Genomic DNA, 108,704 nt, shown 5'->3' with positions numbered 1-108,704 from the left:
GATGCAATGATCTTAGTTTTCTGAATGTTGAGCTTTTGGCCAACTTTTTCACTCTCCTCTTTCACTTTCATCAGGAGGCTTTTTAGTTCCTCTTCATTTTCTGCCATAAGAGTGGTGTCATCTGCATATCTGAGGTTATTCATATTTCTCCCAGCAATCTTGATTCCAGCTTGTGCTTCTTCCAGCCCAGCGTTTCTCATGATGTACTCTGCATAGAAGTTAAATAAGCGGGGTGACAATATACAGCCTTGACGTACTCCTTTTCCTATTTGGAACCAGTCTGTTGTTGCATGTCCAGTTCTAACTGTTACTTCCTGACCTGCATATAGGTTTCTTAAGAGGCAGGTCAGGTGGTCTGGTATTCCCATCTCTTGAAGAATTTTCCACAGTTTATTGTGATCCACACAGTCAAAGGCTTTGGCGTAGTCAATAAAGCAGAAATAGATGTTTTTCTGGAACTCTCTTGCTTTTTTCGATGATCCAGAGGATGTTGGCAATTTGATCTCTGGTTCCTCTGTGCTTAAGTCTGTCCAGTCCTGATAAATTAACTCTCCTTGACCCTCAGGCCTTGTCTAGCTTCTCCCACCGTAGCCCACCCCCATGCCCTCCACCCCAGCTTCACTCCATAATGTCTAAGGACTGCTGTCCAGATTTATTAACCTTCCATTCATTCCCCAAACCACTGAAACCCGGCCGCAGGGGCCCTTTCACTAAATCTACAGGGCACTGCAAATGGTGACTGCAGCCACGAAATTAAAAGACGCTTACCTGATAGTAAAGCATCTGCCTGCAATGTGGGAGACCCGGGTTTGATTCCTGGATTGGGAAGATCCCCTGGAGAAGGAAATGGCAATCCACTCCAGCACTCTTGCCTGGAAAATCCCATGGACGGAGGAGCCTGATAGACTACAGTCCATGGGGTGGCAAAGAGTCGGACACGACTGAGCGACTTCATTTTCACTTTCTCTCCTTGGAAGGAAAGCTATGACCAACCTAGAATTGAAAACCTGATGACTTCACAAAAGTTAACAGAAGGACTGAATGAACCACCGAATATGCTTATAACTTTTATGGTTTCTATCTGAAAATTATGGGTTTGAATCTTATGTTTTCAGGGAGTAGGGAAAACCTTCCTCTCAAACTAATTATGACAATACTTTGGTAAAATTAAACGTTATAAACAAAACAATTATATTTTCTCTCTATCTGACTCCTCCAAATGTTGGAAATTCTTAGGTTTCCAGTAAGTTTATCAAATGAGTTAGAAGGTTATTCATGGGTTCAAAAATCTCAAGAAATTTTTGAAACCTTAAAAATGGAAGAATTCACCTAGATTTATTAGGCAAAATCTGTGATAAGCCTTTGGTGTGTTTCCCAGCCCTGTTTTTTTTTTAAAGTTCAGTCTGAGACTCTATAAATGTTTCAGCAAAATAAAAAGTCTATAATCAATCATGGTTATATAAATCATCAGACCAAAGTTAGTGAGAACAGACCTATTTTGCAAACAAACCAGCTTTAATTTGATTATATGATAAAAATGAGGGTAACTTCAGGGAGAAAAAGATATTTCAAAAAATGTTAAATTCCAGTTTGTTAATGGAGGTCTGCATCTAGTAAGACTCATCTCTTAGATAGGTCTTTGGCTGTTATGTGATATTAATGTAAAATTTAATTGAATTCTTAAAGAACACCCTAAGTTTGTTTCTGAAGCTCATCTCAGAAAAAAAATAAATAAATAAAAAGCAGAGACATTACTTTGTCAGCAAAGGTCTGTCTAGTCAAGGCTATGGTTTTTCCAGTAGTCATGTATGGATGTGAGAGTTGGACTATAAAGAAAGCTGAGCGCGGAAGAATTGATGCTTTTGAAGTTTGGTGTTGGAGAAGACTCTTCAGAGTCCTGTGGACTGCAAGGAGATCCAACCAGTCCATCCTAAAGGAAATCAGTCCTGGGTGTTCATTGGAAGGACTGATGTTGAAGCTGAAGCTCCAATATTTTGGCCACCTGATGCGAAGAGCTGACTCACTGGAAAAGACCATGATGTTGGGAAAGATTGAAGGCAAGAGGAGAAGGGGACAACAGAGGATGAGATGGTTGGATGGCATCACCAACTCAATGGACATGAGTTTGGGTGAGCTCTGGGAGTTGGTGATGGACACGGAGGCCTGGCGTGCTGCAGTTCATGGGGTTACAAAGAGTCAGACATGACTGAGCAACTGAACTGAACAGGGCACTTCCAGTCCTTACATGCAGGAGTTTACAGTCAGCATTCCTGCCTTATAAAAACTCTCCTTCCTGGGGATCTAGGTCATCAGCCCTGGCTTTTCTCCTCCCCCACCCCTACCCGATAATTTATACTCCACACATCCTCCGTGAGGTCACTTCCTTCCACTGACTGCCTTCCTGGTGACTTCACTTCCCACCTGTCTGTGCTGCAGACCCCTCAGCCTTCACGTCCAACTGATAGTCTAGCCTGCACCCTGACCCCATACATCCACAAGGCTGCACCTCAAACTCAGCCCAGCCAAACCCAAACTCCTCCCTCCTAAGGGCTGGCCACCACCTTCCAGGCCTGAGTCAGAGACCTGAAACCACCCCAGGCCCCTCCTGCTGCTTCTCTCCCCATGTTCCATTACTTCCTGATCTGTTTTACCTCCAAGATTTGGCCTGCATCCACCCACTTCCCTCTGCGTCCCCAGAGCCCCCTGATCTGGGCCAGACCCCAATAACAGGATCCTTCCCTCCTCCAGCCAGAGCCAATAGAACAATCAGCACAGAAGTCCTTATCCTGCCCCCAAGACAGAGATGGCATCACAGGATCAGGCAGGGTAACAGACACAGATAAAACCAGCTGCTAGGTTTCGCTGTCCTCAAGTTTACAAGGAACCGCACTTCTCCAGGAAACGCAGCTGCCACTGTAAAGCGTCATAACAACCCCCTTTCTTGTGTCGTGACTGTTTTACTCAAAAAGAAACTTTGAACTCTAAAATTACAGATGAGCAGAAACTTTGCTGTTTGCAATTCTACCATTCAGAATAAAACTATTCAGAATGAAACTTTCCGCCATGGGAGAATTTTAACTTTGACACAGGAGCAGCCTGGATTTCCAACTGAAGCACAGATCCAGATAAGTGCTTTCTGACCATGATGGTCCATAGCCCTCCTAACTCCGTGGTTCCCATGGGAACAGGAGCCGGGTCCACACTGCAGCCCAGACCGGATGCTGGCCCCTTCCCACCTGGCTCTGTTTGGCCCTAAGCCTGTTAAAACACTGCTTTTTTAAAGTTTCATCCAAACTCCACCGTTCTACAATATCGTATGAAAACTCTCTTTGCCTTTGTCAGTTTCAGCTGTCCAGGATTCCCGATGCACTGTGAACAGGCCTGACCTGTCAGGCTGCAGGGCTGACCTTGGTGCTCATGGAGCTGTGGGGCTGAGCCCTGCTGGTCAAAAGTGCCCAGACAGTACTGACCACCTACAGCAGGCCAGGCGTGGTGACACGACAGTGAGCATCACAGTCCACGCCCTCAGCCGCTGGTCCGTTATCACTCAGTTCCACCCGCTGAATGAGTGGGGAGGAGGAGGATTAAATTGAGGGGAGGGGACAGTCGTGAGGGGGGAGTGTGGTTGTGGAGGAGAGGCTTGGGAAGATAAGGGGGAGAAAGACCGGGACAATGGGAGGCTATGGTGGGAAAACAGATGGGCTATTAAAAGATACACAGAGACTTTCAGGCTTACAAAGGGCGCAGAGCTAGAGAACAGTATGGAGGCTCCTTAAAAAACTACAGAGTTGCCATACAATCCAGCAATGCCACTCCTGGGCATATATCTGGAGAAAAATATCATTTGAAAAAACACATGCATCCCTATGTTCACAGCAGCACTGTTTAGAATAGCCAAGACAGAGAAGACAGGTCTTCCCTGTAGCTCAAATGGTAAAGAGTTCTCCTGCAATGCAGGAGACCAGGGTTCAATCCCTGGGTTGGGAAGATCCTCTGGAGAAGGGAATGGCAACCCACTCCAGTATTCTTGCCTGGAAAATCCCATGGACAGAGGAGACTGGCAGGCTACAGTCCATGGGGTCGCAAAGAGTCAGACACAACTGAGCAACTAACACCTACCACTAAGACATAGAAACACAACCTAAGTGTCCATCGACAGGAGTGGATAAAGAAGACGCAGCACATGTACACAAATGGGATATTACTGAGCCATAAAAAAGAATGAAATAATGCCATCTGTAGCACAAGAACAGACCTAGAGATCATCAGACTAAGTAAGTCAAAGACAAATATGGTATTACTTATATGTGGAATCTAAAAAAAACTGATACAAATGAACTTATTTATAAAACATAAATAGACCCACAGACATACAAAATAAATGAACAGTTATCAAAGGGGAAAGGGGGAAGGGATAAATTAGGAGTTTGGGATGAACAGCTCCATACTACTATATATAAAATAGCCAACAAGAACCTCCTGTATATCACACGGAACTATACCCAATATGTTGTAATAACCTATAAGGGAAAAGAATCTGAAAAACAATATATATATATACACACACACACATATATATAATATAATATATAATATGAATCACTTTGCTCTATGCCTGAAACTAACACATTGCATATAAATCAACTGTACTTCAATTAAAAAAAAAAAAACTCAAGGCCATCTGGACATTTTCCTCTTCTGCATCAAGGGTCTACTGTCTTCCAAGCTCTTTCTGTCCATCCTCATCCCCAACTTCCTACCCATCAGATGCTTCCTGGCCAGAGCCCCTTCCTGCCTGCTGTCTGGGGGCTGCCTGGGTGCTGCCAGCCAGCGATGCCTGGTCCCTCATGGAGAGATGAGTCTGAGCACGGAGGCTGTCCCATAAGAGCAAAGTGTCCCGAAGCCCAGCAGCCCCCAGCCTCCTGAAGATGGGGACAAGAGGCAGTAACCCCAGCGCTCCATCTCTGCTCACTCAGGTTTCTGCCACCTGCAGCCAGTGGAGTGGGAGGATTAGATCTGCCGAACTTATGAGCACAAAACTCATGACTGTAGTTTCAGGAATATCCAGGGTGGCTGCATTCTAGGCCAAAAGGTAATTTCCTGTAGCCCACTGAGTGCAGGGGGCCATGGTGGTCCCAGGGACAGGCATTGGGGGTGGGGGGCATTGGGGGCACCCCAGTTGTAGAGATCACAACAGTAAAACCAACTAAAATTCAGTCTGATTTTCATCACCAAGCGCCAGCAATTCTAAGCATCATCAAGTGATATCATTTGCTTCCCTGAAAAAGCCTTTTATACGGCTATGCACTAAACCAGAGGTTGGCAGACTTTTTCTATAAAGGGCCAGATAGTAAATATTGTTGATTTTTCAAACCATACCATCTCTGTCACAGCTACTCAAAGCTGCTGTTGACACCAAAATAGCCACAGGCAATAGAAAAACAGTTGGACGTAGCTGTGTTCCTCTCTGACTTTTTTAAGGACACTGAAATGTGAATTTCACATAATTTTCACACATCAGAAAATATTATTCTTCTGATTTTGTGTCCAACTGTTTAAAGTAAGAAAATCATTCTTAGCTCACTGGCTATATAATAGCAGACGGTGGCCAGACTGCAGTTACTGTCATGTTTTAATATTTTTTAATCTATGTATTTTTAATTGACATTTATATAAGTTTCGAATTGTACGTTTTATTTTTTGGCCATAACATGGAGCATGTGGGATCTTAGTTCAACAACCAAGGATTAAACTTCTGCCCCTCTATTGGGAGTACAAAGTCTTAACTACAGGACCACCAGGGAAGTCCCCAAATTGTGCATTTTTGTTACATTTCCTTTAAAACCTGGGTTTGTTACATTTCCTTTTAAAAACTGGTGGCTCAATGGTAAAGAATCTGCCTGCCAATGCAGGAGACACGGGTTCTATCTTTGGTCTGGGAAGATCCCACAGGCTGCAGAGCAACTAAGCCCCTGTGTCAGAACTACTGAACCTGTGCTCTAGAGCCAGGGGCTGCCACTACCGAGCCCACGTGCCCTAGAGCCCCTGCTCCACAAGAGAAGCCACCACAATGAGAAGCCCACGCGCCGCAGCGAGAGGAGCCCCACTCACAGGGCAGCTAGAGTAAAGCCCACACAGCAACACAGGTCCAGCACCAGCACAGCCAAAAGTTAATAAATACGAGGAAAAACTGGGTTTACCAATCCTGTTTAAAATTACACCAAAAAATAAATACCTAGGAAAAAATCTAACCAGTGAGTTGAGAGACCTATATGCTGAGAAGTGTAAAGCCTTGATAAAGGAAGTTGAAGATGATTCAAAGAAATGGAAAGATATGCCATGTTCTTGGACTGAAAGAATTAGTATTGTTAAAATGGCATACTACCCAAAGTAGTCTACAGATTTAATAATAATTAATATTATTAATTTAAATATTAATAATTTAATCTCCATCAAATTACCCATGACATTTTTTCACAGAATTAGAATAATCCTAAAATTGACATGGAACCACAAAAGAACCAGCAATGCCAAAGCAATCCTGAGGAGAAAGAACCCAGCAGGAGGTATAACCCTCCTGGACTGCAGACAACACTACAAAGCTACAGGAATCAAAACAGCACAGCACCAGCACCGCCCTGGTGGCCCAGGGCATCCACCTTGCAAAGCGGGGAGCACAGGTTCAATCCCTGGTCAGGGGCATAAGATCCCACATGCTGCCGAGCAACTAAACCCACACACCACAATTACAAAGCCCACACACTCCACAACGAGAGAAAGCCCGCATGCTGCAACGAAGTGCCCACACAGCACAGTGAAGACCCAGGGCAGCCTAAATAAATAAATAATACAACGTGATATTGGCACACAAACAGGCACTTGGATCAACGAACAGAATAAAGAGCCCAGAAATAAACCTACACACTATGGTCAATTCATCTTTGACAAAAGAGGCAAGAATATACAGTGGGAAAGACAGTCTCTTCAGCAAGCAGTGCTGGGAAAGCTAGACAGATGCATGGACATCAGTACGGTTAGCACACTCCTTCACAACATACACAAAAATAAGTTCAACATGGCTTAAAGACTGAAATATAAAACATGACACCCTGAAACCCCTAGAAGAGAACACAGGCAAAACATTCTCTGATGTAAATCGTACCAATATTTTCTCAGTCCTAAAGCGAAAAAATAAAAGCAAAGATAACAAATGGGACCTAATAAAATGCATAAGCTTTTGCACAACAGTGGAAACCATAGACAGAATGAAAAGACAACCTACAGACTGGGAGAAAAGATTTCCAAATGATGCCACTGACAAGGTTTAATTTCCAAAATATACATACAGTTCATACAACTCAATAAAAAACAAAACAGAATTTGAAAAAGAATAGATACATGTATATATAAAGCTGAATCACCTTGCTGTACACTTGAAACTAACACAACATTTTTAATCAACTATAATCCAATGCAAAATAAAAATTAAAAAAAAAAAACCCAATCGAAAACTGGGCAGAAGATCTACACAGACACTTCTCCAAAGACAGACAGAAGGCACTTGATACTCAACATGGCTAATTACTAGAGAAATGCATCGATACAAGCTACCACTTCACACTGGTCAGAATGAAAGCAAAAGGGAAAGTCGCTCAGTCGTGTCCAACTCTTTGTGACCCCATGGACTATACAGTCCATGGAATTCTCCAGGCCAGAATACTGGAGTGGGTAGCCTTTCCCTTTTCCAGGGGATCTTCCCACCCCAGGGGTCGAACCCAGGTCTCCCACATTGCAGGTGGATTCTTTACCAGCTGAGCCACAAGGGCAGCCCAAGTCAGAATGGCCACCATCAAAAAGTCTACAATGAATGCTGCAAAGGGTGTGGCAGAAAGAGAACCCGCCTACGCTGTTGATGGGAATGTAAATCAGTGCAGCCACTATGGAAACCAGTTCAGAGGTTCCTTTAAAAACTGAAAATAGAGTTACCATATGACCCAGCAGTCCCACTCCTGGGCATATATCCAGAGAAGACCATAATTCAAAAAGATACCTGCACCCCAGTGTTCACTGAAGCACTGTTGACAAGAGGCCAGGACATGCAAGCAACCTAAATGTTCATCAACAGATGAATGGCTAATGTATAGTATCATTATGATGCTAGATGAATGTATCAACCTAGAGGGGTGGGATGGGGAGGGAGGTTTAAAGGGAGGGGATATATGTATACCTATTGCTGTTTCATGTTGAGGCTTGACAGAAAACAACAAAATTCTGTAAAGCAATTATCCTTCAATTAAAAATAAATAAAATTTTAAGAAATAATACAAGAATGCAAAAAAAAGATGTGTACATACATACACTGGAATATTACTCAGCCATAAAAAAGAATGAAATAATGCCATTTGCAGCAACACACATGGACATGGAGGTGATCATACTAAGTGAAGTAAGCCAAAGACAAATATTATATGCTATCACTTACATGTAAAATCTAAAACATAATACAAACATTTAAAAAACAGACTCATAAACAGAAACCATAAACAGAAAACAAATTTACAGTTACCAGCAGGGAAATGGGAGCACATGGGATTAACACATACGTACAACTATAAAGAAAACAGATAAACAACAAACATCTACTATATAGTACAGGGAGCTATATTCAATATCTTGTAATAACCTATCATGAAAAAGAATCTGGGGACTTCCCTGATGGTGTAGAGACTAAGGCTCCACGCTCCCAATGCAGGGGACCTGGGTTCAATCCCTGGTCAGGGAACTAGATCCCACATGCTGTAACTAAGGGGTCCCAGGCCACAACCAAAGATCCCACGTACCGCGACTAAGACCCAGCTCAGTCAAATAAATAAATATCTTTTTTAAAAAAAGAATATGATAAAAGATTATGAAACTGAAAAAATGAAAGTGTTAGTCGCTCAGTCATGTCTGACTCTTTGCAGCACCATGGACTGTAGCCTGCCAGGCTCCTCTGTCCATGGACTTCTCCAGGCAAAAATATTGGAGTGGTTAGCCATTCCCTTCTCCAGGGCATCTTTCTGACCCAGGGATCAAACCCGGGTCTCCTGCATTGCAGGCAGATTCTTTTGCCATCTGAGCCACCAGGGAAGCCCCAAGAGTACTGACATGGGTATCCATTCCTTTTTCCAGGGGATCTTCCTGACCCAGGGATTGAACCCAGATCCCCTGCATTGCAGGCAGATTCTTTACTGTCTGAGCCACCCGGGAAGCCCATATATACATATATGTGTATGTGCGTGCATATATGTATACAGATACGGCTTCCCAGCCATATATATATATAGCTTCCCAGGTGGCACTACTGGTAAAGAATCCACATGCCAAAGCAAGGGACGCGGGTGGTCCCTGAGTTGAGAAGATCCCCTGGAGGAGGGCATGGCAACCCACTCCAGTATTCTTGCCTGGAGAATTCCATAGACAGAAGGAGCCTGGTGGGCTACAGTCCATGGGGTGGCAAAGAGTTGGACACGACTGAGCATGCACACGCGCGAGCGCACACACACACACACACACACACAAATAACTAATCACTGGGCTGTATACTTAAAACTAACATGATATTTGTAAATCACCTATACTTCAGTAAAAAGTAATTTTTTTAAATAAGAAAACTGTGTTTATTTGGAGAATGCCCAGTTACAGATCTTGTTCCAACATCTCAATAGTAAGTTTGGAAATACCCAGAATTTTCCAAGCTCACTTACAGCACAGTTTGGGTTTCCAGCCCCTCCTGTGGTATGTATTCCCAGGTTGAAAGAACAGATTTGAAAGGAGCATCAGAAACACAGAGATGGGGAAGACTAAGAAACAGGCCCTAGGCTACTCCAGTGCCGCCATTCCACACGACCATTCGTACTTTCTGTGTTAAAAAGTCTCAACTGCAGAACAATCTAAAAAGCCTTTAGAATAAATCCCAAAGCAACTAAAGTATAAATGGTTTTTCCATTTCTGGACTGTACCATGAAATGAAATTTGTGTGAATCTCTGTCAAACGTAGCCTGAGGCTTTCTCTATTCATATAGCTGTTGCTTCTGGAAAGCAAAGCTCATAAAACATGTTCATATACATGTGATGGACAAAATACATGTGCAAGAGAAAACAAGTCTCCCTTTCAAAGAACCCATTCCAATTTCAAAGTAATTTGTGGAGCTGCTCCCCAGGGGAGGAGGTGGACCATGGCTCCCTCTCCTTAGGCCTGGGCTGCACACAGTAGCCTCCTTCCAAAGAGGACAGGACAGGAATGAACTGTATGGACGACGAGACTGACCAGGCCACCGCAGGCAGTGACTGTGGCCGACATCAACTGTGATACGCTGGGACTTCCCTAGTGATCCAGTGGCTAAGACTCCTCGCTCCCAATGCAGGAGGCCGGGGATCGATCCCTGGTCAGGGAACTAGATCCCACATGCCACAGCTAAAGAGTTTGCAAGCCATAACTAAAGATGCTGCATGTCACAACTTTAAAAATATATATATATGTGTGCGTGTATATATGTCTCCGCATGCTGCAATGCCACAGCTAAGACCAAGTACAGCCAAATAAATTAATTATTAAAAAAAAAAAACCAGTGATAAACTGTGTGGACAGAAGAGGCCCCTTTAACCAGAGGGCCCCTTTGTGACTCTGGTCTGGGGTGCCCTCAGCTCATCACAGACCCAGCAAAGGCAGCTTCTTCACTCTGCAAGCTGGCCTGAGGCGCAGGACGCTTGACCCCTGGGCCATCCATCCCATTATCACTGGTCCAAGCTAGCAGGTACCATCGCAAAGCCAGCTTTATTTCCTGCTGTCCCTCTTACTTGCTCAGTGTGAAGGAGGCAGAAAGCCACCTTTCTGTCCTTGGATGAAAAGCCCAGACCTTCCCTGGGATTTTTCCCTCTCCATTCTTAGGAAATTAGGTCCCAGGGTCACTTTAGATGGAAAGTGGTCCAAGTTCATTCGTTAAAGCTGTGTCATACCTAGCTAACAGATGTGGAGCTGGATTTAGCATGAAATCTCTCTCCTCCCCTGGAGTGTATGCCCTGGATCTTAAGGGGGAGGGTGGTTTTCTTCTTCTCTGCTCTATCCTTCTCCTGTAGCTGCTGTTTCTGACCAGGGTTGCCAGGTAAAACTAGGATGTCCAGTTAAATTTGTCTTTCAGATGAAGAATGAATCCTTTCTTTTTATTTAAGTATGTTCCAGGCAATATTTGCTTCCCTGGTGGCTCAGACAGTAAAAAATATGCCTGCGATGTGAGAGACCCAGCTTTGATCCCTGGGTTGGGAAGATCGCCTGGAGAAGCGAGTGACAACCCACTCCAGTATTTTTGCCTGGAGAATTCCATGGACAGAGGAGCCTGGTGGGCTATAGTCTGTGGGATCACAAAGAGTTGGACACGACTGAGTGATTAACCCTTTCACTTTCAAGCAATATTTGGGATTATTCATACTAAAAAATACTCATTGTCTGAAATTCAGATTCTACAGGGTGTTTTGTATCTTTATCTGCTACATCTGGTGACTCTTGTTCTGCCCTCTGCAGGCTTGCAGGGGAAGGAGGAGAGGTGGTGACAGGCAGAAAGTTTTTATTTGACCGATGAGTTTATTGATTTCCCGTTGCTGCTGGAGCAAAGGACTGCACATTTAGTGGCTTAAGACGTTCATTTATTCTGTTACAGTTCAGGAAGTCAGAAGTCTGAAACCAAGGTATCTGCGGGGGTGTGTTCTCTCTGAAGGTTCTGGAGGAGAATTCCTTCCCTGCCTTTTCCAGATTCTAGAAATCCTTCATCTTCAAACTAGTAGGCATAGCCTTTTCCAGTCCCTCCTTCCTACCAGTCCTCTCCCCTCCCCACCTCTTCTATCATCACATCTCCTCGTCCTACTCTGACCCGCACGCTCTCTCTCACGAGGACCTGGATGACATCGGGCCCACCTGCATAATCCAGGATGATCTCCCATCTCAAGATCCTTAGCTTAATCAGGTCTGCAAAGTCCCCTTTGCCATGTCAGCTCACATACCCGCAGGTCCTGGGAATTAAGACATGGATGTCACTGGGGGCTGCTGGTCAGCCTCCTGGGGGGCAGGCTGGCTTCAGGCCATCTGGGTCTGGCCCGTGATTTGAGCCGACTTTGGTCCCTTCTGTGCTTCCTTGGGGGGCCTCCTGGGCCGCTGCAGCTCCCCTGACCAGGCAGTGTCTATCCCTGGGCTGGCGGCTCCCAGTCTGCCCTGGGCTGGCTGAGCCCCTGCAGCCTGTCACCGTGGGGCCCTGGGGACAGTCACCATGATTCTAGGTGGCTGCGCCCAGTGTGTGTCCTGAGTCTGTCCCAGATCTCATACCTCTGTCCATCTGCTGGGTGGCAGGATGGTCACCACCAGCATCAGACCCCGCTCCGCTGCCCCCACCCCTTGGCTGTGGCACGTGCGATGTGGCCACTGGCTGGAGCCCTTGGAGGGGCACTGTGGCCCCCACCCCCGAGCCCTGAGGTCAGAGGCCGGCTCCCCGCCAGCCTCCTGGGGACGGACTCAGACCTCCAACATGTCTCTCCTCAGATCCTCCCTCAGCTCCGTGACCTTGACCCTCTGACACCTTCCTCCTTGGAGGTGTTCACTCTCCCTTCCGTGAAGATGTGAGCTCAGGGAGAGAGGGTAGAAGGTGTCCAGGCAGCCGGAAGAGCTGTGCCTGGTGGGGCTGGCGGAGATGGGGACTGTGCAGAAGGTCCAGGAAAGTACAGGTCAAGGAAGGAAGGTCAAGGTGCACACAGATGCTGGCTGCCACAAGGAATCCTGTGCTTGCTCTTCCCACAGAATATGGAACCACCACCAAGGGGCTAGAAGCAGGACTCTTTCATTTCCCAAGCCCAGACGTGACACAGCTAATGTAGCCATGTGCCCACAAGGTGGCGCTCATGGTCACCACAAAACCATGGGCTCTTGTCAGTTTTCACAATGAACATTTCAGAACAGTTTTTAGATTTACAAGCTTGTTGAGAAGAGGATACTGAGAGTTCCTGTGTATGTCTCAGTCCTAGACTGAGTTTCCCCTGTGACTAACGTCTTACATTAGTGCAGAACATCCATCACCACTGATGAACCAATATTGATCCCTTATTACATTCTCCTTAATCATCACGTCTCTTTAGGCATCTCTGGACTGTAACAGTTTCTCAGACTTTCCTGGTTACTGATAACCGGGAGAGGCATTTGGTAAGGTGCCTCTCTAACGGGATTCATCGGAGCTTTTTCTCATGGTTAGACTGGGGTTGGACTTTGGGGGATGAAGACCCCAGAGGTCCAGTGCCCTTCGCACCACAGCATCTCAAGGGTCCATGTGGTCCCCGAAAATCCTCACTGCTGGGGTTGACCCTGATTACCTGGCCAAGGTCGGCCTGTCCAGTTTATCCTCTGTACACTTGCTCCCCTTTTCCATAATAAGCTCCTTGGATCATGTAGGTGTGTGTTTTAAGATTTCCTTTTTTTGTGTGGGGGCGGGGGGTGGGGGTGGGGTTGCGCTGAGTGGCTTGCAAGATCTCAGTTCCCCGACCAGTGACTGAACTCAGGCCCCAGCAATGAAAGCCCAGAATCCTAACCACTAGGCAACCAGGGACCTCTCAAAGGTTTTACTTTTTTAAACCATTTCCTGTCTCTCCTGGTTCAGTTAGGAGACTGTAGGTGGGATAAAAAGTAGGGCCTGGGGGTGCCTGCCACATGGTGGGAGAATAAAGTGGAGACACACAGCCCAGGGTTTACAAAGGTTGGACCCTAAGACCGTTACTTGGGGTTCTTGCTTCTTCCGGTCCCACCAATGATCCAAGTTAAACACCATCAGTCTCCATGAAGGGGGTCACAGGAAGGAAAAATCCAGGAGGGGGCAGCCAGGGAGAACGGTGAAAGAGCAGACCGTGCCACCCTGTCCAGAGAGCAGCACCAGGCACGTGGGGTCTGGAGAGCCTGGCATCACGCATGCGCCCCAACACCCCATGCATCCCACACCCCATGCGCCCCCACACCTGGCCCCACAGGAGGTGCCCAGGATGGAGGCTGGTTGCCCCCAACTCCATCCAGGCCAGTGTCCTTGTAGCTCAGTGAGGTTCCACCAGTTAAGCCAGATCACACCTCTCTTAAAACACTTAAAAAACACTCCAGCAACTTCCCACCAACCAAGGCAGACACTTTAGGCCCCACGGCAGGGCCAAGCCAGCTCTCCACACCTCAGGGCTGGAGCACACCAACTTCCCCAGCTCACACAGGCCCTTCCATCACCAGGATGAGGGTCCCACTTCCTCCATGCCCTCACCTTCAGGCCTTGGGTTAGAGCCCACCTTCCAGAGACCTTCCTGTCCCCTGCCCCAGATGCCACGGTGAAGGGGAAGCTGAGAGGGTAGTGTCCCTTGAAGATACAACGGGGTTCAAGGGCCGTGTGGGAAAACCTAAGCTGGCCGGCAGGGAAGACCCCAAGGATGAGCCCTGGGGCTCAGGGGGTTAGCCCCATCCCATGACCGCCACCCCCCACCCCAAGGCTTAAGCTCTGCAGTTGATTCCTGTGGCCGCCTCTGGCCTCCAGGGGCACACACAGCAGCCTCCTCCGTGGTATTTTGCGAGCCAGGCGCTCTGTGGGGTTAGTTGCATCCTGGTTTTGCAGTCAGTGTCTGGGAGGTCAACCCAGCCCCTCTCATCACGATAAAGCTCTGGGTTCCTGCTTTTGTGGTGCTCTGTCTTTTTCTTCTTCTCAAAAACCATAAAAGGTGTCACATCCCCCGTTGCACAGGCTCCGCTGGGAGCGCCGTGGGGGCTGGGCCGGCGAGGCCCCTGCAGCCTGCTCACCTGTGCCTCCAGGGGTTGCCTTATAAGGTGAAAAGCAGGCGCCCTGGTGGCTGTGGGTTCAGCCCAGGGCTCAAAGAGGAAGTCCTCAGTTTCGCAGAAGCTTTGCAGGGGTCTCTGCACATCTGGCCTACAAGCCCACAGCCAGCTCACTACAGGGTGTCTCGGGGTATCTGCTAACAAGCAGGAGTTAAATGCCAAAGACCATGGACACAGGCCTTCCTCCTCCACGGCAGTTAAAACCAGAAGAGACGCTCGGGCCATTCGTCACCAGCAGAAGCAGGCAGCCAGGCAGGAGGGTGCCAGAACATTAGGGGAAGCGGATGAAGCTGCAGCTTGGGCTCTCAACTGTGACACTATGAGTTCATGTCAGCTCCCAGCAAACGATGGGCCAGGCCTGAACTGGGTGCCCAACACGCAGCTCTCACTTAATGCTCCAACAGTGAAACAGCATAAGTACCTCTATTAGTCCCACTTTACAGAGAAGGAAAACTGAGGCTCAGAGGAGGGCAGTGACTTATCTAAGGTTAAGAGAAGTAACTTTTCTACCAGACAACGGGCAAGCGGGAGAGACAGAAGAGGCCCCCAGGAACACCCCTCTGAGAAGGATCACTGTTCATTGCAGCCACGGGCCACGCGTGGCTACCAAGCCTTTTAACTGGTTCCAACCGAGATGGGCTGTGACTGTGAACCCACACTGGAGTTCAGAGTCTTGGGTGTATATTTTTAAATTTTTAAGTTAAGGAAATTTTAATTTTAAAATATCCCCGAATTTTTCAGCTTCATTTTGAAATCAGTATTGATTCATGGGAAGCTGCAAAAACAGTAGCCAGAGGTCCTGGTATCCTTTGCTCCGTTTCATATGGGGACATCTTATGTAGTTACCGTAATTACTGTACAGAATCAAAACCAGGAAACTGACATATGTGTGTATAATGCCTTTCATCACATGCGTAGATTCATGTAACCACCACCACGATCAAGATATAGGACTCTTCCCATACCACAAAGGTCCCCCTTGTGCTATCTTTCCTTGATTATAAAGTAGAGATGACGAGTTGAAATATTATCAATTGTGTTGGGTTACAAAAAAGCAGATCATTAAGGGACTTGCCCAGCGGTCCAGTGGCTGAGACCCCACACTCCCAGTGCAGGGGGTACGGGTTCAATCCCTGCTCAGGGAACTAGATCCTACGTAACACAACTAAGACCCCGTACGGTCAAATGTAAGAAATACTTTTTTTTTTTTAACGAGATCATTAAGATTAATGTTGCCCGCTTCTTTTCACTTTGAAAATGTGCCACTATATTAGAATCATGTACGGGGCTTGCCCCTTCCTGTGAACAGCTCTGGCTTAGAAGTTCAGACCCAGCTTGGCCATTAGAACAGGTCACCTGACTTCCCTGAGCCTGGCTCCTCTGGAGCAGACCAGGCTTTCAGAGTAAACGTACAACTGTCCGTTCAATCAGTGCATTTATTGAGTGACTGTTGTGTGCCGGGCATTATCCTAAGGGTGGGGGACACAGAAGCAAAGACTCTGGCTTAAACAGGAATTGTCCCCAGCCCCAGGGCACGTAAATCCAGCAGGGGATCCCAGAATCCCAGGCCCTTCCTGAATTCCCACCTCTCAGAACTCAGTGGGAGGCAAGCGGAAGGAAACGACAGTGGGAGAGAAACACACGGAGGATGCTGATGTATATATTAACACGCAGCTGCCGTTCCCAGGCCGAGAGCTCAGAGCAGCCCTGGACTCCAGTGCCTGACTCCCAGGCATCACCCAGCCCCCATGCGTCCACCTGTCCTTCCACCCATCTCAGACTCGAGGACATGGAGAACAGACTGTGGTTGCCAAGGGAAAAGGGGCAGGGGGAGGGGCTGAGTGAGAGGCTGGGGTTAGCAGATGCAAACCAGTATGTATAGGATGGTCAACAACAAGGTCCTATTGTAGAGCACAGGCAATTATATTCTGTATCCTGAGATAGACCTTTTAAACTGTGGTGCTGGAGAAGACTTTTGAGAGTCCCCTGGACAGCAAGGAGATCAAACCAGTCAATCCTAAAGGAAATCAATCCAGAATATTCATTGGAAGGACTGATGATGAAGCTGAAGCTCCAATACTTTGCCACCTAATGTGAAGAGCTAACTCACTAGAAAAGACCTTGATGCTGGGAAAGACTGAGAGCAAGAGAAGGGGGTGACAGAGGATGAGATGGTTGGATGGCATCATCAACACGATGGACGTGAGTCTGAGCAAACTCCAGGAGATACTGAAGGACAAAAAAGCCTAGTGTGCTGCAGGCCATGGGGTTGCAAAGGGTTGGACGTGACTTAGCAACTGAACAACATGAGAAACCAAAATGATAAAGAATATTTTCAAAAGAATGTATATATATGTAAAGCTGAATCACTTTGCTAAACAAGCAGAAATTAATAGCATTATAAATCAGCTAAACCTCAGTTTAAAAAACAAAATAACAACAAAAAAACATTCACACGTGCAAAAAAGATAAAAATTTCTAACATGAGGAAAAGCAGATTAACAAACCTTCTTACGCCCACCATCTAGATTTAACAATCGTCAACATTTTGCCCTATTTCTTATTGTTCTGGGGAGTATTTGGAAGAAAATGATAGTCATCCTAACATTTTAGCCTTAAATCTGTCTGCATCTCTGTAAAAAATGATACTTTGTTACTTAACCACAATGCCATTAACAATATTTCCTTAATATAAGCTGGTCTTCACTCCATGGACTCTGATTAGAAACGCTGAGTCCTGGGCCTTGCCCCAGGCCTGCTCAGTCAGAATCTGCATCCTCATAAAGTCCCCAAGAATTTGTGAGCATGCTAGTTGGAGAAGCAAACGTTATGTCCAGTCTGCTGTAGAACTGTCTCCCTCAAGACCCATCCAGGTCCTAAGCCCAGGACTTCAGACTATGACCTTATTTGGAAGCAGGGTCACTGCAGACATAATTCATTCAGATGAGGTCAGACTGGCATAGGGTGGCTCCTAATCCAACATGACTGTTACCCTTATTTTAAAAATTAGAGACAGACGTGCATAAAGGGAGGATGATGTGAAGAGACAGTATAAGAAAGAAAGAATGCCATTTGAGGCAACGTGGCTGGACCTAGAGATTATCTTATTAAATGAAGGAAGTCAGAAAGAGAAAGACAAACACCATATGATATCACTTACTTGTGGAATCTAAAAGATAATACAAATGAACTTACTTAAAAAACAGAAATTGGGGGCTTCCCTGGTGGCTCAGTGGTAAAGAATTCGCCTGTTATTGCGGGAGACATGGGTTCGATCCCTGATCTGGGAAGATCCCACACAGCCCAGAGCAACTAAGCCCCTGTGCCAGAACCGCTGAACCTGGGAGCCACCGCTGCTGAAGCCTGCGCACCCAGAGCCCCTGCTGCACAAGAGAAGCCGCAACAATAGAAGGCCGTGCACAACTGGAGAAAAGCCCGCGCGGCAGCGAAGACCCAGCTCAGCCGAACTTAAGTCAAACTTAAGTCAATACATAAAATTATATTTAAAAACCAAGCAGAAATTGACTCACAGACATAGAAAACAAACTTATACTTATCAAAGGAGAAAGCTGAGGGAGGCGAATAAGCCAGGAGGTTGTGATGAACGTATGCACAGCAGTATACATAAAACAGATGATCAAGAAGGCCCTGCTATAGGTTAGGACTGGGTGCTTTCACTGCAGTGGTCTGGGTCCAATCCTCGGTCAAGGAACTAGGATCCCACAAGCCATGCAATGTGGCCAAACATAATAATAATAAATACACTTTGCAACCCACTCCAGTATCCTTGCCTGGAAAATTCCATGGACAGAGAAGCTTGGCAGGCTATAGTCCATGGGGTCGCAAAGAGTCGGACACGACTGAGCATGCACATACCATGAAGAGCCCAAACAGCCAAAAGCAACCTTGAGAAAGTTAGATCACATCACACTTTCTGATTTCAAGTTATATTACAAAGATACAGTAATCAAAACAATACGATACTCCCTCTTGCAATCAATTTAACAGGACTGACCTACTGTCAGCACTAAGACTCTTTCATGAGATGTGACAATCCACCAGTTCAGCTTCTGGACTGTGAAACTTACAAGTTACAAAGGCGGGACTTTAGAGGAACAAAATTTGCCACACCAAAATGCCTGTGAAATGTGGATTATTTTGAGCTTAAAAAAAAAAAAAATCAAACCACAAAAGATGGAGGAAGAAATTTTGACTTTCCTCTAACTGGCTGGGCTTCCCAGGTGGCTCAGTGGTAAAGCATCTGCCTGCCAATGCAGGAGACACAGGTTTAACCCTTGGGTCAGGAAGATCCCCTGGAAAAGGAAATGGCAACCCACTCCAGGATGCTTGCCTGGACAGAGGAGCCTGGTGGGCTACAGTCCATGGGGTCGCAAAACAATCGGACACAACTTAGCAACGAAACAACAACAAATTCCTGTAAGAGAGCCTCCATCGCCAGCTACCTGCAGTGAAGACCAGGAATGGGAGGGGAACTCTCAGAGAAGGGTCCACTCTGTGTCCTATTCTCTCTGCACGGCCCAGTAAATGTTTACCAAACACTTGCTGTTCCATCTCCAGGTGAATTGCCTTCCTCGGCTTTGAAGTCCCAAAGCCCTACCCCCAACACCCTCTTTTGTCTTTAGCTGAAGATATTATTCAAAAGGTGAGGGTTTTGGCCATTTGGGGGAGTTATTCAATTTTTATGGGTCCACCCTACGTATATGCTGCTGCTGCTGCCAAGTCACTTCAGTTGTGTCCGACTCTGTGCGACCCCATAGACGGCAGCCCACCAGGCTCCCCCGTCCCTGGAATTCTCCAGGCAAGAACACCAGAGTGGGTTGTCATTTCCTTCTCCAATGCATGAGAGTGAAAAGTGAAAATGAAGTCGCTCAGTCGTGTCCAACTCAGCGACCCCATGGACTGCAGCCTACCAGGCTTCTCCATCCATGGGATTCTCCAGGCAAGAGTACTGGAGTGGATTGCCATTGCCTCCTCCGACCCTATGTATACATGTTATTAAAAGTTTGATTTTCTCCTGTTCATAAAAACAAACAAAAACAAGGGCCTACTATATAGCACAGGGAACTTTACTCAATACTCTGCAATAACGTATAATGGGAAATAGAATCTGAAAAAGAATAGATATTTTGTTTATGTATAACTAAATTCCCTTTGCTGTACACGTGAAATTAACAACATTGGAAATCAACTATACTTCAAAATAAAATAAAAATTGAAAAAAGGAGAGAGAGACAATAGTCAGATGACTACAAGCCAAGGAGAAAGACCTCGTAACCAGATCTCCCCACAGTCAGAAGTTCACACTTCTGGCTCCCAGAGCTAAGACAGGACACACTTCTCTTCATGCCATGTGGCTTGTGGTGCTCCGCAGCACCAGCCCTAGGACACTCGGTATTCAAAGCTTCTCCCAGCTGGGCCCACACTGAAAGCGTCTGACATAGCCAATCTGCGGTGGGGGCTCAGGTGTGGGTGTCTGTAATGCTCCCAGGGGTTCCCAGCTTCAGCCAGTCTGGGATCACTGCTCTGCCTACCCAGTTAACCATCACAGTGGCTGGTGCATTCCCCATCGGCTGCCTACTGCTTTGTGGGCAAGCGCTACCTAGTAGGCTGCTGTCTATGGGGTCGCACAGAGTCTGACACGACTGAAGCAACTTAGCAGCAGCAGCAGCTACAACAGCAAGTTATCTGGGGAAAGGAACACCCAACTCCAGGGCTGGAGCACTCAAAGCAGGGGTCCTCAACACAGAGTTCTGGATCAGCAGTGCAGCGTCACTGGGAGCCTGGTAGAAATTCAGTCCCTCGTGCATGTATTGGAGAAGGAAATGGCAACCCACTCCAGTGTTCTTGCCTGGAGAATCCCAGGGATGGGGGAGCCTGGTGGGCTGCCGTCTATGGGGTCGCACAGTCAGACACGACTGAAGCGACTTAGCAGCTGCAGCAGCATGCCCCAGGCAGCCCTGTCTCAGAGACTCTGGGGTGGGGCCCGGCCAGCTGTGTTTGAAGAAGCCCCCACCTTGTGATTTCCACACACCTCAAGTTTTGAGAACAAAGCCTCAGCGAGATGAGAGCCCCGAGCTGTGTGCGCACTTAACAGCCTCCGAGGGTACCAGCCGGTGGGAATTTCAGAACCATCAGCGTAAAGAAGAAAAATCCATCACAGGCCTCAAACCGGGTACTTCCTTCCTGATCAACATCCTCCTCCAACTCTGGCTCCCAGTTTCTTTGTTAATTAACTTGCTGGTTGAAACCTTAATATGCGAACGCAGTAACAATTCCAAACAGTTGGAGAGAGGAAGGAAATCTCACCATGGTGCCCAGTCCTGCTCCTCAGAGGCCACCAGGGCCAGAAGCTCGCTGTAGATTTTCTCAGAACTCTTGTTATGAATCCATCTTCGCCACCATCCATTCCCCTTAAACACACACTCCAGCGGCCAACTACACTTTTATACCTCTCCATCCTCCGCTTCACCATGGAGCCCCACCAGCCTCTGTTCTCGTTACACGCCGCGGTGTGAGGACACGTAACTGATGAAGCCAGTGCCCCGTGCATACTCCGCATCTTCTGCTTCTACATGTGATGCTGCACTTGACACCCTTGTGCACGTACCTTTATACCAACAGCCGAACCATCAGGGGCCAATTAAAAACACCGAGGGGCTGATACGAGGCTGTCTGCTTCTTATTTACTGACCAGGACATTAAAAAAAAAAAAAAATAAATACCATTTATCATCACCTCTGTCCCATAAAGTAAAATCACTTTAACACTGAAATCTTAGAAAGACAAGATATTTTTAAAAGGCAAAATACCCGACATGCATTGCTTTGTAGAACACTCGTGTTTCTCAGTTACTCCAGACCTGCAGTAACTTCCTCCTGGGCTGGTTTTCAACACCATCTTTCGAGGGAAGCAGGGACCGAGGACTGCACACATGCACTCACCCAGCACCCCCAAGGGCATTGTTCCGTAAGGAGAGGCTCCACGAGGTGCCCCATCCTGCCCTAGGGGCCACTGCCCGGCTGCCCCAGACACCTCCAGAGCCAAATGAGCCTCATTCTCAGGCAGAAGGGCCAGCGAGCTGCCGGGGACGGGAATTCCAAGCAGGCACCTGATAAGATTTTTCAAGGCAGCTGGATTTTGTTTTCAAAGAACTCCTTTGGCAGGTGCTCATCCACCCTGGCTCAGCGGTAAAGAATCGCCTGCCGATGCAGGAGATGCCCTCCAGGACAGGACCTGACGGCCCCCCTGCTCCCAGCCAGGGACAGAGCCGGAGGACTGAGCCACTGCTGCCCCACGTGGGGCTCCTGTCACCCCACCTTCGCTGCCCTGCAGGCCAAGCCTCTCCCTTCTTCCTCTCCTTTCCCCGGGGATCAGACCCACACCGGGGCTCTCCCATCCTGCTCCCTCCCCGCCGATCCATCACAAGTGTCCCACCTGATCAGTCTCCGCCAATGTCTGAGTCCAACCAGGACTCTGAATTGACACAGAGTTCAACCTGGCATTGAGCTCAAGACTCAGCAGGGGGTGGGTCCCCACAGCCAGGAATGGGATTTGAGACACACGGGGCCACCACACGACAAGAGTCCTCTGTGCTCATCTCTTTCCCAAAGCCCCACCCCAAGCAGCAGTGACCCCACCCCACCCTCCCCAGGACTCCCTGCTCTCCCCTCTCTTCCAGGCTTTCTCCCCTCCTTTCAAAGACCCTGTCTCCTCTTCCGGGCATCTTTCCACAGTTCCCTTTCTGAGAGAAACACAACCCGTTTGTACAAAAGCAAACATTTCAGGCTCTCAGGCTATGCGGCCTCTGTCACAGCTACTCAACTCTGCCATAAGGGCACAGAAGCAGATATGAACAAATAAGCAAAGCTGTGTCACAGCAGAACTTTATAAAACAATGCAACAGAAATAAACTGCGATATTTTCCTCCAGTGGAATATCACACAGCAGTGAAAATGAAATGATCAAACCCACCAACACTTTAGAACATCAAATGAAAAAGGCAATTTACAAGAAACATATTGCATTATTCCATCTATATAAAGTTTAATGCAGGCAATACTAAGATATAAGTAGTAAAGACAGTATTTTTAAAAATCAAGAGAATGAATAATACAGAAGTCAAAATAGTTGATAGCCCTTGTGGAAAGGAGGAGAGTAAATGAGGTTTGGGGTACATTGTATCTTCTGTTTCTTGGTCTGGGTGGTGATTACATGGCTTTTTCATATCACTGTACTTTTAGTGGTAAATATGTATGGTATGTGTGTGCTAAAGAAACAAAGTTATGCAGAAACAAAAAAGAAACATTACCCGTTTCCCTGCTCAGAGCTGTAAAGATTTGAGAGGGGCCAGCAGGCAGCCCTGTCATCAGTCCCACTGGGGAAATTAGAGACAGATGTGCATACTTTTTGTTAAGATTTTCCCCGTGGACAGCAACTCATTACAAGGACTCAATAACTTAATTTTTGAGTCATGGCTAAGTATCCCTTACTTGGGATTCCCAGGTGGTGCAGAGGTAAAGAACCCGCCTGCCAAGGCAATGGCACCCCACTGCAGTACTCTTGCCTGGAAAATCCCATGGATGGAGGAGCCTGGTGGGCCGCAGTCCATGGGGTCGCCAAGAGTCGGACACGACTGAGCACCTTTCACTTTTCACTTTCATGCATTGGAGAAGGAACTGGCAACCCACTCCAGTGTTCTTGCCTGGAGAACCCCAGGAACGGGGGAGCCTGGTGGGCTGCCGTCTATGGGGTCACACAGAGTCGAACACGACTGAAGTGACTTAGCAGCAGCAGCAGCCCATGTAGGAGATGCAAGAGACATGGGTTCCATCCCCAGGTCGGGAAGATCCCCTGGAGAAAGAAATGGCAACCCACTCCAGTGTTCTTGCCTGGGAAATCCCATGGACAGAGGAGCCTGGTGGGCTACAGTCCATGGGATTGCAAAGAGTCAGACACGACTGAGCACGCACACTCCTACACACACACACACACACACACACACACACACACACACACACACACACACACACACTCCTTTATGTAAAGATGAAAGTCCAGGGAACCGCTGAGCACCGGCCCAGAAGAACCTAAGAAAGGCTCCCCCTGACCAGCCAGTGGTCCCCAGACCACACTTTCAGGAGCCCGTTTTAGGCATGTCCCCTTCAGTGATTAGCCCTGACCCTCACAGTCCCCTCCCCAGGCTGACCTTGGCAGTGATGACAGGGGCAGGGGGGCAGGCTGCCCCCAGCCCTTGCAGCCTTGGGTGCAGAGAAGCATCTCAACCCCAGGCTGGGGGAGGTTCCCCTCTCCTGCTCACCCCCAAGCCCCCTCCTCGCCTCCCCGCAGTCATGCGGCCCAGGGCTCTGTCTCCCTCTTTTGTTCAGCCGCACCAGCCAAGCTAAGAAGTCAAAAGACTCCATGTCAATCGCCCTCGGAGAGCACAGTCCACCCTCGCCAGCCCTGCCAGTCCAAGAGGCTGCCCAGGCCTTCTGGAACCTCCAGCTCCGGAAAGCCACATGACACCCAGAGCGGGGGCGAAAGGCCCGAGCCCCAGCACATTCTCAGTGCAGGCCGAGGTCTGGAAGAACCGCGGGTGAGCTGCCTCCCGGGTCAGGACTGAGAGCTCCCCTGACACACTCACTTCTAATGGCATCAACCCCACGTGGGCATGACAAGCCTGCCCCTCCACAGCCCACAATGTGGGAAATGGAGAGACAGTGTCTGCAGCTTTTGAGGCTGAGCCATCAACGACCCGGGGGCTTTCCAGCGGTGCTCGCTCCAGGCTCAGAGAAACACAATTCTGCCTCAGAAGTCATATGGTGTGAATCGTAGATCCTTAGTTCTGAGGGAGAGACCCCAGCCCCTTGCTGAAGACCCAGGATTTCTCTGACTGCTCGGAGGAATCTTGCAGGGAGGACGAGCCCTGCTTTCTCAGATGGGAGAAACAGTGCCCAGAAAGGCCCAGGAACTTGCCCAACGTCACATAGCCGAGAGGGCAAGGCTAGAGCTAGACCTATGGTTCCAAGCAGAGCAGACTGCCAGTCCGGCCACCAAGGAACCGACCAAAAGAGTCTTCCAACAGAGCTCTGTTCTTTGTGCAAACATAGGTTTGTTGTTATTTTCAAATATAACAACACCAAGCCCAGGAATCATGCTCACGACCTGCCCAGGTGCTGCTCTGGGCCCTTCAATGGCAGATTTATTTGATCATCTCCACAATTCCAGGAGCTAGGTTTGGCATTAGCCAAGTACTACATCTGGGGAAATGGAGGCGCAGAAAGGCTAACAGACTTTCTGGAAATCACGGAAGGAGGTCAGACCTGGGATTTACACTCAGGCACCTGGTTCAGAATCAGTGAGCTTAACTGCTGCCCTCTGCCACAGAGGAAAGAAAGGAAACAGAGGAAAGGAAAAAGAAAAGAGAAGCAGGTTTGGCTCGTGAACAGGATCAAAACTCACCGAATTTAAGGGCAAAAATCCCCTTGACCAGTACCCATCGGACAGATTCTGTGATGCACCCACCATCCCCCAGAGAGGGCTGAGGAGCTGAGCTCTGCAGATTCTCTCACTGTGCAACCTGCACCAGCTCTTCAGCTGGCCTCAGTCTCCCCATCTGTAAAATGGACGTAATCCCTTTATCACAAGGGCTATGAGGATAGTACAACAGGGCAGGGAGAGGAGAAAGGGTCACAAAGGATGGGACCCGGTCAGGGAGGATGAGGGCTTAGGAGATGGACAGTAGGGAGAGAGGGCGGGTCAGGCCACTCTGCGGGACAGTGTGGTCACGGCTCAGCAACACCAGCATGGCCTGAGAGTCTGTTAGGAGTATGGAACCCCAGCACCCACACCCGCCCCAGATTCCAGAGTCCACATTTTAACAAGATCCTCCAGGGAATTTGTACACACATTAAATTTTGAAAAGCCCTGCCCTGCCTCTCTTTCTTTTTTTTTTAATTTTATTTTTGGCCCTTCCACGCGGCATATGGGATCTTGGTTCCCCAATGAGGAAGCGAACCTGTGCCCCCTGCAGTGGAAACAGAGTCCTGAACGTTGGACCACCAGGGAAGTCTTTTTTTTTTTTTGGCCACTTCACAGGATTCTTGTTTGGAGTGAATGAAATGTAAAGTTCCTGGTACATTATTGACTTTGATAAAGGCTAGTTCCTCCTCCCCCCAACCCTCACCCAGCATATGATCACGATGACCCTGGGAAGGCAGCAGTTAACAACGGTTGCCCAACGCCTGCACTTTATAGACACAATTTCATTTCAGCTTCAGTGCCTCTCAGGGTGAAGTAGAAACCACGGTCACCATGTTACAGATGACGAAACAGACCCTCAGAGAGGGCCTGTGAAGCCCCAGTCACTGTGACTGTGGAAAGCTGGGGCGGTGGCGGGGCCCGAGTCGTCTGATGCCCCAGCCCTCGTGCTAACCACTACGCTCTCCTGCTATGTCACTCTGCCTGCCCGTTTTGGACCCTGGATTTGTTCTGCTGCCTTTCAAAGAGGACCCCCAGGCCCACTCCCACTCCCTCCCTCCGCCATCCTTGGCTTCCATGGGCCAGGCCAGGGGGAATCTCCTGGGTGAGCACAGCCCCCTGGGGACTAGTTGGGAAACTCTGGACAAACAGCTGTCCCAGCAGACAAGCCAGAACTGGAACGAAGAAACAAAAATTTACTGACTTGCAAATGTATGAGCAATCTGGGCTGCTGGGTTTGCATTGTTAACACAATGGCTTTCTGCCTGCTGAAGTCACTCTGCTCTGATCCTCTCACTCAGGGGCGCAAACAGGACAGTGAATGTGATGTGAGCAGTGACGTTTCCAGAAAAGAATGGCCAGTCCCGCCTCTGCATTCCTGAAAGGAATCCCCCCGGAGCCCCTGAGGACCCGGGTACTGTCTCTGGAAGCATCCTCCTGGGCTGCTCACAACCTCCTCTTCTATTCGAGAGTTCTAGCTGCAAAGCACCTTTGGTTCCCTTCCAGGGGGTGAGGCCCCGCTCCAGGACACCCGCGTCATTTCCTGGCTGCCGTGGCAGGAGGAGAGGCGGGCGTGGGTTCCGACCATCTCCTCATCGGAGGGAGGTCGGAGCCAAGGGCCAGGGGCAGGAAGGAAGCCGCCCAGCTGAGCCGCTGCTGGAAACATCCATGCGGATGCTGCTCTTAGAACGTGATCTTGTTGCTGAAATAACACCAGGGCTGTGCATTCATCTGACAAAATCTTAGACTATTTGTTCGTTCCATGCGAAAGTAACATAACTACCCGCCAGAAACTTAAAGCAAGAAATCACACACACCCATGCTGGCGGGGGTCCCCAGGCCACGCCCACATTCAGAGACTCCATGGAAGAACTGAGCAATTTCCACAGCGAAGATGGGTTAACAGCATCAGAGTCAGGACACAGAGCCAGGTCAGAAGGGTAAGACCCTCAGCCAGATGTTATTGTCTGAATGTTCGTGTCCCTTCAAATTTCATATGGTGAAGCCTTCACCTCCAAACGTGATGGCAGTTGGAGATGGGCCTTTAGGGGTGTAATGGGATGGGAATACTTGAACTCATGATGGAGAACGAGAAGAGGATTCAGTTCACCCCTTGGTTACTTAAACACGGCAGCAGGCACCAAAGGACAGCTGTGCAGCCGCATCGCTGAGAGGTTCCCATGGGGCTTTGCAGCCCCACTCTCCACACTGGGCGAAGGGGACGTGCTCCCTCTTTGCTCTGATCTGGTCCAGGCTCCCCTCTTCACTGCCCTGGGCTCTGGTGGCCCCCGTGTGAGGTCCATGGGCTGCACTGCTCTGCCCTCGGTGCTTCCTCCCCCTGGACCTCGGGCTCTGTCTCCACTTACCCAGCGGTAGGGAATTTAAAGGAGTCTGTTCCCAACTCCCAGCCCACCCCAGGGCTCCCTGCTAGACGTCGGCCCTGGGAATGTCTTCCTTTTATTCCTGGGGTTTTTTCCGTTCATTCTGGTTTCCCGGCCTATGGCTGCCTTCTTCGATGCAGCTCTGGGACGGATTTTCTAATACCTTTTGTTCAGGTGGGAAGGCCACCTTTCCTGCTGGGTCCTGTCCGTCTTGCTCAACGTTCTTTGGGTGGCAGGTAACACGAACCCAGGGCTGGCTCCCACGGGCCCACAAGCTGCACAGTCGCAGAGCCTGGCCTAGAAGCACCCCCTCACACTTGCTTTCCTGCTCTGCTGCTGTCCCCTTGAAATTCTTAATAACATATGAACAAGGGGCCCTATGGTTTCCTTACACTAAGACCCTGAGTTATGTGGCTGGTCCTGCATAAGGCCATTCTAGAACCCTGGATCATCAAAGGGAAGTTCACTGGAAGGCCAAAGGCATGCACATGGTTGGGTCTCACGGTGCTGGAAGCAGGGCCTGGAAAACCAGGAGAAGATCTCTTCCTCTTTATCTCCACCCCTGGCCCCGCTGGCCCCTCGAGCTCCCCGTCTGCACCCCTGCTTAGCCTGTGAACAAGACACACAGGACTGCCGGCCAAGATTCCGCCTCCTCTGTTCCAGCATCAGCCCTGACGACATCTCACGGGCCAGAGACGCCTACCAGCCCAGCGTGGGTCAGGTGTCCAGCCCTCGTGCAACCAGTTCTGGCCTGCGGGTGGTGGGTGGGGCAGGGTCCCACCGACACGGCCTCCAGAAAGCAGCAGAGTCAGCAGCTGGCAAGGAACAAATGTGCCTTGAAACTCCCTGAGACAGGCAGTCCACAGCCCCCAGGCCGCTTTTGCCTGGGGATCACGGCTTAAGAACCGTGCTCACTCTCCCATGAACCTCGCCTCTAGGCTGGAGCGCCTCAAAGCCCATTTGGTGATTGATTGACTGACCTCTGATCTTAAGTCCATCTCCAGCTGAGCTATTGATCAGGGCAAATCCTATCCCCTCTTGTCATCTCCTGTCTCCTTCAATTTAAAAACAAACCAAACTGAAATAAATAAACAAAACTTCACAAAGAGGCCAGGAGTGTGATGGACACATAGATCTGGGAAATGGCTGTTCTGGGAAAGAAGCTACACTCATACACACACAATAGAATGTGTATTTTCTAAGACACTGTGAGCAAGCTATATATCTTGGGCCCTTCAAAGTCTGATCCTTAGTAACTCATCGAAAGCGTTCTCTGGGGTCACATTCTGAGTTCTGTGCGGGACAGATAGCAGCCGCCCCAGAGGAAGTTGATTAGACTCCGGGAGATAAATCTTGTTGGCTTCCTTCCTCTCTGAGATGATTACAAGCAAAGTGCTCCCGCAGTCCCCTCTGGGAACAAAGGCCCTGTGTCCAGCGAGGCCCCCCCACCTGACCCCTCATGCATTATGAATTGTGACCTCATGATCATTTCATGAAGCTCAGCACCCTGAAGCGGAGCCCTCTTGGCCCAGCAGGCTGCCCCCCTATCCCGGCGTTGCCCCCTACCAGCTCCTGGGGGCTAAGCCCCAGCCTAAACGCCAGCAGGGCCTTCTGCTGATGCTGCCCTGGCTGATGCCTACGGATGCAGGATCCCTTTTCTACAAAGCTCTTCCGCTTCTCCTGGATAAGCTGGCCCAGACCTGCGGGAGTCCAGACCTGCAGGAGGCCGGGTGCCCTAAGCGGGTAACAGGCACAGGTTTTGGGAATAGAAGCCACAGGCTTCAAACCTGCCCGATGCCCACTTTCCAGCTTCCACTCAGGAGGCTACTTCCTTGCTCCCTGTCTTCAGCTCCTTGTCTGCAAAAGGGGGTGACGACAATAATGCTGATTTCACAGGAGCAGTGAGAGGCTCAGTGTGATCACATGTGTGAAGTGCTTGGCAGAGAGCCTGGCCCCGGGAAGCAGGGGAGAAACTCCAGCCAGGACCACTGCAGAATCTGTGAAAATGTGGAGCCCTTGTTAAAAAGGCAGAAAAAACCTTTTTCTCTTCTTCATCCTCCCCTTCTTCTGTCTCAATCGGTCATGGTGTTCTTCATTCGCTATTTAATGACGGGCTCCCTCAGACAGAGGATGGCCACAGGACGAGTTGGCGGAGGGCAGTGGAGGTAACTGGGGGGTTGGGGAGGGGGCAGTGAGCCAGTGACTCAAACTCGTTCTGGGAAGCAGGGAGGTAGTGGCAGGGAGACCCATCAAGCCCCAGCACGTGCACTGTTATCCTATTGCACATCACTTACAAAACACACACATAAAGATAAAATTATTAAGAATTTTGAGAAGCCTCCTGCAAGCACTAAATCCCAAGCCCAGGCCCGTCTGAGTGCAGGACCATCTGCCTGGGAGGCCTGACTGCAGAGATGACTTCAGTTTATACATCATCCTGATTCTTGGATTCAAGAAGCCATTTATGGAATAAACACTTTTTAACCATTTGGGAGTAGCTACTAAAGCTGCGGTGCTGGAGAAGACTCTTGAGAGTCCCTTGGATAACAAAGAGATCAAACCAGTCAATCCTAAAGAAAATCAACCCTAAATGTTCATTGGAAGGACTGATGCTGAGGCTGACGTTCCAATATTTTGACCACCTGATGTGAAGAGCCCACTCTTGGAAAAGAGCAGGATGCTGGGCAAGATTGAGGGCAGGAGGAGAAGGGGGTGACAGAGGATGAGATGGTTGGGTGGCATCATCGACTCAATGGACATGAGTTTGAGCAAACTCCAGGAAATAGTGAAAGACAGGGAAGCCTGGTGTGCTGCAGATAATGGGGTTGCAAAGAGTCAGTTACAACTGAGTGACTGAACAGCAACTAAAGCTTCACACAGACATACCATGGCCAGAAATTTCTCTCCTCTGTATATACCCAACAGGGATGCCTACGTGAGCGACAACTTGTGCGTGAGCGACAGCTTGTGCTGGATTGTTCTTTGCAGCACTGCTCACAAGAGCCCTACGTGGAAATACAATAACCAAACGCCCACCAACTGTGAAATTCTTAAACAACGTGGTCTTCCCAGGTGATGGAAGCCACACAGAAGGAAGAATGACAAGTATGGCAACAACAGGGCTGGGTCTCAGACATAACTGTGGGGACGATTTAGGGGGCTAAGGAGATGACGCAGGCCCCCCCTCCGTGCAGCCCCCCAGATCCTAGATTTCCTTTGCCTTCCATCTCCTTACATGATTTCGTGACATTGAGACTATCTCTTGAGGACAATGGTGATGAAAGATACCCAGTGTGTTCAACCAGCCATTCCATATGGTGCTGAGGCATTCTCTTGGTGCTATCGGTGGACCTTGTTTGACTCCAACTAACACTGGATGAGAACCTACTGTGTGTTCAGTATTAGGGGACAAGGATGACGATGTCCTTGTCCTCCAAGAGCTCAGGATCTGGGAACTTCCCAAGCACTCCAGTGGTTAAGACTCCATCCTTCCACTACAGGGGGCGAGGGTTCAATCCCTGGTCCAGAAACGAGGATGTCTCGAGGCATGGCCAAAAAGTAAAATAAATAACATTTTTTAAAAATAAAAAATCTTTTTTAAAAAAAGAGCCCAAGATCTACAACATAGAAAATTCCAGGGGCTCAGAATCAGCGGGGCCTCAACCTACAATGGGCGTATTGACACACCAATACCAGATCCTGTCATTTCTATTTATCATATGGAAACAGTCACACGAGCACCAAGCTCAGCTCCAAGATGGCTCACTGCAGCATTGTTTAAAACAGTGAAAAGAATTAAACAACAAGGTCCTACTGTAAAGCACAAGGAACTGTATTCTATATCATATGATAAATCATGATGGAAAAGACTATGACAAAAAACGTGTACATACATGTAACTGAATCATTCTGCCATACCGCAGAAAGTAACACCACCTTGCAAATCAGCAATACTTCAATAAAATGTTTTAAAAGGCTAAAATGGTGAAAATTTTAAAATAACCTACGTTTCCAATGATGAGAGACTGGACCAAAGAAGGAAAAAGAAAATGAGGAACTACTGCAGAGCCACTGGAGATCACGCTGGAGAAGACTGTGGACATGCTCGCCAGGCCTGTGATGAGCAGAGACTACCTAATGTGGAAGCCCACAGGTGGGGCTGGAGAAGACCTAAGACTCCCGGATCAGAGACAAAGGACTTGACCTCTTACTGCAGCAGGCCTCCTGGCCCAGGTCCCGCGGGGTGACGTGAGGGGGCCCCAGAGGGTGCTGTACACACTGCCCATCCTCCCCTGCTGGGGAACCCTGAACTTAGGGCACCAGGGTCTCTTCTAGGGGGCAGGCAGCCTGCTGACCTCATCTTAGAGGGTGATTCTGTATTACACTGAGCAGAAACCAGTCTTGCCCTCTTGTTGAGGGGGAAGCAGCACGTCTAACCACCACTATACAAACACCCTTGAACAGAGGGTCCATGCTTCTGCCTGAAAACATGCAGAAATCCGAGAGGCCCACAGAGAACAGCTCCCAGTGACAGAGAAAAACGCAGGTCACTGCAAAACAGGTTACCAAACAGTCCCTCTGTTATGATGTTGAGTAAACACACACCATGTTAGATAAGCACTGAGAGCGGACTGGCAAAATACACTCACAAATGGCTTTGGGTTGTTTGTTTGTTTAATAATTATTCCCTGATAGCTCAGCTGGTAAAGAATCCGCCTGCAATGCGGGAGACCTGGTGAGTTTGATCTCTGGGTTGGGAAGATGCCCTTGAGAAGGGAAAGGCTACCCACTCCAGTATTCTGACCTGGAGAATTGCATGGACTGTATAGTCCATGGGATTGCAAAGAGTCAGACACGACTGAGAGACTTTCATACACATTTATTTGGCTGTGCCAGGTCTTAGAGTGCAGTTGTGCAGTTGTGTGGGACGTTTAGTTGTGGCACACGGGATTATTTTTTTTTTTTTTTTTTAGTTGTGGCACGTGGGATTTTTTAATTGCTTTACAATGCTGTGTTGGTTTCTGCTCTATCAGTCATAATTATATATATATCCCCTCACTCTTGAACCTCCCCCACCTCCCTCCACCCCACTTCTGTGGGCCATCGCAGAGCACAGGCCGGGCTCCCTGTGTTACACGGCAACTTAGCTGTAGCGTGCAAAGTCTCAGTGGCAGCATGTGGATCTAGCTCTCTGACCAGGGGTGGAACCCGAGCCCCCTGCATTGGGAGCACCAACTCAGCCCCTGGACCACCAGGGAGGCCCCAATATATCATGCTCACAGAGGTTTCTGAGTATTCTACAGTTTCTGTAATGAACAAATATTGATTTTATATGCAGGAAAATACACCCAAAAATAGTTCTTATAGCTAAAAATAAAAAGCTAGACCTTGCTATGTTTACAAAATGCCAAACCCTGTTCTAAGCATATGACATGTGTCGCCTCATTCAATCCCCACAACAAACCATGAGGCAGACACTGTTTATTGTCCCCATTTTCCAGATAAAGCAAACTGAGGCCTGGAGAAGTCACATGGTGGGAAATCAGAAGAACTAGGATTCTGGACCTGAGTAGAGCGGCCACAGACTTCATGCTCTTAAAACCACTTTCCTATATGCCTGGAATAAAGGCTTATTATTAAGAGGGAAAGCTCTCTTAGCAGCGGCCCTTGTATTCATAGATGTAAAGATAAATCTAAAAACAGAGACAGGAATTATTTTCTCCACTCGGAAAGTTAAATGAATCTAAAACCAGCCACAGGTGGACAGGAAGACGGTGGGCGGCGTGTGCTGTCGCTCAGTCGTGCCCGACTCTCTGCGACCCCATGGACCGTAGCCCACCAGGCTCCTCTGTCCACGGGCTTCTCCAAGCAAGAACACTGGAGTGGGTTGCCATGCCCTCCTCCAGGGGATCTCCCCGACCCAGGGATCGAACTCATGTCTTCCCTGTCTCCCGCATTGCAGGAGGATTCTTTACCCAGTGAAGCCACCTGGGAAGCCCAAGGAACACCGTGTAATAACATGCAAACGCTTATGACTGAGTCAAAAAGGCAGAATATATAATTTATGCAGAGCAATTCTGCACATGTGTAAGAAAATAAACACACACACACTATATTCAGAGGAGGAGGAAAGCACCAGAACATGGTACACAAAGATGTCACCATGCTTGCTTCAGGGGTGAACCCTCAGGGGTATTTTTTTCTCCTTTTCCTGAATTTTCTTTTATAATGAAAGGTGTTATAAAAATCTAAGAAGCAAGACAAAAACACCAACGAAGCTAATCTCAGACCATGAGGGCTAATTCAGACTGTCAAGTTCAACCCAGCCATAGTTTATGAACTGGCTGCCAGCTGGCCTAATCTGCCTGAAGAATGTTTTACTTGGCTGAATCCTTGTTTAAACAAATATTCATTGCTTTCTGTCACTATAAAGTATGGAGATTTCACACCAAATTCAGCTTTCTCTGAAAGTCTGCCTCCCTATGACACAGCAGTTCCACCCCTGTAATTTGATAAATGTGTTCGTCTTTACCTCAAAAGGGACAAACTAAAATGTTCATAGCAGCTCTCTTATTATTAGCCTCGCACACACAAAACCACCCAAGTGCCCATCACAGCGCAATGACTCAATCGATTGTGGTACGTTCATATCATGAAACATGGTAATGAAGTTGCGAGTGAATGGTTTTCAGCTGAGCCCCACACTTGTCTGGATTTCAGACATAATGTGGGGTAAAGAAGCCAGACGCAGAAGTATACCACGGGGACTTGCCTGGCAGTCCAGCGGTTAAGACTCGGTGTTTCCAATGCCCTGGGTGCAGGTTCAAGCCCTGGTTGGGAAGCTAAAATCCCACATGCCTAGCAGCCAAAAACACCAACACGTGAAAGAAACAATATTGGAACAAGTTCAATAAAGACTTTGAAACTGGTTCACATTTTAAAAACAAAACAGGAAGTATACCCTAGATGTAAGTGTTGATACTATGCAAACCAGAAGAGCTGATGTCCAGGGTTAGAAGTTGGGACAGCGGCCCCCTCTGGGGGTGGGGGGTGGGGAGACACCAAGGCAGTGATGGTGAGGGGTTGGGAGGAAAGTGGGATTTCAGGGCAGGTGTGCCCTGCTTCTGATGTGGGTGCGGAACTGTGTGTTCAGTCCTCTAAGGTCCATCTAGCTGGACACTTGAACACCTTTTGCGGGGCATGAATGTTGTATGTTAGCGTGAAAAACTTTAAAATGACAAAAGCGAATACAGTAAAATCTTAACACGAGACAAAATACAAAGCTCTGGTTTCTCTGGACAAATGAACAGCCCCAGAAAGACGAGCCCTCATTCCCATGCAGTCAGCCGGGGTGTGACCCCCCTGTTTCAGCCACCCCTTCGTGGACTCTGAGAACCTCTCAGTTCTGAGGTGTGGGAGCTGAGACTCAGAAGCGGCCTACTGAGGTCACACACAGATGTGGACGGGAGACTGGCGGCTGGCACCCCGGTTTCCGGGCCCTCAGGACATCATCCCATGCAGGATAGGTTAACTGCATCTGAGCAGGAAGGAGACCATGCCACTATCGGAGTTAACACTGCATTTGGGCTATGAGTGCAGGACAGAGGCCAGCGGTCCGAACCCTCTGGATTCTCACTACACTGACTGACTGGAAGAAGACAGTGCTTCAAGTGTGGCAACTCTCAATTTTTCTCTCAATTTTAAAAAAATTGGGGAAAGGGTACTGAGTGCCTTGTGAGGCCCAAGCTTAGGGATGACTGTGCTGGGAGCTGGAGCATTAGGAACCCACCCCAGGATCCGGGGATCTGTGGGCGTCGATGCAGGCAGGTGTCCCATGGGCCAGAAAAATCACTGTGACACAGAAATGTAAAGTCTTGGGGTCAGATCCTTCCCCAAACTGTATCCACACATTGTCAGCAATTCCATGGGACAACTTCTGGGAGAAGGAAAATGGGGCTTAAAATCTTCTCCCCAGGACTTCCCTGGTAGCTCAGTGGTAAAGAATCTGCCCGCCAATGCAAGAGACATGGGTTCGATCCCTGATCTAGGAAGATTCCACATGCCATGGAGCAATGAAGCCCGTGGCCACAACTGCTAAGCCTGTCCTCTAGAGCCCGGGGTTGCAACTACTGAGCTCACTCAAGCCCACACGCCCTAGAGCCTGTGCTCCGCAACCAGAGAAGCCACTGCAATGAGAAGCCCGAGCTCCGCAACTAGAGAGTAGCCCCCGCTCACGGGAACTAGAGATAACCCCAAGCAGCAACGAAGATACCCAGCACAGCCAAAAAAAAAAAAAAAATCCATGTTTCCACTGCAAGGGGGGCTCGGGTTCTATCCCTGATTAGGGAACTAAGATCCTGCGTGCCACTCGGTGTGGCAAAAAAATAAAACAAAAATCTTCTCTCCAACCTGATGCCTGAAAGTCCAGTATGTAAGTCTCCAGCCGTGTCATCCCCTGGAAGGACACTGCTCTGCTGCTCTCGGTCCTTGGTCCTCACTTAGGAGGAGGGTGCAGAGAGCAAGTGTTCTATGGTGGGGGCCACACACCTGGGATCCAGGGGCAGGGAAGACACGGGTCCCCTCCATGAACCCCTGTTAGCGGAGGTCCTCATCCTCCAGAGAGGGCACTGGATGGACAGAGAATTATAACAGAGTTGTGGACAGATCTCCCGGCACATGAGTGGGAAGAGAGCTCAAGTGGCTTAGCTTCACTAAGCCTCTGTTCCCTTGTCTGCAAAGTGGAGCTAACAACGAGCGTCCTCTGAAGAGGACTGGCATGAAGACAGATGAGAAAGTCAGGTCAACCACTAAGCTCGGTGCCTGGCAGGCAGTAGGTGCTTAATAAATGCCAGCTGAGGAGGAGGAGTCTGGCCTGGGAATTCTCACCAGCTGAATAGGAAACCAAATCCCCCTAAAACCAAATTCCCTTACCAATTCATGATTAATCTCTCTCTCCAAAACATTACTCCCTTTCCTGTCCCCTTTGACCTTAATTCTGTGCTAACTAAATACTAATCGACTAGAATCAGATGACTAAGATTGCTGTTGTCGATAACATCGACAACGTACTAAAAACGCTACATAGATATCATCATAAATGTACAAACTTGGGTTGTTTATCCAGGGCAAAATGAACTCACAGGACCCCCACCCCCCACCCCCCAGCCAGGAACCACGTGGCCAGAGACTCATAAACCAGAGATATCCTGATTCCCGAAGCTATGATTAAGAAAATGTCACAGAAATGTCACAGTTCAGTTCAGTCGCTCAGTCCTGTCTGACTCTTTGCGACCCCATGGACAGCAGCACACCAGGCTTCTCTGTCCATCACCAACTCCCGGAGTTTACTCAAACTCATGTCCATTGTGTCGGTGATGCCATCCAAACATCTCATTCTCTGTCACCCCCTTCTTCTCCCATGTTCAATCTTTCCCAGCATCAGGGTCTTTTCAAATGAGTCAGTTCTTCGCATCAGAAGATGCGAAATATTGGAATTTCGAAGTACTGAAATTCCAAAGTATTGGAATTTCAGCCTCAGCATCAGTCCTTCCAATGAACATTCAGTACTGATTTCCTTTAGGATGGACTGCTTGGATCTCCTTGCTGTTCAAGGGACTCTCAAGAGTCTTCTTCAACACCACAGTTCAAAAGCACCAAATCTTTGGCACTCAGCTTTCTTTATAGTCCAAATCTCACATCCATACATGACTACTGGAAAAACCACAGCTTTGACTAGACAGACCTCTGTTGGCAAAGTAACATCTCTGCTTTTTAATATGCTGTCTAGGTTGGGCATAGCTTTTCTTCCAAGGAACAAGTGTCTTTTAATTTCATGGCTGCAGTCACCATCTGCAGTGATTTTGGAGCCCAGAAAAATAAAGTCTCTCACTGTCTCCACTGTCTCCCATCTATTTGTCATGAAGTGATGGGGCCAGATGCCATGATCTTAGTTGTTTGAATGTTGAGTTTCAAGCAAACTTTTTCACTCTCCTCTTTCACTTTCATCAAGAGGCTCTTTAGTTTTTCACTTTCTGCCATAATGGTGGTGTCATCTGCATATCTGAGGTTATTGATATTTCTCCCGACAATCTTGATTCCAGCTTGTGTTTCATCCAGCCCAATGTTTCTCATGATGTACTCTGCATATAAGTTAAATAAGCAGGGTGACAATATATAGCCTTGACGTACTCCTTTCCTGGTTTGGAATCAGTCTGTTGTTCCATGTTCTGTTCTAACTGTTGCTTCTTGACCTTCATACAGGTTTCTCAAGAGGCAGGTCAGGTGGTCGGTATTCCCATCTCTTTAAGAATTTTCCACAGTTCGTTGTGATGAAACGTCACAAGATGATAATCAAGCCCAGATTCTTTATTCTTTGACCTTAAAACACACCCAATTCAAACACCAAGTCTCACTGGATCTGAGGCTCATCTCCAGTCCCTGGCTGGGCATCCTGCAATAAATAAACCTTACTCTGCTGCAGACTGTCAATGCCAGGGTTTGGTTTTCTGTGCCTCGGGCACGTGAGCCCTTTGCTGGCTTACAAGTGGTGGTTTAGTCACTAAGTCATGTCTGACTCCTGTGACCCTGTGGACTGTAGCCTGGCCTCTGTCCATGGGATTTCCCAGGCAAGATTACTGGAGTGGATTGCCATTTCCTTCTCCAGGGGATCTTCCTGACCCAGGTCTCCTGCCTTGCATGCAGTTTCTTTACTAACTGAGCCACCTGGGAAGCCCTAGGCTTACAAGTATTATGGGTTAAAGGTTGGCAACTGGCTTCGCCCTCATCCCTACCAGCTGGAACCAATCTCCTGGCCTGTTACAAGGGCTGGAACCTTGCTGTTTATCTCCCTGGTGTGCCCCCAGCACCTAGGATACTGTCTGCACAAGGCTGACACTCCGTAAGTATTTGGTGACTGGATGAATCAATGCACCTAATTTTAAGGCTAACTCAAATGCCCTCTCCTCTCTGGCAGGTTCCTGCCCTGGGCTCCTGGGCTCTCACACCCCCACACCAGGGTCACCCCCACATCAGCCTCATGACGGCCTGTTTTCTCATCAGTCAATACTCTCAGGAATGAATACATGAATGGAATGAGTTACGAGAGTGAAGGAGAAGGTGAGCGATTAGCTGATAACCCGACGTGCTGAGCCTCTGGCTCCTTCCTTCCTGGTTCCTCATTTGGTTCAGGATGCAGAGAAAACACCCAGGCAGGTCCTCTCTGTGCCCCTCGGCTTGGTGGGGATTGTTCTGGCTCAGAGGGACCTTCTAAAAAGCGAAGAGGAGGCGCTCTTTCCTGGGCCCAACAGGTGGGGCACCCCGGGGGGAGGGGGGCAGAAAGGCTGATAGGGTATCAGCAAAGGGTTCATTATCCTTACGCAAGAAGCTCCCCGAGGCCTCCATTCCTAAACTTCAGGCTATGGGTGGAGTCCTAACAAGGAGTCTGCAATCCACTAGGGAACAGAATTTTAAAATGCCTCCAAAGTATATTTGCTCTTCCACAAAGTCATGTCAATGAAGTTTTAAGGAATAAAACACATACTCCCTTACCATTGGCGTCTTAAATCTGCAGTGGCTTTTTGTCCTTAGGCGTTTTCTGTATCACTATGTGATGGAAGGCATGGGTAGGAGGCTCTATCCTGGAGCTCACCCAGGCGCTGCAGATCCCTGCAAAGCTGGCCCCCAGCCCCTCCGGCAGGGACCCAGGATGCCTTGTTTGCTCCTTGCAAGTCATCTGCTCAATCAGTTGAAGGTGATTGGACCAGGAGTGGTCACCTGATTTCATCTGGGCCAATCAGGTTCTTCCCCTGAGCATATGCTTACCATATTGTGCCTCGGATTTGCAATTCATAATTTTAGGCGCTGGGGGCAGCTATAGGTCACGTGGGCAGAGGAGAGTAAGTAGATTGGCAGTGAGAGGGTGGAGAAGGGATGCATCTGGTTCCGACTCTCTCCTGAGGCACTGCTGCCCTTGGTCACTTCCAATAAATTCCCTTCATTTCCTGTTGGGAGCCAGATGGCTCCCAACAGCTCCAACACCTGCACTCACACTTTCTACCCTTGCCTGAGGCAGGGGGCTTGTATTTGAAAGTGTTCAGAACTAATGGTCTACATAGAACCGCAAACTTCCATCATTAAAATAATTACATGTTAAAGCAATATCAGAGGAGATCTGGCTTCTCTTCAAAATAAGATTTTTGAAAAATAAACTAGGAAAGGGCAGATTTATCCTTCCTTCTGAAGATCTTGTTTCATTAGCTTCTTTGTTTTCAAAGTCAACCAGCAGCTTCCTTTAATTGGGCAGGTATCTCTAATAAAACCTCAAGAGCAGCTGGGTCCTTGTGGCCCCTCCAATTTGCCAGCGGATCTTGTTACTTGTTCAAGGTGCTTATGTTCAGGAAGAATCTGAGACCCTGTAATAGAGATCTTGGAAGGGGTGGTGAGGCGGAAGAAGGTGGGGGCCAGACAGATGTCGGGAGGGGTGAACTGTGGTCAGCAGTTTGCTATGGGACCCTGGAGGGCGTTCTCAGGCTCTGCACCTCTTTTGTGAAATGAGGGACTAGACTCAGAGGTACTCAGCTCCCTTCCCATGGGGCTCTGTAGGCCCAGGGAGGACCATCCTCACCCATGGGCTCATCGTGGGCACCCACAGGCAGCCCTCACCCCCTCACAGACAGCCTGGAGGACCAAAGGGCAAAGAGCCCTGCCTTGGGTCCTGCCCCCAAGATGCCCCTTGCTCACCAAAGCCATGACCTGTGACCACTTATGAAGGCAGCTGTCCCCATCACTCCCTAGACAACCTAGAGCTTTTAAAATATGGATTAATTCCAAACCATTGAAACAGAAATTTCACACAAAATCTAGCTTTTTGACTCTTCTTGAAATATTTCGATGATCTGGCAGAACTGATCCACAGTCCCAACGTGGTGAAGTTCGCTGAGCGAGGTGGGGCTGTCACTTTGGACGAAGCACCTGCTCTGCACAGCCCCCTAGTCCCCACAGGGCACAGGGGCAGGGGGCAGTGAATTGCCTGGGACATGGGCCTTCCAGTTTTAAACCTGGACCGTCCTGGGGGCAGACGGGGCCGGTTGATCACCCTGGTCCCCACCCAGAACATTTGCTCACTCTTGGTCCCTCTGGCCCAGCGTCATAGTTTGGGACCTTGTTAATAATATACTTGGGGAAAAAAGTGAACGTGTTAATCGCTCAGTCATGTCTGACCTTTTGCGACCGACTCTTCACAGACTATAGCCCACCAGACTTCTCTGTCCATGGAATTCCATGGAGTGGGTAGCCATTCCCTTCTGCAGGGACTCTTCCTGGCCCAAGTAGCGAACCCAGGCCCCCTGCACTGCAGGCAGATTCTTTCCCATCACATGTTAATGACATGCCCCCCCATTTCTTTTGCCACTCCAGCCCCTGAGTCCCCTTTGCCTTTATCATGTGATGTCCCCATCTGTCCTTGACCACCAACACCTGCGTTTCTCTGTCCAGCAGCTTTCTTTGGCTAGGACCCACTTTATCCACCTTTAAAGCTGGCCCACCAGATAGAGTGAAGGCAACCCTGAGCCAATGCCTGAGCCTGGGTGGAAGACACTCGGGTGCATCCTGGGGGCGGCCTGAGGTGGTCACAACCCCTCCCGTCACTGGCCCCTTCCCCTCCCTGTGTCACCCTCACTCTCCTGATGACTATCCAAGACCACCTGAACAAACCCCTTGCACTTGAGTCCTTGCTTCGGGTTCTCTTGGTTTGGGAACCCAAACTAAACCAGCCACAGAGTCTCCAGCACAGAGTCCAGCAGCAGAGACACTCAAAAACCATTTTTGAACAAACCACAGAAGAAGCAGTTTCCCCAGGGCTTGTGAAGCCTTCCTGCTGTGCAAGACGCAGCACACTGTGGCCTAAGAGCCCAGCTTCGGAGTCAGACCTGGATTCTAGTTGCATTTGTGTCCCTTATTACCCCCTCTGAACCTCAGTACCCTCATCTGTGAAATGGGGATAATCACCACTCACCCCAAAGGGTGCTTATAAGAACGTGCCGGGTAAGGCAGGAATACTCATAGCACTGTCTGCATGAGGTGCCTGTGTGCTCAGCGGCTCAGTGGTGCCCGACTCTTTGTGGCCCCATGGACTGTAGCCCACCGAGCTCCTCTGTCCATGGGATTCTCCAGGCAGGAACACTGGAGCGGGTTGTCATTTCCCACTCCAGGGCATTTTCCTGACCCAGGGATCAAACCCACATCTCCTGCATCTCCTGCATTGCAGGCAGATTTCTTTTACTGCTGAGCCACCAGGGAAGTCCAAAAACCAACCATGCTGCTGCTAAGTCACTTTAGTCGTGTCAAACTCTGTGTGACCCCATAGACGGCAGCCCACCAGGCTCCCCCGTCCCTGGCATTCTCCAGGCAAGAACACTGGAGTGGGTTGCCATTTCCTTCTCCAATGCATGAAAGTGAAAAGTGAAAGTGAAGTCGCTCAGTCATGTCCGACCCTCAGCGACCCCATGGGCCGCAGCCTATCAGGCTCCTCCGTCCATGGGATTTTCATAGACAGCAGTAAATAAATGGGTGTGGCCACATGTGACTCAAGGCTGTAGTCTGCCAATCCCTGCCTTAGAGTACAGAAATTAAGTCTGCTCATGTAAAATACACAGTAAGATAAATAATAAATTAGGGCCTAAAAGAAAGGTATAGAATATTCTAGTCCTTTAGGAAAACCATCCTATAATGCCTGGAAAGTATTGTCTACTTTACATATATCTACACAGTCTCATTCATTTCTTACCCAAATGTGGTACTGACCCAGTGGTGTGTGCCCCATTGACATTCCTGGTGTCTCAATCTAGCCCGACCCACAGGACCCCAAGCGGTCCTGTAGTGAGGCTGTCAGCACCCTGGGGGACTGATTCCTAGGCTCCCAGGCTCATGCTGCCTTGGGACACAAGAGGCTGAGTGTCCACACCAGGATGAGCCAGATTCATCTTCCGTGAGCGCGCCTGATGGACAAGCTGTCTGAACTGACTCAGAGTAAACTTCTCCCCGTGGCCAGTGCAGAAGTAGAGATCTGAGAGGAACCCACGGAACATCCCAGAACAGATTCCGGATGTCAGGGAGAGAGCTAGCAGAGGAGTGAAGGTTTTACAGCCCAGCTCTGGAGGTCCACATTATGAATCTCCAGCAGGGGACGGCTAGACGTCAAGTGTGGACAGCTGGCCCACACTCAAAGCAGACGTCAGAGTGTGGACGAACCACCACCATGGTCGGTGATGGAGACGCTGTCCCTGTGTCTCCGTGGCTGCAGACCTCCCCTATCCTTCATATCCCAGCTAAGGCAGCTTTAGTGAAGGTCCCAGGGCATCACATGACTTTCCTACCAAGAGATCCTGCATTTGTAGTGGGTTCCCACGTTGCGTGCAAAGCTTGGGAATCCCAAGACCTCACTTCTGACACCAACTGCATGTGGGAGTCCCTAAGATCACCCTTCAGTTTCATAATTCAGGGCTCACAGAATTCAGAAAAGCCATTTTACTTGTGGTCACAACTGCTGCAGTGTTCAGCAAAGGGCAGAGTCCGGGAGAGACCAGGCATGACCAGGTGCACGCACCCCACCGCCCCTCCCAAGGGAGTCGGGTGGACAGCACTTACTTCTTCCAGCACTGATGTGACCACATGCTCAGAAATACTGCCAAGCAAAGAAGCTCACCCAGCCTTGACGTCCAGAGTTTTTATCGGGGTTCAGGCCACGTGGACTTGGCTGACTACACAAAAGATTGATTTCAACCTGCAACCTCTCCAGAGGCTGAGTCCAAGGCCCCCTCAGAAGTCACACTGTCAGCACAGACCATCATTGTGGCTCCAGGAAAACACTTTTGGGCAGGATATTCCAAAGGTGACTCTCAGAGCGAGTCAAATCAGGCAAGGTTAATCCCTGACTGCTCGATGTTATAGGAGAAGGCGATGGCACCCCACTCCAGTACTTTTGCCTAGAAAATCCCATGGATGGAGGAGCCTGGTGGGCTGCCGTCTATGGGGTCGCACAGAGTCGGACACGACTGAAGCGACATAGCAGCAGCAGCAGCAGCTCAATGTTATAATGAATCGCCACAAAGGCAGGGGCTTCAAGCGTTGCAAATGATCCTGTTTCAGTTCAGTGGGTCAGAGTTCCGAGATGAGTCTCACCGGGCAAAAATCAAGGTGTCAGCAGAGGGAAGGTTCCTCCTGGAGGCCCCAGGGGAGAATCCACGCCTTGCCGCTCCCACCCCCTGGAGAAGCTCGCACTCCTTGGCTCCGGGCTGCATGGCTCCAATCTTTTGCTCCCATCACCACACCTTGTCTGTGATCAAAGATCCATCTGCCTCCCTCTGAGAGGAACGTGTGTGATTACATTGGCGCACCTGGATAATCCAGGGTCACGCGCCCCACGTCAAGGGTCTTAATCTCACCCACAGAGTCCCTTTGGCCTTCATGAAGTAATGCTTGAAGATTCCAAGGATTAAGATCTGAACATTTTAGGAGGCTCTTTGCATCAACCACCATTCTCCCCAACACGCCCAGATCTTCCCTGGGCCACGCCTCTGCAGCCTTCTGATTTCAGCTTCAACTGTATCAATCAAAGGAGTATTTTTAGGATCCCTCTGTTGAAAGGGGCTCCGGCACCTCTCCCATCCACAGCTCCGCCCTTAGTAGCCCCTCCCTCCTCTTGCTGCTTTCCTTCATGGCAGTAACTGTAAATGCAGAGTATTTACCTATTTTATTTTCTCATACTCTCTGCCTCTGTATCGTTGGCTTCTGCTAGCCCAGCACCCAGCACCAAGCCTGGCACATAGTGTGAGCACAATAACTGTTTGTTATATGAATAGATGAGTTGGCAGTTTGTCTTTCAACGGACTCACAAAGCTTTCAGCTGACTTAGAGGCCCTGTGATAGCTCAGTCGATGGGGAGGAATTTGAGGCTGGAGAGTCCCGAAGTTGACTTGCGGATTTCTCTGTGATTTCTCTACTCTTAGCTTCCCTGAGCCTCCGTGGGCAGACAGTCCTCTTCATGTAACATATGCAGTGAACACCCACGACCCGCCCAGCACATCTGAAGCCTGCAGTCAACACTGGTTCCGGTCCCATGGGAGCAGCATCGGCACCACATGGGGCCTTCAAGAATTTCAAGGTTCTTGGGTCCCACCCAGACCCACTGGATCAGAAATGCTAGGGGTGGGCCTGGGGATCTTTAACATGCCCTCCAGGGGGTTCTTTGCATGCCCACGTGTCAGAACTCCTGGGGGCCATGTTAGCTCTCTGCACTGCACGTGTTTTTATCTGTTTGGCTGTTCTGGGACTGCGTTGCGTGCTGTAGCGGGGGTTGCTCTCAGGGCGTGGTGCGCCGGCCTCTTGCCACAGTGTCTTCTCTCATTGTGGAGCACAGGCTCTCGGCTCGCGGGCTCAGTACCTGCGGCCCCGGGGCTCTGGAGCACTCAGGCTTCAGTAGTTGGGGCCCGTGGGCTTAGCTGTTCCGCAGCAAGTGGGATCTTCCCAGACGAGGGCTCGAACTGTGTTTCCTACACTGGCAGGTGGATTCTTTACCACTGAGCCACCAGGGAAGCCCTGCATGTGTTAATACCTTCTGATCATGACATGGTGACTAACATGAATGTTCCTCCGGGTGTCCCTAAATCACCAAGCGAATTGCCTGGGGAGACTGACCGAACCCTGGGGACACTGAGAACCATGGAAGCAGAGGGACCACCCCATGGCCACACAGCTTGTCCCTGGCACAACCAGAGTCAGAGTCAGGACTGCCGTTCCCGACCCTCTCTTCTCTGCCCAGCACCCCCTCTCAGTGACGCTTGGGGGTGGAACAGATGCTTTGGGCGTTTTGACTTTTCTTACTTTGGTGGGTGTGCTGACTCTCAAAGCCCCCTGAGTGAAGGGAACCTGATTTCATGTGAGAAAGTGCAGACCTGGGGGTCAGACACGCAGCCTTTCAAGTGCCCGCTCCATCACCGCTGGCTGCGCGACCCCACCCCCGGGGCCGGGCTCCCATTCCCAGCTCGCGGCAGATGGGGACATTGGGGCAGCACCTGGCACCTGAAGGCCAAGGGGCCCAGGTCATCCTCACTGAGTGCCCGCTGCAGCCCCGGCATCCTCCTGGGACTCACTGGGCGCCCGCTGCAGCCCCGGAGTCCTCCTAGGTGCTCACTGGGTGCCCACTGCAGCCCTGGCTTCCCCCTAGGTGCTCACTGGGCACCCGCTGCCACCCCGGCATCCTCCCAGGTGCTCACTGGGCACCCACTGCAGCCCTGGCTTCCTCCTAGGTGCTGGGAGGGTAGAAGGGAAGGAGCAGACAGTCCAGGCCGGGGCCCACTGGATGCCATAGAGCACCTCCTACCCTTCCAGCTGAGAGAATCAAAACTGTCTCCAGTCAACCGTGTTAGGGGGTGAAGCTGCCCGTGGTTGAGAATCACGGGTCTGACCTCAATCAGGGACACCAAAACGAGGTGAAATAAGGTGGAACAAAGTGAAACAAGGTCACAGAACTGTAGGTATCTTTTAAACCCCCTAAGCTACTTATCCACATAGCTAGAATTCCAGGTAGATAGGCATAGAGACACAGATGTAGAAAGAGTTCTAGATACAGATAGGGATACAGAGGAACAGGGAGGTAGAGATAGATTCCTTCTGGCGCAGGTGGTGATTAGCGCTCTGAAGAAAAACAAACCAGGTCCAGGGGCTGACTTAGAACAGGGGTCAGGGCAGGCCTCTCTGATGAGGTGACTCTGGGCAGAGAGCACTGTGAAAGAGGGAATCGACACAGGGATGTCAGGGCACAGGGAGGGGAGGGAGTCATGCAAAGGCCCTGAGGCTGACTGTGCAAAATGAGCATGAATCCCAGTGAGAAGGCCAGTGTGCCTGGGCCAGAGGTGGCGATGCAGGGGCAGGTGATGAGGTCAGCGAGACGTCAGAGTCCCGGTCATATTTGGCCTTGGTGCCATTGTGACCATTTCGGGTTTTGCTCTGTGTGAAGAGGGACCCGTAGAGGATCTGATCTGAGCAGGGGAAGGATGTGATCTGACTTAGACCTTGAAAACCAGGCAAGAAGGGGTGTCAGGAGACTGTGGCGATGGTCCACACAAATGATGGTGGCAGCTTGGAGGTCAGAGAAATATCCAGCTTGGAATATAAAAGATCAAAGGATGGTTGGTTCTGGAGGTGATGGGGAAGAAGGGAGGGAGGGAGGGAGGGAAGGAGAAAGAGAGAGGGAAGGGAGGAGGGAGAGGGGAGCAACGGAGGGAAAGATACAAGGATGGACTTTTGGGCCAACGGACTTGGGTTCAAATGCCAGCCACACCGCTTCCTAGCTCTGTGACCTTAGGCAAGTAGCTTGCCCTCTCTGCGCCTCAGGTTCCACATCTGTAAAATGGCTTAATAGTATCACATCTGGCCTAGATGAGGAGGAGGGAAGCTTGTCACACAGCAGGCCCTCAATTAAAAGGGTCTTCCTTCAAAGGAGGGATTCTTGCTCCCTGCTCCTAATCTACCCTGCCAATTTCTCATGACACAGAGGTTTTAGGCAGTGGGCTCTGCAGCCAGCCAGAGCCAGTGCCCTCCCATGTGGAAATGAAACCTGAAATCTTAAGTGATACCAGACCCTGGGGCCTAATGACTATTGTCAAGAAAAGCTTTCTTTTTATTTTTTTGGCCATTCCACACATGGCTTGTGGGATCTCGGCTCCCCAGTGAGGAACTGAACCCAGGCCCAGCAGGGAAAGTCCTGGATCCTAACCCCTGGGCCAGCAGGGCACTCCCAATAAGAGCCTTTTAGAAAAACTTGCAAGCAGGAGCCAGGTTCTAAGGCCCCAGCCAGCTCTTAGAGCCAGCATTCCCTGCCCCCACCCCACCCCACCCCCACTCCCTGACAGCTGGTGTGGCCCCAGCCTGCTCCCAAAGCCGGGGGCTGAGGTTTGCTTTCTTTCAGCCCAGTAACAGCCCTGCCCCAAGGCCATCTCAGCACATTTCAGCAGGCTGGGCAGGTCGGAGCCCTCCCACAGCATCTGCTCAGAAACCCACCCATACACCCCCACCCGGCAGGCATGCCCCTGTCACACGGGATGGGGTACCTGCCCCGGGAAAGCCCGCTGCTCCGCAGACAGACGCTCTGCAGATACTTGGTACTGCTATGGAAACAGCCACAGTCACAGGGGCAGCTGGAGAGAATGTTTCAGAATCCTTAAAGGGCCTGGCAGCAGGGAGCAGGACCTGGAGATGAGCCTGGGGCGTCTGTCTGGGGCTTTTCAAGCCTTCTGCAACCTGGGACCCGCTGTCCCCACACCCTCTTTTTGGCAGAGGAGTCGCCTGCAGGGCGAGAAGGCTCCGGGCTCCCACCGCCCCTGGTTGTCCAGAACAAGGAGAACTTGCTCTCGGAATGAGATGCCAAGCCTTCTTACATAAATATCCAGACCTGAGGCTTCTTCTGAAAAATCAGAAGATCTGGGAACATGCAACCATACAGCGTGGGTGAGGGTGTCCTCTTTACCAGGGCATGGCCTCGCCCGGCAGCCACAGTGCCCACCCCTCCCTGCTGCCTCCCTGGCACTCAGCCTCCTTCCCCGCCCTCAGCCCCCTGCCCAGAGAGGCCTCTGGGGGGCTGTCCAGGTCAGAGGAGGAACTGAAGTGGGCTGGGGGCAGGATAAGATGCAGGAGGCTTTCTCAGTTGGAATCAACAGAACTCAGACAAGGAAGAGAGAGGGACATGCCGGTCTGCAGGTCTCGAGCTGGGAAGTTGTTGAGGTTGAGATGGGGTGGATGGAGATGGGGGACCCGGGGAGGAAGAGGAGGGCAAGGAGGTGTCCACGTGGTGTGTGTTGAGCCCCGACTGAAACACACAGGCCTGAACTCGAAGAGGCGGCGGTGCGTCATCCGGTCGTCAAAGCATTTTGAAATAAGCACCCCTGTTTGCATATCCGATCGGCAAAAAAAGTGAAAAAGATTACTAATAAAACAGAAAGCAGTTTAGCGGCTGCCAGGGGGTGGGGGTGGAGATAGGGAACAACTGCTAAACCGGTATGAGGCGTCCTCTGGAGAGACAGAAAGTTCTGGAACGACATCGTGGTGATGGCTGCCCAGTGTTGTGAATATAATGCCACGTGAACTGTTCACTTTCAAATGGTTAAAATGGTAGGTTTTATGTTATGTGCACACCATAATTTTTAAAAAGGCCTAACAACCAGTGATGGTGAGGGGTATGGGGACATAGGAGTAGAGCGTCAATCAACACAGGGCATCAGGAGAGCCGTGGGGTTGTTCATCTCATCATCTAAATGCTTGTACCCAAAAATCTTGTAGAAACTCCTGGGACATCAATATACATGTGCGAAGAGGTTCAAGATGGAGCTATTAATTCAAAACAAACAGGGACCTCCCTGGTGGCCCAGTGGCTCAGACTCCATGCTCCCAGTGCAGAAGGCCCAGGCTGATCCCTGGTCGGGGAACGAGATCCCGCATGCCGCAACTAAAGATCCCACATACCGCAACCAAGACCTGGCACAGCTGAAAATATGTGTGTATTTTAAAAATAAATAAACAGTAAAAACAAACGAACACACAAAAATCGATAACCATCTAAATGCCGCATTAGTTTTCTGTGAACGAGTTACCCCCATATGGCAGCTTAAAACCAGACTTCTTGTAGCCCCCGCCCACCTAGAGTCTCCAGGTTCTGTGGGTTAGACGTCCCTGCGTTATTGGGTTGGGTTCTCTGATCAAGGTATCAAGGCCAAAATCAAGCTGTCAGCCTCACCTAGAGATCACGGTCCTCTTATAAGCATACTTAGGTTGGTGGCAGAATTCATTTTCCTCGGGGTTTATAACTGAGGCCCCCTTTTCTTGCTGACCATTGTCCAGGAGTGGCTCTTCCACATGCCCCCCACCCCTCAACCATGGAGAATCTCCCCACAAGGGAGAACCCATTCCTTTTAGGGGCTCACCTGACTAGGTCAGCCCACCAAGGAGAACCTCCCTTTCCTGAAATCCACAGTACCAACCATATACACTCTACTCACAGGAGTGACACCCCGTCATATTTGTAGGTTCCTCCCATACTCAAGAGGAGGGCGTGGCAACCCACTCCAATATTCTTGCCTGGAGAGTCCCGTGGACACAGGAGCCTAATGGGGTCACAGAGAGTTGGACATGACTGAGCAACCACAGTAGCAGTAGCAGCGGACACTCAAGGAGAAGGAGCCATTTAAGGGTGGAGTCACCATGGGTCATCACAGAATTCTGTCTGCCACAGTCTCCATCAGTAGGAGATCACGTCAGTAAACCATTGTAGCTTCATGATCTCAAAAACTGGAAAGAATTTAAATAAAATGAGAACTATCTATATGTACTCATGGGGAACATCTTCCTTGATGCCCTGTTAAGTGAAAACAGCACATTGCAAAACTATATATATATTTTTTTCCTCTGTGTGTATATATAAATTTCTTATAGATGTGCAATTTCATCATACAATTTCATTTGATCAAAAACAGCCATGTATGCCTGTACATGTGTGTGTGTGTGTGTACATGTACAAAGAAAAATCTAGAAGAATACAGATGGTTGAGGGGCTCACCATTTATAGTTTGGTCTCTAAACTTTATTTCATACAGTTGCGTATTATTCAGAATTAGCTGCAGTGAGTATTATTTTTGTAGCTTAGAGAGATTAACACATGAATAAGAAAAAGCTCACAATTTAGTCACCAGTTGAATCACTGTGTTTTAAGGCACGGAAAGGAAAACGGGTCCGTGTCTCCCCCTGCCCCCCAGGCTTTTATGATATGACCATATTGGGAGTAATTTTCAAGCCAGACTCATTTTCTCATTATTTCTCATTTTGAAATACTCCTTAGTGACTCTTGAAGTTACTCATTACTAAGGGAGCACTCCCAGCAATCAGAGTAGGGAGAATTCAGAACCACACCCCTGTACAACGCTGGGGGACGGGAGCAAACACCTCAGGGCAGGCAGGTCGGAGTTTGAAGTGGGTTGTCTACACTGGAGGTAAGCAGCAGCCCATGAGATCTGAGTCAGGCTTAGAGTCAGAGCCAGCTGCTGATGGAAGGGCAGGGCAGCCACACAGGCCAGGCAGTCAGCAGGATTGGGGTACCGGGAAGAGGGGTGTCATGAGTCAGGCTCCATGCAGAAAGTAGAAACAGTTCAAAGTCTTTCCCGCAGAAAACAGCTTCACACGACACACTGGGTGATTACAAAGCCGACGGCGGGCTGGAGGAGCAGTCCCAGGCTCCACTGCGGCCGTGACCCCTCGACAGGGCAGAACAGGAGCTGCCGCACTCAGGAGAGCTGAGAAGCACAAAGCTGTGAGGGGACTGTTGAGTCAGAGCACCTTCAGCGCTGCAGCCCAGGAGTGAGCGCCTGCGGCTAGACACCCCCGGAGTTGGAGGCTGGACGCCAGCATCCCCATGACTCTGCTGGTCAAGGGAAAACAGGCCACAGAGAGACAGCACCCGCCTTCTTCCCGTCTTCCAAATCTCATGAGAACGCGTTGAACTGGCACAGCCAAACTCACACCCGGAGCCGGAGCTCCAAGAGAGCTTGGGAAATTCATTTTTAGCTTTTCCAAAAAAGTTAGAATGAACCCCAAGTACCCAGGGTCATTACCCAAGAGGGAAACTACAGCACCGGAGGGCAAGGATCCCTGTGGGGCCCTGGGAGACAGGGCAGAGTCCAGCTCCAGGGACCAACCACGCACTTGCAAGGCAGCGAGGAGAGCCCTGACATGGCCTCTAGTCATTTCTTGGATGAACCCTGTGGTCCTTAAACGAAGAAATAAGGATCAGGTTTCTCTGTTCTCAGTGTGGCTGCACAGATTAACTTCAGCTAAGCTCACACAGGGCTGGAGAGGGTGTGGAGAAAAGGGAACCCTCTTGCACTGTTGATGGGAATGAAAATTGTTACAGCCACTATGGAGAACAGTATAGAGATTCCTTAAAAATCAAACAAACAAAAAAACTAGGAATAGAATTACCATATGACCCAATAATCCCACTTCTGGGTACATACCCTGAGAAAACCATAACTGAAAGAGACGCATGTACCCCAATGTTCGTTGCAGCACTTTTTACAATAGCTAGGACATGGAAGTAACCTACATGCCCATCAACAGATGAATGGATACAGAAATAGTGGTACTTATATACAATGGACTATTCAGTTCAGAACAGTTGCTCAGTCGTGTCCGACTCTTTGCAACCCCTTGAATCGCAGCACGCCAGGCCTCCCTGTCCATCACCAACTCCCGGAGTTCACTCAGACTCATGTCCATCGAATCAGTGATGCCATCCAGCCATCTCATCCTCTGTCGTCCCCTTCTCCTCCTGCTGCCAGTCCCTCCAAGCATCAGAGTCTTTTCCAATGAGTCAACTCTTCGCATGAGGTGGCCAAAGTACTGGAGTTTCAGCTTTAGCAATGGACTATTACTCAGCTATAAAAAAGAATGCATTCGAGTCAGTCCTAATGAGGTGGATGAATCTAGAGCCTATTACACAGAGTGAAGTATATCAGAAAGAAAAAGACAAATATTATATATTAATGCATATGTATGGAATCTAGAAAGATGGTATTGATGAGCCTATTTGCAGGGCAGCAATGGAAACACAGACATAGGAACAGACCTGCAGACACAGTGGGGGAAGGAGTGGGTGGACAAATTGAGAGAACAGCATGGAAACATACACATTACCATATGTAAAGCAGACAGCCAGTGGGGATTTGCTGTATGACTCAGGGACTCACACTGGGGCTCTGTGACAACCTGGAGGGGTAGGATGGGGTGGAAGAAGGAAGGGGGGTTCAGGAGGGAGGGGACATATGTGTACCTGTGGCTGATTCATGTTGATGTATGGCAGAAACCAAAACAATATTGTAAAGCAATTATCCTCCAATTAAAATACAAAAACAAAGAAAAAAGGAAAGAGAAAAAAAATTTTTAATGACTATTCTGTATCAAGTGGCTGCCATTATTAGCTATGCACGGTGCTGAGGGCTTCATGCATTGTCCCATGTCAGATATTCTGCAGCAACCCTGTAAGATGGAGACTGTTATTGCTGTTGTTATTGTTAGTTAAGATTTTGTTTTTTATCTTTTTTTTTTTTTTTTTGGCTGTGCTGGGTCTTCACTGGGCTTCCCGGGTGGCTCAGATGGTAAAGAATCCGCCTACAATGCAGGAGACCTGGGTCTTCACTGTTGCACGGGGGCTGCTCTCTAGTGCCGTGCGCAGGCTTCTCACTGCAGTGGCTTCTCCTGGTGCAGAGCACAGGCTCTAGGCACATGGGCTTCGGTAGCTGAGGCACACAGGCTCCTGTGTTGCGGTCCGAGGGCTCTCAAGCCCAGGCTTCATAGTTGCGGCACACAGGCTAAGTTGCTCCGGAGCCTGCAGGATCGTCCCAGTTCAGGGATCAAAGCCATGTCTTCTGCACTGGCAGGCGGATTCTTTATCACTGAGCCACCATGGAAGCCCCTATTGATACTATCTAAAAGGTGATGAAACTGAGACTCAGAGGGGTTTTGTAACTTGGCCAAGGTCACACAGGAAGTGAATGACAGAACCAGGATTAGAACCCATATATTTAACTACAATATGACACTGGCTACCACGATTCCTCTTTGATGTTCTTTTTAAATAAGAAAACAAATCTGTACATCCTAAGTGCTGTTTGCTTGGAAGACAACTGTTCCCAAATATGGGATGGATGGGGATGTAAATAATAAAAGGAATCCTTCGTGGGGGAGGAGCTGGAATCTATAGGACTAAACAGTGTCTGTGCTCCTGTCAAAGCTAACATTCCGTTCTGCAAGCACACCTACTTCCCCCCATTAAAAAGCCACTGTAACTATAGCCTTGCTGGGATGACTTCCACCAGGCCAGGGTTTGGGGGAGGGAGGGATACTGCTTCTTGGAAGATGCTCTGTGATCATCCCTGAAGCAATCTACAGTATGGTCCCAGTGTTGCCATAGCAACTCCCCATCTGCGTTATTTCAATGAAACAGAGGAATCATCTTCCATGTCTAGGCTATTGTGGCTTTGAAAAGTGATTAGTTTATTCAACAAGTATTTAAAAGTGTCATGCAGGGGTGGCAAATTCAAATGCTTATAGGATCAGACTGATAACATAAAGGAGTTTGTTTAAAAGGCTGGCCAGGGGTTTAATCAGAGAGTTAGGGTCAGTAAGGCCCTGGAGAGCATGCACACGTCTCCATCTGTAATGGCAGCTATTTCAGTCCAGCCCCTCATCTCTCTGCTGGAATGTAATCCCAGCGTTACTGGATCTTCAGATTTGTTGAAAGTTGAGAGTTGGATTTTTATGTGAAATCTTTCCATTTTGAAACATTGGCAACCAATTCAAGATTTGGAGTTGGGCTTCTGAGTACTGTTGTGCAGATCATATGCTACAGAAGTCTGGGCTCACTCAGTTCAGTTCCGTCGCTCAGTTGTGTTCGATTCTTTGCAACCCCATGAATTGCAGCACGCCAGGCCTCCCTGTCCATCACCAACTCCTGGAGTTCACTCAAAGTCACATCCATCGAGTCAGTGATGCCATCAAGCCATCTCATCCTCTGTCGTCCCCTTCTCCTCCTGCCCCCAATCCCTCCCAACATCAGAGTCTTTTCCAATGAGTTAACTCTTCGCATGAGGTGGCCAAAGTACTGGAGTTTCAGCTTTGATGCTTCTTTGGAAGCATCATTCCTTCCAAAGAACACCCAGGACTGATCTCCTTTAGAATGAACTGGTTGGATCTCCTTGCAATCCAAGGGACTCTCAAGAGTCTTCTCCAACACTCCAGTTCAAAAGCATCAATTCTTCGGCACTCAGCTTTCTTCAAAATCCAACTCTCACATCCATACATGACCACTGGAAAAACCATAGCCTTGACTAGACAGACCTTTGTTGGCAAAGTAATGTCTCTGCTTTTGAATATGCTGTCTAGGTTGGTCATAACTTTCCTTCCAAGGAGTAAGCGTCTGGGCTCACTAGTCTTATGTAAATTCAGAGCAAACTGTGCAACTATATATGTGTAATCCCATCACATCAATGAGCCAGATCTAGCTTGTGGGTCACAGCTTGCCAGTTCCAACTGTCTAACCCAGCCTTAGAGGTTTGGCTAAGTTAATGATTGTCCAACTATCCAGTATAAGCCACAAAAAAAATGATGATGATAGTAGTATTCGGGAGCTTTCCAGGTGGCTTAGTGGTAAAGAATTCATCTGCCAATGCAGGAGACGCAGGTTCAATCCCCGGGTCAGGAAGATCCCCTGAAGGAGGAAATGGCAACCCTTCCAGTATTCCTGTTTGGAGAATCCCATGGACAGAGAAGCCTGGTGGGCTGCAGTCCGTGGGGTTGCAAAGAGTCGGAACATGACTGAGCACACACACATGCACGCATAGCAGTATCCAGTGACGTGAAAGAATGTTCACCATATATTGATGAGTGGAAAAAGCAAGTGACAAAAACATGAACAGAATGCAATCTCAATTTTTGAAAATAAAAATGTATGTGGGGAATACATTTATTATACATAATAAAAATGCTGCTTTAGAAAACCTGGAAGGATATACCCCCGTTTGGAATAAGAATTCTATCTTGAGGTTGAGTATTGGATCATTTTTATCCTCATCTTCTTTATCTCTACCTTTTAAATTATTTTATGATGGTGAGTATGTGCCTTCAGACTTCCCCAGTAGCTCAGCAGTAAAGAATCCCCCCTGCAATGCAGTTCGATCCCTGGGTCAGGAAGATCCTCTGGAGGAGGAAATGGCAATCCATTCCAGTATTCTAGCTTGAAAAATTCCATGGACAGAGGAGCCTGCTAGGCTGCAGTCCATGGGGTTGCAAAGAGTTGGACATGACTAAAGTGACTGAACACAGACAGACACATAGACATGATGGCGAGTAATACTTATACAGTGAAAAAATTTAAGTTCATTTCAAAATTTGTTTTTAAATGGCATCAAAGCTTTTTTCCTAGCAAAAGGGTGGAAAGTGGGGTTGTGGTCAAAAACAGGGGTTCCCAAACTCAAACATGTGGTCAAAAACAGGGGTTCCCAACCTCAAACATATATCAGCATTGACCTAAGGGCATGTTTAAATACAGACCGCACCCACCCACCCTGGGGGTACTAGGACTCAATAGGCCAACGACTGGGCTGTGGAGTCAGCCTTTCACCAATTCCCAGGTGATGCTCAAGTTCACAAGCTCATTCAGGGCCCGGACCACATCCACTAAGAACCAGTGGGAAAGAGCAAGACTAGTCTCTACCCTCTGAAAAGACCTTCTTATCAGGGTATCTAAGAATCCCTCCATCAACCTGCTAAAAATGCAGATTCTGGGATGATCCTCAAAGACAGTGACTCCTGGGGGGGGTGGTCTGAGTTGGGGCCTGGGAATCTGCATTTTACCAAATATGCTAGATGGTTCTGCGGTGGGTGCTGGGGGACACCCTTGAGAAGCACAGCGCCTCTTTGCAGTGCCAGCTCGTTTGGGTGATTCCCATTTACTGGTATGCAGTGGATTCCTGCTGTGTGCCCAGCACTGTGGCAGGAACTGGACAAATCCATATGCCACACCCTTACTTCCAGGGGCGGCCCTGGGGTCGGAAGGAACAAGCGCCCAGTGGAAGGCTTCTGCGGAGGCTGATGAGCTGGGGTGTAGGGAGACACGAGGCAGGGCCCCAGGCAGCGGGTGTCCTGGGTCTAGAGGGAGGCAGCCTGGATCAGGGCACTGGGAGTACGTGGGGATCTTGATCTTTCAAACCAATAATTCGTTCTCAACAGCAACCAGCTCCACTTCAGTTAGTGTTTGATCGTCAAACTCAAAATATGTACTGTTGGGGCACATGAAAAGGTGTTCAACATCGCTAATTATTAATGTTAGAGAAACACAAATAAAAACTGCAAGATATCCCCTCATACCAGTCTGAATGCCCATCATCAAAAAGCCTACAAATAACAAATGCTGGAGAGGGTGTGGAGAAAAGGGAACCCTCCTACACTGTTGGCAGGAATATAAACTGATCCAGCCACTATGGAAAACAGTACAGAATTTCCCAAAAAACCTAAAAATAAAACTACCATATGATCCAGCAATCCCATTCCTGAGATATATCAGGAGAAAACCATAATTTGAAAAGATACATGCGCCCCTATGTGCGTGGTAGTGCTATTCACAACAGCCAAGACATGGAAGCAACCTAAGTGTCCATCAACGGATGAAGAGATAAAGAAGATGTGGTACATATACATAATGGAATATCACTCAGCCGTAAAAAAAGAACAAAATAATGCCGTTTGCAGCAACATGGGTGCAACTAGAGATGATCATGCTAAGTGAGATACGTCAGAAGGAGGAAGACTAAAGTCCTATGACAGCGCTTTCATACAGAATCTAAAATATACCACAAATACTTATCTACAAACCAGAAACAGACTCACAGATGTAGAGAACAGCCGGCTGCCGAGGGGGAGTCAGGGACGGAAGGAGCGGGAGTTTGGGGTTAGCGGATGCAAACTGTTACACACACAGCGGATAAACAAAGCCCTACTGCTTGGGCACAGGGAACTATACTTAACATCTGTGTAAACCGCAATGGAAAAGAATATGAAAAAGAATGTACGTATAGGTATAACTGAGTCGCTCTGCTGTGCAGCAGAAAAGAATACAGCATTGTAAATCAACTATATTTCAATTAAAAAAAAAAACACGCTGTTAGGCAGCAGCCTGGCTGTCCGTCCTGGGCAGGGCCTCTGAGAATCTGCTCACAGCTCTTCCCAGCTCCCACAGCCCCGTCCCTTCCTCATACTTCAAAGTCCACCTGTCCAGGTGAGCCCTCTCTGTCCCTCCTCCCTGCCCTTGCTTGGTGAATTCTTTTGCGTCTTTATTTTTTAAATGTTTTGAAACTTCTATACTCCAATCAGACAGGAGATCAGAGAAAACCACCTGACGAATCCCCACCTGCCCATGACACAGGTGCTCCCATTTCACAGATTTTCTTCAGCTCTTTTTGGAATAAATGAACCAAACAGACACAGCCCGAGCCTCACTCTGACCCTCCGTTTCCCTGAGGCACCCCCTCCCCCTGGCTTACCCATTCTCATGGCGTTTGATGTATTTTTGCTAATGGGTGTGTATGCATAACCAACAGATCATGTTATTTAGCCTGAAAATTTAGCTCTGATGTTACCGCTCTGTACCCTCATTGCTCTGCAAGTTGCCTTTCTCGCCCACCTTTGTGTTTGGAGACTTATTGGAAGGGCCAGTTTGTCTTGCCTGTGCATGCTGTCCACAGCTCTGCATGTCCTCAGCGGTGACATCAGACACAGGCCTGCAGGGGTGAGCCCAGGGCGTATTAAGGTCTGGCTACTTCTCTTGGCTTTACCAGACATAACCCACAGCAGGCTGTTAGTCCTCGGTTCCGCCCTCATCCCCCAGCTGCCGGACAGCTCCCCCAAACCACAGTTGGCTGACGCTGGGCCACCCTTCCAGATCCTGGGCACAGACAGGCAGAACCACCCCCTCCCCAGGCTCGCAGCATGGATTTTGAGGAACCTGCAAGTCTCGGAAGGCCGAGTCCTCACCTGAGCTTCAACTCTCTGACGCAGCTCTCAGCCTCAGGGCCAACCTGCCCTGTCCTGCCCCATCCCGAGGGAGCTGTGGGGTCCCCTGGCCGGCCCAGCCCAGGGGCACACTCCAGCATCTGCAGCAGCCTCCCAGAGATATCTTAAAAATCTTCCAGAGGCAATGATAAGAGAGAAGAAATCAGGATATGGGTTTGAGCCCCCAGAGGTGGAGAAGCTGGACAGGTAGGAGGGACTGGTAGACAGGTAGATGAGGTACATACCTGCCCTTTGGCAGAGCCGGAGGTAGGAGCTGGAGGAGGGGAGGAAGCCCTTGGGGCCCTCTGCCTGGTTGAGCGTGAGCCAAGTCTGACCCTACTCTAAGCGGGTTCGGGTTCTGTGTGGGGCTCGGAGGGCAGGCAGAGGCGCACCTGCCCCAGGGGAGCCCCACTCATGGACTATTGACTGAGCACCCCCCTGTGTGTAAGGCCCTGGGGACAGCTCCCTCCCCTTGACAGGGTCACAGTGAGTGGGGGAGGGGAGGAGTAAATGAGAGCAGAGTTTCCTAAGCCTCCTGGAACAATCACGAGTGGGGCTTCAAACGACAGAAATCTAGGCTCTCACCATTGGGAGGCCGGAAGTCTGAAATGGAGGTGTCAGCAGGACCAGGCTCCCTCCAGATGTTAGCAGCTCTGGGACGAGTCCTTCCTGCCCCTTCCAGCTCCCGCCGCTCCAGGTGTCCTCGGCCTGTGACTGTCTCCCTCTAGTCTCTGCCTCCATCCTCTCACGGCCTCCCTCTGCTTTCTCTCATAAGGGACACCTGGCCTCCGCTTCAAGGCCCACCCTAAATCCATGATGGTTCACCTGGAGATCCTTAACTAATTACAGCTCAGTTCAGTCGCTCAATCATGTCTGACTCTTTGCGACCCCATGGACTGAGGCACGCCAGGCTTTCCTGTCCATCACCAACTCCCAGATCCTATTCAAACTCATGTCCATCGAGTCGGTTGATGCCATCCAGCCATCTCATCCTCTGTCGTCCCCTTCTCCTCCTGCCTTCAATCTTTCCCAATATCGGGGTCTTTTCCAATGAGTCCGTTCTTCGCATCAGGTGGCCAAAGTATTGGGGTTTCAGCTTCAGCATCAGTCCTTCCAATAAATATTCAGGACTGATTTCCTTTAGGGTGGACTGGTTGGATCTCCTTGCAGTCCAAGAGACTCTCAAGAGTCTTCTCCAACACAACAGCTCAAAAGCATCAATTCTTTGGTGCTCAGCTTTCTTTAGAGTCCATCATTGACATCCATACATGACTACTGGAAAAACCATAGCTTTGACTAGATGGACCTTTGTTGGCAAAGTAATGTCTGTGCTTTTTAATATGCTGTCTAGGTAGGTCATAGCTACACCTTCAGTGAGCCTATTTCCAAATAAGGTCCTGCACACAGGTTCTGGGGGCTTCCCAGGTGACTCTAGTGGTAAAGAACCCGCCTGCCACTGCAAGAGACGTAAGAAACATGGGCTCAATCGCTGGGTCAGGAAGATTCCCCTGGAGGAGGGCATGGTAACCCACTCCAGTATTCTTACCTGGAGAATCCCAGGGACAGAGGAGCCTGGCAGGCTACAGTCCGTGGGGTTGCAAAGAGTCAGACACGACTGAGCTACTTCGCAAGCACGCACAGGTTCCGGGGCACAGGTGTATTAATATCTTTGGTGGACCACCATTCAACCAACTCCACAGGATATGGGGGACCTTCTTGAAGAAGCAGGTCAGAGCAGGAGCCCATCTTTCTAGGGGGAGAGTGGGGGCATTCAGACAGAGAGGAGGAAGGGTGCCGGATAGGGATCAGGGGTCCAAGGAGGAAGTGGACAGAGTCTCGAGTGGAAGGACAAGCAGGGCTCCTGGCCACCACCCCCTACCATTGGGAAATTTCCACTTGATCCCAGAGCAGTGAGGCGCTGAGGGGCGGGGATTAGCAAAGGACTGGGATGTAGCTGTAACTGGAGAGTGAAATTCCCTTGTAAGTTTCGGGTGGGCTTTTCTGATGGGCTAGACGAGCTAGAAGGCAATGGCACCCCACTCCAGTACTCTTGCCTGGAAAATCCCATGGATGGAGGAGCCTGGTAGGCTGCAGTCCATGGGGTCGCTAAGAGTTGGACATGACTGAGCGACTTCATTTTCACGTTTCACTTTCATCATTGGAGAAGGAAATGGCAACCCACTCCAGTGTTCTTGCCTGGAGAATCCCAGGGACGGGGGAGCCTGGTGGGCTGTCTATGGGGTCGCACAGAGTCGGACATGACTGATGCGACTTAGCAGCAGCAGCAGCAGCAGCAGACGAGCCATGAGAAGGAAGCTGAGGTACAGCCTGCCTGGCTGGCCACCCCCGACCCCACTCAGCCTGAGGGCAGAGCTCCCTCCCGTCTCTCAGTCTCTTGTGAGTCATGTCCTGGCAGCCGACCTTTTTTGGCTCTGTAGGCACCTCTCTTCTGTGACTCACTAACAAGCAGGGAACAGGAAGCAGCAGGGAGATGAGAACAGGGATAGCACATCCTGGGGCTGAGGGCAGCGGGAGGCCCCACCAGGGTGGCACCTGCAGCTGGGCAACCCCCTTGCCAGCCTCAGATAGCCCCCTGGAGAGTAAAGGTCTGTGGGGAGGCTGGCAAAGTTGAGAAGCAGAAGCCTCCTCTCAGGGATCAATCAGCAAAGAGCAATAACATCCCCCACCTCCCACCCCCTCACCACCTCCCTCGCCCCTCGCCCCTGGAGGGCACAGCAATCACTAGCACAGCAGCTATTGGCTGGTTTCCACGTAGATCTCCTCTGCCCTCCACCAGCCCGGTGCAAGTCCCCAGAGCTCAGGCATGGGCCTAGCACAGTGCCTGGTCACAGCAGAAGAGGTGTTTTTTTCAGGAAAGGGGGCGTGGGTCTTGGCACTCCTCCTACTGAGAGGTGGGGTCAAGTCCCCTTCCCTTGAATGTGAGGCGGGTGGTGCTCATGACCACCTCCCCCTAAAGTCCAGTGGAAATGCTGCCACGTAACCCCGGAGACTTGGTCAGAAAAGGACACACAGCCTCACCCAGGTCCCCCTGGGCTCTCACTCTGGGGAGGACTGGCTGCCATGCAAGCCCACAGCCCTTAATGAAGTTAAGGTCCACATGCACAATGAAACGCTATGCAGCCATAGCAAGGAATGAAATAATGCCATCTGCAGCAACACGGTGGACCTAGAGGTTATCGTACTAAGTGAAGTGAGCCAGACAGAGAAAGTCAACTATCATTATGTGGAATCTAGATTATGACACCAGTGAATTTATCTATGAAACAGAGACAGACTCACAGACGTGGAGAACAGGCTCACAGTTGCCAAGGGCAGGGGAGGGAGGGAGGGAGTGGGAGTCTGGGGTGTGGGGTGAGCGGAGGCAAACTATTACATATAGAATGGATGAAAACCAAGGTCCTGCTTATAGCACAGGGAACTAAATGCAGCGTCCTGTGTTAAACCATAATGGGAAAGAATATGGAAAAGAACGTAAGCATATGTGCGACAATCATTTTTCTCTACAGTAGAAATTACCACAACATTGTAAATCTACTATATTTCAATAAAATACATTTAAAACATTTTTTAAAAGGTCACAGCCTGATACATTGTGGCAGGAGGATGCGCTGGGTGCACTCAGCCACAGACCGGCCTTGGCTGCTGGCCGGGGGCCGAGTGAGCCGGCCAGCTTGAGCATCCAGACCAGTGGATCCGACCACAGCCAGAGGAGAGACCCTGCTAGGGAAAATCGCCCTGCTGAACCCTTCCTAAATCCCAGTTCTACAAATTCACGGGCCAAACAACACAGTGGTTGGTTTACACCATTCAGTTTGGGGGAACCCAGAATAGCTACTGAATGTCCAGTGTGTCAAGTAATTAAGAGTCTGAAGCAAGAGCTTGACCCCAAGACCTGCCAGACCCTGAGGGAGGCCAGACTGGGGCGCCCATGCCCTGGGCAGCATTGGGAGCAACTGAATGGAATCAGCTCCAGGCAGCACTACCAGATACCTTCTGGATGCTGGTTATGGGAGGCGGGGGGTGGGGGTGGAGTGGGGGGCTTGTTGGTGGCTCAGAAGGCAAAGAATCTGCCTGGGATGCAGGAAACCCAGTTTCTATTCCTGGATTGGGAAGATCCCCTGGAGAAGGGAATGGCAACCCACTCCAGCATTCTTGTCTGGAGAATCCCATGTACAGAGGAGCCTGGTGGGCTACACTCCATGGGGTTGCAAACAGTCAGACACAACTGAGTGACCAACACTTTCACTCTCAATGACATAAAGGCAAGGTCTCTCTGCCCTTGAGGACATCAAGATCCCATCAGCCAAGTTCTGAAATCCCAGCAAAGGCCTGAGCTGCAGTTATCAACTAAAACCCCAGCTCCCTGACGCATAAACCCAGCTCCACCCTCTCTGCCCTTCTTGGCAAACATCCCCCAGGAGGCTTTGTCCCTGGTTTCATTTTCCCTAGACCCCTTAGCCGGCTTCCCTCCTCCCCTTCACACCTCAGATGTTACCTCTTCAGAGAAGCCCTCCTTGATGCCCCTAACCAGCCCTAGTGCCTTTATAATTTTCTTCCTGAGGGGGCTTATCTACATGTGTAATTATCCAAGCTCTCTGACCAGCGCTAAAAGCCAGGAAGCCGGAGACCTACTTTGGCTCCCTCTGTTCTACGTTTAGGAAAAACTAGGGCACCCAGAGCTGTCAAGACTGAGTGGCAGGCCTGATGGGATGATGACCGAGCCCTGCCAGACATCCTCATAATCCTCACTGCTCCTTAATGATTTCAAGGATAAGGAAGCTGAGGCTCAGAGAGGTTAACCAACCTGCCCAATGTCGCCCAGCCGTGAGCAGAGGAGCCTGGCTGAGGACGGGCCCTGGGCTGCCTCGGGCCTTGCCCACATCTTGCAGGATTCCTTCCTGGTCTCCCCGCCCCACTCACAGCTCCTCCAAAGCAGGCTGTGCATCTGAAACTCCTCTGGCCTGCTTCTGCACTCCCAGCAGGGCTGGCGTGCTGGAAATCTCGTTTTGAAGCTCAATCTCAGAAAGCATGTCATAGCCCAGCTGAAGGGGGATGCCTTCTCGCAGCTTTCCCTGAATCCACAGAGTGGAGGGGTCTGACCACACAAGACATGTCACAATCCCACCGTCTCATCACTATTTCGGGGTTGGGCCTCCCCCGCTCCGGTCCTGAGCCACAGCACCAGGGCCACCCAGAGACTCAGGTTCGAATCCCAGCTCTCCCACCTGCCAGCTGGGAGGCCACAGGTGAATCACTGAGTCTCTCTGAGCCTCGATTTCCATAAAATGGGGATGCAAACAGCACCTTTTTTTTTTTTGGCCACACCATGTATGGCATGTGGGGTCTTAGTTCCCCAACCAGGACTCAAACCCATGCCCCCTGCACTAGGAATTCAAGAGTCCTAACCACTGGACTCCCAGAGAAATCCCAAACGGCACCAACTTCTTACGGTTATTGCTAAAATCGAACAAGGTATGGAATATGAATACAACCAGCCCCCAATAGCTCTGTGAAGGCCAATTAAAATCTGAAATGACAACCGCCTTCATTTTTCCAGGAAAGAGAGAAGCTTTATAACACCAATCACACAGCCTTGTTTTTTGAAAAACAAAAAAACTGTTTATTTCTGTAAACCATTTTGAGTGTGGATGCTCTTGACGACCCCAACGCAGCACAGACTTCCCCCAACGAAATGAGCAAGGAAAAGAGAAAAAGAACGCTACCAAACGTGCTCATGAACAACCAAGCCAATCGCATCTTTCTTTGACAAAAAAGGAAATCCTTGGGCCGCTCTGATGCCACCGAGGATTAAACCCACAGACTCTCTGGTCCCTCGAGGGCGGGGCTCCCACCGCACACGCTCTGTCCCCTGCTCTGTTTGCTGACTGGCTGGACCTCAGTTCCCATCCCACACCCTGGGCCTCTCTCCCTAACATCCTCATCACTTGGAGAGCCCGGGACGTGACCCCTGAAAGACTCCTCCTGTTGAATCTGGACTTAGACCTTTGCCCCCCACTCCACAACATCGTGAGATTTCCATCAAGAGGGTGGGAACGGGCCACTTCAGACCGATGGCAAAGCCAGGCAACTTTTAAGGCAAATATTCTCTCTTCTCTTCTGGTCTGAGTCAGGCCTGCGCTTCTCTCCATCGAGCACCATCTCGGATGGGCATGGAGCTTAGGCAACTTGGAATGGGGGGATGGGGGGGACCCTGGAGCGACTCTCAGGAGCATGAGCCTGGCCAGCGGGATGCATGTGTGCTTGTAAAGGCCGCTGTTGAGGGCACGGCTCCCGGCACAGCCGTTGCCTCAGCGGGAAGCAGGCAGGCGCCAAGGAGAACCGAGATAGCAGCGTGACCCAGGTGCCAGAAGCGACACGAGGTTGGTGGGTGAAGCCGGACAGGCTGCTTGTGCGTCAGAGAAATATCAGGAAAGGGTCACCGCAGGAGGCGCCTCTGATCTGATGATGTGGTGACCTTGGCATCAAAATGATTTTTCTTTAGAATAAGAAAGAAGGGCGGGGAGAAAGAATAAAAGAGAAAAGAAAGATGTTCAATGAGCTTCAGGGTCTAGGACACAGCAGGTGCACAAGGGAAGTGGGGAGGGGAGCTGGATTTTGGACGGGGTGGTGGGCTTCGCCTCTCATCGCGTCTCCTCTCCCTGGTGGGCTGGTGGGCTGGTAGCTGAGGCTGCGGCCCCCTCCCCTGGGGAGCAGGCAGATGACTTTGGCAAGGGGCGGGGTGTGCGGGGGGTTACTCCGTCTGGGCATCGTAATTGGCTCCACCCGCCTTCTTGAGCTCATTCTTGATGAAATCTTCCTCCAGCTCCTTCCGATCACTGATCACAAACTCTTTGGCGAAATTCTGCAGGAACAAAACAAAACACAGAGTTCCCGTTAAAAGAGAGGGGACGGGATGTGAGTGTTGCTCAGGCAACACACCAGGAAGTCTTGGCAACTAAAATACTAAGAAATGATCAAAACGAAAATCTGGGGGCAGAACGGTTCTGCAGAGGGATAAAACAAAAACGTGGCCAGAGACCAGGAAATCAGAGATCCCGAGAGCACGCAGAAAGGCCAGGGTCAGGTCTGGGTTCAGATTCTGGCTCTGTCGTTTTCCAACTCTGTGGCCTTGAGCAAGTTCCTTCAACGCTCCGTGCCTCCACTTCCTCATCTGAAAACCCATCTTGTTAGGAGAATAACAGAAGAGGAGGTTGGAAAGGTAGGCTGGTCTACTGGTCAATGTTTAACACCAGGCTCTCTCACAAAAGGGGTTAGGGGTGGATGGTAGCCTTCCACCCATTTCCAAGGCTGGCATAAATCTCCCAACATTGGCTGATTACAAACTACCAACGGGGGCTTGTAAGTGGAGCTGGGAAGAGACGCGTGACTGGCTGTCGTCAGCTGGTACAAGGTCGCTTCAGACACTCCTGTGAAGTGAGGCCTCTGGTCCTAGGTCTGAGTGATCAGCCCAGACACTGGGTGCAGTGAAGGCTGTACAGGGCTCTCCAGCCACACTCAGTTACTTGAAGGTGAAGGAACTGCTTGCATTCACTCAACAAACACGGTGCCATGAGATGGGGCTGTGGTGATGAGCCAAACGGCCATAGCTGCTGTGGTATGCATGTGTCCACCATAAAAGCCCGCAGACCCAGCACACACGAGGTGCTCGCAAATGTGTGTGGCTTGAATGAGTGAAGCGGGTGATCTAAGCCATGAAGAGTCAACAGGTATTTGAATACATGCATTATAAAACTGCCATAAGGAAAATGTCAGGATGGTGACAGGTAAGAATACGGAGAAGTTACCAATATACGAATAACACGTCTGAAGGCCAGAACATCATCCACATTAAAAAAAAGAGTCCGTGAGGAAATAATGTAAACGGTGACCACTGTATACAACGGGCCTAAGTGACCAGGCAGTGCCACACATTAACAAACTTAATTCTTAAAACCTTTTAGCATGACTCGGCGATTCTACTCCCAGGTAGCTACCCAACAGAAATGAAAGCATATGTCCACACAAACACTTGTAATCACAAACATTCATGGCAACGTTATTCATAACAGTCAAAAAGTGGAAACTACTCAAATGCCCATCAACACATGAAAGGGTAAACAAAATAGGGTCTATCCATATGATGGAATGCTGCTGCTGCTGCTGCTAAGTCGCTTCAGTCGTGTCCGACTCTTAACGACCCCACAGACTGTAGCCCACCAGGCTCCTCTGCCCAAGAGTACTGATTCTCCAATGCAAGAAAGTGAAAAGTGAAAGGAGTGGGTTGCCATTTCGACTTCTCCAATGCATGATTCTCCAGGCAAGAGTAAAAGTGAATGCATGAAAGTGAAAAGTGAAAGTGAAGTTGCTGTCATGTCCGACTCTTAACGACCCCACAGACTGTAGCCCACCAGGCTCCTCTGCCCATGGGATTTTCCAGGCAAGAGTACTGGAGTGGGTTGCCATTGCCTTCTCCAATGGAATATTACTCAGTCATAAAAAGGAGTGAGGTGCTGATTCAGGCTACAACAGGGATGAACCTTAAAACCATTATGCTCAAAAAAAAAAGAACGAACCATTACGCTCAGTGAGAGAAGCCAGATGTGAAAGACCACATATTGTATGATTCCGTTTATATGAAAGGTCTAGAAAAGGCAAACCCAGAGAGACAAAAGGAGCTAGAGATTGGAACAGAAAAAGATGGAAATGCTCGGAAATTGAATGGCAATAATAGTTGCACAACCCTGTAAATTTACTAAAAATAACTGAACTGGAGACTTAGGGTGAGTTAATTTTGTGGTGTGTAAATTATATCATAATAAAGCTGCTTTAAAAACAAATCCTGTAATATATTAATAATCAATATTATTTCCATTGTGAAGATGACAAAACAAAGGCTGGAGATAACGACAGTTGCCCAAAGTCACATGGCTAGCAGGTACAGCTGACTCTAAAGCTGGCCTTCTTCTTTTTATTTTACTTTTGTATTATTTTACTTTCGGCTGCACTGGGTCCTCATTGCTGGGCACGGGCTTCTCACTGCGGTGGCTCCTCTCGTTGCAGAGCACAGGCTCTAGGCGCACAGGCTCAGTAGCTGGGGTGCAGGGACTTAGTTGCTCCACAGCAAGTGGAATCTTCCTGGACCAGGGATCAAACCCACGCCCCCCGCATTCGCAGACGGATTCCTTTCCCCTGCACCACGATGGAAGTCCTGAAGCTGGCCTTCTTAAAAGTGTCACCATCTCCTTTAGGAGTGATGAAAGTATTTTGGAACTGGATACAGGTAGTCTGTACAACACTGTGGAGGTACTAAATGCCACTGAATTGTATAGTCTTTAATGGTGGTTAATTTTATGGTATGTGAGTTTCACCTCGATTTTTAAAAGAGGGAGAAAGAAACAAAAAAGAATAAACCAGAAACAACCTCAAGGTCAAGTTGCACAATATTAAGACAAAACATGCCAAGCCACCAAGAATACTAACAGGAAGGAGGAAAGGGGAGGTTAACGTTTATCAAGCAACTAATAGGTGCCAGGTGCAGCCTCACACATTTTCTCGGTTATCCTCCTTCAGTATATTAGCTTTTTTTTTTGTTTTTAAAGATAAGTTCCACGGGCTGGACTTGGAGACATTGTGTAATCAGCCCAGATGACTAAATATCCTTTTCTATTCCCAGTCTGCCATGCTGTGCTGCTAAGGGTCTGTGTAAGTCATCAGCACAGAGTGAACACAGCAGAACGGCAGAGCCAGAAAGGGGAACCCAGAAAAAAATAAGGTGTTTCTCAACCTGAGCCCCAGCAGCAGGGGGAGGGGCGAAGAGCAAACCCGGAGGAGGAAGCCCCACAGCTCAAGATGCCTACAGAAGGAAGTCCAAAGTTCCTCTGCCCCGTGATAGCTATATATGGCTATCTAGAGAAACAAGAACACTCGCGCTTGTGTCTGTTAGCCATTAGACAACCTAGATTAAGAAGAGGTTTCATAAGGTCTAAGAAATCCACAGTGCAAGTGGACACAGCACCGTCCCCCTTAAAACCACAAGTATATGGGAAATCGAATCATAGCTAAAGGAGCAAGCCAGGGTAGCAGGACCCAGTGAAATACAGTATAACAATAAATGTAAATGAACAAAATTACGTTAAAAAAAATCTACGTCTCAAACTGCAAAAATAAAACTCAAACCCTATACATTTGGGAATTTGAGACATGCTTAAAACCAAAATTTTTTGACACGTTTGCCAAAACCAATTCTTTCGAACCAAAGTACAGAGACAAGCAGCCTCATCTGTCCCTACTATTGGAATCAACTCCCTCCCTCCAGAGGGCAGACAGGAAGTGGCCGGCCACATAGAGGTGGTCCTGGCGGGCCTGGAGGGGCTCCCCCACCACAGGATGTTGGGGTGGAGTTTGTGGAAGGCAGAGGCTTCAAAAAGGTGAGATCCCCTCAGGGTGTGGACTCCACAAAAAGTCCCCCAAAGGTCTGAGTCAACCTAAACTCAACCCCAAATGACTGTACATTTCTCCACCTCCGTTCCTTCCAGGGTCCTCACAGAGCGGGCATTCAACATGGCAAGGGAGGCGCCACCACCTCTGGGGAGTGGGCTTAAATGTCAGCTTTCAAAAACAGGCAGAAACAGCAAAAATGATTCTGTGGACAGCCAGACCTCAATGTAGGAGCAAAGCCCACGACCTGAGGGGCCTGCAAGGACTCGCCCACACTGAAAACCACAAAGAACACGTCTACAGAAAGCAGGCCCCCCCGCCCCGGCCCTGCCATGCGCACACCCTGGACTCTCAACCGCAGTCCCTGGCACCCTCCAGGTACCACCAACACCTCCCGGAGAAGAGGCAGGCCACACGGAGGCTGCAAGCGGCAGGGCGCAAGTCCTTGCGGAAAGGAAAACAGCACGGCCCAGAGCAACGCTAACACATAGGGAATCGTAAATTTGCTAGAAGCCACACCGAAACAAGTGATTTTGTTCTCCATACTTAATCTCAAAAAGCCAGTGCACTCAGCACACAGCAGTGTGACAAGCCAGGCTTTCCACGCTCTGCGGCCACACGTGGCCAGTGGCAGTCCAGGTCCAGAGAGAACAGGAAAGAGCCTGAAGGAATAACGTGCTCAGGGACTTCCCTGGTGGTCCAGGGGCTAAGACTACACGCTCCCAGTTCAGGGGACCTGGGTTCGTTCCCTGGTCAGGAAACTAGATCCCACATGCCACAGCTACGAGTTCGAATGTTGTGACTTAAGATCTAGTGAGCTGCAGCTGAGACCAGAGCAGCTGAAAGAATAAATAATGAAATACGTATGGCTGAGTTCCTTTGCCGTGCACCTGAAACTATCAACATTGTTAATCGGCTACCCTTCAATATAAAATAAAAAGTTAAAAAAACAAAAAAGAATAATGTGCTCAGTCAAGCAGACACATTAACCATAAAATATCAGAGCTGATCTGGGTCGGGGGGAGGAGAGCCTTCCAGGGCAGGAGTGGGTGGCTGCTGGATCCATGTCTTGATCTGGACGGTAGTTTCATGGGTGTGCACAAAAATTCCAAATTTTAGAATTCATAAATTCATCAAACTGTACACCTTAGATATATGTGTTCTCCTCTATGTGTACCTTGGTTAACCAAAGAAAGTCAGGGTGAGGGAGTATTGAGCTGAAAGAGCCTTTGACACCCTGACATTCACCCCCTCATTTGATAGAGAATAAGGAAGAGACCCAGAGAGGGGGAGTGATTCGTCCCAGGGCACAGCAGCATCATACTGGGGCCCGGGGGATAGGCCCTCTCGCCGCGACATACTACCCGGTGGGCTGCGCGTCCCTCCCACGCCAGCAGCCATCACATCCTTCAGGCTGCCAGAGCCACATGCCAAGGACTTCAAAGCAACACGGGCTGGCCTGGGGGCACTGTGACCTAGAGTTCTAGAAAGATCTTTGTCATGTCTGGGAACTCGGTGTCCCTGGCTGACAGCCTGCAGACAGGGTCTCTCCCTTTTCTGCCAGGGCAGGACTTCTCAAAGGAAGACACCTCATCCAGCTAACCAGGACTCCTAGATGGCTTGCAGACACACACTGAGCAAATTCAGGACACATTCTGTCCCCGGGATGTTTCTCAAGAGCATTTAAGCTCATGCTTCAAAGACAGAGGATGGACATCGGTCTGCTTCCAAGGCGGGCAACTCTAGAGAAGGACAAGGATTAGGAAGTGGTGCTCTATATACAGTCAAGAATCTATTTGCAAGGCTGGTCTAAAAAGTGCGTATTATAGTTTCCCATCCTTGGTTTTAAATCATCTCACTTTTATTACTTTTGAAATACTATTTATTTGGCTATGCTGGTCTTAGTTGCAGCAGTCGGGATCTTCGGATCTTCTTTGCAGTATGTGGGTTCTTTAGCTGCGTCATGCCAGCTCTTAGTTGTACGGGGAATCTAGTTCCCCGACCAGGGATTGAACCCAGCTCCCCTGCATCAGGAGAGTGGAGCTTTGGCCACTGGACTGCCGGAGAAGTCCCAAAATCATCTTGGTTTTAAATAGCTCCCAACTGCCTGGGTTTAAGCCCCCGCTTCGGTCCTAAAATGTACTGGGAGTGGCCTGGGCCACATACTGAGATGGCTGCCCATGTGCATTTCCAGCAGCCTGACCCTCCCCAGAAACTTACCCTCCTGACCCTCAGTTTCCTCTCTCAGGTGGGGATGGTAAGAGGACCTACATCCTGTAAGGATCTGATGAGTGTGCCTAGTACAGAGCAAGTGCTCAAGAATGGTTAGGTAATATTTCACAAGATCATGGATTTTCTTCATTCTCAAGATTGTTAGGGCAGTCTGTGAGCTCTAAAGAAGTTTTCTGAAATGCTCAGAGCAAATGTATGCTGCTGCTGCTGCTGCTAAGTCGCTTCAGTCATGTGACCCCATAGACGGCAGCCCACCAGGCTCCCCCGTCCCTGGGATTCTCCAGGCAAGAATATGAGTGGGTTGCCATTTCCTTCTCCAATGCATGAAAGTGAAAAGTGAAAGTGAAGTTGCTCAGTCGTGTCTGACTCTTTGCGACCCCATGGACTGCAGCCTACAGGGCTCCTCCGTCCATGGGATTTCCCAGGCAAGAGTACTGGAGTGGGGTGCCATTGCCTTCTCCAGAGCAAGTGTATAGGGCGTGGCTAAGTTCCCTTTCCCTCACCCACACTGACTTCTCCATCCTCACTGTTTACTTTTTAATGAAGGGAAGTCTGGGGAATTTCTCAGAATAAGCAGGAGAGTGACACAGGCTCTCCTCGCCCTTGCAGAAGGAAGACAGCAAGTCCAGCTGCTCACTCAAAAGCTGGGGACAGAATTAGCCATGGGAAGACAGAGAGGAGGTCCGTGGGGGCAGAAGTGTGTCTGGTCTTCTACCCAGAACATAAGGACCATGATAAGTTGCTACCCTACACAGAGAACACAGGTGCCGGGAAAGTCTGGAGAGAAAAAGTGAGTTAAGCCTGTGATGCCAGTAATGCCCATTTCTACAAGGTGGCGCCAGGGAAAAGAGGTGACCTTCATCATATCCTAAGATAACGAGAGTTAATGCAAATCATTCTTCCAATTAACACCTGCCTACTAAACATCTATATATGCCAGACACTCTCTGAGGCCCTGGGAAGTTAAAATCTGATACTAACAGGTCCCTCTGACAGTCTCAGAGCAGAGAAAAAGAACCAGGAGGGCTCTAAAAGGCCCTGCAGGAAGCAGTCAATGGCTCTAGGCCCTGGTCTCCATCTCCATGAAAGAAGTGGTCTGGATGGTGGGTCTGTCATCTCTTTCCCCACCAGCCATCCTTGGGTTTGCACCTGAGCCTCCAGAGCCCACGGGACAAAGTTCCACCTTGGACACCAGAATCCAAGGAGCAGTGAGAGAAACCAGCACAGAAATGTCAACTTTGGGATTTGAGTATGACTTTCAAAAAGAAGGTTGTGTGCTGGCTTCAGGCCCATCCCAAACTCTTGCAAAAATGGGGGGATGGTACCTCCCCTGCCACCTGTGTGAGGTGGGGCAGTGTGTGTAGGCAGTGAGATGGGGCAGAGGGTGGATGGGACACATGCTGGCCACAATAATGTATCTTTTCCCCAAGTGGGCGAAGATTAATTATAAACCAAAGACCTTGGCGTGCTGAACAAAAGCAACTGGTCCCCAGCAGCCTGCACCTTGCTAAGAGAAAAGGCACCCTCCAAGGAACATGGGCCAGAAGAAAACACACAGCTTCAAACCTGCCAACCCCTCCTGGGCCCCCTACACCTTCCCTCCTACAACTATTCTGCAGAGTCTCAGAGACCAAGGTTTTAAAAGTCCTTCTAGTGGGGTATATTTACTAAAAAAGAAAAGGTTCCTGTAACCGGCATGAGTCATCACAGACAAGGGGAAAATCAAGCAGGTTGTTTGGGAACGCAGGCACCTGCATCATTGTCACAGGTCAGGAATGACACAACCCTATTTCACTCAGGAGGGGACAAAGGACGAGAGAGCAGCATGTGGTGGCATGCCGAGTGGACTCAAGGTAACTGTCCAACACTGACCACGGATATTTACAAGAGCCCCGACTCCACTCTGCCTGATTTCTGACAAGGCTCCATCAAGATCAAGGGTGGTAAGAATGTGGGAATTGGGGGCTTCCCTGGTGGTCCAGTGGTCCCCTGCACTGCAGGGGACATGAGTTCAATCCCTGGCTAAGGATCTAAAATCCTGCATGCCATGGGGCAACTAAACCCAAGCACTGCAATGAAAAATCTGCATGACACAACAAGACCCTAAGTGCAGCAAGTAAGAGCCAACACAGCCAGATAAAGAAATATATATAAAAAAAGAAGGCAGGAACAAGCTCCACTCTCTCCTCTGGTACCCACGGCAGACATCACAAACCAGTCACGGCACTTTCCCCACTGAGTCCAGACTTAACCTCAGAATCCTTCTTAATCCACACCTCCAAATAGCCCCTGCTATCAATCAACTGACAAGAAATATTAATCCAGTTTAGGACTTCAATTTCTGCCTGGTTGAAGCTGTGGCTAACATTTCTTTCTTTTTTTAACTTGGAGTATAACTGCTTGAGAAAACCATAGTTCAAAATGACAGATGTACCCCAGTGTTCACTGCAGCACCATTTACACAATAGCCAGGACATGGGAACAATCTGAATATCCATTAACAGATGCACGCATAAAGAAGATGTGGTACATATATGCAATGGAATATTGCTCAACCATAAAAAGTGGTTAGTATTTCTTGCTCCTCAGCAATATTCACTTTTGGGAATTTTTCCCAAAGGAAAAACTCAACAGAATTAAAAAAAAATTACAACATGTATATTCACAGATGTTCACTGTCAGTAAATACCAGACTGCTTCCACTTTTCAACAAAAGTTGAGTAAATAAGTAAGTAGCACCTACATTGAACAGTTCCTACACGGCAGGCACTTAGGATACACAGTATTTTATTTAATTTTTACAATTCTATGAGTTAGATATTATCATCCCCAATTTTCAGAGGAAGCTGAAGCTCAGGGAAGTGAAACAGCTGGCACAAGGTCACACACATCATGGGGTGGGGCTGAGACCCAAACCCATGTTTAACTCCACACCAAGTCTTCATCAGGGGGATGAAAACCACACACACACACACACACACACAACCCCACATCCACTGAACAGAATAGTATTCAGCCATTAAAATTACGAAAACTGAAAACATCTATGAAATGTTACATAGAAGGACCCTGAACCTCTGCAATGTTTTGTAATAACACGTATCATGCGCCCAGGGCTCCAGGGGAATTAGCAGGCTTAGCTGTGTGATTAACCATCACTCGAAGTGAAGCACAGTGAAGTCGCTCAGTCGTGTCCAACTCTTTGCGACCCCATGGACTGTAGCCTACCAGGCTCCTCCGTCCATGGGATTTTTCCAGGCAAGAGTCCTGGAGTGGGTTGCCATTTCCTTCTCCAGGGGATCTTTCCGACCCAGGGATTGAACGTGGGTCTCCTGCATTGTAGACAGACGCTTTACCGTCTGAGCCACCAGGGAAGTCCTTAATTTTGTCCTAACCAATTTTTCAGCGCCTGGGGATAAACCACCATAGGGGAAAGAACAGAGAGCCTGGAGCTTGTTCTAGGAGGGACTCTCAAAAGGCAGGGTCCTGGGGATAAACTACCACAAGAGAAGGACAGAGGCAGGGGGTGTCCCGCAAGGCAAGAGACTGAGGGAGGGAAGATCTGAAAGGCTCAGAGGTCCAGGGCACAGGCAGCCTTCTCAACAGCACCACTGGGTGTGCGGGTCACACTTGGGGACCTCTCTGGACTCAGCGCTTGGGCTCCTTCAGTAAAGACCTGCACGGCTCTAATCTGATGTCCCCAGTCCCTGGAAACCGTCTGCTGTGAGTGTCAGGAATCACTGTGTGGACATCAGGAGGCCCACCACTGCAGGGGTGGGGGGTGGCGGCAGGCAGGCACCACGCCAAGGCTGGCTGGCCCAGGGCTGGGACCCATCTGGGATTTTTTAGTGACGGGAACCCAGCCACAACCTACTGGCAGAGCTCTCAACTTGTGAAAGCGACTTGCATTTACATGCCGGGCTCAGGGTGTGGGCATCTTCCTCTTTCTCCCATGAGCTTTTAACCTCTTGGTAGCAAGAGCATAGAACCACGTTCCCCACTGCCCTCCCCTGAATAAAATGACCTCTGAGCCCCATCACCTGGCTTCTGTCTTGACACTCATCCTTGGCTTGAGGTGGCACCCCTCCAAGCCTCAGTTTCCTCATCTGCATGTTGGACACATCATGACACCTGCCCCTCCACACAGGATCCCGGCACCACCATTCACAGGTAGCTTGGGACTTTAGTGTGTGTGTGTGTGTGTGTGTGTTATATCTGGTTGTGCCAGACCTTGGTTGTGGCATATAGGATCTAGTTTCCCAACCGTGCATCAAACCCACGCCCCTTGTATTGGGAACATGGAGTCTTAGCCACTGAACCACCAGGCAAGTCCCTATGTTTTCAATACAGGATTCGATCACCGGAAAGCCCCCTTGCGTGAGTCCAGGCCCAGGTGAAACACATGAGCACAAAAAGCCCTTTCTGGTTCTGAGAAGAATAAACAGCCAAACCACAGGCTTGAAGAAGCATAAAACTCCCCATGAGGTAGAGGTAAGAGAAGTCGCTTCAGTCGTGTCCGACTCTGTGTGACCCCAAAGACGACAGCCCATCAAGCTCCACCTTCCCTGGGATTCTCTAGGCAAGAACACTGGAGTGGGTTGCCATTTCCTTCTCCAATGCATGAAAGTGAAAAGTGAAAGTGAAGTCGCTCAGTCTTTGACTTAGCGACCCCATGGACTGCAGCCTACCAGGCTCCTCTGTCCATGGGATTTTCCAGGCAAGAGTACTGGAGTGGGGTGCCATTGCCTTCTCCGAAAACTCCCCATAAAAACAGCCTTTTCAAAGAGGGATGAGGCATCTAAGCTGGTCCCCGAGTGGCGGGCAGCACTGATGCTCTGCACGCGGGGGCAGCAGCCCTGTAAATCTCCTGACACCAAGGTACACAGGTTCTCCCCGCTGATCCAAACAGCTCTCACCTCTGCTTTCCACTGAAACAAAAGAAGAGCCTGTGGAAATTCCAATTCACCTTCAAGCCCCTCCCTGAGTGTAAATGGCTTCTACAACTTAATTCAGCCCGAAGAGCAGTTGTTGAACATTTACTAGCTTTTGTCCTAGAATACAGAGAAGGCAATGGCACCCCACTCCAGTACTCTTGCCTGGAAAATCCCATGGATGGAGGAGCCTGGTAGGCTGCAGTCCATGGGGTCGCTAGGAGTCGGACATGACTGAGCGACTTCACTTTCACTTTTCACTTTCATGCATTGGAGAAGGAAATGGCAACCCACTCCGGTGTTCTTGCCTGGAGAATCCCAGGGACGGGGGAGCCTGGTGGGCTGCCGTCTGTGGGGTCGCACAGAGTCGGACACGACTGAAGCGACTTAGCAGCAGCAGCAGCAGCAGCAGCAGTCCTAGAATAAGGCACAGACTAGAGCCTACGTGAACAGATCTATTTCTTCACATTTTAGCATGTTTTAGTACTTTTCTAGGTACGAGAAATGCAAATAAAGCAGCCATGGTCCTTGCCCTTGAGATTACTTTCTCGGGCCATTTAATTATAATTCAAGGAATTTGAGCTACAGGACAAACACAGGAGCAATTAATTCTGATTGAGGCTGGTAGGAGAATGGGATTAAAAAATCAGGGTTGTCTTAATGTTAATTTTTGTTTTTCATGTGTCTGTTTTTCACCTGTGTGTTCTATTTGGGAAAATTTCTATTCATATTTTGGCCTACTTTTGTTTTCTGAGATTTGTGTGTTCTCTTTTTTTGACAAGAAGGAAAGCAAAGAAACATCAGAGACATCTGTTAGATTTCACTCATTCAGCAATAATGTGTGTGACTTTTTTTCTGCATGGAATCGTAGTTCATAGTACTGAAAGTATATGTTCTAAAAGTTTATACTATGGATAATGTAATGGCCACATGCATTATACGTGTTTTCAATAAATCTGTTTTATTCACATTTGTTAAAAAAAAAAATCAGGGTTGTGAAGGATGATAGGCGTTCATCAGTCACTAAAAGGAGAAACCTTTTCATTTTGTTTTTCTTTCATCCTTCCAACAGCTATGTGAGAATCTACATTCTCTTTAAGTGAGAACAGCTTCTACGGATAAAGTTACTTGCCCGAGGTCCTAGGGCGAAGGGGCTTCCCTTGTGGCTTAGCCGGTAAAGAATTCGCCTACAATGCAGGAGACCTGGATTCGATCCCTGTGTTGGGAAGATCCCCTGGAGAAGGGAAAGGCTACCCACTCCAGTATTCTGGCCTAGAGAATTCTGTGGACTGTTATAGTCAGTCCATGGGGACGCAAAGAGTCGGACACAACTGAGCGACTTTCACTTTCACTAGGGCGAAAGGTTAATAAAGCTGGAATATCAACTTGGATCTCACTCCCCTTAGGCCCATGATCTCTTCCATTTGACACAGCAGTATTTAAAAAAGAAAGAAACACTGTGCAATGATGTTCAGTTTCCAGTTTCAAAAAAAAAAAAGTTCTAACATCAAGGAAGATTAAGAACCAGGTCAGTATTTTTAAAAATAAATGTAAGATGTTTGTTTCCTGCAGATCTTCTCAGAGCCTTTAACGTGTCATGCGAGTCTATAAAAGTAGCTTCCAAAAGGTATGTTGGCCTCAGAACATTCTTCTTGGTGCTAGAGGACTTTGGGAAACGTGTAGTGGGCTGAAGTGGCAGAGTCGGGGTCCCTAGCCAGTCTGCAAGCACAGGGGACCTTTAGCAAATTCCCCAACTTTCCCCAGTCCTCAGACTCCTCATCTATAAAATGCAGATGATGGCAGAACTGGCCTTGTGAAGAAGAAATAATTTCAATATGTGGAAAGTCCTTCAAAGTGCCAGGCGTAAGGCAAGGGCACAGTAAAACTCTTGTTATTAATATAACTACCACACTTGTACATAAACATGACCCTCCTGGAAGGGAGTTAGGACATCTGGTCCTGGCCCTGTGGGTGGACGGGTCCAGCGTGTAAACTGCCCCTGCTCCTGGGGTTCAGAAGCCTTCAGGATACACGTTACACTGCTGGCTCCATGCAGTCACTGACAGGCCCGTCCTTCCCACCTTCACTTTCCCTTAGAGGAAACACTCCCTGCTGTTCTCTTCCCAGAGCTGAAAGCTGAGATGTACCTCCGGGTAATTGGTTCCGTGAGCATTCATATGATGTTCAAAAATAAAAAAAGAGATAAAAGGACCACGTGAGTACAGAGCTTCTGCAAGGCCAGCACAATGCTCCATCGACCGAGTCCGTTTCTAAATCGAGACAGCCTGGCCCGGCGCAGGCTGGTCTCTGACGGGGCTGCTGCATTGTCCCTCTCACCCTGCAGCGGCGCCGGGACAATGGGCTGGGTGTTGTGTCGCCGGCACCAGCCAGGCATTTCTGTGCGGCAGACAACGGCTGTGGCGAGGCAGCCACGCACCCTGTCCACTCAGCGCATTCCAGGCCCAAGTCTGGGTGCCACCCTCGCCCAGGCTGGCACCCCGCTGCTGCCCCCAGCCTTGCTGGCCTCGTCCTGTTCTCCACCAGCCTCAGAGGCTGCTCAGAATCTCAGCCTGGCTCTGAACACAGACTAGGGACCCGCCATCAAACCTCCTGACTTTTGACTCCTCGGGGCTCCAGACCCGGGCCGGCTGCTTGTTAGCCATGGCTTGATGCAAGTCTTATTGCTCAGGGCTACGCTTAGGGTTACTCTCCTAGCTGATGCACCTAGGCACAGGCCCTAGGTGAGGTTCGGATTGTTTTGAAGTTAGCACCAGCAAAGGTGAGTGAGGCTGGAACCTTCCTGTGTTGCTGATGGATGTTGACTTTTGTCCAAGCCATTTGTAAGAGTTAGGCAGGATGGTTCAAAAGTAAGATTCATGCCCCAGGTCAGGGACTCAGCATGTGGACCTGTCAGCCCCCAGGGAAACTAGAAAGCTGTGTATCACAGTGGTGTCGAACCAGGAAAGCTGGGAGTAATCGCAACTACACTCCCAGGATGCTGCCAGACACTGTTCTAATTGCATTTCCTGATAGTCGCTCATTCAATCCCCACAACAACCCCAGGAGGCAGATACTATACCAGCCCTGCTTCGGACATCAGGCCCAGAGGAGAGCAACTTGCCCGGGGCTGCACACTGAACAGCAGGGCTGAAACCTGAACTCACTCCATCTGGCTCCAAAGGCTACACTCCCAGACCCCTGCACGGCACACTGTCTCTTCTACTGACAAAGTAAAAGGTTCCTTTAAAAGTAATACACTATGATAAACAAAGTACCCCCTAAACAAATGAAACTATTTCAGAATATGTACAAACAGGACACAGCAGGTCAACTCATCCAATTCTTTTTTTTTTTTAAGAAAAAAAATTTTTTTTGATGTGGATCATTTTTAAAGTCTTTATTGAATTTGTTACAAGATTGTTTCTGTTTTCTGTTTTGGTGTTTTGGCCAGGAGGCATGTGGGATCTTAGCTCTCCAATCAAGGATTGAACCCACACCTTCCGCACTGGAAGGCAAAGTCAACGGCCAGGGAAGTCCCAATCCAACTTATTTTTAAATGAGGAAACTGAGGTCCAGGAAGGGAGAGCGACTTGCCCACGAGCAGGCAGGTGGCATAAAGACCCATGCTTCTTGATTTCAGCGGCTCTACATTCATTTATGGGCTTCCCCGGTGGTGCAGTGGTAAAGAATTCACCTGCCAATGCAGGAGATACAGGTTCGATCCCTGGGTCAGGAAGGTCCTCTGGAGGAGAAAACGGCAACCTACTCCAATATTCTTGCCTGGAGAATCCCATGGACAGAGGAGCCTGGTGGGCTACAATTCACGGGGTTGCAAAGAGTCGGACTTGACTCACCAACCGAACAACAACATTCATTTACATGCTCTACAGACAGGGAAGTCTGGCGTGCTGCAGTCCATGGGGTCTCAAAGAGTCGGACACGACTGAGCAACTGAACTGAACTGAACGTTTCATACAAAGCATAAGGATGTGGAGTAGTTTTATTATTACTAAAAAAAGGCCAGGAATAATCTTAAATTAAAACTCAATCCATTTATTCTTCACATGGAAATAGTGGTAAAAGGCAGCTGGGGATGTGATCCTGTCCCCAAGATAAGGAATCCAGAATGGCCATCTGGAGACCCCTTAAAGAACATCTGCTCTGAGTGCCCCCCCGACTAAGCAGAGGGGAAAACTGACCTGCCAGCATCAGCAAGATTTTAATGACTGTCGGAAGATACCATTACAGCAGTAAAATCGACCCTCTGTAACATAAATGGCTGTATTTACAACTGTAGTATAAATGTGAGGTCTTGTAACAGTTTCAGGTAATAAACCTTTTTAAATGAAGAGGTGGGAAATGCAAAAGGTAATGGTCAAAATATCACATTGCACCTGCAGTTCAAGATCAAGCAAGCATCCGCTATGCTCTTCATATACCAGCATCCTTTTCTTTTAACAACTGGAATCAGTTCGGAGCTGCCAGTCATGAGGCTCCACACCTCCCGGCCCCACAGGACATGCATGTGACCTCAGCTGGGCCAACTGGATCGCTTTAAGGGAATGACTGACACTAAGGGAGGAGGAGTCTCTCTTCCCCCGGGATCAAGACCCAGAACAGCCACCAGGCCTGGACCATTTCTCCTGCTGCAGAGGCCACCTGGGGCCAAACACAGAGGAGAGAGAAAAGAGAAAAGAAGAGAAGCTACGGCTCAGCTCTGGATCCAGCCACACCGCAAGCGGGCAACCCCTGCAACTCCTAGTTCAGAGAGCCAAGCAATTCCCATTTTGCTGCAATATGTTAGAGTTTACAAACAAATGAATTATAATCAATACTCCCAACTGAAGTCTTTCCACCAAAAAATCATATTTCCCCAAACCACTCTCCACCCATTTCACCAAACTGAGAAGAGTTTTAGATGTAACAGGAACTCTGCAAACTGCTACTAGGGACAGAGTTTCCTTTGGGGGTGATTTTAAAAGCTCTGGAATTTTTGGACAATGGCGGTGACCGCCCAACATAAATGTATGTCACACCACTGAACGGCACACCAAAAGGGCTAACATCTTACGTTATTTCATTTTACCACAGTCTTAAAAGTGGAAAGAAAACAGGGGTTCTGCAGGATTCAAAGACCGCCCCCACTGGATGCGCCCCAGCAAACACCCTCTCCCAGTGCGTGCTGTTCTTCCGGCCATGCCGGGCTGGCTGATGAGAGGGCTAAGCGTGGATGGTGGACTCCAGCGGGAGACCTCTGATCGTGGACATGCATTCTTCTGCGTTTTCCATTCTATTGCCACAAAGGAGACCCTTGAAAGCTGGTTAACCATTAAAGCCTCCAACTGTCTAGGAGAAAAACAGCCCGAGGGGTTGAGTAGGCGGCTGCCCAAAGAAAGGGTGCCAGTCCTGGACAGGGTGCCAACTGCAGTATTCGCTGGTAATGCTGATTAGACTAGGAAGTGAATGACATTTATGGAACATTTGCCACATCCCAGGCATAGTGCTAGCCCTTTAGGAGGTAATTTGACAGCCTATACCTTTTTATGTTCAATATATATCTATTTTTTAATTTTTGGCTCAAATATTTTAAAATTTCATTTTATTTATTTTTGGCCACATCAGCACACATGGGAACTTAGTTCTCTGGCCAGGAATTGAACCTGTGCCCCCTGCACTGGATGGGAAGAGTCTTAACCACTGGGCCACCAGGGAAGTCCTAACCTATTCCTTTTTAAAGGGATTTTCACCCCTGTTAACTCCAGAACACTCCCCCTCCTGAAAGGCGCGTTAAAGAAACAGTTCAGTGTAGGGCGGGAAGGAGCTGAACGTATTAAAATGCTGGTTGGAACGTATTATTTATAACAATAAAAATGGGAAGCAACTAAGAGGCCAACACCGAGGGGATTTTCAATCCATCACAGTACACTTGCGAAACCGGACTTGTTGGCAGCCAGAAGAACGTTCATTACAAAGACTCTGCAGACACATAATTTACGTAATTATGTTATGTTAGGAAAAAAGAAGCTGATTAGGTGTGATTCATAGGCTGTGACTGTAGCAATGCAGAGGGGAGTGCGTTCACCCACAGGACTGGGAGGAGAGAAGGAAAAATCGGCCGTAATAATGGAATGATAGGAGTTCTCTCCTATTATTACTTTTTAACGGAAGTTTTATTTGGGGATAGTTGTGGATTTAGAGGAAAGTTGTAAGAGACAGCACCAAGAGTTCCTACGCACCCCACAGCCATTTGACAACTGTGAACATCTGAAGTTACCGTGGTGTGTTTGTCACAGCCAGGAAGCCAACACTGGAACACGACTACCAACTAAACCCCAGACTTCATTCCGATCTCACCAGTTTTTCTAGATTTCACCAGTGTGTCCTGGATCCGATCCAGGACACCACACTGCACTCGGCAGATTTGTGTGTGTGTGCGTTTCTTTTTTTTTAGGATGCAATGGCTTTTTGTATATTCTCAGATATGAGCAACCAACACCACAGATTTTAGAACAGTTTAGAATATTTGCATCACCTCTAAGGAAGCCCTGTACGAGTTAGCCATCCACCCCCTATCATGGGTTTTGGGAAATCCTTCTGCAAGATGGAGATCCCTTTGGTAGGGAGAAAACCCTCTCCCCTCCACCTCCTTGCCCCAGTCTATGGTTCTGGAATTTGGACTTTTTTCTGTGACTTTATTGACTTGCTTCTTCAGGCTATGCTGGGTCTTCACTGCTGCGCGGGCTTCTCTCTCGTTGCGGGGAGCCGGGGCCACTCTCTAGTTGCGGTGTGAGGGCTTCTCTTGTTGAGGAGCGCGGGCTCTAGGGCGCACAGGCTTCGGTAGTCGTGGCTCCCCAGCTCTAGAGCCCAGGCTCAATAGTTTTGGTGCACAGGCTTAGTTGCTCCACAACATGTGAGATCTTTGCGGACCAGGGGTTGAATTCATGTCTCCTGCACTGGCAGGCAGATTCTTTACCACTAAGCCACCAAGGAAGCCCTAGAATTTGGATTTTTTTTTCTCAGCATGACCCCAGGCCCTAGCTTCAAATGACCTGCTTTGGAAATTTCCAACAGTGTCAATTTTTTTATGTCCAGAATGCAAAAATACAGAACTTTAAAATGGGAAGCTCTACAGGTAGAGCTGTTTGGAACCCCAGGGACAAAAGCAAGGGTGCACTATTTTCCCCTCTTCCTCTAGTCTAATAGGGACACAGGAGTAAATCAGCTACCACCAGCGCCCAGCTACTCAGTCTAGGGATCTTTGCCATTGCTGATGCAGCCATTGTCATTCTAGGGTCATCAAAGTCATCTTTAAACCCCTGCTGGTGCCCATGTGATTGACATTTATTCATTCATCAAATGTCATTGTGCTCCTACTGTGTGCTAGACACCATTCAGCGGGCACTCGTGAACTCTCCCTTTGCGTCCTCATGGCCACGGCTGGAAGCCCTCCATCACCCACAGGAAGTGGCGCCATTTTGGTCATTCCTCCAGCCTCCTTCTCCATGAGCTGCCTGCCCCACCCAGAAAGGCAGACACCAGCCACCACGTTCCTAGTATTCGATGGTCAGGATCACAAATGCGGCTACCATACCCAGAAGGCAATTTGGGGTATCTCTCACCAGTGTCGCTGGTGGTCCAAGGACTTCGCACGAGACGTTCAAAGTCATGGACCAAGGAGCCAGGCCAGCCCCTTGTGTCCCTACTGGATGGTGACTCTTTGCGGAATGTGACCCCCACCCCCCGGACCCTAAGAGAACACAAAGACGGTTACCTGCACCACCTCCTTCACCAGAGTCTTGTCGGTGCGGTCTTAGCGCGCTGCAGCCCGCTGACGTTCTCGCCGATCCATGTGATGAGGGCGAACTTGGACCTCTTGCTCATCGCATCCCCCGTGGTGAAGCGCACGAAGGCAAACAATCGGACGTCATCTGCACCAACAGCAAAAGGAAGGCATGGTGCTCAGTTAGAACACCCAGATCCACACTCCCCAGGCGGGGCTCTGAACCTCAAGGGCACCCAGAGCGACACAGAAGGAGCCACTGTTCCCTCCTTCGATTTCAACAACAGTGCTGCAGGCGGAGATGCCCACTTCACAGACGGGAGGCGCAGAAGGGCCCCAGGACGCTCCGGAGGCTGTACAGGCAGAGGGAGCCCAGGCCTCTCTGGCTGCCACGCCCGCCACCCTGCCCTCCCCTCAAACAGCCATGCCTCAAATTCTGAATCTGATTCAGGGAGCAAAAGGTGGTCAACTGTTTTTATCCCAAATCTTTGAGGCCCTATTTGGAACAGGAAAGCCACACAATAGAGAGACAGGACCGAACGGGGGTCGGGGGACAGGGAACAAAGACAGTGGCCCCGCTTCTGGCCTGGGATTCAGCTTGGGGCCCCCTGGATATTCTTAGATTGTGGCCATACAATTAGGCCAATCAAGAATTCTGAGCATTTTTCCACCAGGTGTGTTGTGCTTGTTACATGGCGGTGGAGGGCGGGGCGGGGGGGGGGGGCGTAGGGGGTGATGCGTGCGCATGCGTGTGTCTCCACCTCGGCACTCCGGTCATTTGGGGCTGGGTGGGTCTTCCTGGTGGGATCGTCTCGTGCATTGGAGGACTGAGCAGCAACCCTGGCCTCTGCCCCCTCCATGCCAGTATCACACCCTCACCCCAGGATGACCACCACCAACGTCTCCAGCTGTTACCCAGTGTTTCCTGGGGAACAGAACCACCCCCAGCTGCTGCCAGGTGAGCACCAATTTCCAGACATACTTTATGTCCCCATTTAATCAGGACCCCTTTCAGTTTTGCACCAAAATCCAGCCCTTTTAGTTGAGGCCTCACATATCCTTACTCAGATTACTCCCTAAACAGTTCACATGTCAACTGCAGTTACCAGTGAAGTCTCGATTCAGCCCCTCCCTGATGATAGCCAGGACGCAGGCTGCTGCTCAGTTGGTTCAGTCGCTCAGTCATGTCCGACTCTTCGCGACCCCATGGACTGCTGCACGCCAGGCTTCCCTGTCCATCACTAACTCATGTCCATCGAGTCAGTGCTGATGGTTTGGGGTTAATCATCCTGTACCTGCCCCTTGACTCAGCTCATGCTCTCAAACGGCTTTTCCTTGCTGGCTTTAGGATTTCTCAGGGACCCAGCGACTCGTGGGGCTGTGTTTCCCAATCACTGTGTGTATCTGAATCACCTGACATCTCACTTAAATGCAGATTCCAATTCGGCAGGTCTAGGACGGGACCCTGGGGTCTGCATTCCTAACTAGCTCCAAGGTCATACTGATGCTGTTAGTCAAAGGATCACGCTTTGAGGTTTCACGACTTTACTTTCTTAAAACCAAGGCATCTTGGGCTTCCGGTGGTCCAGTGGTTAAGAATCCACCTGCCAATGCAGGGGACACAGGTCTGATCCTGCTCTGGGAAGATTCCACATGCCAAGATGCAACTAAGCCTCTTCACCACAACTGCTGAGCCTGCACTCCGGAGCCCGTGAGCTGCAACTACTGAGCCCATGTGCCGCGATTACTGAAGCCCTCGTGGCCTAGAGCCTGTGATCTCCAAGAGAAGCCACCGCAATGAGAAGCCCGAGCACTGCAACCAAAGAGTAGCCCCCACTCTCTCCAACTAGAGAAAGCCCTCAAGCAGCAAAAAAGACCCAGCACAGCCAATAAATAAACAAACAAACAAAAACCATGGCGTCTTGATCCTAGAATCATTCCAGGTGCCTCCATGTGGAATCCCACACAAAGTATAAAGTGAAAGTGAAGTCGCTCAGTCGTGTTTGACTCTTTGCAACCCCATGGACTGTAGCCTACCAGGTTCCTTCGTCCATGGGATTTTCTAGGCAAGAATACTGGAGTGGGGTGCCATTTCCTTCTCCAGGAGATCTTCCCAACCCAGGGACTAAACCCAGGTCTCCCGCATTGTAGTCAGACGCTTTACTGTCTGAGCCATCAAGACCACCAGCCCTCTGAGTGTGATGGAGACAGTCCACACTGGCTGGTTAGTACCTCAAAGCCCAAGTTCATCCTAGACAACAAGCCAGCCAGTCTAGCAGGGAACCATCTGACCTGGGGGAGCTAAGACACAGCGCTCGACAGGGCACGGACTCCAGATTCAAACTCTATATCCAGGCTTTTCTTAAAGGAAACAGATCATAATCGCCATTCACGCTGACACAGCACCCTTCAGTTTATGGGTTAGTATTCATCAGGTCTTCATAAGGATGCGGGGAGGTGGGCCATGGGGGACATCATGGTCACCATCATCTACATCCAAACCTCCATTTGGGAGATGAAGCCAGGAGGTCGTGTGACATGCCCAAGGTAATGCACCAAGGACAAGCCAGCCGGGAGCCAAGGTGTGTCTCAGGTGTGTCTGCCCAGCCCTCCGCCTTTAGGGAACCACCCCCCGACCTGGCCATGGGAGGCTGGCGGGAGCCCATCCCAGGACCTGACCACAGGGGTCAGTGGGTGACAGAGTGGTGAGGACAGAGAAGAAAGACGGGTCTCAGGGACACTTCATGGGCCAAGTTAAAAGGGGTTAGTGACGAACATACGTCGCACATGTATGCATGTGAGAGCTGGACCATAAGGAAGGCTGAGCGCTGTAGAACTGACACTTTCAAACTGTAGTGCTGGAGAAGACTCTTGAGAGTCCCTTGGACAGCAAGGAGATCAAACCGGTCAATCCTAAAGGAAATCAACCTTGAATACTCATTGGAAGGACTGATGCTGAAGCTCCAATACTTTGCCACCTGATGCAAAGAGCTGACTCACTGGAAAAGACCCTGATGCTGGGAAAAACTGAGGGCAAGGGGAGAAGGGGGTGACAGATGATGAGATGGTTGGATGGTATCACTGACTTGATGGACATGAGTTTGAGAAAACTCAGGGAGATAGTGAAAGACAGGGAAGCCTGGTGTGCTGCAGTCCACGGGGTCGCAAAAAGTCAGATATGACTTATCAACCAAACAAGTGACTGACTGGCTATGGGAAATGAGGAAGGAGAAGTCTGGGAACAGGAGACCACATGAGTGCCATCTCTAACTCCAGAGGAACCTGACTTAATCCCCAAACATCTGAGCCTCAGTTGGCCTCATCTGAAAAATGGGGTGATTTTTTGGTCCTCTCCATTTTTCCTTTTATGGAAGTAAATGTCACACCACAAAAAATTCACCATTTTAACTATTTTAAAGCATACAAGTCAGTGGCACTTAGGACATACGCAATATGGTGCCATCATCACCACAGTCTAATTCCAGAACATCTGCATCGCCCCCCAAAAGAACCCCCTACCCACCAGCCATCACCCCTACCCACCAGCCATCACTCCTCACCCTTCCCCCGTCCCCCCAGTCCTAAGCAACCACTCAGCTACTTTCTGTCCCTGGATTTGCCTTTTCTGGACGTTTTACAGATGGAAGGAACCCTACAGCATGTGGTCTTTTGTGTCTGCCTTCTTTCAACTCAGCATGTTGGCAAAGTTCATCCATGTGGAAACATGATCGGCATTTGATTCCTTTTTTTTTTTTTTTTAATAGCTTGAAGGCTTTATTTATTTATTGGCTCCACTGGGTCTTCATTGCTTTGCAAGGCCAGTAGCGGCGAGCAGGGGCTACCCTTTATTGTGGTGTGCAGGTCTCTCATCACGGTGGGTTCGCCTGCTGTGGAGCAGATTCTAGGTGCACAGAATTCAGCAGTTGCACTGTGCTGACTCTAGGGCTTGCCAGCTTCAGTAGTTGTAGCTCACAGGTTCTAGAGCTCCGGCTCAGCAGTTGTGGCACACGACATGTCAGTCCGCAGCGTGTGGGATCTTCCCAGACCAGGGATTGAACTCATGTCCCCTGCACTGGCAGGCAGATTCCTATCTACTGCACCACCAGGGAATTCTGGTACTTCGTTCCTTTTATGGCTGACTAATACTCCATCGTATGGATGGACCACATTCTGTTCTATTCGTCCATGCACCCACTGATTGGCTTTTGGGATGTTTCCAAATTAGGTGATTTTACACCTCTCTTCTGCATCAGCCATGAGGATAAAATGGGATGTTGTGAAACCTGTCTGGCCCGACCCCGTAGAACCTTCTCCCTGGAGTGGAGCTGCGGGTGAGGTGTGAGCACAGGAAATAAGGCTGGTGGGGCTGAGGAACTGAAACTCACACAACCACGCACGGCCAGTACAGGAGCCCTTTCGTTCCCCTGTATTTCCTGGCACTGGAGGCTGCATTTGGGAAGCCAGTGCGTTCTTCTGAGTAGTGTTACTGGAGGATCAGGAGAAGCAGTTCCAAAGTGTTTAATTAAATTGCAGCGTTGACTTGAGGGGGAGGCGGACCACACATCTGATGCCTCCTGACTTGCTAATGCCAAGACAACACCAGCAAAAGAACTTGCAGCCTGTTTCCACAGCAACCACTCTATTTCCCTTTACCTCATTGGTCAGTCTGGATGTTTGGGATCCCGTGACCACACTTGGATCCCAACTGCTCCGTCACTGGCCAAAGCCACTGAGAAAGTTACAAACCGTGTGTCCCAAGTACCAGCCTAAGACCTGTCACAGGACAGACGCCTTACCCCCAGCCCCAAGGACATGGCCGTAAGATCTTCCAGAACTGCAGGCCAGTGTCATTTAAATTATCACAGCAGGAGAGACCACTTTCCTGGGTGGCAGTTTGGTGCTTATCTGACATTGGTCTGGCCGAGAAGATTGCTGACATTTTTGAAAATCCGAGGGTCACATTTTGCTTACAAATGTCTGCTGCTCGGGATGTGGCATGACACTGAAAAGTCAGCGGAAAGTCTGACGTGAAAAACCTGTTGGTCTGGCAGACCTTTGCACAGCTGCCCACACAGACCTCCAGCCCTCACGCCTCCTGAAGGAGGTTCTTAGCCCATCTGACCTCCAGCTAGTCAACGCAGGAGGAAGTTCTCGTTTAGTCACTAACTTCCCTCCTCTGAACAAACTGGGCAGATCAAACACGGATGTGCGCACGGGTGTATCACCTGGAAGGGAGAGCTTGACCTCCTCACACACACGTATATGAAGTGTGTCTGTGTGTGCCTGTCTGTGTGTACGTGCATGCTCATGCATGAGTGTGAATGTATGTGATGGCGCCTACACACCGGGATAGCAAACTTGGCTAGAAGATTGGTCCTGAGGTTACTGCCACCCCCGGGGTGGCACTCGGGGGACTCAGTGGCACATCTTCCCAGTCTGGGGTTGAGGGGGCAGAGGAGTCAAGGTGCAGCTCTGGATAACCCCAATGGGGGCACCCAGGCCCTGAATTCACACCAGAGGACACACCCTGAGCCCCCTCTGAGAGAGGTCCCAGAACAGCTGTGTACACCTGCTTGCCCCCTGAACCATTCAGTCTCAACATTCTGGTCTACAGCATCCGGGTTGAATCCAAGTTTTGGAATCCACTGGAAACTCATCCCCATTCTGTCCCAGCTCTGTGATAAGACCAGATTCCTGAATGCCTCCAAGCCTCAAGTTCCTCATCTGCAAAATGGGTCACATATATCTCATAAGGCATATTGAGGATTAAATGAAAAAGAAAGAGCATGAAAGGCTTGGCTGATGGGGCTGGTGACTGTATTTCTCTCCCCACCTGTCTGGTGAAATGAGGTCCACAGTGGCCTCCACTGCCAAACCCCAGGGGATAGCCTCCGTGCCTTCTGGCCTCTGATCTGGCTTTCTGCATCCACCAACTTAACGTTCACTCTGCTGGGTCTCAAAGTAGGGGCCCTCCTAGGCACATGGTCATGGAACCGCTGGTCTCATGAAGATTTCTTGAGGGCCTACTGTGTGCCAAGCACAGTGCCAAGCATTAGGGGGCACAGATAAGATGAACGAGGGTCCTGAAGATAACAGAAGCTGTTCACTGAGAGCTTGCTACCCGGCAGGTGCCATCCTAAGCATTTATGTGTGACTGCACATTTTCTCATCGCAACCTCTCTATCTGGTCAGCACTGCCCACAATCCCACTTCACAGATAGAGAAACTGATGCTCAGAGAGGTGAAGTGACAAGAAACCAGACATCTCTTTTTCCTGGTTCCATCTAGAGCAGCAGCTCTCAAAGTGTGTTCCTCGGACCAGCAGCAACATCATTTCCCAGGAACTCATTAGACCGTGAATTCTGAAACTCTAGGAACGGGGCCATTTTTAAACAGAAGTCAGTTTAAAAGAGACCCTGGGGGAGATTCTTATGCCTCCATAGCCTAAGAACCACTGACCTAGAGGATGAGGTGAGGAGAGCAGAAGATGGGGTTTTCAACTCAGAGGACCTCTTCTCCCCTGGCTGGGAAAGAGGGTGAGACAAGGGTCTTGTGGGCAGAAAAGCTGAAATGCCCAGAGTTCAGCCCCACCCCCATCCCCCCCACCCACACCCTTTCATTTTAAGGAAGTGATCATATAAAGGAGCTTCCTGTATGGTCTGTCTTCTCAATGTTGTAATTTATAGAATTCGAGGCATGGTTCCTTGAGCATCTCACCATCAAAGACCACCAGGACTGTCCCCCAGAGACTCTCCCTCCCCTCGAATCCACAGCCCAAGACAAAGAAGAGTGGTCTCTAGAAAAAGGGCTGCTGAGTCACAGCACTACTAACAGCTTTTCTGTGACCTCTGTGTGTCTACTGACACACTTGTACACTAACTTGTACACTAATCCTTGTACACTAACAAGGATTCCCAAATGCATCACAAAAAGCCACATAGAGCCCCATCTCAGGGGAGCCCTCCACCAATGACAAAACAAGGTCGGGAGCCCCGTCCCCGAACACCGTCAATGGCCTTTGGGCAATGCCTTTGGGCCCTCGCTGTGGTGGCCTCAATTCGGGGCTGTGGACACCCTCCCCTTCCCGCCCAGGAAGAGTCTTGTCCATGAAGAGATGGTCCTTATAGGGTGTTAATAGAAGTCCCCTCTCAAAAGAACTTGACCCTTTCATTGGTCTATGTAGCCTCATCACAGGTCAAGGATGGGTTATCAGTGTGAAACATCTGCACCAGCCAATCCCACAGCCCTAAGGACCCCCAGGACCTAGAGACCCCAGACAGGGCCCACTTGGTTCAAAGTCCTGTTCCTCTTTTCAAGGCTTCTCACCGTCACATATTAAGTACATTAATCTGCAGCATAAAGTCACTGCATGTAAAGTTCTTGGGACACTGCCTGGCAGAACTGTGCTCAGAAATGCCAGCAGTGGTCACTAGGCGCTCTCTCCTCTGCAGCCCCTTCCTCCCCCTCCCTCCTCTATCACCCTCCTCGATCCTGCAAGGGGATATGAAGGACATGGAATGATACAAAGAGAGAGACATGACCACAGAGGGCATGGGAAGAGGAGTGAAGAAAAAAGGGAGGTCAGATGTCTCTGGAATCACCAAGGCCTCAGGGATGAGCTGCTCTAAAAATCTTCCCAAAAACTATGAACGGCACACAATCCCCACCAAGCCCTCGAGGACTCCCTGCCCTCCTGCACACCTCCCAGCCACATTGGAAATCTCCTGAGGTTCAGAATCACTGAGGGGCAGTCTGATCCGTCACACTCAATATTCTCGCCATGGCGACCCTGACACAGGATCCACATTGATCCAGGGCCCTCATCTTCCTCCCAAAAAGACCTGTCTTCCCTTCTACCTTTTCCCACAGCTGGCACTGGCCAGAGGACAAAACCCAAAGGCGACTGAGACTCTGCCATGAGCCAAACAGTGTGACTCTCTCACACTTTTGCAAATGTTTTGAGCAATTTTTTTTCATTACACACAAAACACATATGAGGTGTAGAATAACTAGAAATACAAACAAGCAAAAAAAAAAAAAAAAAACAAAAACCCTCCCTCACCACCGAAATAGCCTAGGAAACTCCCTATGGAACCTAAGCAAAACTTTGGGGGCACGTCCTTTGATCTTTTTAGCTGCTTCCATACCTGTCCAATTCGAGTCACATCTCCAGTGCCAAGCACATAGCAGGCACCCAACAAAACATCTACAGGTCAACAGAAAGAAAAAAGAGAGACAGAAGTAACCATTTCATAATTTCCACCCACTGCTGAAGTTCAGAGCAAGACAAAAGAAAGGGGGAAGGAGACAGCAGGAAATTGCCCCAGAGTCGGGCTGAAGCTGCCCTTACCTTATATAGACTCCCTAAGAAGTTATGCAAACAAGGTTCAGTAAGGAAGAAAACAACCCACACACCAAAAAAGCTGAGCTGTCAGCTTCCACTGAGCAAGCTCCCCAGAGTGGGCATGAAAGGAAACAGGAAAGAATTCAAACATCCTGCCGCCTGGGGCAGAGGGACAGCTGGACAGAAGCCACAGCTGCATCATTTCCAGTGGGCTGCTAACAGGGGAGCCCAGGCGGCCACAGATGAGGACCTGGAAGTGGGGGGAACAGCCCCTCTCTCTGACACAGAGGACAAGGGCTCCGTGGATGTGTATACAGTCCTTGCATATGAGTTCGCACAGCCCATGCACATTGACGCTTTGTCCCACCCCTCCTCAAAGCAGGAGATATCTCAAATGATTCCTTTCCCATTGGATTTTTGTGAAATGAATGACCCCGCTTTCCTAGTCTGACACAGAACACAAGAAAATGGAGTATAGGATAACCAGAGGAAAAGAAAGATGATTCCTTCAGTAGAACCCTCAGGGAAGGACCCGATCAGGAGACCGAAACGATCAGGACAGCTAAAGGTTTTCCCCCAGTGACAAAGCACCAGAACTTTTTTTTTTATGATTACTTTTACTTCCTTAAATGGAAGCCGGTGTGCTACAGCCAACTGCATCTCCTGACTTAGAGAACCAGTGGTTGCAACCAGTTCCTGGAGGCTATGAGTCCACGACGGCCTTGTTGACAAGGAGACACTCTGGAGACACTGAAGGATTCAGCGCCTGACTGCCTGAGCACTACATGCCCTGGGCTACATCTCTGCATTCTCCTATAGGTTTTCTGTTTCTTCCGTTGCTGTTAGTCATTTGACAAACACTTGTGGTTCAAAGACTGCTGAATAAGATACAGTCCGAACCCTCCAAGAATACACAATCCTAGCAGGGCAAAAAAAGAAAAACTAAGCATGTGAATACAGTGAAGTTAGCACCATGACCACAAGGCATCACAGGGCAGAGGGGAACATCAAAGAAGTAAAGAAATTAACTCTGCCTGGGGGCAGTGATCAGGGCACGCTTCACAGAGGCCACGATGTTGGATCTGGGTCTTGAAGGAAGACCTAGAATTCATCTAGCTAACTGGGTAAAGAGGAAGAAGGGGGCTATGTTAACAACTTAAGAGCTAAATTCTAACAGAACTCCAAAGACAAGAGCACCAGCTTCAGTGGGCAAGTTCAAAACGCCTTTCTCTACCGGCCTCTCTGTTTGTGACTTGCCACTGGCTAGAGGAGCATATAATTAGCTTATTATTACTGGGTGTAAAACAAGAGTTGAATGGCTCAGAATGACATCCCTTAGGGCTCCTGCAGTCTGCTCATCCCTACCCCAGAAGGACAGGCATTTTGTCCCCTAGGAGGACATCTCCAGGCCCCAGAACCGTGCCTGACACACTGCCCACACTCAATAAACATTTCTTGAGTAAATGAGGAGCCTCTGCCCATCTATCTTAGCAGCTTAGAAGCATTTCAGTCCCCAGTCCTCAGCTGGGTCACTTCAATGGGAGATTCTGTCTTGTAAGAATAAAACCAATCCCCTCCCCGGATTTTAAAGGTGTGCCTTCTAACGAAGAGACTGGGAGAAATAATCAGATGAGAACAGACAGGTAGCAATTGACTGATCTGGACAAAGGTGCCCTGTAAATAAAAGTGCATGGGAAGGGCAGCCCACCACCAGTGTTGCTAGGATTAGCAATGCCTGCATCACGTGGGCCTTCTTCTCTCCCCTCCCTGCTCACATCGTCAAGCACGGTGCCCCAGAAGAGCAAAGCAGACACCAGCCCTCAGCAGCTCAGACAGCCAGGAGGCCCGGGTTCAAGCCCTGGCTCTGCCTCTCTCTGCTGTGTGACCAGGGACCCGTGGCATTCTGTCTCTGATCCTGTATGTTCTAAGCTGGGGGTGGGAGGGGTAGCTTCTCAGTCCCTGTCTCCGAGCCCCCTGCGTGGTGGGGACAAACACACAAGTGGGTTTCACCCCCCTGTGGCTGTTGACACTTGCAGCCCTCGAGTTCGCCCACACATTTACAGCTGATTCATCCCACTCTTTTATTGATTCACACAGCTACTAACCCACATGAATATCCAAGACAGACTTTCCCGTTTTAAGGACCCACTTCTGAGGAAAGGTTGCTGGCAACGTAATACTCCCCTGGACACCAGCTCGGTGCCAGGCGCTGGACTGGAAGATGAAAACCCAGCCGTGGGGGCTGGTGCCGGGTCTCGCCATCAATCCTCGTCTGAACTGTGGAAAGGAAAGCTCAGAACTGAACCTGGCACAGAGCCAGAGGCTCTAAAAATGGCACAGGGTGACGATAAGGATGTGGACGACAATGGCGGAACGCACAGGGGAGGCGGGAAACGAGAGCGCGCGAGAGCAAGTTCACGCGCGAGAGCAAGTTCATGCGCGAGCACGTGGCGGGGCTGAGCACATCTGGAGCACGTGGACCTGCACAGCCGCCCTGGGCAAAGGCAAGTCTGACATGAAGAGGAACATGGCAGAGCCAGAGAGGCCGACCTGGTAATGAACCACAGTAAGGCCAAAGGCGAAATTCCACAAGGTCGTGGACAAAAGTTGTGGGAATAAAATGCAGGCCGTTGAGGCAAAATCAGAGTTGTGGCCATGGCCCTGAGCCCCACCTCTGACCCCGTTCCCTGCACACTGCGAGGCCATCACACTGCTGGATTTCTGCCTTCCTCCCACCCCTTTTCTTCTTTACGTTTTAAAAACTGAGAGGTTTACATACCATAAAATTCACCCCTTATAAGTGTAAAATTCACTGGTTTTTAGTATATCCATGAGGTTGCGCAACCATCACCATTGTCTATTTTAGAACATTTTCATCACCCCAAAAGGAGACCTGGTGCCCATGAAGAGTCACACTTTATCCCTCATCCTCACTACTGGCAACCACTAAACCTGCTTTATATCTCCACGGACTTGCTAGCTCTGGAAACTTGAAATAAATGGAATCCCACGCCATGCGGCCTTTCGCGTCTGACTTCTCGGCATAATGTTTCACTCAGCAATGTTTTCAAGGTTCACCCATGCTGTCTCATGAATCAGTACTCCATTCCTTTTTATGGGTGATTAATATTCCATTCACGGATGGACCACATTTTGTGTATCCCTTCACCAGCTGATGAACATTGGGTGGTTTCCGCTTTGGGGCAACTGTGAATCATGCTGCTGTGAACATTCACGCACAAGTTTTTGTGTGTTTTCATCTCTCTCAGGTAGATACTAAGGCGTGAAAGAGCTAGGCTTAGCCTTTCAGGAACTGCCAAGCTGTTTCCCACGGTGCCTGCACCAGCTCTCCTTCCCCCCAGCAATGCACGAAGGTTCTGACTCGCGACACCTTACAACTCCTGTTATCACAGCCCCCTAGTGTGTGTGAAGTCACATCTCATTGTGGTTTGATTTCCATTCCCCTAATGACTACTGATGCTGAGCATCTCTGCATGTGTTTACTGGCCATGTGTATGTCTCCTTTGGAGAAATGTCCATTCGAATCCCTTGCCCATTTTCCAATACCAGTCTTGTTGAGTTGTATGAGTTCTTTACATACTCTGGAAGCTGGACCATTACAGGATGCATGGTCTGAGGCCCTCCCCTTTTGCGGGGGTCACTCCTCACCCAGGTACCCGCACGCCCAGTTCCTTTTCATTCAGGTCTTGCCTTCGTGTCCCCTCCACTTCAGGCCTCCCCTGACCACCCTGGCTAACAGCAGCCTTCCCACAATGTGTCTCTGGCCCACTGCTTCATTTCATTTTCCTAGCACTCATCTCATTCTGAAAAGACCACATTTGCTAGATTGTCTATTAGCTGCCCCTGCATTTTCTGTGAATGCAAGCTCTGTGATCTGGATTGCTCAACTTCCCTAGTGTCCAGAGTCCCTGGCACATAGTAGGTCCTCAATGTACATTTGTTGGATAATGAGTGTAACAAAGTGCCAAAGAAGAAAAGTTACTTTCCCCAAATCGAACACATGGCAGTTAGATTTTGCCAAATCAAGAACAGAGCAAGTGATGTAAATCAACTATATTTCAATATATATATATATTTTTTAAATTGGCTTCCCTGGTTGTCCAGATAAGAATAGATAAGAATTCACCTGCCAATGTAGTGCACATGGGTTCAATCTCTGGCTCGGAAAGATCCCACATACCACAGAGCAGCTAAGCCCCTGTGCCACAACGACTGAGCCCACGTGCTGTAACTACTGAAGCCCACGCACCTAGAGCCCATGCTTCACAACAAGAGAAGCTATCACAATGAAAAGCCTTCGCACCACAACTAGAGAGCAGCCCCTCCTCGCCACAACTAGAGAAAGCCTGCATGCAGCTGCAGCGACCAAGACCCAGCGCAGCCAAAAATAAATAAATAAAATAAAAAAAAACAGTGCAAGTGGCATTCCAGTTCAGGGCTACAAGAGCTCAACAGAGTGAACACAGGCCCTCCTTGATCAGGCAGGGGGCTCACAGGGGCTCACAAAAGTCTGACTCTTTTCCCTCCTCCCCAGAAGCCCCAGCATGTGACCCAGAGGGGCCCCTGGCCAGCCCCTGGCCAGCAGCTTCCTTTATTTTCAAATCCTGAACAATACACTCCATTCTAGAGTCAGGGTAGAATTATAGCCCAAAAAAGGGAAGAAAACTACTTCCGGGTCAGATCAGATGACCTCCAAGGGCCATCCTTTCAGTCAAAAGCAGCAGAGTCAGAAATCTTTCCTAGGAAAAATGGAGGCGTTTGAATTAAGGAGTGTTGCTCCCCAGAGACCATCACAGGTTTTCCACTTGAACAAAGGCAGAAAAATTACCTCTGAGCTGTGTATTCTTAGAAATGTGCCTCCAGCCAGAGGCACAGGCCTCCGGTCTGCCCCTTGGCTTTCAGAAAAAGAGCTTGTGGCAAACTGTTCAGAGAATAGCTCCTAAGAGTTCTTATTAAGGAGAAAAAAAATATTTTTTCCATTCTTTTTATTGTATCTATATCAGAGGATGAATGTTAACTAAGCCTATTAAGATCATCATTTCATGATACATGGAAACCAAACCATCATGCTGTACCCCTTAAGCTCATACAGTGGTGCATGCCAATTATTTCTCAACAAAACTGGGGGAGGAAGGAGAAGGGGAAAAAAGAAAAGAGCTCGCCCATGGTCTTCCCTCCTTGTTTCAAAAGAATTTCAGCTGCACGTGTTGGGAAGCAGCAGGGCGTCAGGAGTGTTGGCCGGAGGGCAGACACTGGGTAAGGAACACAGTTCCACCTCCATGCAACCCAGGGTCGGTGCTTTCCTGGCTCTGAGCCTCAGTTTTCCTGTCTGTGAAATGGGAATGACAATAGGACCCTGGTACCACATGGGGCCATGGTGTCATGAAATAAAGTGAGGATTAAATGACTCTGGCTGGCAAGACAGTAGCCCCCAAAGATGTCCATACCCTAATTTCCAGAACCTGTGACTCTGTGACTGGACATGGCAAAGGGCATGTCCATGGCACACTTTACAAGTGTGATTAAATTGAGGGTCTCAGCATGGGAAGATTGTCCCGGATGACTAGAGTGGGCCCAATGTCATCACAAGGGTCCTCAAATATGGAAGTGAGGAAAGCAGAAGAATCAAAGAGACGGCTTCATAAGAAGGACTCATCCAGATACTGCTGGCCTTGAAGATGGAGGAAGGGGCCACAAGCCAAGGGATGCAGAACCTGTAGAAGCCAAAAAAGGCAAAGAAACAGATTCTCCTTTCAAGCCTCTGGAAGGAATACAGTCCTGCCCACACCTTTATGCTAGTTCAGTGAGGTTGATTTTGGACTTCTGCCCTCCAGACTCTAAGACGAGAAATTGTGTTGTTTTAAACCACTGAGTCTGTGGTCATTTGTTACAGCAGCCACAGGAAACTGATACAATGACCTCAGCACAATTTCTGGCACAATAAAAGTCCAGTGTTCGTCATTATCTTTAAGGATTATGATAACTTATGATTGGCAAGGACAGTTACAGAAATACACAGATGATTAAAAAAAAGAATAAGTGCATGAGGAAAAATGAGACAGATGATTGGAAATTAAGTCCAGAACTAAAACAGGATGTCAGGCAAGTTAATTTCAAATGCACTGATGAAACAAAACACAAAATGCTAAGGTTAACAGCCCTGCCTTACACACAAGTCTCTGGGGACTTGGCCCTGCTGAGGCCACTGAGCAGAAGCCGAAAAGCCAAGGCATCAAATTCAGTTGGAGAGGAAGACACCTAGGGGCTCCAGGGCAGGAATGTGGGCCAGAGGCCAGAGGGGAACAAGGGTTTCAGAGCCTCAGCACCTAAAGACTCTCCATACAGGCCACTGGGTGGTTACGTTGGCAGAGGGCACGTGGACTGTCCAGGGGTGAGCTCGGCTATCAAACGTCTCAGGGGACCGTGTTCATTCATCTATTCAACACACACTTGGGGAGGTCAGCTGTTGTTCCAGGTGCTGACAGCACAGCAGAGAACCAGGCCAACCAGGTTTCTGCCCTCAGGAGCTCAGATTCTATCTAGCAGCAGAGTCAAACACCAGATACCAGAAGCTCCTGTTTGGGATAGAGCTTGGGGAGTTGCTAAGGGCTTGCTACCCATGACTTGGGTCCACACAAGAGAGTGACACAACCACCGGGGAAAAGAGATCGGGACCAGGTAACCGTGAGGGGGAGGATGCTCCACAGGGTACCACCACCAGAGAGACAAAAGCCCTTCTTTCCACAGTCTCACCATGGAATTGAAGAAACAGATGCACACGTAATCACCGCAGAACAGGATGAACATCACAAAGGCAAGGAGGCCATCTGAGTGGAGGGGATATCTACACTGGGCCTTAAAGGATGTACAGAAGTCTGCCAGGAAAGCAAGACCGATGAGGACAGGCCAAAAGAAGGAAAACTGTGCACAAGCTCCAAGGAAGGGAGAGGGCAGGGCAGTGCAGCCTCGGACACAGATCTGGATTCAAAGTCCAATTTCTCTACCTACTGTGCCATCTCAAGCAAGTGATTTTTTAATTATTTTTATTATTGAATTAAAGATTCTTTAAGTTCTGTAGTGCTTTACAATCTTCAAAAGTTTCCCACATGATGTCATAAAATCCCATAATAATCCTTTTCTCCCACTACCCCTGTCTTCCCTAGTGGTAAGGAATCTGCCTGCAATGTAGGAGACCTGGATTCGATCCCTGGTTGGGAAGATTCCCTGGAGGAGTAAATAGCAACCCACTCCAGTATTCTCACTTGCAGAATCTCATGTACAGAGGAGCCTGGTGGGCCACAGTCCTTGGGGTTGCAAAGAGTTGGACGCACCCCTCACGTGCCCCTCCTCCCTCCCCTCTCCCCACTGGCAACCACTGGTTTGTTCTCTGTCATCTGTGAGTCTACCAAACAAGTGACTTTGGACTCTCTGAGGAAACAATCAGATTTCTTATCAGTAAAATGGAGAGGACTCCTACTCTGGCGTCATTGTTCTTATTACACACATACCCCTCACAGGTAAGAAGAATTAGATGAGCTAATACATGCAAAGCGCCTACCTAGTGCAGGACAGTTGGCATCCACGGGGTCAGAATCATGCGTTGGGATGTGCATGAAAGGGGTGAGCTGCTGAGCATCCCATCCTAACGGGCATTCTGGGTCATTTCTAAGCATTTGGACCTTGTGGGCAAAAGCGACAAAAGGTTAAGGGGAGAGAAAAGCCCTCCCCACCTCCCCACCCCTACCTGGACTGCAAGCTCAGCAGGTTCTGAAGGGGTCAATTCAGTCCTGGGCAAAAGGCTGGAACTCAAGAAATGCTCCACAGAAGGAAAAGCCAGGGTCAAGGGCGGAGCCCAGGAAACACCCACGCTTCTGGGGCACAAAAGGGAAGCAGAACCAGCAGACGGAAGTGAGAGCAGGAGATGAGAAACAGGAAAAGAGAAGTAGGTGAGCTTTGCACTACAGAAGCAGATGGAAGGGAAAACCATGTTTTTAGTAACTAGCGGTCACTGCCGAAGGCTAGAAGGAGAGAAAGTGAACAAATACAAAGAAACGTCCACTCCATGTGGCCACCAGGAGGCGACCGAAGACCTGGGCACGGGGTACCAGGCTCCAGATGTGGGGCGGCGGGATGCCAGGATGTACCGAGGTGAAAAAACGGTGGGAGATGAGGACATGGATGTAACATCTACATGATTCACCAGCAATAATTTCTAAAAGTTTGCATTAATGTCTAAAGACTTTCAAGGAGGGAAAACTCAATTCATTTCAACTAACTGAACACTTTCGCTGAAGCAGAGACACCCTACTTAGCAGGAAAAGGGACATCTAGCAACCTTCTCCACGGAGGTATGGCCACAAACTCCACAGCAAGTGGAAACATCACATGAAGAGCTGTTACAAAGCCCACACATCTTATGATACAAAGAAGCCACACAACGCGGCTCAGGATCCCCCAACAACACATGCATGAGCCAAGAAGGCAGCGGGAGACTGAATTTTGCAGAAAACTGTGAAAATAATGTTTCCAGAGCACTTCAGGTAGCACTGAAGAATCACCACCCAGCATTGTTTCTGGAGCAACAGAAATGATGTGTCAATCAATCCCCGTTTGTTGATTGCATGACAGAGAGACTGTTTAGCACTTTACAAGGTCCAAAGCCCTGTCACAGATCTACAGCTTCCTTCTGACCTCATATTCCCTTTGACTCACTAGATAATTTCTCTCCTTCCTTTCTCACTCAAATTTCTAAATTTGAGTAAAGCTAGAGGGGGAAAAAATGCATATGTGCAGCTTGGGGGAAAAAAATCCAGTACAGAAGAGCAAAATAGAGACCGCTATACCTACGTGTGCTGCACAGCCGCACACACAGAGGCCAGTGAGCGAATTTGTTTCTTTCCCAACCTGTCCCTCTTGCAATAATAGCAAAGAGCCTCTCTTTGACTGAACTCTAACCATGCTCTTCTAACTGAGCTTTTTTTCATCTGGGTCTCAACTTCTGGACTTGTGTGTTCATCTTAGCCTTCACTGATTTTGGCAAGGATCCCGCCAAGTCAACTAAGCCAGAATTCCCCGTACGCCACATCTGATCACCCCTCAATATATAATCAGGCTCCTTGTTCTCACCCTTCCCCGGTGATGTCTGATCCTTGGCATGCCTTCAGCAAGAATCCTGTTAAGTCAGTTTAGCCAGCTTCTCCCTTCACCCCAGACCCTTCCTCCTGGTAACTTTCCAGCCATTGATACCCACCTGGCTCCTTGACTCCAAATTCCCACTTTTCCTTGTGGTATTCAGAGTTGAGTTTGATCTCTCTCCCTGTAGTGATCCCTACACCTATCACAACAGTCCTCTGAATAAAGTCTGCCTTACTGGTCTTTGTTTTTTTTTGGCTGCACTATGCACCATGTGGGGTCTTAATTCCCCTACAAGGGATCTAAACCATGCCCTCTGCATTGGAAGGTGGGCGTCTTCACCACTGGACCATCAGGGAAGTCTCTGCCTTACTGTTCTTTAACAAGCGTTAGGATGAATGTTTTTGTCTTTTAACAGTAAAGACACCCCCGTTCTCCTTAACCATCCCACTGCCAAACTCAGTCCCTGAGAAGCAGTTGCAAGGTTCTATGTTACTGATAACTACATTAATTGAGCACCCATTGTATAGTAGGCATTGCCTATAAGCTTTATGTGTATCATGTCAATTTATCCTCAATTTTAGCAACCCTGTACCCTGTGTGCAATCACTTACTGAATCTTATAGATGAAGAAACAGAGAATCTGGGAGACTTGCTCAAGGTCACACAGCACAGTAAGGCTACAAGTCAAAGCAAGACACCCTAGCTCTACCTTTGATGCTCATAACCAGCAGAAAACTGGATTCATTCCCAGATGCCTAGATTCTTTCTAAAATAAAAATGCTTGCAACAGAGTACTTTGGGGTCAGTTCATCAATAAAAGATCTGTTAAACAATGTTACATTTATACAAGAGATAGATTAGGAGCCACTTTAAGGGCTGGATGATGACAATAAAACATCAGCACCATGAGAACAGGGGCTTTCTCTGCTTCTAGATTTACCCTCAGTGCCTAGAACAGTAACCTACAGAGTAGTCAATCGAAGGAAGGAAGGAAGGAGGAAATGAATCAATGAATGAACAAATTTCTGAGTGTTAAACTATATTTGAATTATATCTGGTTTTTATTCTCTTCCTTTTGCTTAATCTTGCTTTCTGAATATTCTGCAACGGACCTGTACTACTTGTAAGGTGAAGAAAAAAAACATTTCACAGACACCCTGAGCCATTGACCCAACACATACACATGATCTGTAAGCCCTTCCTACAGAGATCAGAGAGATCATACTGCCAGTCAGTCTGGCAAATGACTCCTTTCTCCTTTCCCAGCTTATCCCTGGCTCCTCCCCACTCACCATGGCTCTGTCAGGGCAACCAGAGACCCTCCAGACAGCTCAGTACCCATTCCCCATCATCTCTTCCCTCCCCCCATCTCTCTGATCACATACTTTACTTCCACATCAATTAAATTCCACCAATGAGATGACAATCACAGTGACTACCATTTATGGAGAACGGACTGCATCCTCGGCACCATGAACTTGCTTTCTTAATCCTCCTAATAATCACATTATAGCAAAAGGATGAGCAGGTGAATAATTCAGCTCACATGATTAGCAAGCATTTGAACCCAGACCATCCAAAGCAGCCTAGACCTTTAACCACTGTGCTAACCACCTCTTACCCTGTACTGACCACCTACTGCATGCAGACCTGGGTCAAAGGTCTCAAGCATGTCCACATGGCACCTACTGTGTGCCAGTCTGGGGTTGAGCACCTCTTCTAAGTGAACTCAGAGTTGAGTGCTGACTGTGTGCTGAGCTAGGGCATGCACAAGAAAGTTCAGATCAGAAAGCACACTGTCATCCTAAACGCTCCTAATCCTTAGGAGAACAGAAATAATGATATAAAAAGTAATAGTAACAACAACCAATATGACTAGGAGAGTTAAAAAAAAAAAAAAGTAACAGTAACAACAGCCAACTGTATCACTATGTCTGGGCTCTCCATTTAGACATATAACTTCAGTGAACCTTCTCAGTCAGCATCAGAGGCAGGCACCATCAGAACCCCCATTTTACAGACCAGAAAACTGTGGCACAGACAAAGAAATGCCTGAGGTCACATGGCAGGAGACAGAGTTGGGACGTGAATTTAGAATTTCTCTGATTCCAAAGGTCCTGGCTGTTGAAATACAGAAGGGATTGCACTAGGTAGGTTTGCTGGCTCAGTCTCAGACGGACAGATACAGGGGAGAGGAATTCCACCCAGAGGGAATCACTGGCCTGCAGGCTGAGAGTGTTACACAGGGTCAGGCTGCAGATGCACAAAGGGGGCTGTGGGAGCTGCTGCACAGGAGATGTGGCTGCGGACAGACAGGCTGGAAGGCCAAGTAGATAGCCTGTACTTAGTGCGCAGATGGGAGCCACAGATGGTTAAGGAGCAGAGAAGGAACTTGAGGAGACCCATGATTTAGGAAAAGTTACTTTGCAGGCTTCCCTGGTGGCTCAGTGGTAAGACTCTACCTGCCAATTCAAAATACACAGGTTCAATCCCTGGGTTGGGAAGATCCCCTGGAGAAGGAAAAGGCAACCCACTCCAGTACCCTTGCCTGGAAAATCCCATGGACAGAGGAGCCTGGTAGGCTACAGTCCATGGGGTTGCAGACAGTCAGACACGACTGAGCAACTTCACTTTCACTTTCACTTCCATTTTTGGGGGTGGAGGGGGATAGAATGAATTTAAGACAAGAAGGACCATGGGCTGAGAGACTGTTGCAATAAAGGGTGGACATGGACTCTTTGGGTCTGCCCCTCTTCTGCAAGCAGCATGCCCTTGCCTTCACTCTTCCCTTAGGAACCCACCCTCCTCAACTCCACCTGCTGGTTTGGTGGGGCTACCCCTCCCCCACTGTCTCCTGGTTTGGTGGGGGGTGCCCCTCCCCCACTCCAGGCATGGGCACTGATCCAGGTATAGACAGCCAGAATTGCAGGGATTAGTTCACATGCGCACATGAACCCAGTCAGAGTCTCTCAGTCTGGAGACTTCTGCGGAAATCGGAAATCCGTGGCAGTCGGTCTCTCTCTCCTCCCCAAAGCCTGGAAGCTGGGTGGTTAGAGGTTATCTCGTCACTGCTCAGGGAGAACTTGCCCTCCTGCCCCCAAGATAGGCGATCAAGGAGGAAAACAGGGCTGGGGGAGGGGGGTGAGTTCGGACAGCCTTATCTGCAGCTAGTACTTTACCTGGACTTTCCAACCACAGAAGCTAAGACTGATTTCTTTTCTTCGGGGGTGAGGGAGTAGGAAGTTTACTGCACTGGGCTCCTTTCACTGCACCTGACAGATCTCTAACCATCCCACACGGACTGAAGTTTGGGGTGAGAAGTAAGAGCAGAAGCGGTGATGGAGCGGTCAGTACAGAAGGAAGGGGCCAGGTGAGGCCGGCACCAGAAGAGCCAGTGTGGGGCCCAGAGGGCTCCAGATCCTGTCAGCAAGAAACAGGAGGACAAGGGCGGCCCAGCGACCTTCCAGTTCATGACCTTCAGGAACCAGTGCCTGGGGACAAGGACAGGCCAGCCTGGGGGGCGGAGGAGGGGTGACAGGGAGAGGCTTAATGGGAGATTCCATTCCGAAGAAGAACCGGTGGGGGGGGGCGGTGGGGGGGGGCGGTGGGGGGGGCGGGGTGCAGAGGACGGAAGAAAGATAGTAGCCAGAGGGCAAAGGAGGGGCGAAAGAGGGCATTTCAGAGCAAGGATGGGGGGCAGGGCGAGGATATCAAGGAGGAGAGAAAGCCCACAGTGGGGGTGGGGGGCCCTCCAAGCCCCTCGTTCCCCCAGGGCAGACGGAGGAGCGACCAGGCACTGTTTTTAGGCTCCCAGGTCCCCTATGACCTTGTGAGAGCTTTGGAAATAGGAAGGCTATGCCAGACCAGGAGCACTAGACCCTCCGGCTTGTCAGGACACCTGGCCAGAGATGAGGGCCACGGAGAGGCCTCCCTGCATCACAGGAGTGGGCGAACATGTCTTCTGTAACTGCCAACAATCCCACCAGCCCCGACCAGAATCTGCTGTACAGCAAAGATGCTCCACGACTCAGGAATGAAACCACTTTCTTAGTGAGAAGAGGTCAAGAGCACAGGCCTCAAAGCCACTCTGCCCGGGTTCAAGGCCCCGGGCCTGCCACGACCTTGCTGTGACTTGCAGGCAAGTCACTTAACCTCTCTGGGACTCCGTTTCCCCACCTACGTACGGAAGGGAAGCAAGCTCAGAAACGGAGACAAGGTGTGCCCAGTGCAGTGACTTGCGTGTAGAAAGCTACTAGTCAGCGTTCCGAACCCTTGGTCACTGAGTTAGGAGGACACGGTGGCATGATAGAACAGGCTTTCCTAAGACAAACAAGAGCAGGCACGGCAACCACAGCTCGCCTGTGCATTTGTCCAACAGACGGCTGGGGAAGGAAGGCGGACTTCCAGCCAGAGCAGACGGAGCCTTCAGATCCTACGGCCCATTCATAAGCTCAACAAGCAGCAGGGAAAGCATTTTTAGCTCTCCCACCAGGCCCTCCCCACTGCCATCCCTATTATTGGGGGAAGGAAGCCCCAGGGAGGGAGGAAGTGTTCTCTGACCACAGCCTCCCCAATTCAGAATCCACTCACAGGATGCTCTTTATTCCCGGGGTCACCTTCTCCTACTCAATGGACAGAACAATAGCTTCAGAAGCTGGGGGGTGGGTGGGAGGAGAAGACCCCAGTCTGATGGCAGGGGGTGGGAATGATGGATGGCTAGCAGGAGGAAACTGCTACTTTACTGTCCAGAGAGGAAGGAAGCTGGCTTGTGAGAAAAGCTCAGAGCCGGCAAGGCAAAAAATACTGCTGAGCCTCCCAGTTATACACCAAACCCCAGGAGGCTGCACTTACTCCACTTGTGAAAGCAGGCATCATGGTGGTGAAAGGACAGAGGTGGCTGAGAGACAGGGTTCCTGAGTCAGGGGCCTGGCTTTCAATCCTGGCCCCATGCACCTCAATAGATGTGAGTTGTGATAGTATTTTACACATCTGCTTTTAAACAAAGGGTTCCTCAGATGGCTCAGTGGTACAGAATCCGCCTGCCAATGCAGGAGACTTGGGTTCCATCCCTGGGTCGGGAAGATCCCCTGGAGAAGGAAATGACAACCCACTCTAGTATTCTTGCCTGGGAAATTGCACAGACAGAGGAGCCTACAGGCAGGCTACAGTCCATGGGGTCACAAAAGAGTTGGACACGACTTAACTAAACAACAACATTTTAAACAATCCTGTCCAAAAGCAGTGAGTGAAGGTCTAGAGGTAGCTCTGGGAGATGTTTTAGTTGGGAGATTTTTTGTGTGTGGGGGGGATGGTAAATCTCAGTACCACCCAGCCCACAGCAGACACTTTATAGATATTCTTTGAATTAGAATAAATTCAAAATAGTCATTTGAATAAAGGAAAGGGGCTGTTGCATGATCTTGAGCATAGTGTTGTATTTTTTATTTATTTCACAAATGACCATGTCATCTGTACAGGCACTGACTCACCTATCTTTTCGACAGCCCTCTAAGATTACAGGGGAGGAAACCAAGGCCCCAAGAGATTAAGTAACTTGCCCCAAACCACACAGCTAGAAAGTGGCCACAAGGGGATTCAAACCTACCTTGCTGACTCTAGGTCCCCACCCTAACTTTCAGGCAGTACTGCCTTTGTCTGAAAATATCTATTTCCAAGCTAGAGCCCAGAGCCCAGAAAAAGAGCCCATCCTCCAACCTTAGCTTTAAAGGGCCTTGTTACCAGTGATGCTGGGCCTTTTGCTTCAGTGGTGTGTGTTGGGGGGCAAGGATTGGAGGTTGTGGTTGTACATGCATGTGTTTTTTCCACTTACTGGTTCAAGACAACCCAGGGAAAGGCACAAAGTTTACAAATCCTAAAGATTTTGCTTGAAAGATTTCTTATATGTACACACCTGTGTAACTGCCTCCCAAATCAAAATACAGAATATTCCCAACCCCTTGAGACCCCACCCCACCTTCCATATGCCTCCCCCCAGTCAGTGGCTAGCCCGACCACTTTTCTGACTTTTCACGCTACAGATTAGCTTTGCCTTTTCTAAAATTTCACATAAATGGGATCATATGGTATGTACGCTTTCATATTCTGCTCTATATTCTATGAACAAAAACACATCACCAGCACATGGACAATGATTGCAGGAGAAAGGAGAGGGCTGTCGCTAACCATTGCTTTCTCCTTCAATAAGCACCAGGATTGTTTTTATTTTGGCTCTCTGACTAATGAAAGGGGAAACCCGGGAGGGCTGGACCCTGGAGTTTGGAACTCCATGAGTTAACGGTGGAAAGCTAGTGACCATGGGGGCAAAGGAGCTGTCCCGCCTGAAAAGGTTACTGTGAGAGGGAGGAGGCTGCCGGTCACCTCTGGTTGTTCTGGATGCCCAGAGGAGAGAAGGCTTGTGGAGGCTTTCGAACGCTCCAATCTGGTTCCTCCAGCGCTGGGGGCGCCCAGAGTGGCCTCAGACTCCTCCCTAGCATTGACCTTGTTCCAAAAGACCGGGAGTCCCCCCAGAAGGCGCGTCTCCCTACCTGTGCACTGTTGGATGAAGTCCTGATATTCCGCTCCCTGCTCGCCGGGGACGATGGTGGAGCCGTCATATTTAAAAGTCACCCTTTGGATTGGGAGAAGAGAAAAACACACACATACACATACACATCAGCGTTGGTGCCTGAACGGTGCCGAGCTTCCACAGAACAATCTAAAAGATGCTCTGGCTAGCGAAAAGCCAGCGCTGGCTTTCCACGCTGTCCCGGGTTAAGACTGCGGGGAGACCGCACGGGGATGACCCTTAATCCGTCCCGTCTGGAAGACGGCTCAGCGCACCAGGCCCCTTGTGAGCTCAGGCAGCGGGGCTCGAAGAGCAATGCAAAGTTCCTCACCAGATGACGGCCGAGCTGTCGTCGCGCACCAGGTTGTACGCCGTTCGGCAAGCCTCTTTGTCGATCTTGGTGGCCATCGCCGCGGGGCCGCAGTGGGGATACTGTGCTCGCAGCGACAGATGAGCGCGCTTGGGGCGGGCTGCAGGGATCGGAGCGGAGCGGGGCGGGGACGCGCGGAAGGCGGGCGGGCAAGCGGGCGGGCGGGCGGCTGGCGCCAGCAGCGAGAGAAGGAGAGCTCCGAGCTCCGAGAGCGGCGGTGGCTCCGAGTGCGCTAGGAAAGCGAGCTAGACCCAGGCCACGCAGCCCCGCCCCCCTTCGCCCATTGGCCTCCGAGGACGCATTACGCCCCACCCCCTATCGCTATTGGTCGCAGCGCGTGTCGGGGCGTGGCGTCTTTACCCGCCAGCGACCAATCCCAGCCCGAGTGGGTTGCGCAACCCTGAGAAGGGGGCTGGAGAGAGGGGCTTTTTCTCCCTCCTCCCCTCTTCTTCTCCCTCCTCCCCTCTTCTTCT

The 108,704-nt window shown here is 49.4% G+C and overlaps 1 protein-coding gene across 1 annotated transcript; it reads right to left on the bottom strand.

Moving 5' to 3' along the window:
- Window positions 1-64,009: 64,009 nt before the first annotated feature.
- On the bottom strand, window positions 64,010-108,479 carry COTL1 (coactosin like F-actin binding protein 1). The gene is given in 5 exon segments (XM_005892458.2): window positions 64,010-65,278; window positions 83,788-83,822; window positions 83,825-83,944; window positions 107,842-107,924; window positions 108,193-108,479. Coding segments are annotated over 5 exon segments (426 nt in total). The 5' UTR covers window positions 108,270-108,479; the 3' UTR covers window positions 64,010-65,167.
- Window positions 108,480-108,704: the final 225 nt, after the last annotated feature.

Source organism: Bos mutus, chromosome 18 (genome assembly GCF_027580195.1).
Source record: "Bos mutus isolate GX-2022 chromosome 18, NWIPB_WYAK_1.1, whole genome shotgun sequence".
Lineage (NCBI taxonomy): Eukaryota > Metazoa > Chordata > Mammalia > Artiodactyla > Bovidae > Bos > Bos mutus.
The sequence above is the reverse complement of the archived record's forward strand: the minus strand, read 5'-3'. Positions and strand labels throughout refer to the sequence as shown.